Source organism: Chenopodium album, chromosome 14 (assembly GCF_948465745.1).
Source record: "Chenopodium album chromosome 14, dcCheAlbu1.1, whole genome shotgun sequence".
In the NCBI taxonomy this organism is placed as follows: Eukaryota; Viridiplantae; Streptophyta; class Magnoliopsida; order Caryophyllales; family Amaranthaceae; genus Chenopodium; species Chenopodium album.
This window is the reverse complement of record NC_137847.1, coordinates 51,740,097-51,862,252: the sequence shown is the minus strand read 5'-3', so window position 1 is coordinate 51,862,252 and position 122,156 is coordinate 51,740,097. Positions and strand designations below refer to the sequence as shown.

Here is a 122,156-nt window from a genome sequence, read left to right as displayed (position 1 = left end):
CTGCATTCCAATTAGGGTCAGAAAGAGCTTGTTTGTGATTTTTAGGTAAGGGAGATCGGGTTATGGTGGTAGTAGTGGAAATGGTTAAGCCATATTTTGGATTGGGTTTAAAAATTCCATGTTTGGATCTAGTTTGCATTTGAGGGGAATTAGGAGGTGGTCTAGTGGGTGTAATTGGCGTGAGGCCTCTAAGGGGAGGAGGAGTATAAGTAGTTGGGCTTGTAGTGGAAGGAGGAGAAGTTTGAATGGGTGTGTTGGGCTGAGAGTTCGGGTGGGCCGAGAGAGATCCAGCAGGCGCTGGTGTGGCGTGGGATTGGCGCTGCTGGGTTTCTGGCTGGGCCGAGGGTAATCCAGCGGGTGCTGGGCCTGCTGTGGCAAAGTGATTTGGGCCGCGGGTCTCTTGTGGAGTGGGCTGCCTAGTGGGTATTTTCAACACATGCTGAAGCTGAAATAAGGGGGATGGATCACAATCACCTAAAAAATTATAATCCGAATTTTGATAATGCATGATGTTCCGATATGGAAAAGTATGTTCATAGAAAGTGACATGGCGCGAGATTATAATTTTATTGGTTGAGATATCTAAACACTTGTAACCCCTATGTTCGGAAGGATACCCAAGAAAAACACAAGGTGTGGATCGAGGTGCTAACTTGTGTTTGGCTGTGGCGGAGAGGTTAGGAAAACAGAGACACCCGAAAACTCGAAGGTGAGTGTAGGATGGGACAATGCCAAATAAAGCTTGAGCAGGAGTAATTTTATTGAGAGTTTTGGTAGGCATGAGGTTCAACAAATAAGTGGCCGTTTCAAGGGCATGACTCCAAAGGGGAGGTGGGAGAGAGGCATGAAAAAGAAGTGTACGTTTAATATTATTAATCGTACGAATCATGCGTTCAGCTTTGCCATTTTGTGATGATGTATGTGGACAAGAGAAGCGAAAAACCAATCCATTTTTGACACAGAAAAATTTGAACGGATCATTATCAAATTCGCGACCATGATCGCTTTGGAATGACTTAATGGGACGCTCAAATTGAGTAAGCACATATTGTCGAAAATTAAGGAAGGTTTGAAAGGCTTGAGATTTATAAACAAGAGGAATAGTCCACACATAATGAGTGAAGTCATCTAATAGAACTAAATAATATTTATGTCCTTTTTCACTACGAATAGGAGAAGTCCATAAATCAGCATGAATAATCTCAAAAGCAGAATAAGTAGTACTATTAGAATCATAAAAAGGCAAGCGAGTATGTTTTCCCAACTGACAACCTACACAAGTAGTTGAGTCTTGCTCCTTATTACAATCAATAAAATTTTTATTCCTAAGAAAGCTTAAAGTTGGTGCTCCAGGATGTCCTAAGCGGTTGTGCCATGTGGAAGGGGATAAAGCAGTGAGTGATGTAGCTAAACAAGTAGATGGTGTTTTTGTGACTGGATAAAGGTCCCCCGCACTATTGCATCTGGTTATTAGTCTCCCCGTTCGTAGATCCTTCACAGAAAAACCACTAGGGTCAAATTCTATAGACACAAAATTATCAGAAGTAAATTTACGAACAGAAATTAAGTTTTTAATAATTTGGAGGGCTAAATAAACATCACGAAGGGATAGGGATTTATTTGCAATGCTAGAGTGACCATAACCCGTAATTGGAATGCGTTGACCGTTTCCCACTTGAATAAAATTATTAGTGCTTAAATTAAAAAGGGGTAAGAGATTACCGGCATTATTAGTCATGTGGGAAGTGGCCCCGCAGTCCATGTACCAAGACGGATCATAGTTTTGAAGGCCCATTGTTGCAAAGGAATTTCCGAGCTCGGTGGGAGTCATTGCGGACCCGTACTCCGACCCTTGTGACTGAAATTGTTGCTGCTGTTGCTGATATGGCCCAGAGAAATAGGCTTGTGGAGGTCGGCTTTGCTGCTGGGCCGTGAACCCAGGCCTTGGAGGAGCCTACTACTGTGGGTAAGGACATGGAGCAAAGCCCCATTGTGGAGCTTGTGGCTGGGCCTGGTTATTACCAGCCCACGATGGTTGACCCCAAGACGGAGCCTGTTGCTGCTGCTGTGGTTGGGGTTGCTGCTACTGTTGTGCCGTTCCCCGGCCACGGCCGCGGCCCTTGCTCCGACCATCGGCGCCGCCACCCCTACCGGCTGTTGAGTTTTGTTGCTGGGCCGGGGGTGCGTTGGTTGTTCCAGAAGAAGCCGAATTGGTGGTTTGAGCCACAAAAGAAGAGGCTTGAGCAGTGGTGTCATTAGCACGCCTTGATTCTTCAAGTAACAAACGAGATCGTGCAATTTCGAATGAGGGAAGAGGGTCCGTTTGTTGTATCATTGCAGCAACCGTATCAAAATCAGTGTTAACGAGCCCCGAAACCAATCGAATAACCATCTTTTGCTCCGACACCGGTTGATTAACATTGGCTAATTGATCTTTGATGTTCTTCAATTCACGGCAATATGAAGAAATATCTGAAAAATTTGAGAGATGTAAGGCATTGAACTGATTTTCAAGATAGACGGCTCTAGTGGTTTTATTGTCTTGAAAAATTGCCTTGAGCTTGTCCCAAATTTGTTGAGCCGTAGCTCCTTTCTCTATAACTGTTTCAAGCAAATCCTTGGAGATTGTGCTATAAATCCAGTTCTTGACAATGGAGTCAAGTCGTTTCCACATCTCATCCGATATATCCGTCGGTTTAGTTGTTTTAGGGTCAATATGATCAAGAACATTGTACGCGTGTGTATGACACTCAAATAATTCAACCCAATTGGAATATTGAACTTTTTCTCGATCAAGAATAAGAGGAAATACATTCTTGATGTTATTAACACCTAAAGCAGGGTGATAATCAGAAGAAGAAGATGAAGAGGGTGTTTCGTCGTCTTTGGTCATGGTATTAGTGGCAGTGAGAGTTAGGCGCACCAAAACTTAAAAGAAAGGAAAGAAATTAATTGATTAAGTGAACAATTAATGATGGTGGGAAAAGGCCTGCAAAAGCACTAACTGAGGAAAAATCCGTGGAAAGATGACAAAGAAGGCGACGAAAATAAAATAAAATTTGCGGAAGCTAGATCGTAACCTAAAGCTGTGATACCATGTTAGATATTGTAAACTCCTTGGATTGGAGTGTATTCCATTAATCAATATATATAGGGTTACAATCGTGAGTCCTAATCACATTAGGAATCTCAAAAGATATTTACAAATATTCACAAAATATATCTCCTACTATAACAGAATAACTAGAATATCTATCGTATATTCTATCAAATAATATTATAAGTAGTCAGAAATTCGTACTGTGATGCATTTGGTCAAAGCCGCCACTCCATTAATAAAAGAATGCACAACACCACAAGTGGAGCATGGTATGGAACTATGGGCTTGGTCGCCTTGGTGAGTTGGTTTTGCTGGTGGTGGAGCTAGCTAGGTGGGATACTATGGATTAATTAGATTCGTCTTATAAGGAAATTTTTACTTTTTTAAGTTTTGATTGGGTGTGATGCAGTAATTTATGAATTCAATCTTAATTTATACATCTTTTATCCAAGTGTATATGTAAATAGGGATTAACTATTCCACGTTAAAGGAAGAAGAAAACTAACACATTTGACTATTCAAAATAATTGTATGAAGTCATTGAATACATTTTCATTAGCACGCATGCTTCATTTCCACCATAAGATAATTAGATAAAAGATAAGCTATGTTTGATATTTTTTGGGTGCAAAATGTGGTAAACAGTCCTCCTAAAGTTTTATGGTTAGTTGAAACTTGAAAGCGGAACACTATACTCCAGGCCTCCAGGGCGGAGATAAGGGGGATCGCAAACATGGGACAGCTGTCCCCCCCCCCCCCCCAAAAAAAAAAAAAAAAAAAAAACTCATTAACAAGTAGTAGATATATGTATGCATAAGATGATAAGACAATTTGCCTTTTTTTATTTTTATTTTTTTTTGTTACCAATGAATTATGGTTGTAAATTTGTAATTAGGAATCATGCTAAGAATATTTAATTATTTATATTACCTTTGTTAGTGATTATCTCCAATTTTGGGTATTATTTGTAAGATATAAAAAAAATCCAAAGTTGCATATAACCATTAACGGATGTTGTAAAATTTTCTCAGAAAAAAAAAATATATCTTATGTTAAAATTTGTAAAAATGCAAACTTGGCCATAAGTATATTTTTGTACTAGCATTGTATCATCGGAGAAGGAAAAATTAGTATATGAAGTTGGATTTAGTAAGTGTTTGGATTATAAGTTGTAAACTTTAATTATTTAACAAACTACTTGTTGAGGTTTTTTTTTTTTTTTTTTTTTTTTTTGCCAAAAAATTTTGTCAAACTAAGATGTTCATTTGTCCCCCCGTTTCAAAATTTCTGACTCCGCCACTTCTATAATCGTAGAAATTTGGATAAAAATCCAACAATGAAAAAGTGGATTGGACACTTAGATTTCAAAGAAAATGTAAGAAACTTCAATATTTTAAGCTGAAATTTCTCAAAAACTACAAAAAAAAAAAAAAATGTAAATCACTTTCATAGTCAATTTGGTTTTATATTTGTTAATATTGTATTTATGTTAAGTCTATTTTGTTAGGAGTTTTAGGCTTGTTAGGTTTTTTTTTGTACTGTGTATATATCTTGTCTTATAATCAATGCAAGGCCTAAGCCATTTTCTCCACATCTTTCTCCACTTTAACATGGTATCAAAGCCTTTCTAATTTCTAAAGAATTTTTTTTCGATCTTGGTTTGTTCTTCAATTTTTTTTCCCCGCAAGTTAATTTCTTTGTGAGATTAGGGCTTCAATTTAAATTTTTTTTCACAAAATTCTGTTTGGTAGAATTTAAGGTTTACAATCCCTAATTTTTGGTCAGTTTGTGGTGCGCATATTGTGTATGTGTGTTGTGCAATTCCTTGTGGTGTGTGTGTGTTGAGGTTTTTTTGTTGCTCCGTAGGTGCGCTGTTGTTGTGATGTGCTGCTATTATGGTGCGATGTTGTTGTTTGTGTGGTGTTGTGGTGCTACGCTTTGGTGTGTTCTTGTTGTGTGGTGTGTGTGTGCGTGCTTGCTGTGCAGTTGATATTGCATATTTTGGCTCAATTTTTGAGTGATCCACAAGTTTCTTATTGGGACGTGGCTATTCATGTCTTGCGGTGCCTTAAGGGTAGTCCGGGACAAGGCATCTTATTGCGACCTATTAAGGATTTGATTGGGCGGCATGTACTTTAATTTGACTTGGCGTTCCTTGTCAGGTTATTTTTTGGTTTTAGGTCATTTGGCTATTTCTTGGAAGACTAAGAAACAACCTATCGTTTCCTGATCTTTGGCTGAAGTCGAATACAAATCTATGTCATTCACTACTTGTGAGTTGAAATGGTTGAAACAGTTGTTGTTTGCTCTTGGTGTTGATCATTCGAAATCGTTGCAGTTGTTTTGTGATGGTCAGTCGGCCTTGCATATAACTAAGAATCCAGTGTTTCATGATCGTACGAAAGAATAATGAGGTAGATTGTCATTTTGTTCGTGATGAGTTGTTGAAAGGTAATATTTCAAGTTAATATGTTTCGACCAATTATCAGTTGGCATATACTATTACGAAGGCTCTTGAACGACAATAGTTTAGGTTTTTGTTACGCAAGTTGAGCATTCGTGATCTACAACTCCAACTTGATGGGGAGTATGTATTAGAAGGTTTGGTTTAATATTTGTTAATATTGTATTTATGTTAAGTCTATCTTGTTAGGATTTTAGGCTTGTTAGGTTTCTTTTTGTATTATGTATATTTATTGTCGTATAATCAATGCAAGACCTAAGCCATTTTCTCCACTTTAACACTAATTATTTGAACGCATTATTTTAACATATTCTAGTTATAAATTAAACTCATGTAATGTGATTCATTATTATATAAACTTATTATTCCAAAATATAGAATGCGTCTATTCTTCTAAATTTCAGTAACTAAAGCCATAAACATGACAAAAAGGAAAGAGATATAGTAATAATAATTTTAAAAAATATAAAGATTTTATTTTTTCAAAAAGTTTTTTTTTTTTTTTTTAAAAAAAGCCAATTTTAAATAGTTTATTACATACAGATTATTAAACACTCAAAATAAACAGATTATTAAAACACTAAAACATACAATCCCTCCATATTTAATTACTTTCTCCACTTTTCTTTGCAGCCGTATTTATTAATTCTTTATCATAATTAAAGATTTTCATATTATATATTTCTCCTCCTAACTATCATACTTTATTATTTTTACCATCCACAATTCATTCATATTTTATTGTTTTCTACTAATTTTTTGTAAAACTTTGCGAATGAAAAAATGGAGCAAAGGAATAAAATACGGAGGGAGTATGCCCGAAGTAGATAAGAGAATAGGATTCATGTAATAAATAAGGATGTAACCATTGTAAGTATTTAAATCACTCCATATAAAAACTATAATTACTTTTAAAAATACACTGTACTATTTATAATTTTACAACTAGTTTTTAGGTCTCGGACGATGCTTCGAGTTACTACATTAATTTCATGATTTAAATTTTAAAATTTTTTAATAAAATATGGTATAGCTTAGTGGCTAGCAATATAGTTTAAAAACTTAAAATCTTGGGATCTAACCTTGTCCAATCCATATTTTTAAGCACATAAAATGAAATACGTGATTAATTGAGAAAGGTGCCACCTAGCGCCATCCAAAAAAGTCACATGTAGAGCAAGTGGATGAAAGTAAAATTACTTAAGTAGTGCGTGCCCCTCTTCGATGGGAATTGTTGAGTCCACAATCAACCGTTGACAGTATCGTTGACGTAAGAAGATGGCCACAAAATAAAAATTTAAGAGTAGGTTTACTTGTATTTATTTTTTTTTTATTATTTTTTATTTGAAAGGTACACGGTACTAGTAATTTCTCTATCGCAGAGAAAGTTTAATTGTATTTAATGGTGTCATCTTCTCATGCGAATTATTACAATAATACTAATTTATTATTAGTCAATATGGATGAGCTTCGTTTGATATTTTGGTCTTTAGGCTTAACTGAAATTCAACCCTTAGGTTGATTGAAATGATTAAACTGAAAATCAACGGAGTAATAAAGTATGATCCCAAAAGCATAAGAACGAAACCCGTAGTCTGTTCATCTTCTTTTCTTGGTTATTCATTGTAAAGCTGTCATGTTCTTGTCCTTCTTAACCAAATTAAAAGAAAAAAAAAAAATCTTCATGTCTAGCTGTAATACAAGGAACAATAGGTGGTTATTCATTGCCAAATTGTCATCTTTTGTCCTTCTTGACCAAATCAAAAGAAAAAAAAATCTTCATGTCATACAAGGACTAATAATGGAGGAGAGAGATGAGCAAGTGAGACCAGTTTTTAAATGTACCACTGAAAGCTTATATAATATCATTAACTATATGTAGTGATATTATTTCTATACGTAGTTAGTACCACTAAATGAATATACAGTACCATTAAATGAATATATAGTACCACTGAATGTTCAATGATACTATTTGATCATCTAGTGATACTATTAGTCACCCAGTGGTATACTTAATTCCAGCACGTGGGGGTGAGAGAAAGGAGGAGATATGATGGGTAAATTCCATGCGAAATGTCTCAAATGCCCTTTGATATGTATTATGTATATACAAGTACCTATCAACCCTCCCTTTGGAAGGCCTCCGAAATTACCATGATCAATTGATCAAGTAGTACCCTAAACTCTAGAACGTAGTAGTCTAGTAGACAATTACTAGTATTATTCCTACAATAATTTTTTGGAAAAAACAAATTGACTCAGGGTCTGTTCACATGAAATAAACTGGATCTGAACTGAGCAGAACTGAACTGAACTTGAATTAAATCGAGCTGAAATGAATATTTTATGAGAAAAGGAAATTAGAAGTTGAATTGAATTGAACTGAAATGATTGGAGTTGAACTGAACTGAAATTAAGATGAAGTGAACAGACCCTAAGTATAGTCTTTGTATAATTTATTAGTGATAACGTTGAGCTCAAATCAATGCTACTTCGCAAAGATAACAAAAAGTCACTATATATTTCTTAGGACATTTTGCCAGAAACTACCTTTTAAAAAAAATGTTGTTAAAAACTACCTTATAAAAGGTTTTTGTTGTAATACACTACCCTTGGTCGGAATTTGGGAGTTGACCATATTTTCCCGGCGTTGACCAAGTCACGTGCTAGTCACGTGACAATTAATCTTCCTTTTCCCCCCTTTTTTTCCCCTAACAAAAAACCTTTTATAAGGTACTTTTTAACAACATTTTTTTAAAAAGGTAGTTTCTCGCAAAAAAATTGCTTTAAAAGGTAGTTTCTGACAAAATGTCCTATTTCTTAACTATTAATACAAAAGAACCAAGAAAATGATATTCAAATCATTGTATTCTTAATTTAAACGTTAGGAAATCTATTTCAAATAAATAGCGTCGGGTTTTGTTGAAACCCATTGCAGCCCACTTATGAGTGTCCTACATTGAAGAAAGAGGAGAAATGGTTCCAATTTATAAGGTAAAGGGGTTACTCTTACTATTGCCAATTGGTTTTAGTATGGAAGCTTCAAAGCCTTGTTTGTGGACCAAACTCTCCTACTCCTTGTTCGGGTTGCCCAGACCCATTTCATATTGTTTCGAAATTTAACAAGGTATCAGAGCCCAGGTTTGGTGGGCCGTTCAAAAACTGGGTATTTGTTAAGCCACTAGTTAAGGAGCCTCTATTGGATGTTCATTCCCATTAAGGATTATATTGTACCTTCTGGTATGCTCTAAGTTCTAAGGACACTCACAAGTGAGGGAGAGTGTTGAAACCCATTGTAGCCCACTTGTGAGTGTCCTATATTGGAAAAAGAGGAGAGGTGGTTCCACTTTATAAGGTAGATGGGTTACTCTTACTATTTCCAATTGGTTTTAGTATGGAAGCTCCAAAGCCTTGTTTGTGGACCAAACACTCATCCTCCTTGTTTGGGTTGCCCAAGCCCATTTCATATTGTTTCAAAATTTAACAGGTTTTGTTACAAGGCTAAACTCACGATTATCAATCGATTTCACCTGTTTGTCTAAATAATTTAGTCGTCATAAGTAACATGGTTTAATATATACTATTGCTACTTTTTTTAAAATAGTTGCAATATTTCTCTTTTCACGTTTGTCGATACATGATTTCAATCGTTAATATCTTTAATTTCCAATATATAAAAATTATTACAGTAATACTTGATATAAAAATAGTATAAATCGAGACGAATCTAAAAGATCTCACATTACTATATATTTGCTTAAATATAAATCATCAAAACTAGTCAAAGTAAAACACATAAATAGTGTAAAAGTCAAATTGTTACAACTACAATAAAAAGATAAATTTGTTAGAAAGGTACTTATATGTTTACTTTTTTGTGAAAAAGAACTTTATATGTTCAAAGTCGTGAAAAAAGGCCTTATAAGTCACTTTTGTTGTGAGTAGGGACCTTGACATCGGAATATGACCATTGACTTTACTTTTCGGTGTTGACCATCACTTACGTGGCACGTGATGTTTTAAAAAGGCCCTTTCGTTAATTTTTTCCCACATTTTCACATTTTCTCTCTTACTATCCCCAAATTTTCTCTTGAAATCCCTTCTCTTTCCTTAAAATCAAGAGAAAAAAAAGAAGGAAGAGACATTTTTAAAACACCACGCGCATATTACATGATGGTCAATGCCGGAAAAGTAAAGTCAGCGGTCATATTCCGATGTCAAGGTCCCTCCTCACAAAAAAAGTAACTTATAAGGACCTTTTTTACCACTTTGAACATATAAGGCCCTTTTTCACAAAAAGGTAAACATATAAGTACCTTTTAGACAAATTTTCTTAATAAAAACAAAGAAAAAACTATTCACTTGACAAAAAATTCTGGGTATCCCTTCGATACCTTCTATGGTCATCTAAAGCTCCATTACCTAGGGTGCAACTCTGTTATCGAAACATTATTGATTGAACCTCCCTCTGATCTTACACTCCACTTAGTCGTAGTACTCCACTTCAAGAGCATATCGGGTAGATTTTGGCCCTCGGTATAAAATGCAGGATGCGCCGGTACTTGAAGTGTAACAAAATCACTACTCAACATAAGATCGACTGCAGACATCGTTGGCCTGTCTGCAGGGTCGTCTTGGACACACAACAAACCGATGTGGATGCATCTTAATATCTCGATACTAGAACCGGGTTGTATTACAGGATCTACCAGATTAGAAGCATTGCCTTCAGTCCAATTTCTCCAAGCCTATTATAAACCAATGTTTCAAATGCCATTTATGAATTTTTGTAACATTGTGAAAGAAAGTTATCAAAATATGTCAAATTTTTATAAGGTAACTTACAAAGCTCAAGAGGGTTTCTTGATTCTCCTCGTCATCGTATAAAAATGAAGTAATGCTTTGGCCGCTTACTATCTCTAGGACGAGTACACCAAAGCTGTAGACGTCTAACTTTACTGATACTTGATGTTGATGAGCATACTCAGGTGAAATGTAACCTCTGCAAAAACAATATATTTTATTTCTTGTACAAAGAAATCAAAAAAACATAAGCCAATAGAAGTGGAAGAATTTGGATGCTTACAAGGTACCGACAATTTTGCTAGCCTGTATGTGAGATTGATCAAAGTTAAATAGCCTTGCCAAACCAAAATCTGCGATCTTAGGATAGAACTCCTCGTCTAAGAGAATATTAGCTGCTTTGAGGTCGCGATGTATGATTTTTAGTCTAGAATTTTCATGGAGGTACAAGATCCCTCTAGCAACGCCTTTGATGATTTTGTAACGTGTTTCCCATTGCATAGATTGACGACTTAATGGATCTGCATTTGATTACGTGTAACAGAATTTTAGACAATCTTATTGATCAATAAAAATCAATTCCCTTAGAGCGAGGTATCAAATCTGATTGATTATAAATTATATATGTGAACCTCAACCATCAGCTTAAGCTTGTGGGTGAGTTGGTCCATTAACATGGTATCGGAGCCAACATGACACAAAGGTCTTACCATCATTTTGTCAAAAGTTTTTTCACTCACCAAATATAAACTTATCAAGGCTTCTATTAGCAACGAGCTCGTAGACGAGAATCATTTCTTTTCCATGTAAGCAAAATCCCAAAAGTCTCACCAAATTTCTATGGTGGAGCTTTGCTAATATCAGTACTTCATTTTTAAACTCTGCATCGCCCTGCCCCGAGTTCTTTACAAGTTTTTTCACTGCTATCTCTTGTCCATCAGGAAGTACACCCTGAAAAATGGATTAGGAAATTAAAAAAAAAAAGATGGCTTATTTGTACTCATACTATCTTCCTAGTTGTTTGATTGAATTAGTACCTTATAAACAGAGCCAAATCCGCCTTCTACGAGCTTATATTCCTCAGAAAACTTCTGTGTTGCCTGCTTCATAGCTCCAAGACTAAATTGTAACGACTTTAAGTCCTTAATTTCATCTTCTGCACTTACACATTAACAAAATTAGCAACATTATTATATACAAGAAGCAAATTACATAAAAGAATGCTGTAAATTAGACTAAAAATCTTACTGCTGAATTTCACCATCCAAGATTTCCTCAATTTTCTTTTCTTTAATAAGATGCTGAAGATGATACTTGTAGCAAGTAACATTGTTGACACACCAAGTGCAATGGAAACAATACCGACTATACGAGTCTTATTACTTTTTCGACCTACCATAAATCATATAATCCATAATTGTTAATTAGTCCAAATATTAATCCATAATCATATAATCCATAATCACAAAGTATTTCAAGCAAGAATTGAGGTATGAATTATTATGTGTTCGATATTACCTGAAGTAGTAGCATTATTTGATGGACTGATGTCGAGTGACGACGTAGGCAGAGAATCATCAGACACATCCCCATAGAAGGAATTGATATCATACAACACGAAGCAATTTGGTAAAACAAGCATAACTCCAGAAGCCGTATAATTCGACTGAACACAATACGAAGGGAAATAATCAATTAACTTTTGACTACACTGCATACAACTTCGCTTTGACAAGTCTGGTGTACACTGCACAAGACCATACAAACTCTGACCACCTGATGTATTAGCCTTGTCTGCAGCATACTTCATCTCTGAATTACCGGAACCAGCTCGATTCTTCAACGATTGCATCAGCAAAGACAGTGCATCACTGAAACCACGAGTATTCGTAACAGGTGGTTTGTCTGCAAGTAACCATGGGTCTACCACATTTTGTACTTTCCCATAAATCGAACGGTTTGAGAAAAATACTGAGCAATATTCACTATACCCAAATCCTTCCATTTTGTATGGACAAACGGTATCAAAGAGAAAATCAACCGAGTTCGTAATACAATCCCAGCATTTATTAACAGGGACATCACCCCTGCATAGGGCTAATAAACTCACTTTGTCCGGTTCGTGTCCTGCTGTCATATTGTAAAACCCGTGGCTGATTTGATAGTTTGAATATCTGATTGCTTGAAGGTTGGATTGGTAAGTGCTATTTGGTGCGTAAGTCGTGTCGCTGCACCACTGCCTGCGGAACGGGCTCTGAGCTGAGACAAACTTGGGCATGGTAGAAGAAATTATGAGACTGAGTACTAACAAGTAAACATTTGAAGACTCCATATTACCATTAATTTTGTTTGTTAATTTGGAGTTGCACAAAGGTTGAAGAAAGGGAGATAATACAAAGTAAGAGAAGGAAAAAGAGAAAAGTGATAACAATTTTGGTTAACAAACTAGTCAATGACATAGAAAAGTTGGTTACAAATATTTTTCTTCAAGACTATACTAAATTACTAATTAGTTACGTATTACACATTTACACAATATGTTGACCAGAAATTATTGTTAGTCTATTCTCATATGACTTGTATCCAAGTCTATTATAAGTGCTCTTATGTCATTCTACTTGCCACCATTCATTGCTTTAGTAATTATCAAAATTTGTAAAACAAGGATTAAAGAATTATCCCAACTTTCAGGATTAAAACAACTATAACTGACTAACTGAGCACAACTCTTTACTCCATCCATTGCTTCAAATTAGATTATGTGACCCTTTTTTTTTTTTTTAGGAAAAGTGGCCCGAGGCCTTTACTGTTACATTTCATGTTATAATTGTTTGATCTAATAATTAATTTAAAACCTTAAACCCCCAATAAATAACAACCTAAAGTACATAGCATATATCCTAGAAAAATAATATCTTTCGATAGGAAATATCCTCATAAAAGGAGGCGGCCGCCTAGTTTAAACTTATTAACAAATTAAAGGATAGTTAGAGAAATATACCACAAGAATAATAATGGTTGATCAGAGGCTTAGCTTTACACCAGTAAAATCGATGAAAGTTCGTCTAAAGTTCTCCTAGTGATATGGTTTAGGAAATTGGGTGGGAAGCAAGAAAAGAGAGGGCGCGGCTGAGAAGAACCTCAACAATTGAATGAGTCTTATATACGTCCATCCAAGTCTATTAAATAGATTGTACAGAATTAGAGATCAAGAATTACTGTTACTAAATAAATGTTGCAAGTACTCAAGTAGATAATTGCACGGAAATGTGTGCCCATAAAAAGAGTGGTCGATTTTTTGGCTGAATTTTAAAGAGTGAAACATAATATTATGCATGTTTTAATGATACAAGTGACGAAAGATATTGTGCATGTTTTAATGATTTTTTGTAATAATTTGCTTAATTTTCTTACTTATAATTTGCAAGTTGAGAGTGAGGGGTAGCTCAAGTGGTTAGAGATTCCCTCCCGATTCCAAGAGATCTTGGGATTGATTCTCACCCCCGCCCTTGTGGCTCTCTAAACACCAAAAAACTTATAATTTGCAAGTTAAGAATACATAAAGATTTTAACATTAAATAATTTGTTATTTAAACTTTTACATTAAAAGGGTATAGAGAGGAGTACAATTTTTTTTTCTTTTTTTATAGTGAAAATGGAACACTCTATTTTCTTACTCAAATTTGCAAGTTAGGAATGTATAAAGACTTTAGCATTCAATAACATTTTATTTTATCTTTTAATTTAAAAGGGAGTATAAAGAGGAAATATTATTAATGGATGTGCTATGTGACATATGAGTGAATTATGATAACATGTGTCATATAGGTGATTGTAGTTTGTCTTTTTAAATATTAATAAATACAGATATAGATATAGATAATATATAGGCTATCTTATATAAGTATATAACTAAATATGATATTATAAACAATAATACTATTTTATATCGTCATAAAATATGATATCATATAGTTTAGCTAACAAAATAAGGCATTTGAACAATACATAAATTATACAGATTCCTAATAGTGATCTTATTAAATTAATAGTAAATAATATATATGCTAAATGTAAACAAGTATCATTATGTGTATATAATCTGCCTACTTTGATTTTAGTAAAATTTTACAGAGTAGTCATTATTTGATTCGTCTAATATTTTATTTTGCCAATTTTAGATTTTAAATTTAATAGGAATAATATTCATTAAAATAATACATATGTTAATGTAAAAAATTTCATCTAAACGAGATAGATTATATGAGTCTTAATATATACGAAGTAGTAGATAAATAAGTCCTACGAAATAATAAACAAAAGATCCACTAACTTTAAGATTAAAATTTTTTTAATTTAAAAAAAACAATAAATAGAAGCATTATAATCGCTCATATTATACGTACTGTAGCCTCTAACTCTACAAATTTATCCTCTAATTCTACTCTCCAATCTTAAGTACCTGATTTAAAATTTTGTAACCACATTATGGGACGAAAAGAGAGTTTTATTATGTTGATTAAACCAAAAGTATACATAAGGGTCGGATAATATTAGAAATTGTTGGAGAATTTAGAGTATTTAGTTGATTATTATTCATGTTATGTTAAGTTTAAGTCATTTGGTTAAGGTGCCATGACTTAGACAACATTTGATTAAGGTAGTAGTATACAACTAATCAAGAGAAAGTATTTCAGTTTCGGTTTCTCTTGCATTAGTATGGCAGTTTCTTGATTCATTTCAACTTATGTATCAATTGATAACTAATGCATTGTTTAATGCATGTCTTAATACATTGTTTAAGACATGTCTTAATGCATTGCTTCAGTTTTATATCTCTTGATAACATTTGGTTGTTAACACATTGTTACTTAATGCATCTCTTAACATTTGATGTTTGATGCATTGTTTTTTTGTATGTCTAAATACATTATTTAATGCATAACTTTATGTATTGCTGCGTTTGGAAAATGTAGTGACATACTACTATCTTATATATATGAGATTATGAGAAGCTTCTCATATGATGAATGGAGGTTAAGAGATGAAATATAATTTCTATCTTATCAATTTGGCATAGCGAGTTATTATCCGTTGTTCATTTTTCACAAAATCACAAACACTTATACATTGACTTGCAATAATCCTACAAGCTATTGTAATTGTTCTTCGTTGTATCTCCTGAGTAATTTCCGTAATACTCAGTTGTAGTATATAGGGTCGGAATTACACTTTGGGAAAGTGATTCCGTTCACGCATCGAAAATTTTTCCAATTGTTTCATTTCCATTTCTTTGTGACCCCTGTTTACTAGAAAATCCCCAACAGAAATGAATAATGTGTCAAATCTAGGCCGGCTCTGACAAGACCCAGACCCATATTTTTGGAGGTTCTTCCAAATGCGACTTGGATCCACCGAGTCTACATAAAATTAGTCCCAAACAAAGATATACCGGGTTTAGCAAATCTCAAGCCTAAAACAGATTTTAAAAGGGTCTATTATTGATTTTTTTTTAATCACTTATATATTTTTTTTTATATATTATAACTATCATATTACTTGTGTGACTATAAATACAAATAAACTTCATATTAATAAAAAAATTATATCAAAAAAATACTACTAAACATACGACAATCGACTTGATGAGAGTAGGAGCTAGGAGTTGTTTGACTTGGAGCCCTTGGAGAAGTGGTGGCTATAGTTTGGAGTTAGGTTCTTTAGGTTTTTCTTTCATCTGATTCTTAGATTAGATAACTTATGATTTTTTTTTTATATTTTTTAAAATCTACAAATCTATAGGTCTAATTTGAGTCGGATTTTGGGTCTAAACTTTCAGACTCGGACCCATTGCACTTAGATGCAAATTTTACCCATATCCAATTAAGACCCATACCCTAAAATATGGATAGGGTCTAACCGGGTCTAGGTCGGGTCCTAAACCCATTGCCATCCTTAGGTAATACATGATGAGATATATGAATGGGCAGGACTTGCATGACTCATTCTTATATAAAAGGTAAAATATATGTTAAGACCATAAACCCTTTAATATCCTAAATTTAAATTTCAACATTAAATTAGAAATATGATATGCAATATCATGATACACATTATTGTAAATGAATAATTAAATAAAGTAGAAAAATATCACTATTATGCATTAAGCTACCTTTGATTTCGATCTTGTGAGATTTAATATTTGAATTATCAAAACCGTGCAATAGCACGGATACTATACTAGTTAAGTTACATACAAGTATGTACACATATGCATGGTGTTCATTATGTACTTAAAAGGAGTACAAATATATCGTCTAAAGAACAAAATATTAGGTTAAAACACATAAGATATGGTTTTTCTGCATCAAAATTTTTGAAGAAATGAGAGAAAATCAAACTAAAAACATATGAGAACTAAATGAGCTTATGTTGAAAAAATAGTAAGAAATAATGGGGTTAAAGTAGAATGATTTTAAAAACCTAAAGGAAAGGTGAAACAAAGGAAAACAATTAAAATACAAATGTTGAGGTTTAGTCGTTTAGATTAATTTGAGCTTGTAATGATTTGCAATATTTATACTTAACATATAATAAATAAAAAAAAAAAATTAATTTTGAGGTCCCTAGTCTGATTAGGCCCAGGGCGGTCGCCTCTCAAAACAATCCTTAGGGTATGTCCTTATCTCCACTAGAAATACATAGGGGTGGGGATCCCTTATTCTCCCTCCTCCCACTTTTAAAGTGTCTAACCGCAATAATGGATTAAAAATCATGAACATTGTGGTTTGGTCGATGTCTTTTTTACTTTAATTTAAAAAAGAAGGGAAATTTCCATTGGCACACTCGTGGTTTTGACTTTTTCCATTGATGTACTCCTAATTTTTTGCCTTCTCTTCGGTACACCCATAGTTTGGTCTTTTTCCCAACCGTGACAAAAACCGTTAAAAAGTATTTCACTAAGTTAAAATAATTCAAAAAAAAACTATAATACCCCTTTTAAACATTTAATGTCTCGATTTGCATGTCGAAAATTATTCGGTTAAAGTTTTGGGAGTCATGGTAGTGCATAATGATCCAAATTAACCTCAAATTAGCAACAAAAAAAAATAACGCAAATGTCTCATATGCGTATAAAAAAATATCTCAATTTGCGTGTCGTTACTTTTTTGTGATAGTAATTGTTCGGTTAAGGGTTTAGGGGTCATTTTGATTCTTTATGGGACTAAATCAAACTCGAAATTGTCAAAAAATTTACGAACTTGAATCGTTAATTTTTTGTTGGTAGTGGAACTTGTGACCTCAAAGTCACATGGTGAATCTCTTACTAACTATACAAAGTACTTTATGTTTACTTCTATGCATATAATTTATGATAAGTGAACGAAATATTAGAGATGAAATTGAAAATTTTGTCTCTAAATTAGGGACAAAATTAAAAAATCCGTCTCTAAATTAGAAACAAAATTGAAATTCGTCTCTATTTGATGTCATTATAACAACAAATAATAATAAGAGTGTCTTCAAATAATTTTATACATGATAGCAAAAACTAATTTACATATAAATTAACAACAAAATGTAGCACAACTTGTTTCCAATGGCAACAAATAATTAAAAAAAAAAAAAAAAGTTATCATCTAGCAACAATAGTTTAGATGACTTGTTCCTAATTGCAACAATTCAAAAATTCATTGCCTTTGTTTGTTTCTAAATCAATACAAATAAAATATTTGTTGTCATAGTTTGTTATTATATGGCAACAAGAGAAATATATGATGCCATCTAGTAACAACTAGTAAGACAATTTGTTTTAATTAAATAACAACAAATCAAAAACATGTAGCCATTTATTATTAAAAAGCTAAAGCATAACATGTCACTTTTAATTAGGCAATGAAATAAATTATATTCGTTGCTATTTAGCAATATTTTATAAATCTGTTGCCAAACTTAGATGCTAAAAAGCTTTTATTTTTGTAGTGACCATGGGTGTACCGATGGGAAGACAAAAATTAAGGAGTGTATCAATGGAAAAAGTCAGAACCACAGGTGTACCAATGAGAATTTCTCAAAAAAAATTAATTAAATATACTTTTATCTTTTATTATTCCCCTTTCCAGGTTCAACACATGGTATTTCACCCATTTTTGTTGTAGGTTCTTCCTCCGTTAAATATTAATTGCAATAAAGGAATTTTTTACATGTCACAAATAATACCCCTTTATTGCAATTATTATTTAACGGAGAAAGTATTAAAAATCTTGCAAATACCTCTTTGAGATAATTTTGAATGTATTTAGATACGCATATGCTCTTCATTCTTCCCTAGAAACTCCAGCTATCAGTCTTAACTATCACTGTCAAAACGGTTGGACGGTTCGGGTTTGATTCGGTTTGAAATCGGTTCGGTATTAAATCGGGTCGGTTTGGAATCGGTTTAAGTGTCTTGGGGGTCGGTTCCAGTTCGGTTTAAATAGTTATCGATTTTGTTTCGGTTTATTCTTGAGCGTTTTAATTCGGTTCGGGTTGTAAACAATCTGGGTAGTAAACGGTTCGGTGTAGACAGGTTGCAGTTTGTTAACGGTTCGGTGTAAACGGTTTTATCCTGATTTAAATAGTTTCGGGTTGGAAACGGTTTCGGGTTAGAAATAGTTAGTTCGGTTCTTTTTTGGTTCAGTTTATAATTGGTTCGGTTCTTTTTCGGTTCAGTTTATAATTGGTTCGGTTCTTTTTCGGTTCAGTTTATAACTGGTTTGGTTCTTTTTCGGTTCAGTTTTATAACTGGTTCGGTTCTTTTTCAGTTCAGTTTATGGCAAGAGGATTTTTAGGGGCAAGAAGATATTTTATACTATGATAATGATTTGGCAGGAAGATATTTTATACTATGATAATAAATTTTCAATAAATATTAATTTGGCAGGAAGAATTTTTGTACTATGATAATTAAATTTCATAAAACACCTTTTAACTTGATTTTAATATTCTCTTTATAGTTAGCAGTTTGTAGCCGATTCGTTTATAAGCGGTCCGGTTCAAAAACGATTCGGTTTGCAAGCGATTCGGTTTATAAACTGTTCGATTTATATACTGTTCGGTGCAAACGGGTCGTCGCGGGTTGTTATCGGTTTAGTGTAAACGGTTTTTATCTCGGTTCAAACGGTTTCGGATTAGAAACAATTCGGTTCTGTTTCGGTTCAGTTTGATTTCAGTTTTGTTTAGAACTGGTTCAGTTCAACGGGTTCGGTTCTTATTATGGTGAAATGTTATTCGGAACGGTTCGGTTTTGGATTCATTCACATACGGTTCGAGTCGGTTTGTTTCGGATAGTTAAACGGTTTCGGTTTAAAATTTGACAGCACTAGTAATTACAATTATGCTTTTGGTAGTTGTAGCATTTATTAACCGTTTAAGTACCTTTAATATAACATCTTGAAATTCTTAAATTTAAAAAATACACATTAATAAGAATCTTTAAATCATCTTATTTGCAATTTTATTTTTTTTGGTCAAATTGAAATTAAATTAGATTTGATGAATGGGATGGATTAGCCAAAATTTTTTTTAAAGATAATGGGGTTGACCATAATTTTGGCCCTTGGCGTTTTGGATTTTTCAAGCCAAATTCGGGTCAGGCCTCAAAATATATCGGGTATTATGGGTATTACGGGCCACTTAGTCCGATCGGAGTATTTATTTATTTATTTATTTATTTTCTGTGTTCTTGCCTTCAATCAACATCAAACAACTGAAACAACTGTGCAACAGTGAAAATATCGTTGACTTTTTTTGGCCGGGTTTCAGAAGATCATTTTCAGCAGTAATATTTCATCTCAACCCCGATTACTCAGGTATTAAATTCCCATATTTCTCCTAATTTTTTGTATTTTAATCTGAATTATCAGTGGAATTTCGCAGTTATTATTGTTTATTATTGAACTTGGATGATTTTAATTATTTTTGTAGAAACTCCTAATAAGTTCATTATCAATTGAATTATACAATTCATAGCACTTTGTAATCTTCTAATCAAGTACGGAGTACTATAGAATTGTCAAGTATTAGCTTTTGTTACTTTATAAGAATACTACAAGAGGGGGGGTTGAATTGTAATTTAGGAGAATTGGGTCAAATATTCGCGGAATTGATAAAACAAAGCTAAAGGAACTTAAAGATAACTCAGAGAGATTTTACGTGGAAAACCTCTTGGCCCTAACAAGAGGAAAAACCACGACCACTTGCGATTTTACGAATGATTCTTCACTATAACAGGGCAAATAACCTATTACAAACTAAGAATCAATCTTCAAGTTCCTCTATGAACTTGAAGTTCCCAGCAGCAAGTCCCACTACTTGCCACTCTTCTCTTCTCTATTCTCTTCTCTCTTTCTCTATTGAATCCTCTTAGAGTTCACTCAAACTCCCAATTCCCAAATTACAACTCAAGTAAATAAAACTCTAGTGAAAGTAATTAAGAAAAACACCTAAGTGGAATGCGACTCTTATCTCGTGTTTTAAAGCAAGAAAGATAGAAAAATATATTTGAGCAAGGGTGAAATTATTCCAAGAATAATCCTGCTTTTTATAGGAAAACTTTGCTTGGTAAAAACGCCACACTTCCCACCACTTTCGCCACCACTGCTTCATATCAACGCCATTACCATTTACCACTTCCAATTTGTTCAATCATGTCCTAGAAACCAGGACACGTTTTAAACCTTAAGGAAGCAACTTATGCGTAAGTGGTGAAGACTAAGTCAGTAAGTAGTTGCATAAGTTTAGGAAAGTAGTTTTCAAAAGATATTTTTCTGGAAACATTAATATTAACTCAAAGGATAAATTTCGAAAAGATATTAACTTATAAAATCAGAAAAGATATTATCCAAAACCGATTTTCCTATTTTCTAGCAAACTACCAAATTCTATCTTTTTGACAAAATCAAATCGCATTCCACTAAGTATTAATTCCCAATTAGACTCACTTACATAAAACCTAAAATATAAAATATTTCAGACTTTATATTTTGCTTAGAAGTCTCTTCTCCGAGTCTTCTTTCCTTAGCCTCTGCTCTGAAGCTTCAGTTCCTTTACAGGAACACTGCAACTAATCTCTTTATTCTTTTAGCTCTACTTTCCTTGCTTTACCTTGTTCCTGCAACTTGTAATGAATAAGACTACAAAAACTCAGCAAGACATTAGTCCATTTATTTGACTTGTGTTATCATCAAAACATCAAGGGCAACATTTATCATTATGGTACACAAGATATTGTATATGTAAAGAATTTGCAGCCTATAGGCTATAGGGGGGATAAACAAAATTTACAGTCTGATAAAAATTTAAGGATGAGACTCTGTGCTGTGTTCATCGTAGAAAATCTGCACTTACAATTCGATGTTATCAAAGCTGCCACTGATAACTTCTTGTTGGGAGTAATGCAAGTCGAAAGATTCGATTGTATTAAGCTATGTTTGATGATAAGTTTCTTTTCGTGCTTGCCCTGGCAAGGCGGAATTGCCCTGGGGGGTGGGGCGAAGAGAAGTAGGCTATTCATCAAACTAGTTAACTTCGTACTTTCGTAGTATCCCACTTGCCTGGTCATGGCAAACAGACCAGGCAAAGCTTCAAACAACTCCGTAGCTTTCTACCTCTCGCGCCCGGTAGGGCTGATTTGCCCGGTCAGACCGGGCGGAGCCAAAAACTGGGATTTTGACCTGTGTTCTTCGCGCCCGACCAGGCAAGGGCTCGAGAACGTGTTTTTGTTCGGGATTTGATTTCCTTATTTTGATTTCTTCACATAACCTATATATATATATATCAAACCTTTGAAGCTTTGATACACACAAAATAATAAACCTACAAACAAAAGGCCAAAAACCCTAAACCTCCAAAAGAGATCTGAGCAGTTCTTGGTATAATTCCAATCCTTCATTCGGGGTACAGATTTGAAGGATCGTTGTGTTACCTTTGGGGAGAATTCGTCATTGAGAACCTCGCACCGGTGGTGGCGAAATACGCTTCTAGGGCAGCCGTAAAACGCGTCACAACGTATTGAGATCTATATTCAAAGTAACATCTTTACTTGCTCTTGTTATTATTTATTTTGATTGCAATAGTTTATTTCCAACACCTCTCTCCTGAAAATAAAATTGGCCGAGGTGGATTTGGAGTTGTTTACAAGGTATGTTTGTGTAATTGATGGATAACACACTAGGTGAAAAAAGGAAATTGGCACCAGTTCAAAACCCCTCAATGCCACCGGTTTGAACCGGTGCCAATGTGGGGGGGGGGGTGTGCCATTTAGTGGATGAAAAAGCCACTGGTTTGAACTGGTGGCAAAAATCGAAATTGGCACCGGTTAGCTGGAGCCATAAAAGACCACAAAAAATTAGTTCAAAGTTTTCCAAAAAATCCCAAAAAATCATTTTTTTTGTCTTTTTCACTTAAAATTTATATTGACTACAGTAAAGAAGAACAACAAAATATAAATCAACTATCATTCAATATAATCGAAACAGTATATAATAGAAAAAAAAATTACAATATAGATCTATAAAATTGATCAATTACAACATATAAATAAAATAAAATAAATACAAAAAAAATCAAAAAAAAAAAAAAAATTTACAACATCACAATAAAAAAAACCCATTCAACATCTAAATCAATATTCTTGATTCTTCGATTATGTGCACTATTTTGGGCTTACAAAGCAATACTCCCTCCGTCCCCAATTGTTTGCCCCAAACCATAAATCCACTTTATTAAGGCTTTGGGCAAAAAATGGTGCACATGGGTTGGCGCAAATATCAATGAGGAGAGAGATAGAGAGAGTGCAAGTGGGAAAACATGCCAAAAGTAGTATGGGACAATCTTTTGGGGACACCCTAATATAAAAAGGAAAGTGGAGCAAACAATTAGGGACAGAGGGAGTAGTATACCTACGCCAATTAAAATTAAACATCCAACATAAATCGATTAAACTGAATTAGCTGCGAAAAAAATAATTAAAAAACCCAGAAAATAAAAAATCAAATCAAATTAAAATCGATTAAAAGAAAAAAAATAAAATAAAAAAAAATCGAAAATCAGTTAAAAACCCAGAAAAAAAAATCAAATTTAAATCGATTATAATAACAAAAAAATCGATTAAAATAAAAAAAATGATTAAAATAAGTTTAAAATCCCAGGAAAAAAAATATATAGAATTAAAATAAGTTAAAACATCGATTAAAACAAACCAGAAAATCGAAAATCAGTTAAAAACCCATAAAATAAAAAAAATTAAAATCGATTAAAATAAAAAAAAAAATCGCTCAAGACATCGATTAAAATAAAAAAAATCGAATTAAAATCGATTAAAATAAAAAAAAATCGATTAAAATAAAAACAAAAATTGATTAAACCCTATCTTGCTCATGCATGAGTTCTTGGTGGATTAAACCAAAAAAATTTCGAAGAATCCCAGAAAAATCAATTAACATAAAGCCTAGAAAATCAATTAATCATAAAAAATTTCGAAAAAACCCAGATTAATCAATTAAACCCAAAAATTTCGAAAATCAATTAAACGCAAAACATTTCAAAAATCAATTATCCCCAGAAAAAACCAATAAAAATCAATAAAACCCAAATTTCGAACAATATTACAATAATAAAACCCCAAAAAACAAGGCATTTAACACTAACCTCAAATAATCAAACCCAAAAATCAGAGAAAAGGATAACGAGAGAAAGAGGAGATAAAAGAACGAAAGAGAAAGAGAAAGGGATTGATAGATTAGAGAAATAGAACGAGAGAAAAAGGAGATGAGAATGAAAAATCAGAGAAACAGGGATGAAAGAGGAAGGGATGCGAGAGAGAATGAGAAGCGACGATTTGAGTGGAGAATGAAAAAGCGTTTTTTTTTTAATAAAAGGCTCGACACCGGTTCAAACCGGCGGGCTTTATTTTTTGCCACCGGTTTGAATTGAACCGGTGCCTTTTTTCCTGGTTCATAAACCTGCCAATTTTTTAGCCCATTTTTGCCACCGGTTTGGACTAACCGGTGGCAATTAAGGGGTGCCTTCTTCATTTTTTCTACCAGTGACATATAAAAACTGTTATTTTTTCTTCTTTTTTTTTTATGTTGAACTTCATACCAGTAATTTCTTCTTGTCAAACAAACAACTTATAGGGTTCACTTTCAAATTTAGGGAACACTTGCAGATGGACAAGCTATAGCTGTTAAGAGGCTTGCAAGTCCCTCAGAGCAAGGAATTAGGGAATTCAAGAGTGAGGCATGCTTAGCAGCAAAGCTGCAACATAAGAATCTTGTCAAACTTCATGGATTTTGCTTAGACGGAGAAGTAAAATTACTTGTATATGAGTTTGTGCCAAATAAAAGCTTTGACCGATTTCTATATTGTATGATTTCAATTACAACCTGAACTTTGTTATAAAAGGCCATGTTGGAAAATGCATATTATATACAACTATTTGTGAAAAGTTCTGATTTCTTGATGACTTACTTCTTGTCCTGGCTGATATTGTAGGTACAAACAGGGGAGTCCATTTGAAGTGGGAAACTCGACAAAGGATTGTAATGGGAATTGCAAGAGGACTTCAGTATCTTCATGAAGATTCCAGATTCAGGATTATCCATCGCGATCTCAAGCTTAGCAACATATTATTGGATGGAGAAATGAACCCCAAAATTGCAGATTTTGGAATGGCAAAACTTTTCGAGGCAGACCAAACTCAAGGAAATACTAGTAGAGTTACTGGAACATTGCAAGTTTGATCCCTTCCTATCTCCCCCTCCTCCGGATAAAATTCATAGCCCCCCGACCCTTAATCATGAAATCTCATGATTTTTTTATAAAAATTGCGGATGCATAATACTGATAGAGTTATGGGAAAGAGAATGTTGGAAAGCTTAATTATATTGATGTGATTCCATGAGTATATATAGTACATGAGTAAGCAATATAATACGACTAGATACATTGGAGTACTTGTCTAGGAACATTAGCTAAGAATAAGGGATATCTTTGACTATCAATCTAAAGAGTAAATCAAGGGATTGCTAACTATAAACAATATCAATAAATATGATTTGATCAAATCCTTTACAAATACTGCAGTGGTTACATGGCTCCTGAGTATGCTTCAACTGGATTTTTCAGTCAAGTCTAATGTTTTTAGTTTTGGAGTCTTACTTCTAGAGATTGTGAGTGGACGCAGGAATAGTGTAACTGATCTAAACATAGAAGATGAGAACTTACTAGATCATGTAAGCTTTAATCATAAAATATTATCCGCCTGAAAAATAAAAATAAAAGGAAAATCACTGCCTCTGCAAGAAAAATTTAACAGATAAAGCTCTTTAACTGTTGTTATGTTTTCATAAGGCATGGAAGTGCTGGAATGATGGGACCGGTTTAGAGTTGGTGGATCCAAATCTTGGAGGAAATTTCTCAATCCCTGAAATTGAAAGATACATCCATATTGGATTATTGTGTGTTCAGGAAGATGCAGCTAGACGACCAGCAATTGCATCAATCTTGTCTATGCTCAGTAGCCAGTCAGCTGTTCTGCCATCTCTGACAGCGCCTCCAGCTTTTCCGTATAAGAGAAACCTTCCTCAAGCCTTGAGTGCAAGTAATGCTCATTTTACAGAGGTGTTCACTAATGTGAATGGCAGGTAATTCTATTACATGGAAGCTCTGTTACTTAGAAGGCTGATTGATTACAATGCTTGAAAACTCTATGTAGGGATTCTTTTACACAATTTATTTCCTTCATGTCAATGAATGATAATTATACTCAATATTTTGCTTGTTAACACAGCATGATTCTAATAATGATTTTCTGATTTTGCTAGACATTATTATTTGTTAACACAACAATTGATTCTACTTTGATGTGGATCCAAAAGTATCTCTGTGTGTGTGTGTGTGTTTTTTTTCCCCTGAACATAATAGTTTAATTTGCTAAAGCTGAACTGAGCTGAACTGAATTGTTTATGAGAAAAGGAAATTAGGAACTAAACTAAACTGAACTGATTGGAGCTAAACTGAAATGAATTGAACTAAACTGAAATTAAGCTGAAGAGAACAAGCCCTATGATTGCATGATTGTAGGTCTGTAGCATATAAATGTTTATACATGATGATGCAATATTTCAGTTTCCTTTTTTACTTCCCATATTTAGCATCACTTTGGGAGGGTCTCTACAAATCATCATATGGTGTAACAACAGTTGGCTACTATTATATTGCAATAAATAATACTGTAATTATAAAGCTGCAGACACAGTTGTAACATTAGCAGCATCTCTATTATCGAGGGTAGAGCTCTGTCACAGAAGCTTCATTAACTGATAATGATCTGCTATTTGATTGATCTGAGGAATTGTCTTGTGAAGGTTCACTTAGTAGCATGGGACGGTTTTGTTTGAAAAATGCTGGTTGCAAAGGCGCTTCCAGGGTCATAGTGTTGCTACTTAGCATAAGAGATACTGAAGACATAGTTGGTCTATCGGCCATGTTATTCTGAACACACAGCAAACCGATGTGTATGCATCTCAGTATCTCAGCACTAAAAGCAGGGGATAGTGCAGGGTCTACAAGATTCCACGCTTTGCCTTCTTGCCAGTTTTTCCATGCCTAAGACATCATAATTTAATGTTAAGAAACTAGTTTGATATGTGTTAATCAAGTTTTACATAAGCTGAGTGTAAGAATAAATGATAACACTTACATAAGCAAGCAGACTTTCCTGTTTTTCTCCAATTTGGAAAGAGCTAATCTTTTGGCCGCTTACTATCTCCAAAACAAGTACACCAAAGCTAAACACATCCGACTTCAATGACACCTGACCTTGGATCAAATACTCCGGTGGCATGTATCCACTGTAACAAACCAATGTCATCTTTCAAAGTTAAAGTTTCAAACAATTAATAGTAATCCCAACATGAAAAAAGCTGCTAATGTTATGATACTTACTGAGTACCAACTACTTTGCTTGCTACTGCTTGAGATTGGTCAGCCTTGAACAACTTTGCTAGGCCAAAATCTGCAATCTTAGGGATGAATTCAGCGTCTAGCAGAACATTAGCAGCTTTCAAGTCACGGTGTATAATCCGCTGTTGTGAATCTTCATGCAGGTATAGGAGTCCTCTAGCAACGCCATTGATAATTTTAAGCCGCGTATCCCAGTGCATAGATGCACGGTGCTCTGGGTCTGTAATTATGTACAAGCCTTAGATGATTTGCCAAACTACTAATGAAAAGAAAAGGATAGAACAACTTTAAGCAGTAAATACTAACCAAAAAGAAAGGCGTCAAGGCTTTTATTGACGACAAACTCATAAATGAGAAGCATTTCATCTTCTTCCAAGCAGAATCCGAGAAGTCTCACTAGATTCCCGTGATGCAGCTTTGCTAGGGTCAGAATTTCATTTTTGAACTGCTCTTCCCCTAGAACTGCATGTCGTTCGATCCTCTTCACCGCTATTTCTTGCCCATCAGTCAGCTTCCCCTGATAATAGATGTTACAAAGATTTATTCTTATTAGCTCTTGCATTTGATATTATATATCCTAAACAATTACCTTGTAAACAGTGGCGGATCCACCTTTTCCGAGCATATTTTCAACAGCAAAGTTCTCTGTTGCAACCTTAATTGCCCCTGTACTGAATTGTAAGGATTGAAGAGTGTCCATTTCTTCCTCTATACAAATCATATAAATAATATTACAAGATTAGATTTGTAGTTTACTAATAATATTGGACTGCTACAAAGAATTCTTGCTTACTGTCAAAATTTCCTGAAAACTTTATCTGCTTCTTCCTTCGTCCAAAGATACAGAAGGAAGCTATGATAAGGATGAGTACTAATGATCCAACAATCGGAACAACGGTAGCAATGATTTTATGTGACTTGCTACTACTTGCACCTAAAAAAACATAACACAAATCCATGATACAAGTTAGGACTAATTATAATACTGAAAGAGAGCTAAATTTACCAGAGAAAAAAAAAAAAAAAATCTACATATTTTCTTACCTTGAATAGAAGTAGTGGCATTTCTGCTGGAGGCAGGTGGAGTAGCTATGTAAGTTACATTCTTATAGAAAGGATAGAGCTCATACCGAAGATTGCAACTAGCCGAAACCACTCTTCCTCCTTTAGCCATAAAGAAAGGACTAGTGGTGATAAAATACTGTGTGAAGACACTCAAAGTGAGATTTTGCACACACTTAACACAATCGAGCCTAGTCAAGTCAGGACTACACTGAACTAGACCATACAAGGATTGATTTGCAGTGACTTTCGTGTTTCCGGTAGCAAATTTAAGAACAGAATTACCTAAGGAAGCCTTGTTTTGCAAAGAGGTCATTAACGTAGTAAGAGAACTATTGAACTTGGGGATATTATCAGTAATATTGCCATTAAACCCAAGAGCCCAATATGGCCTATCTGTTAAAACATGAAACAGACTGATGTTTGTGTAATATATTACACAGTTGTCAGAATACCCGATCGCCTTCATACTGTTGGGACAGACTGAAAGCAGACTAGAAGCAGAAGAACTGACACAATCACGACAATCATCGACTGAGATATCGGCCCTGCAGAGAGCCATGGCTTCGACTTTGTTGGGTTGTTGACCGGCGGTGAAGTTATAGTAACCATAGGTGATTTGGGTGTCTGAAGACATAGACTTGAGGGTTGTTTTAAGGTTTGTTAGATAAGCATTGGGAGTGGAGTGATTGTCTCCACACAAATTATAGAGAAACTCAAATAATTGAGCAGAAGTTTTGGGAATGACATAAAATAGTTGAACCAAAAATACTAAGAAGAATAATTTGGTTAATTTCATATTTGCTGTGAATGTGATTCAGATGGTAGCTAACAGAGGTCTATAAATAATTTTTAAAAGACGAAAAGGGTAAATTCGGGTCATAAATAAATATTATATGATGAAAAGGGTAAATCGGGCCACGGGTTGTTATCATACGAGTCATAGCGAAGTTGCCTTATATTCTGTTGCTATCTATAAAAAACTTGGAGTGTTACAACTTGCAAGAAATTATTACTAGTAGTTAAATAATGGTTTTATTTTATGGTACATATGGTAATAACATATTTTTTTTTATTATTATTATTTTTTTTTTGATGAGATAACATAATATTAATAATGCATTGCTATTTGGTCAAAGCCGCCACTCCGTTAATAAAAGAATGCAGAACACCACTAGTGGAGCATTGTATGGAACTATGGGTTTGGTGAGTTGTGGTTTTGCTATTTGGAACAATCAGGGTGTTTGCTGGTGGTGGAGCTAGCTAGGTGCGATACGATGGATTAGTATGCCGTCTGTTACATTAGATTCGTCTTATAAGAGAATTTTTACTTTTTTAAGTTTTGATTGGGTGTGATGCAGTAATTTATGAATTCAATCTTAATCCATACATCTTTTATCCACATGTATATGTGAATAGGGATTGACTATTTCACGTTAAAGGAAGAAGAAAACTAACATATTTGACTATTCAAAATAATTGTATAAAGTCATTGAATAATTACATTTCCATTAGCACGCATGCTTCATTTCCACCATAAGATAAAAGATAAGCTCTATTTGATATTTTTTGGGTGCAAAATGTGGTAAACGGTCCTCTCCTAAAGTACTAGGATTAGTTAAAACTTGAAAGTGGAACACTATACTTGTAGCAATTTGGATAAAACTCCAATAATGAAAAAGTGGATTAGACACTTAGATTTCAAAGAAAATGTAAGAAACTTCAATATTTTAAGCTGAAATTTCTCAAAAAAAAAAAAAAAAAAAAAATGTAAATCACTCTCATGGTTGGTTTGGTTTTATATATGTTAATATTGTATTCATATTAAATCTATTTTGTATTGTGTATATATATTGTCTTATAATCAATGCAAGGTCTAAGTCGTTTTCTCCACATCTTTTTCCACTTTAACATGATATCTAAGCCTCTCTAATTTCTAGAGAATTTTTTTTTCGATCTTGGTTTGTTCTTCAATTTTTTTTTTTTATTTTTTTTTTTCCCGCAAGCTAATTTCTTAGTGAGATTAGGGCTTCAATTTTTTTTTTCATAAATTCTTTTTGGTTGAATTTAAGGTTTACAATCTCTAATTTTTGGTCAGTTTGTGCCTTTGTGGTGCGCATATTATGTATGTGTGTTGTGTTGTACGCTGCCTTGTGGTGTGCGTATGTTGAGATTTTTTGGTGCTCCGTAGGTGCGCTGATGTTGTGATGTGCTGCTATTGTGGTACGCTGTTGTTGTTTGCGTGGTGTTGTGGTGCTACGCTTTGGTGTGTCGTGTACGTTGTTCTGTGGTGCGTGTGTGCAGTTGATATTGCATGTTTTGGCTCAGTTTTTGAGTGATACGCAAGTTTCTCATTGGGATGCGGTTATTCATGTCTTACGGTACCTTAAGGGTGGTCCGGGACAAGGCATCTTATTGTGACCTATGAAGGATTTACACCCGACGGAGTTTTGTGACAGTGATTGGGCGACGTGTCTTTTTTGGCGTTCCTTTGGTCAGGTTATTTTTTGTTTTTAGGTCATTTGTCTGTTTCTTGGAAGACTAAGAAACAACCTACAGTTTCCCGATCTTCGGCTTCATGCGAATACAGATCTATGTCAGTCACTACTTGTGAGGTTAAATGGTTGAAACAGTTGTTGTTTGCTCTTGGTGTTGATCATTCGAAATCTATGCAGTTGTTTTGTGATAGTCAGTCGGCCTTGCATATAGCTAAGAATCCGGTGTTTCATGATCGTACGAAGAATAATGAGGTAAATTGTCATTTTGTACGTGATGAGTTGTTGAAAGGTAATATTCTACTTAATATGTTTCGACGAATCATCAGTTGGCAGATATTATTACGAAGGCTTTTGAATGACAACGGTTTAGATTTTTGTTACACAAGTTGGGCATTCGTGATCTACATGCTCCAACTTGATGGGGAGTATTATTAGAAGTCAGTTTGGTTTTATAATTGTTAATATTGTATTTATGTTAAGTCTATCTTGCTAGGATTTTAGGCTTGTTAGGTTTCCTTTTGTATTATTATGTATATATATATTGTCGTATAATCAATGCAAGGCCTAAGCCGTTTTCTCCACTTTAACACTAATTATTTGAACCCAGTATTTTAACATATTCTAGTTGTAAATTAAACTCATGTAATGTGATTCACTATTATATTATTCCAAAATATAGGATGCGTCTATTCTCCTAAATTTTAGTAAATAAAGCCATAAACATGACTAAAAGGAAAGAGATATAATAATAATAATAATAATAATAATAATAATAATAATAATAATAATAATAATAATAATAATAATAATAATAGTAATAATAATAATAACGGACTTTTCACCACATACCACTGAGTTTTAACTTAATTCACCATATACCACCAAAAACTTTCTAATTCACCATGTACCACTCAATTTCTTTACATTACCATAAAATACCTTTTTTGGCAACTGCCGTTAGTTTGCCGTTAATCTGTCGTTTGGGATAATTTACTAATTCACCATATACCATTAAGTAAAAATTTATTTCACCATATACCATGAAGTTAAAAGTAATTTCACCATATACCCAAAATTTCCGTCGGCTACTTTTTTCATATATAAAAAAAAGTATATAAACGTAGTACTTGAGGGATTAAAGTAGCAATTCACACTTCTAAAAGCATTTGCAAAGATGTCCACACACTTAAAATAATCATCATCATCTTACAATTCTCCGTATGTAAGAGTGTCAAACAAAGCTTGCTGTTGTGGTACGAATTTTGCAATAAGGAGCTTTGATTTGGCAAAAAATTCACAAAGGTTGTACTATGAGTTTGATGTATGAGAGACATTCAAATAGTGCAAGGGTAATGCCGAGAAATATGTCCTTTCGGATTATCCACAAAGGTTGTACTATGAGAAGTATGCTGACACAAAATCCATAGGTTCAAGTCTTTGAGTGTAAATGACTTTTAGACCATGCTTGCAAGGTATCCCTGATCCTTGCCATTTCCTACACCAACAACTCATATTCAATTCCCTAGTGTGATAAGGAACTTGACATGACCACCCCTGACTTCAAACTCTCAACTTCCACCTGACAGAACTTAGACTCATCACTTCTTGTCTCCAAAACTCCTTTAACAAACTCTGTCAGTTCAGTAGGTTCCTTGTCAATTGCTTTATCAAACCTAGCACCTACCTATACTTTTCATGCACTAATTTCTTACATTTGATTAATTCCAAAAAAAATAAAAAAATAAACACACACACACACACATACACACACACAACAAACATGGTCTTAGGGTATATGGTGAAATAACTTTCAAATTAATAGTATATGGTGAAATAACTTTTAACTTAATAGTATATGATGAATTAGTAAATTACCCCAAACGGCAGACTAACGACAAACTAACAGCAGTTACCAAAAAAGGCATTTTGTGATAATGTATAGGAATTGAGTGGTACATGGTGAATTAGAAAGTTTTTTGTGGTATGTGGTGAATTAAGCTAAAACTCGGTGGTATATGGTGAAAAATCCGTAATAATAATAATAATAATAATAATAATAATAATAATAATAATAATAATAATAATAATAATAATAATAATAATAATAATAATAATAATAATAATAATAATAATAATAATAATAATAATAATAATAATAATAATAATTATTATTATTATTATTATTATTATTATTTTAAAAAAATTTTAAAAATAATTTAAAAAATAATTTTTTTTAAAAAGCCAATTTAAAATAGTTTTATACGTGCAAACTAAAAGAGTACTTGTCAAAAAAAAAAAAATAAATAAACAGATTAGTAAAATACTAAAACATACCATCCCTCCATATTTAATTACTTCCTTCACTTTTCTTTTGCAGCCTTATTTATTACTTCCTTATCATAGTTAAAGCTTTTCATATTATATATTTCTCCTCCTAACTTTCATACTTTATTTTTTTAAACCATTAGCACTTCATTCATATTTTATTGTTTTCTACTAATTTTTGTAAGAACTCCGTTAATGAAAAAATGGAGCAACGAAAAAATACGGAGGGAGTATGCTCCAAGTAGATAAGATAATTAGATTCATGTAATAAATAAGGATGTAACCATTGTAAGTATTTAAATCACTCCATATAAAGACTATAATTACTTTTAAAAATACACTGTACTATTTATAATTTTACAACTAGTTTTTAGGCCTCGGGCGATGCTTCGAGTTACTTAATTATATTTAAATTTAATAAAATATGGTATAGCTGAGTGGCTACCAATATAGTTTTAAAACTTGAAATCTTGAGATCAAACCTTGTCCAATCCATATTTTGGAAAATTTGCAAATTGCAGCCATTTAAAGTTCGTATTTTGTAAATTGCAGCCATTTAAATTTTTTTTTGCAAATTGCAGCCCAAAAGTTCGTATAAATTGTAAATTGCAGCCCGATTCAATTTTTTCATCGGTTTACATGTTGAAAAATCTTCGGTTAAGGTTTTATGGGTCATTTTAGTCCCTAAGGACCCGAATTGAGCTCGGAATTAGCAAAAAAATAACGTAAGTGTCTCATATTTACAGTTTCCCACAAATCGATACACTTTTGTTACGCAAAACGAGATACTTGCGTTATTTTTTTGCTAATTCCGAGCTCAATTTGGACTCATAAGAACTAAAATGGCCCCTAAAACCTTAATCGAAGATTTTTCAACTTGTAAACCGATGAAAAATTTGAATCGGGCTGCAATTTACAATTTATATGAACTTTGGGCTGCAATTTGCAAAAAAAATTTTAAATGGCTGCAATTTGCAAAATACAAACTTTAAAGGGTTGTAATTTGTAAATTTTCCCCATATTTTTAAGCACATAAAATAAAATAATTGAGGAAGGTGCCACGTATCACCATCCAAAAAAGTCACATTGTAGAGCAAGTGCGTGCCCCTCTTCAATGGGAATTGTCGAGTCCACAATCAACCATTGACAGTATCGTTGACGTAAGAAGATGACCACAAAATAAAAATTTAAGAGTAGGTTTAATAGTATTTATTTTTTTTTTATTTTTTTTTATTTGAAAGGTATACGGTACTAGTAATTTCTCTATCTCAGAGAAAGTTTAATTTTATTTAATGGTGTCATTTTCTCATGCGAATTATTACAATAATATTAATTTATTATTAGTCAATATGGATGAGCTTCGTTTGATATTTTGGTCTTTAGGCTTAACTGAAATTCAACCCTTAGGTTGATTGAAATGACTAAACTGAAAATCAACGGAGTAATAAAGTAAGATCCCAAAAGCATAAGAACGAAAGCCTCCTTTTTTTTTTTTTTTTTTAATTGATGTGGTTTAGAATATAATAATTATAAATTCGTAATATATTTTATGTTTGTAAGTTTGTTCACATCTTAATCTCAAAAAACTTATAGAGTACGTATATGTGCAAATCAATGTTATGATAATTGTGAAACAGAGGGAATATAGTTTATTACTCCCTCCGTTTATTTTTTATGCATCACTTGGTGATGCGCGGAGTTTTAGAAGGGTAATATAATATTGTGAGTGGATGAATAATTTATTATACTATAAGTAAGATGGGGACCATGAAAGAGAAAGAATGTGAGGGAGAGTAGATATTTTTATTATATAAGTGGGGACCATAGAGGAGAGAGAAATGATAAAATAATTTAAGTGGAGTTTAAAGTAAGAGAGAGAAATGATAAAATATAGTATAAAGTTTCCAAATAAGGAAGTGATGCATTTAAAAAAAAACACCAATAAAAGGGAAGTGATGCATATAAAAAAAAACAGAGGGAGTAATAACTAACCCGGCCCATAAATAGGGTAACAACTTGTGCCTATAAGCCAAATTGATTGATTACTTGTAGTCTGTTCATCTTCTTTTCTTGGTCATTCATTTGTCAAGCTGTCATGTTCTTGTCCTTCTTGACCAAATGAAAAGGAAAAAAAAAAAAAAAAAAAAAAAAAAAAAACTTCATGTCTAACTGTAATACAAGGAAGTGAGGAACAATGGGTGGTTATTCATTGTCAAATTGTCATGTTTTGTCCTTCTTGACCAAATGAAAAAAAAAAAAAAAAAATCTTGAATAATGGATCAATAATGGATCACGAGTCAAGCTAAGGTAACGAAATTACATACCTTGAATAATTGATCAAGTAGTACCCTAAAGTCTAAGCTAGGACGTAGTAGTCTAGTAGACAATTACCAGTATTATTCCTACAATAATCTTTTAATTTGAAAAAGACAAATTGAGGTCTATTAACATTTAGTGAACTGAAATGAAATGAATTGAATCTAATTAAATTGAACTGAACTAAATAGAGCTGAAATGAATATTTATGAGAAAGAAAATTAGGAGCTGAACTGAAATGATTAGAGCTGAACTGAACTGAAATTAAGTTGAAGTGAACATACCCTAAGTATAATCTTTGTATAATTTATTAGTGATAACTTTGAGCTCAAATCAAAACTACTTCGCAAAGATAACAAAAAGTCACTCCATATTTTTTAACTATTTATACAAAAGAACCAAGAAAATGATATTCAAATCACCGTATTCTTAATTTAAACGTCAGGAAATCTATTTCAAATAAATAGCGTCGTGTTTTGTTACATGGCTAAACTCACGATAAGTCGATAATACATCAATCGATTCACCTGTTTGTGTAAATAATTTAGTAGTCATAAGTAACATGGTTTAATATATACTTCCGCTATATTTTTTTTTATATAGCAACATTTCTCTTTTCACGTATACCGATATATGATTTCAATCGCTAATATCTTTAATTACCAATATGTAAAAATTATAAATATTTGATATTAAAATAGTATAAATCAAGACGAATATAAAAGATCTCAAATTACTATGTATTTGCTTGAGTATAAATCATAAAAAATAGTCAAAGTAAAACACATAAATAATGTAAAAGTCAAACTACTATTACAACTATAATAAAAACGAAGAAAAAACTATTCACTTGACAATTAATTCCGGGTATCCCTTCGACACCTTCTAGGGTCATCTTAAGCTCCATTACCTAGGGTGCAACTCTGTTATCGAAACATTATTGATTGAACCTCCCTCTGATCTTACACTTGACTTAGTCGTTGTACTCCACTCCAAGAGCATATCAGGTAGATTTTGGTCCTCGGTACAAAATGCAGGCTGCGCCGGTACTTGAAGTGTAACAGAATCACTACTCAACATAAGATCGACTGCAGACATCGTTGGCCTGTCTGTAGGGTCGTCTTGGACACACAACAAACCGATGTGGATGCATTTTAATATCTCGGTACTAGAACCGGGTTTTATTACAGGATCTACCAGATAAGAAGCATTGCCTTCAGTCCAATTTCTCCAAGCCTATTATAAACCAATGTTTCAAATGCCATTTATAAATTTTTGTAACATTGTGAAAGAAAGTTATCAAAATATGTCAAATTTTTATTAGGTAACTTACAAAGCTTAAGAGGTTTTCTTGATTGTCCTCATCGTAAAAAAATGAAGTAATCCTTTGCCCGCTTACTATCTCTAGGACGAGTACACCAAAGCTGTAGACGTCTGACTTTACTGATACTTGACGTTCAAGAGCATACTCAGGTGAAATGTAACCTCTGCAAAAACAAGATATTTTATTTCTTGTACAAAGAAATCATAAAAACATAAGCCAATAATAATAATATGGTAGGTAGAGTTTGAAGATTTTGGATGCTTACAAGGTACCGACAATTTTGCTAGCTTGTGTTTGAGTTTGATCAAAGTTAAATAGCCTTGCCATACCAAAATCTGCGATCTTAGGATAGAAATCCTCGTCTAAGAGAATATTAGCTGCTTTGAGGTCGCGATGTATGATTTTTAGTCTAGAATTTTCATGGAGATACAAGATCCCTCTAGCAATGCCATTGATGATTTTGTAACGTGTTTCCCATTGCATAGATTGGCGACTTAATGGATCTGCATTTGATTACGTGTAACAGAATTTTAGACAATCTTATTGATCAATAAAAATCAATTCCCTTAGGGCCTTAGAGGTATCAAATCTAATAGAGTATAAATTATATTCGTGGAGTTCAACCATCAGCTTAAGCTTAAGCTTTTGGTTGAGTTGTCCATTAACATAGTATCGGAGTCAGCATGACACAAAGGTCACGAATGGCCTGTGCTGCATCTCATTCACCCCTCTTCGGGTATGCAAGGGCCTGTGCTGCATCCACATTTCAAGCCTAAATGGCTTTTCATGTGAGGGGGAGTGATAGAGTATAAAACATATTCTTGGCCTCAACTATCGGCTTAAGCTTACCATCATTCTATCAGAAGTTTTTTCACTCACCAAATATAAACTTATCAAGGCTTCTATTAGCAACGAGCTCGTAGACGAGAATCATTTATTTTCTATGTAAGCAAAATCCCAAAAGTCTCACCAAATTTCTATGGTGGAGCTTTGCTAATATCAGTACTTCATTTTTAAACTCTGCATCGCCCTGCCCCGAGTTCGTTACAAGTTTTTTCACTGCTATCTCTTGTCCATCAGGAAGTACACCCTGAAAAATGGATTAGGAAATTAAAAAAATGATGGCTTATTTGTACTCATCCTATCTATCGAGTTGTTTGATTGAATTAGTACCTTATAAACAGAGCCAAATCCGCCTTCTCCGAGCTTATATTCCTCAGAAAAGTTCTGTGTTGCCTGCTTCATAGCTCCAAGACTAAATTGTAACGATTTTATGTCCTCAATTTCATCTTCTGCACTTACCCATTAACAAAATTAGCAACATTATTATATACAAGAAGCAAATTACATAAAAGAATGCTGTAAATTAGACCAAAAATCTTACTGCTGAATTTCACCATCCAAGATTTCCTCAATTTTCTTTTCTTTAATAAGATGCTGAAGATGATACTTGTAGCAAGTAACATAGTTGACACACCAAGTGCGATTGAAACAATACCGACTATACGAGTCTTGTTACTTTTTCGACCTACCATAAGTCATATAATCCATAATTGTTAATTAGTCCAAAATACTTAACAAAGTATTTCAAGCAACAATTGAGATATGAATTATTATGAGTTCGATATTACCTGAAGTAGTAGCAGTATTTGATGGACTGATGTTGAGTGACGACGTAGGCAGAGGATCATCAGGCACATCCCCATAGAAGGAATTGATATCATACCGAACAAAGCAATTTGGTAAAACAAGCATAACTCCAGAAGCCGTGTAATTCGATTGAATACAACACGAAGGGAAATAATCAATTAACTCTTGACTACACTGCATACAACTTCTCTTTGACAAATCTGGTGTGCACTGCACAAGACCGTACAAACTCTGACCACCTGATGTATTAGCCTTGTCTGCAGCATACTTCATCTCTGAATTACCGGAACCAGCTCGATTCTTCAACGATTGCATCAGCAAAGACAGTGCATCACTGAAACCACGAGTATTCGTAACAGGTGGTTTGTCTGCAAGTAACCATGGGTCTACCACATTTTGTACTTTCCCATAAATCGAACGGTTTGAGAAAAATACTGAGCAATATCCACTATACCCAAATCCTTCCATTTGATTAGGACAAACGGTATTAATGAGCAAAATAGCCGAGTTTTTAATACAATTCCGGCATGTATTAACAGGGACATCACCCCTGCATAGGGCTAATGAACTCACTTTGTCCGGTTCGTGTCCTGCTGTTATATTGTAAAACCCGTAGGTGATTCGAGTGTCTGTCGATAGAGAGTTTAGGACTGCTTGAAGGTTGGATTGGTAAGTGCTGTTTGGTGCGTAAGTCGTGTCGCTGCACCACTGCCTGCGGAATGAGCTCTGAGCTGAGACAAACTTGGGCATGGTAGAAGAAATTATGAGACTGAGTACTAAGAAGTGAACATTTGAAGACTCCATATTAGCATTAATTTTGTTTGTCAAGCGATGCAAAAATATTGAAGAAGGAAAAATATATAGTACAAACTAAAGTAAGAAATGGAAGAAAGAATGGTGAATATTTTTCTTGAGGATCAAATTTGGTTAACGAACTAACTAGTCAATGAGATAGAAAAGTTGGTTTCAACTTAATGTTTTCAATTCATGTTGTTTCTTCAAAACTAATGATGCGTAATTAATTATTCCACCCTTTCTTCAATTTCCTTTGTAGCTCGTCTCTTTAATTTTGCCTCATTTTATCTTTAGGGTCAGTTCACATTTACTAAACTGAGTTGAATTGAATTGATTGGAGCTGAACTGAACTTATTGGAGCTGAACTGAACTGAAATTAAGTAAATATGAACAAGCCCTTAAAGCTAAGGATATACGCCTTTATTCTTAAAACCACCCTTTAAATTCCACCACTCTTCTCTATATTACTTTATTTCAACGAAAAAATTACTTAGTAATAAAGTAACATTATTACAGCATGAAGCAAAAAACAAAAGACAGAAGGAGTATATAATTGCAGAAAGAATATGTTGACCAAAAAATATTATTGGTCTATCACTTATCCTCATATAAACATCTATCATCCCATCCATTTCTATTGTTATCATTCTTATGTCACTCTACTTGCTACGCCCTTTATAAATCATTCAAAGAATCTCTTTTTAAATTACTACTTCCCCCGTTTTATTTTAGATGCAATACACACTTTTTCACGGTATTTAAGAAATGTGGGGTTCACATAATATAATACAATTTAAAATGAGATGAGTGGTTGTTAGGAGTGTAATTTAGTAGGCCATATGCTTTAAATAAGGGAAATAATATAGTTTTTCCATAAAGCAATTTTTCTTTTGTAGTGTGTTGCAAATATTGTGACATTTCCTTTTTAGGGAAGTGTTGCAAGTAAAAGAAAATGGAGGAAATATAAGCTTTGATCACGAGATTACAAATTAGGATTATTTTATTTTATTATACAGTATTATAAATTAGGATCTCATTCAATACACTTAAAGTATTCTTCTCTCACAAAAATATTCCAAACGTAACAAAAAAATAAGAAACGGAAGTTTGTTCTCAACTAATGAGCTGAGGTTACTATTTAAAGGTTAGTGGATAGAACTTTCCGAAGGCAGCTTACTTGCTAGTCAACAAGAAGTGGCCATCAATTATTTCGAATTAAGTGACTTAATAAAAAGTTAAGATTGGGTTTGGAATGGAGTGAATTTGATTAAACAATGATTTAATTTACTTCGTTTTATAATGGGTGGCTATGAATTATATACTATTAAATTGGTGACAAAAATGTACTATATTTTTATGGGGTCAAAGGTCAATTATGATGACAAATGTTTTATGAGATTTTTTTTTTATTCAATTGAAGATTATAGTCTAAAGATATTTGAAGTTTTAATAATACAAAGAGAAGAAGTTGTTTAACTATTACGGAGTATTATAATCAAGTTACATGCACATTATGGACACATGTGCATGATCTTCAACATACACTGATACACTCGTTTATTTTAAGAACAAAATAGTAGGATAAATAAACAGAATCTTTTACCAAAATGGCTAGTTTGATAAAAGTATTTACCAAAACGGTTAATTATAAAATTTAATTCTCAAACTAGCTAAATTTATTGATTTGAAAGGATAATCTTTAGGTATTATTTCCATTGAACCGGTTTGGTTCACTTTCTTTATTATTTTTTTTTTAATTTTGTTTTTCTGGTTTTATTTTTATTTCCTTAAAGATTTTTTAAGTTGGAAAATTTAAGCACAAAGCTACTAAGAATGTAAACAATTACAGACTCGCAGAACCCTAATTTCGATAAAAATAAATTAAAATTAAAAGCTCTAATTTTTCATCTTGATCATATCAATCACAAAAATTAGAAATTTCAAGTAGTATTGTTCTATCAATACTACCGCAAATTTATACGACAATAAGGGACTTTAAGGTATTGTTTATCTCAAGTAAAAAAAAAAAAAAAAAAGTATTGCTCATCTTTTTCATGTCTATTAATTCTATACTTTTTTTTATTAATGTTTGTTAATATAAATATATATTTTTTAATTTAGGCTCCAACTTTGTGGACAGCAAGATTGAACAATTTGTGAATGCTCAATTTTCTCTAACTGTGGCAGCAATAGTAACACATATCAACTTGAGGTTTAACTTTCAGATAAGTTACAAGAAAGCTAGGTTAGCAAAACAAAAGGCTATAAGGAACTTATTTGGTGATTGGGATGAATCAAACAAGCAAAAAGACTTGCGTGGACCTGGTCCACAATAATATTATTGTGGACCCGAGGTCTATACACACGCAAGACGCAACTGACATTATATTGAACATAGTGACCATTATTTTTAACATAGTAACCTTAAACTTGAAATACGACGCTATTATCCTAATTTTAACATAGTGTCCTTTATTATTCATATTGATCTGTATATAAAATATTTCATTACAAAATAACCACTTAGGCCTATATATTACCAAAATGATTTTTATTTCAAAATAGTGAACTTTTTTTTAAAATTATGGTGACCCTTTTTTTATTAATAAAACAACCATACTTTCTCTAATGTTAGTGGTCCACAATAAATTAGTGTGAACTAGGTCCATTTAAGAATTTGTATCAAACAAGATTCTCCCTCAATGGATGAATGAGGTTGTAAGAGCAAATCCTGGAACAGTAGTACTTTGGAGATAAGAGGCTAAAAGGAACAACTACGAAGTAATTCTTTTTAAATAATACCTAAAAAAAACCATAAAGTGAACCGAATCAGAGTGAAGTCAGTGAACCGAATCGGTTTAAAGGAATAAAAAAATAAATAATATCCTTTCAAATCAATGAATTTAGCTAGTTTGGGAATTAGATTTTATAATTAACCGTTTTGGTAAATACTTTTGTCAAATTAGCTATTTTGGTATATATTATTGTTTTGTTTTTAGTTACGAATTTATTATTATTTATTAAAAATAAATAACAATATCATACGGAGTAGTATGCTATTGCATGCTTTTGAATTTTGAAGCACAATTAGACCACTCTCACTCATGGTCAAAAAAAAAAAAAAATGTCATTCTCTCTCTACCTACTTTCTCACTCCTCTTTTCCACTTTTTTCCATGGGCGTTTTTTTATACAAGTCCTCACACACTCATGGGCTAAAATAAACCCACAACAAAAGTAAATTTTTTAATAATAACGAATTAAGTAGAAAAATGTGATTTTTCGAAGTGCACAAAAATATAACAAAATGGGTGTTTACTTATAGATAAAAATAAATTATGAACATTGATAATTTTATTTTTGTTTTTAAATACGTTAAATTAGTCAAAATATCTATTTTTAGATTTAATTAGTGGGCTACACAAGTTACTGTAGCATTACAAAAATTCCATCACCTTGGGCATTTCTGATTTTCCTCACGGGCATTTATTTTTTTGCCCATGAGTGGGATACATATTTTTGGTTTTTTACCTTGAATTTCTCCTGATGGGCATATTTTTGACCATGAGTGAGAGTGCTCTTAGCATATGTGTCCAGTACACTGACACACTCTTTGACAAAGAAAACTACAGAAAATGGGTGTTGCCTAAATTCCTATAGAGAATTGAAAATGAGTGGACTGTCCAACATCACACACATTAGGCCCAAAATTCAGGCCCATTAGGCCCAAAATTCAGGCCCACTGGGCCATTGGCTGCAATGCTTAAATGGTAGCTTTTTTTATTACCAGTTTTTTTCCTTTGGAATGAAAATTGTAATGGTCAAGAGTCAAGACATACACTAGAGCTTCATCTCTATTGATCTGTGTATATTATGACCAAACGTCCAAACAGTGCAAAATTCGGCGGCTTTAAGTTTGGATATAAGCAGCCTCAATCAGGCAGTACTATCGAGGGTAGACCTGTGTGATGGAACCCTCATTAATTGAACAAGCAGGCAATTGACTACTCGATTGGTTTGAACTATGTTCCGGTGAAGGACTGAAGGGATACTTGATGGTGTGTGGCTTCGTGAGAAAAACGCAGGTTGTGAAGGTACGTTGAGAGTCATGGTGCTGCTACTTAGCATAAGACCTATTGAAGACGTCGTAGGTCTATTGGCCATGTTATGTTGCACACACAACAAACCAATGTGTATGCATCTCAATATTTCTGTACTAAATGCAGGGGATAATGTAGGATCAACAACATTCCATGCATTTCCTTCTAGCCAATTTTTCCATGCCTGTGACATCGAAATAATATTGTTAGGCTATTTAATTTATTTTGTTAATTATCGATGTTTACAATTTAGTAATCATACTTACAAAGGTAAGCATATTTTCAGGATTGTCTCTAGATTGGAATGAGCTAATCCTTTGACCGCTTACCATCTCTAGGACAAGTACTCCAAAGCTGAAGACATCGGACTTCATGGAAATGTGACCATGAGGCATGAAGGACGTACTTTGGTGCCATATATCCACCGGCAAAATCAAATTATATACTCCCTCCGTTTTTAAATACTGCTCCACTTTCCTTTCTCGATTATTTTTAAACACTTGCTTTATTTTCTTATTTGTAAAACTTTTACAATATTGAATTCATTTTTCTAAACTAGTAGACCTAACATAAATCATATTTTTATTCATTTTATATTATCTCTCCTCCAATTCTCTCAACTACTGGTAGTCTGGTACTGTATAAATTTTTTTATTCTTTTACTTACCCCACTACCTTCATATTTTATTACTTTCTTCAAATGCTCCTAAAATTCTGCACATGACAAAACGGAATAAGTATTTAAAAACGGAGGGAGTAATTTTCTGTCCAAGTTACTGGGCTGGACCGTATTTTTGGGCCGTAGAGTTTTGGATTTTCAAGCCAAATTCGGGTCCGGACTCAAAATATATCGGGTATTATTGGCATTACGGGCCACTTAATCGGGTCGGAGTATTTTTTTTTTTGTTCTTCCCGTAAAAAAAAAACATCAAACAACTGAAATTGTGCAAAAGAGTAACCATCGTTGACTTTTTTTTGCCGGGTTCCTGAAGATCATTTCAGCACTAATATTTCATCTCAACCCCAAATTTCAATTTTCAGGTATCAAATCCGCAAATTTGTACTAACTTTTTGTGTTTTAATCTGATTTATCAGTGGAATTCCGCAATTATTATTGTTTATTATTGAACTTGGATGATTTTAATTATTTCTGTAGATACACCTATTTAGTTCAATATTAATCGAATTATTAGCGATTTAATGAATTGCGATCATTGATTCAGTCCAATAAGAAGAATTGGGTTTTATTTTGGATTTGTTGATTTCTTTGTGTTAGTGAATTATGCTGAGATTCAATTGATTAATTTCTACTTTCTTGAAAATTTGCTTTTTTTTTTTTTTGAGGGAAACACGAAGCTTAATTAATAGTTAAGGAGTTAATAGAGTTTACAAAAGATGGCACGTCAGTGCCCAAAAGTACATCCTGGGAGAGCTGATAGTTTGTCACATTTGCACAATCAGAATCTAAGTTTTTCATACAAACAATAGGAGGCGTAAGTACAACAAAAGGCTGATTCAGCACAGTAAGTCTTCTCCTTGCTTCTCTGGCCAAGATGTCTGCAATCGTGTTCTTCCCTCTTTCTCCATAGAACAGCTTGATGTCAGTTTGTTGTTGGAGTTGTGCCCTGCATTCATTCATTTTAGGGGTTAGAATAGGGTAGTTGCTATCAGTCAGCTCATCCACAATTTGCTTGCAGTCTGTTTCCACATGACAGTTATGCCATCTCTTCTCTCTGATCCATGACAAGGCAATAGATATTGCCTGCAGCTCAGCATCTTTAGGGGAGTTGCAATAACCTTTCCATTGGATACCTTGTATCCAATTCCCTTTATGATCTCTGCAAACACCTACACAACCAGCTGATTTGGAGTTTGGGATGAAGGAGGCATCTACATTTATTTTAAAGAAGTTTGGAGGAGGGGGTTCCCAAGCATGTACTTTGGGCTCTGGTCTTGCTGAGTGTACTGATGAGTAAAACCACTCAGTAGCAGCCCAAATGCAATGAGATAAGGAAGTTTGAATAGGAGAGTTGGCTTGAGAGAAGATCCAAGAGTTCCTTCTCTTCCAAATTTGCCAGATAGCAAAGGAAAAAAGGATGTTCCAAGGGATGTTGTTGTGGCTAGGTTGTTTGTGTTTGAGGTTTCTGATGACCCATTCATTAAATGGTTCTGGCTGGTTCTTGACACAGATTCAGGGAGGTTTATGGCATTCCATAATTCAGAAGCTCTAGGGCAAAGCAGAAATATATGAACTGAGGTTTCATCTAGAGAAGGGCAGAAAGGGCAGTGTTTTGATTGACTGCAGTTTCTTATGTATAGATTACCTAGAGTTGGTAGCCTATCCCAAAGCAGCTGCCAGATAAATATTTTTATTTTTGGAAGAGTGTGGATTTCCCAAGCACTCATCCAATCCAGCTCAGCAGAGGTGCCATGATGTGCAGGATGGTTGGTCAGCCAGTTTTTTGCATTGGCACTATCAAACCTACCCTTCTTAGTCCAACTAGTGAAGTTGTGATCCTCAGAATTTGAAAGTTGTATACTGCAAATTCGTGAGTAAATATCCTCAGGCAACTGAACACCAATTTCAGACTCCAAGTCCTCCTTTGAGAGGTTATAAAGGGAGCTGAGAAGCTTTGCTCCAGATGGAAGACTGAGTGGTCCAGCAATGAGCTCTCTAGGAGCTTCATATTGAAGCCACCTATTAGTCCAGAAATTAATATTGTTTCCATCCCCAGTTTCCCACTTGAGACTATGTTGGAACAACTCCCAGCCCTTTCCCACAGCAGCCCATATGTGAGAGCCTTTGTTAAAAGGGGTTGGGTAGTTCTTGTTCCTCACATATTTCTCAAATAGAATCTTCCCAGCCCAGTTTGATCTGGTATCCACCATCCAACATAACCTTGCCAAACTGATGAGGTTATTTTCAGAGTGGTTGGTGATGCCAAGCCCCCCCTTGTTTTTTGGTTTGCATACAGCACTCCATGCCACCCAGTTGATTTTTCTCTTAGAGGTGGTACCTCCCCAAAAAAAATTTGAACTCATTGAGTCCAATTTGTTAAGAATGAATTTTGGAAGTTTTATGCAATTCATGTAGTATCTGGGAATGGATAGCATGGTTGATTGGAGCAGGGTAAGTTTTCCCCCCTAGACAGAGTGTTTGCTTTCCAAGAAGCAAGCTTTTTATCAATTTTTTCAAGGATGACAGAGAGCTGCCTTCTAGTGGGTCTTTTCTCAGTTAAGGGGAAGCCTAAATAGGTGCCAAGGTCCCTAGATCCGGAAACACTAAGGGTTTGTTCAAAATCATCAATGATACTGATAGGAGTGTTATTTGAGAAAATTAGGTGGCTCTAATCCTCATTGATTTTTTGGCCAGACACAGAGCAAAATTGGCTACGGGTGGCAGAAACTGATGCAAGGGTTTTCTTGTCTGCAATTCCAAACAAGAGAACATCATCTGCAAAAAGCAGATGGGAAATGGCTGTGCTTCCCCCTCTGAACCTAAAAGGTTTCCATTTATTAAGATTACATTCTTCATGGATTTTTCTAGATAAGAATTCTAGACAAATAATGAAGATGTAAGGGGATAGGGGGTCACCCTGTCTGATCCCTCTTGAAGGAGAGAAATGATCAGACAGTTTCCCATTTATCAGGATTTGAGAAGACACAGAGGATATACAGGCCATAATCAGCTGAATAGACTCCTTAGAGAAATTGAAAAATGGAGACAATGTTGTATGAAGGACCATTCAAGTTTGTCATAAGCTTTCTCCAGGTCAATCTTTAAAGCAAAGAGACCTCTTGTGCCTCTTTTCTTCCTCATAGAGTGAAGGATTTCTGAAGCAATTATGTAATTAACTTCAGTTCCTCTCCCTTTAAGGAAGCTGTTTTGATTTGGGGAGATAATTGAGTAAAGGTGAGGTCTTATCCTATTTACTAGGATTTTTGAAAGCAGCTTATATGAAGTGTTTACCAAGCTAATTGGTCTGAAGCTGGTGATTTTGCAGGGAGAAAGAACTTTCGGAATGAGGCAAATCACAGTTTTATTAATATCTGGAGGGATGGTTTTGGAAGCAAGGATGGAATTTATGAAGGAAAGGCAGTCATGCTGGATGAAAGGCCAAGAAGAATGATAGAAAGATGCATGGAATCCATCTATTCCTGGGGCTTTTAGAGCTCCTATGGAGAAAAGGGCATCCTGCAACTCAAGTAAAGTAGCAGGTTGAGAACAATGAATATTCTCAGCAGTCTCAGGTAGGTCAGGCACAACACAGGTTTCAGAAGTGAATAGGTGTTTATAGTGAGACAGGATATGAAAATGAATCTGACCCGGTTCCTCAATCTAGTCTCCCACATTATTTTTTAGGGCTAGAATCCTATTCCTATTCCCTCTTATTGTAGCAGAGCAATGGAAAAAGGTAGTGTTCCTATCCCCTTGAGTTAACCAATCAGTTCTGGCTCTAGTAGCCCAATAGAGTTGTTCCTGGTCTAGTATCTGGTGGAGCATGTGTTGCAGGTTCTTTTCCAGGTCGAAAAGAAAGGTGTTTGAGGGGTTATCTTGAAAGGCCAGTTGCACTCCATTCAATCTAGCATAAATTCTCTTTTTTTGGTTTATGAAATTTGTGGGGTGGCTGTCACTCCAAGTCTTAAGATCTCTGGCTAGAAGGGAAAGCTTGTGATCAAGAGAGGAGTTATAGGTGACCCACTTGGATTGTACAAAGGGTATGAATTCTAAGTCCGTTAGCCACAGGGGCTCAAATCTAAAAGGTTTTTGGCCAGGAAATTTTTCTGAGCTTTTCAGGCTAAGCAATAAAGGGTTATGATCAGATGATAGTCTAGGCAGGTTCCTAACCACATACTTGGGAAAATTTTGGATCCAGTCACTAGTAGCTAGAAATCTGTCTAACCTTTCAAGAATAGGGTTCCCTCTTTGTTTATTAAACCAAGTAAACTTATGCCCAACATACCCCAGGTCAACTAGATTACAGTGTGTTATGGTGTCATTGAAAGCTCTCATTTGGTGAATTGGGTGAGGATTACCCCCCCACTTCTCATGTTGGAAGCACAATTCATTAAAGTCTCCACACACAAGCCAAGGTAAGTCAATATCACTACTCATATCCTTTAAAGCATCCCACATTTCAAGCCTAGCATTATAAGTAGTTGAAGCATAAATTGCCGAAAGTAAGAATTTGTGGTTTGAATTTACCTGCACCACGGCGTGCAAGGCACGTGGTTCTTTGTTCACTATGTGGATGGTGTTGAAACCCGAATTCCACATTAAGAGGATCCCCCCTGAGTAGCCAATTGGATCCACCACCTCGAATGAGTTGTAAGGGAGAATGGAGAGCAATTCCTCACACCCACTTTTTGGAACTTTTGTTTCTGTTAAGATGAGCAAATCAGGATTGTGGTCCCTGATCAGACAGCGAATGTTCAGCTTGAACCCGTCACGTGCGATTCCCCTAGCATTCCATAAGAGCACCGACATTCCCGGATTCATTGTTGGAAGTTTTGACAATTCTTTCCTTGTCACATAGGCAGCCTGATTGTCGAGATTGACATGCTTGTTCTGGTAAGGGCTGAACATGGAGGTTGTGTTCTTCTTTATCCTGATTCCGGACATCTCTGTTTCTCCCCCTTTGATCTTCCCCCATCCCACAGATAGGTGGAGTTGCTGAGCTTCTTGCACCAGATGCATGACTTTGACGTTGTTTGTTCCTGATATTGACTGGAGCACCAGCCAATCGTCTGTAATTGACAGTGCTCTTCTTGCGCTCGGAAGCACGGGTACTGGGTCTAGCAGAAATTGGAGTTCCCACGGGATGGTCATCAGTAAGTATTCCACATTCATTCTTTCTATCCACCAGCGGAGGAGTACTCCCAGTGGTTTGCTGATGAGGTCGACATCCGTCAGAGAGGGGACATGTGCTGGGGTTAGTGTATATGAAATTATAGGGCTAATTGAACTTGGGATTATTGCAAGTTTCCATTTTTGGATAGATTCTTTCTTAGAAACCAGAAATTCCATTGTTGAGGACATCATAGTGTGATTGATTTCAGAATTGAGAGTAGTTTGTGTAAGTTGGTTAGAGGCAATGAAACTCTTTGATGCACATTGTCACCTTCAAGACCCGAGGATTTTAAGCCTCACCCCACGATTAATCAATACGTCTCTTGAATCCGGAATTGATTATTTTGTTGTTAATGGGGTTTCGGAGAAGGACTGGGATTCAGTCAAGCAGATGAGTGAGTCATATCCATCGGTTGTTCCTTCTTTTGGTGTTCATCCGTGGTTTGTTCCTGAGAGGACGGCAGACTGGTTTACCGTTTTGAGACAGTATTTTGAGTCAACACCCTGTGCAGCTGTTGGGGAGATTGGTCTTGATAAGGGGTTCAGAGGGAAAGAGACTGATTTTGATGTTCAGGTTGAGGTGTTCAAGAAACAGCTAGAATTAGTGAAATAGCTGAAAAGGCCGGCTTCTGTTCATTGTGTTCGTGCCTTTGGTGAGATTCTTGATGTGATGAAGGAAGTTGGGCCGTTTCCTGATGGAGTAATTCTTCACTCTTATTTAGGGTCTGCTGAGATGGTTCCTGAATTAGCAAGGCTTGGTGCTTATTTTTCGTTGTCTGGACATCTTATGCCAATGGAATCACAAAAGGCAAGGAAAATGCTGAAAGCAGTGCCTTCTGATAGAATACTGCTCGAGACTGATGCCCCTGATGCCTTGCCTAAGTTCAATTTGGGTGATTTGTATGTGGTGGAAGGTGATCCTTCCCTTCCTCCTGAACTTCAGACACTAGAAGAGAATCCACATTTAAGGGATAACTGTGACATATCAGAAGCTGAAAACGAAGCACAAGAATTGCCAAAAGGAATGTTGAATCATCAAGCTAATATTCATAATGTTCTGACCTATGTGGCTTCTCTGCTTGAGATAAGTACAGAAGAACTTGCAGAAACAAGCTACTCAAATGCAGTTCGCCTGTTCTCTTATGAAGGATCTAAAGTACTGTAAGAAGGTAAGTTTGTTTTAATCTGTGTTCTTACAAGACTTTCTGCATTATTTTCTTAAATAATGTTCATTCTGTGAACAAGTGATGCATGATCTTGGAAAACAAAACATAAAACAGGGTACTCATGTTTCCGTAGTTTTCTCTGTTATAAAACAAATGCTTTGAATCGAAGGCCTTTTTAATATCAATGATTCTTGATCTCGTAAAACAAAACATATGTAGAACCTTTCTAAACCATGAAAGGTTCATGTTGTTTTGCAGTTTTGCTCAAAGTGTACTCGTCTTTCTTAGTTTGTTTGAAATTTAGAATGCTTGAATATTTTACTACACTGTGCTCCAGTAAGATTACATAGGTAGTAGAAGTTTTAGTGTAAATGAAGCATCAAGTCTCTATGAATTCATATATTCTGGTATGTTATGGACTTTGTCCACTTTTTTATGCCATATCTTTCTCCACTTCTTTGTATTGGTGCACAAATATAGATTATGTAGTGTAAAATGTAACTGACGTAGTAGCAGATTGAGAGATGTAGTCATGTAGCCTTAAGCTAATCATGTGCTTTGTGTCTTGTGTTATTTCTCAAAAATGGAAGCTTACATCTCTTGTAGCATCAACATATACTTGTGATTTATTTTAGTCTAGCATAACTATAAGACTTTAATTACTCTGTTGATTGAAATCTCTGACAAAACTTCTGCATTTCCTTCAAACAATGCTTCTCATTTATCCCAGATGATTGAAATTATGCCAGCCATATTCTTACATTTTAGGTTAAGGATTCAATTAACTGAATGGGTCTTTCAATCTTCACAATACATAAATAATGATCAAATGAACCAATGCATTTGTACACACCTCTTAATCTTCCTAAAATGCCTTAAAATGAAGAAGGTTGTTTAAATAATACACCTCTACAGCTAAATTATAAAGCTGAATGGAACCTGTTCCCTGTTGGCTGCTGTACTTCTTTCCTCTGCATCACTTCTATGTACAGCCATAACTGTTCATAGCAACTCTATTGCAAGCCCCTGCTTTCTTGCTCTCATAGATTATTTCAGAGTCGTATGGACTAAAAAAAACTGAAACTTTAATCATGTAAATAGTTTATAAGGATGTTCATCTATCAGAAGCTTCAAGTAGTAGGGTTGTACTATCGAGGGTAGATTTCTGTCATAGAAACCTCATTTATTGAACACTCAAACATTCTACTAGTAGATTGACCTGAGGCATTCCCTTGAGAGGTTGCATTAGCTGGTGTATGGCTTCGAGTGAAAAAAGCTGGTTGTGAAGGCACCTGGAGAGAAAGAGAAGAGCTACTTAGCATAAGCTCAACCAAAGACATAGAAGGTCTGTCTGCCATATTATGCTGGACACACTGCAAACCAATGTGTATGCATCTCAATATCTCTGTACTAAATGCAGGAGATAATATAGGATCAACAAGATTCCAAGCTTTCCCTTCTAGCCAATTTTTCCATGCCTGTGACACCGAAAATATATTGTTAGCTTACTTATCTTGTGTGATTAATCAATGCCTGTATCACCTGAATGCAAATAAGATGATCATGTCCACTTACAAAAGTAAGCAGATTTTCGGGATTTTCTCCAATTTGGAAAGAGCTAATCCTTTGACCGCTTACAATCTCTAGGATAAGTTCACCAAAACTGAAGACATCGGACTTCATTGAGACGTGACCATGGAGCACATACTCGGGTGCCATGTATCCACTGCCAAAAAACAAAGTGTCGTGTCTCAAAGTTAAAAAATTGATAACAAAATCGATCATATTTGCATATAGGTATTATTTTAGTGATACTCACTAGGTTCCAACAATCCTGCTTGCTACTGCCTGAGTCTGGTCAACGTTAAACAACCTTGCCATGCCAAAATCTGCAATCTTTGGGTTAAATTCTGCATCTAGTAGAACATTACCAGCTTTAAGGTCCCGATGAATAATGCGCAGTCTGGAGTCTTCATGAAGGTAAAGAAGCCCTCTTGCAATGCCGTTAATGATTTTGTAACGTGTTTCCCATGGCATAGATTTACCTTGCATAGTATCTGTATTTTTGAAATGTCAGACAATCAGAGCATAACATGCAGGAATGATCGGTACAAATTTTTTCCTACTAACCAAATAGGAAGTTGTCAAGGCTTTTGTTGGCCACAAACTCGTAAATTAGAAGCATTTCATCTTCTTCCAAGCAGAATCCTAGAAGCCTCACTAGATTCCTATGCTGAAGCTTAGCTAATATCAGAATTTCATCTTGAACTGTAAATCTCCTTGAACTGAATTCCTTGCTAGCCTCTTTACTGCTATTTCTTGGTGATCAGGTAGCTTCCCCTTAAACAGCGAAGATGATTCATTAACTTTAGTTCAGAATTGATTATTTGATAGATTTAGGAACTGATTTTACCTTATAAACAGTACCAAAGCCACCTTCTCCAAGATAATTATTATCTGAAAAATCATCTGTTGCAACCTTGATGGTTCCAATACTGTATTGTAAGGACTGGAGAGTTTCAATTTCTTCTTCTATTAACAGACACATATAAAAGGTTAAAGTTAAACTACCTAATTAAAAACAATTAAGTCAACAAAACCAAAATATATACTCTATAAAAAAGTAGTGTTCTGGCTTACTGTTAATTTTTGTGGTCGACTTTTTTAGCTTCTTCTTCCTTAGTATGAAACCGATTGAGGCTATGATTATGATGAGTACTAGTGACCCAAGGATTGGGAGAACGATGAAAATGGTGGTATGAGACTTTTTGCTCTGTTCAACTATCAGGAGAAATATAGTAAACCTATGTTATTTGTTCAATATCATATAAGTCCCAGAAATCTGAAGACATTCAGAAACTATAATGAAAATAATTGGTAATAAAATACGTAGTAACAGTTGATCTAAAACTTTTGTGTATCCTGTACCTTTTGCAGTAGTACTTCTGTTTGATACAGATGATGGTGGTGGTAGCAGTGGGGGTGGTGATGACGGAAGACCTACATTAGTTACATTACCATAAAAACTGTAGATTTCATACCGAAGATTGCAGCTGGGCGTTATCACTCTTGCTCCTGCAGCTGTAAATGTAGGCGTGACAAAGTTTGGAAAGAAACTGAATAGATCCTGTACACACACGACACAATCATGCCTAGACAAATCAGGAGAACACTGCACAAGCCCATACATTGTTTTATTTGTACCAGTAAGATTAGTCTGTCCAGAAGCAGATTTCAGTTCAGAATTTCCTGAAGAAGCCTGATTCTGCAAGTTCTTCATTAAGGCAGTAAGTGTATTGTTGAACCCTATGATATCAGAAACATTATTACCATTCCATAGACCCCACCTTGGCCTATCTCTTACAACGTGAAAAGTAGCGTTGTTTGAGTAAAAGATTATGCAGTGATCGGAGTACCCAAATGCCTGTGCTTGATTCGGACAGAGCAATGGGAGATTGGCAGCCGAGTCACGCATACAAAGGCGACAAGTATTCACCGGGACATCTCCCCTACAGAGGACCATAGCTTCGACTTTGTCGGGCTTTTGCCCCACGGTGAGGTTGTAGTAGCCATTTGTCACTTGAGTGGTTGAAAGAGAGTTGAGGACTGTTTTGAGATTGGATTGGTAAGTGCTGTTCGGGGTGTAGAAACCGGTGTTTCCACATTTGCTGTAGAGGAATTGGAACTGGGCAGATGTTTTGGGAATCAATGAAATGAAGATGAATTGAAGGACTAATAAGAAGAGTGGTGTTAGAAAATCCATAGTGTAAATTTGGTTTAAGCTAGAGAATAGAGATTATATATCAAAGTGACCAACAATATGAAGACTAATGGATTGACTGAATTATCTAAGGCACCTTAATCAAATTGTATTATATATTTGTTTTCATACTTTAATTATTCGATCTATTTGTGCTAATTTGCTCATACTTCCTGTTTATATATGTGATGCAAAGTGCAAAGTCAGTAGGGCCATGCATTCTCATTCATTGTACGTGATTTGTGTTAATACTCGGCATTTTCCGTTTTGAGTAACATATACTCCGTAATATGCACATGGTAGAATTTTAAACATCAGATCTTATTTTTCTAATTTTAATTTATTCCATTGACTTTTGACTAAAATAGACTAAGGTTGTGTTCTCCAATTACTCCCTCCGTCCCCGAAAGAACAACCCATTTGACCTAATTTTAGTATCAAAAAGAATGACACATTTACATTAAAACACCCACCAATTTGCAATAATATTTGTGCAAAATTAGCTTCCCCATATTAAAATTTGATTTTCCATGTAATTTTAATACTTTCTTTCTCTATTTTTTTATAAACCCCATGTAAATTTATAATTTCAATATACTTTGATTTCTTTTTATTTAACTTTCTTAATACCCGCGTAATCAACCTAAATGGATCGTTCTTTCAGGGGGACAGAGGGAGTATTTAAAGTAGTGGTAGGAATAAAATAATATTCAGCAACAAGTTGATGTTAGTAATTACTTGGTATTTATTAAAGACATATAGACAAAGATTGAAAACAGCCAAGTGTAAGAAAACCACAGGATTGCAAATGCAAGTTGAGTAAGAGACGGTCTATTTTGAATAGTTTTATCCACTCAAGACGGCATTGAATCTAGAAAATATTCTTAGGAAAAATAAATTGGAAAACAATTCTATGCTTTGAGGCCCAATTGGAACCGGGCTACGAATATTTTGTAGCCCAGATAGGTCCAATTCAAATAATTTGACCGTTTACTCCCTTCGGTTTTTTTTACGTGCTATCTGGGGTATGGTTCTGTTATGGTGACCTCATTAACGGAGTTTCTTCTTGTTCTGCTGCTTGATTCAGTTGTAGTGTTCTCTTGGGGACGGCCATTTGTTTTAGAGATGCTCTCTATGAAGAATGCAGGTTGTAATGGCCTTTGAAGGGAGAGAGACTGTCTACTTAGCATAAGATCAATCGACGACATTGTTGGCCTGTCTACAGGGTTCTCTTGAACACACAATAATCCAATGTGGATGCATCTCAGTATGTCTGTGCTGAAACCAGCTGATAAAGTAGTATCAACGACATTCCAAGGTGTGCCATCTACCCAATTCTTCCAAGCCTATAAAAAAAAACATTATGTAAATTTACATAGCTATAAACAAACACTAGTCACTTGTACTATAAACAAACTTACATAGCTAAGAAGATTTTCGGGATTCTCTCCATTTAAGAATGAACTAATCATTTGTCCGCTTACAATCTCTAGGATGAGTACACCAAAGCTAAAGACATCACTCTTCATTGATACTTGTCCATGGAGCACATACTCAGGCGACATATATCCACTGAACAAAAGTATTGTATCTCAAAAATCAACTGTGATAAGAACAGAATGAACTGCAACCTGAATTTTGCTATTTAGGTAGAAGTTTAGGACACTTACTAGGTACCAACAATTCTGCTAGCCAATGTCTGACTTTGATCAATGTTAAACAACCTAGCCATACCAAAATCTGCAATCTTAGGATTAAATTCCTCATCTAGAAGTACATTCCCTGCTTTAAGGTCACGATGGATGATTCGTGTTCTTGACTCTTCATGAAGGTAGAGGAGCCCTCTAGCAATGCCATAGATAATTTTATAGCGTGTTTCCCACCTCATAGTCTCACGCTGCACAGGATCTACCAAAAAAAGAACAAATTCTAAAACTTTTGATGTACTTTTTTAATAAGGTAAAGATCATACAAATGTTAAATTGAGTTTTTATTGCTTACCAAATATAAAGTAATCTAAGCTTCTATTAGCAACAAACTCATAGATGAGAAGCATTTCTTCTTCTTGCAGGCAAAATCCTAGTAGCCTGACCAAATTCTTATGTTGGAGTTTGGCCAATATCAAAATTTCGTTTTTGAACTGTAAATCTCCATGTGCTGAATTCTTTGTTAGCCTTTTCACTGCTAGCTCTTGTCCATTAGAAAGCACACCCTGATATTGTAAATAAGAAAACACAATTAAATCACAATTTTATTATTTTTTCTCTTAGCAATCTTAAGCTCTTAACCAAGATATATCTGACAAATTTATCAGTATGTCGGATGAACAATTACCTTATAAACAACGCCAAATCCACCTTCTCCAAGCTTATTTACCTCTGAAAAATCCCCTGTCGCATGTTTGATAGTCCCCAAACTGAATTGCAAAGACTGAAGGGTCTCAATTTCATCTTCTGCACTTAACATAAATGGATATAATTAGGTACCTTATCTTGAAACTGTACTTGTAAGTACATTGCTAATAATGAGGAGCTTCTTATTAGATTTCAGAGCTTACTGTTGAATTTCAGCATCCAGGCCTTTCTCAACTTCTTCTTCCTTAATGTGATGCAGAGGACAACAGCAATAATCATTGTTGTTGCGACAACGATTGGGACAGCAATAACACTAGGATTAAGAGATTTCTTTCTTCTCTTTACTACAAAAAACAGAATTTAATTCTATAGAACATCAGAGATAATATCCCATGTCAGAAGAACAACATAGGTAACTACACAATTTACCCAGTCTAGCAGAGTAGATGATCTAAATTGTCTAATTAGACCTGCCCCATATTCAGTTTTCCACAAATGACTCAAATCAAACTAACCAAAATCAAAGGACTTGTTTGTTACCTCAACTCAGTACCCACCAACAGTTCAACAAACACTTTCAGAATGTAAAAGACGACAATTTTTTATAAATACCTGCAGTAGATGTTGAATTATTATTGCTTGGTGGCGAGGGAGGTCCTGGTGATGGTGGTAGTGGTGGCGGAGTTAGATTAAGCACATTCCCAGTAAAATTGAAGAGCTCATACTGAACAAAGCAGCTCGGTATGACAATTGTTACCCCTGAAGCTGTATAAGAAGGTTGAATACAACATGTTGGGAGAATTGAAAGAGATCCTTGAATACATTGTATGCAGGCCAGCCTTGACAAATCCGGAGTACACTGTACAAGCCCGTATAACTTCTGACCTCCACCTCCAGTAAGACTAACTCCTCCAGTAGCATATTTCAGCTCAGAATTACCTGAAGCAGCTCGATTCTGCAACGAGCTCATTAGAGAATAGAGTGTTTGGTTAAACCCAATAACACCAGTCACATTTTCACTAGTTGTCAGATACCATTGTCGCTCATTCTGCACAATACCATATATAGCGCGATTTGATATAAATATTTTGCAGTATTGACTGTAACCAAATACCTCTTTCTGGTTAGGACAAGTCTGAGGGATTAAACTAGCAGAGTCTCTTACACAAACCCGGCATGTTCCTAGAGGAACATCGCCTCTGCATACGACTAAAGAGTTTACTCTGTCTGGACCTTGTCCTGCAGTGAAGTTATAGAAACCATAGGTGATTCGAGTGTCCGTAGCAAGGGAGTTTAGGACTGCTATAAGGTTAGATTGGTAAGTGCTGTTGGGTGCATAAGTGGCGTCGCCACACCAACCGTGGCGGAATGTAAATTGAGCTGAAGTTAATTCCGGAATCCTTAGAGCGAGAACGAAACAAAGTAGCAAGTAAAATATGTTTGATGACTCCATTTCTTTGAGTTCGTTGTAAGGTAAGAATAGAAAATATGAACAAAAGAAAGGTGGAGTTTGGTACAATATAGTTTTTAATTAAAAAGAAGTTAATTTTGCATAATTTGACTATTAGTACAGTTGTTTAAAGCTTACTTTTAGATCAATATGCCAAAATTTTATGTGCCATTCAATATTATATGATGTATCTTCTATCAGTAGCCAGTAGGGTAGGGGTTGCTTTGTCAAGTGGGAAATTAAATTGGATTTTTCCTGTTGTATTTATAATGTCGATGATTATTGTAATTTTATTTTTACGTTTTAGATTTCGTATCTTGATTCTTGAATATAGAAAAAGAACGATGATGCCCCAGTTTCTCATGGTGTCAAACATGGCATTTTCGTAAATAAACCAACAACTTTATTCAACTTTATTCAGCTGTGGAGCCCATAATAATGAAAAAGTTGTTGATTTATTCACGAAAATGCTGAGAAACAAATTCTTACCATGAGAAACAGGGAATTTCCCAAAAAGAACAGGGTGTAAAAGTAGAGTAATAACGAACTCTATAATTGACTTTCCCCTGTTTTTTTTTCTCTATTTTTTTTTGTTACACTATTTTTGGAATGATTTAGAGTTAGTTACTTACTTTCGAATTAATCTTTGATAATATCACGGAGGATCAGATGTTGATAGAGATGCAAAGTGTATTGACATATCATTTAGTGCCATTGTTTAGCATGAGAACAACATCAGTCATGACTCATGAGGCATCTCATCAAATTTGTATTATTGCAAATCTTCAAAACATTAATATTATTGAATTTTAAATTAAAGATTAAAGACATTAAAGGTTGAATTTTATGTTGACGAGAAATTTCATGGATGGTTGATCTCATATTATTAAACAGTTGGCGGCGAGATGAGTTTGTTGCTTGTATAGGGTGTTTGTATGGACTCTTTTCCTCGATCAAATTCTTAAAGTTGCAGATCATGCTTTAACTCGATAAATTTCCGCATGATCTTTGTCTCTTGAAAAACACCAGTAAGGTTCCTCATTCGTTTTAGGAAGGTCGATTTAATCAATTAATCATAATTTCTAAACATAAAGGCTGTTCGATCTCAAAAGACAATTATTGACAAATTAAATAATGTTTGTTCTAACAAGGCGTGTTATCTTCTGACCTCCACCTCCGGTAAGACTAACTTCTCCAGTAGTATATATCAGCTCAGAATTACCTGAAGCAGCTCGATTCTGCAACGAGCTCATTAGAGAATTGAGTGTTTGGTTAAACCCAATAACACCAGTCACATTTTCACTACATACCATTGTGGGTCATTCTGCACAATACCATATATAGCGCGATTTGATATAAATATTTTGCAGTATTGACTGTAACCAAATGCCTCTTTTTGGTTAGGACAAGTCTGAGGGATTGAACTAGCAGAGTCTCTTACACAAACCCGGCATGTTCCTAGAGGAACATCGCCTCTGCATATGACTAAAGAATTTACTCTATCTGGACCTTGTCCTGCAGTGAAGTTGTAGAAACCATAGGTGATTCGAGAGTCCGTAGCAAGGGAGTTTAGGACTGCTCTATGTTGGATTGGTAAGTGCTGTCGGGTGCGTAAGTAGCATCGCCACACCAACTGTGGCGGAAAGAAAATTGTGCAGAAGTCAATTCCGGAAACCATACAGTGAGAATGAAACAAACTAACAAGTAAAATAATATGTTTGATGACTTCATTTCTTTGAGCTGAAAGAGAAAAATAGAAAATATGAACAAAAGAAAGGTGGAGTTTAGTACTACTACCTCCGTTAACTTTTATTTGCAACTTTGGGTATTATTTGTGAGACATAAAATATTTCAAGTTGCAAATAAAAGTTAACGGAGGTAGTATAATTCTATTGTTTAGTAGGGCAGGGGTTGCTTTCATGCTTTGTCAAGTGGGAAATTAAATAGGACTTTTCCTTCTTCTTTTTCTTTTTTTAATCGAGTTGGTTATATTTTATCATGTTGATGATTGTTGTATTTTATTTATGTTTGATCCATAATTTCACAACAGGCTAGCTCTCTGATAACAAATGACAATTATTAACAAATAAAGTTTTTCTAACCAGGTGTGCTAGCTTCAACCTTGTGACCAATGCCTAGATGGACAGGGGCTGCTGCTTTATCAATTTGGCTTAATATATTAATTTTCTGATTACAATTTTGGCATCTTGGTTATATTATAATTCGATTATTTTGAGTGTATGAGTTTAAAAATGAAAACAATGGGCAATTACTAACCATACCAAATGACTATATTTCACAGTCTTCTTTACTTTCTTCTCTTGACTTGCAAAGTTTTCTTTAAAAAATTAGGTATGAACTCTAATTAAACACGCGGTTTTAGATTCATATTATACACATTTTGCTTAATTTTGCCATTTTAGCTAGTATTTATGATCCACCTAACGTCGAATGACAAAACAAGGAGCTGAGACACGCGAATGGGAATGTCTAGAGTTGTTCATATTAGCATTGTCATTCATTTTTACTTAATCTCCATCGCGATTTGCCAACCAAATTTCATAACTCATTTGTGTATAGACACTTATGGTAACTATACAAATTCCAGCACATACAATGCCAATCTCAATACCTTCTTCAATTCAATATCATCTAATTCTCAAATCAACTCGCGTTACTATAATATCTCAGTTGGCAAGGAACCTGACCGAGTTTATGGGGAAGCACTATGTGGAAGTGATATGACTTTCCAAGATTGTCATAGATGTCTCAATAACTCAATAAGATTGCTTCCACGGCTCTGTCAGCCACAGAAGGAAGCTTATGGATGGTACGACGACTGTATGCTAATTTATGCTAATCGAACAGATGCATTATGGACTCTCAGTACAAGACAACCTTCCTACTATCTAAGCAATGGAAATTCTGTGAGTGATAATAATGTTGAAGAGTTTAATCGAGTGCTAGGATTGTTATTGAACAGGATTCAAAATGAAGCTGCATCGGGTGGTTCTCAGCTTAAGTATGCAACCGGAAATGCTACTTATGGAAGCTTAAAGAATGTTTATGCACTTGCTCAATGTGATCCGGATTTATCATATCAAACTTGCTTTAATTGTCTTGGAGATTGTATTAATAATGTGTTTCCTAGTTGTTGCAATAACAGCATAGGAGCACGGGTTATTGGACCTAAGTGCAAGATAAGATACGAGCAGGATCTGTTTTACAACATCACTAGTTCACCACCTACCCCACCGTTGACAGCACCATCTCCTCCTCCTCCATCAGGTAACCGCGAAATTATTCAAGTTTTTACTTTATTTTGAACATCAAAATTCTCAATTACAAGTTGGAATGCTAAACTCTGAACTGTTAATGGGTTTTGAATTCAATTCTTGCTATTTATTCTATAATTTGAACATCATTAACTTGTACTTAAGCTACTTTCTTAACTTCATCATCTGCAGGAAATGGGAGCAATAAGGGAACAATTGCCGTACTTATCATAGTTCCAATAGTCGTATTAATTGCTCTTGCATTAGGCTTCACTTACTTGTGTCAAAGAAGAAAGAGAAGGAAAAATATTGAAAGTTTAAGTAAGTAAAAATTGTCTTCAATGTTTATATATATTGCTATTATGATGCTAGTCCTCTGATGATATTCTTAACCTATGATTTAGATGGTGAAAATTATGAAGAAAGCAGAGGTTACATGTCTCTACAATATGGTTTTGACGCTATTAAGGTGGCAACAGACAACTTCTCTGATGCCAATAAACTTGGCCGAGGTGGATTTGGTATCGTTTACAAGGTACTTATAGCATAATAAGCTAAAGAGATAAAAAAAAACTAAGCATTTAGTACTAATCCACATCTTAAGTTTATGGCGCATTAAGTTATATGTATATGTTCTAAAACCAGGGAAAATTACCAAATGGACAAGAAATTGCAGTTAAGAGACTGTCAAGGGATTCTGGACAAGGGGACGGCGAGTTTAAAACTGAAGTTTCGTTAGTGGCTAAGCTACAACACAGGAATCTTGTTAGGCTCCTTGGCTTCTGCTTAGAAAAAGATGAAAAAATACTCATCTATGAGTTTGTTCCCAACATTAGCCTCGATCACTTCTTGTTTGGTATGCTTTGATTTCTTTTTAAAGCATCAAATAAATTTATGAAACATGAATTGAATTTTATGCTAACTCATGAGTATGGTATCATTTGTGTGGTGCAGATATAAGCATGCGATCTGTTTTAGATTGGCAAACCCGCTACAAGATTATAATTGGCATTGCTCGAGGAATCCTTTATCTTCATGAAGATTCTCGACTACGTATTATCCATCGTGAACTTAAAGGCAGCAACATTCTTTTAGATGCATATATGACTCCCAAGATTGCAGATTTTGGGATGGCAAGGTTATTTGGTGCTGACCAAACACGGGGGGATACCAACAGAATTGTCGGTACCTAGTAAGTCTACCAAAGTAATTAGGACAACTTCTTAGACTGATGTGATCATTTTAATGGAAATCTAAAAAGGACATGTAACTATTAATTTTGGCCAGAGTAGTTCGTAATTAATGAAAGCCTAATGTATGTAATTACTCTCCTTTATGCAGTGGATATATGGCACCAGAATACGTATTCCATGGATTCTTCTCTGTAAAATCAGATGTCTACAGCTTTGGCATACTAGCCTTAGAAGTAATCACAGGGCGAAAGAATTCTGGTTTTCAAATGAGGAATACACAGAGGACCTAGTAAGCTTTGTAAGTGGTCAAGCAGAAATACATCATCTTTGATTATGTCTTTAATATTACTCGCTTTCAAGGCAAATTTCTATGTTGCATACTCCTGTAAAATTGTGTTGCAACTAATCTATGCCGCGTTCATAATTTAATGTCTTTGCACAGGTATGGAGAAATTGGAGAGAAGGTACAGCAATATCTGTCATTGATCCAATATTATCAACGGCGTCTAGAACTGATATAATAAGATGCATACACATGGGCTTGTTATGCGTTCAAGAGAGTGTGAATGACCGTCCAACTATGTCATCTGTTGTGTTGATGCTCAGTAGCCAATCTCACTCGTTGCCGGTGCCTTCCCATCCTTCATTCATCAATGTTAATGCCACTAGGGATACTAACTCTGAGAGTTTGTCAATAAATGAGGTTTCGATTACTGATCTCCATCCACGTTAAACAGATTGTTCGTGAAGATCAAAGGTGTTTGATACCTCTTGTTGGATAAAAGTTCAGATTGGGATGATAAAGCAATAATTGGTTCAGTCTAGTATTTTGTAAACACTATTACAATCAGTGAGGTGGTAGTGGAAAAATAATCGGTCGTTGGACGATCACCCTAAAACCAAACAATATTTCTACCTAAACCAACCTAAGACAAGTCTAGGGTAAGTAGAGGATCGTATCCACAGGGAATGGGTAAGTACACCGAGAGTATGAAACGGTTGCAATCTAGTTCGGTCACAAATTGGGGGTTTTGATTAGATAACTACTATGGAGACAAACACTAGGGGGGAATAGGGATCGACTCCAACCAAACCAACGGATCAAATCAATAGGCAAGCACGAACACAAATTGGGTGATAGAGGGGGCACTCAATGTTACCTTCTTTCGAAGCCACAACACTAAGCATTCCTAAGCCAAACTCAACTAACAAGATAGGCCAACCAAGTCTTAACAATGAGAAGTAGACTACTAACTCGGGTTTGTCTTTCGATCGGTCCAAGAAAGCATTAAAGCACAAGCAATTGAGATTTCTCACCTAATTGTTGCAACTAAGACTACTACATCATTCAAACAAGGAACCATAATCAAGAGGAGATTAGCATAACCATATAAGAAAAGGCTCACAACTAGACTTCATCTCTCAATGCAAGCATAGAAGTGAATACATGAGCAATAAGTGGCCATCCAATTACACATGCAATTAACCATCTCTTTAACAATCAATTATCAATCCAAAATGAACATGCAAGCACAAACATCAATCAACCCATGGCTTGGTTGGGTCTTCACCCAACCCCTAGCTAATTAACTACTCACTAAACATGGTGAGGGACATCAAAACAACAAGTTCTAATCCAAACATTAAGTTAACAAGTTAAGAGGAGTAGTAGGAAATAAGTAGATTGGACATGCAACAACAATTAAGCAAGATCAAGAGAGAAATTAACAATTCAAAGTAAATAAAAACTGAAATTAAAGAGTAAGAGATAGAGGAAAGAGATTACTTAAAATGCTTCAAAGTTGAGAAATTGTTGAATTCAAGAGAACAATCTTCAATTAATCTACTACAATGATTGAGTTGAGAAATTCTAAGCTAATCAATGAGGGTTGAGAGAACTAAGGGCCTAAGAAAACCTAAAGGAAAGGAGGATCCCCAAAAAACTGAAGCCAAGGGTCGTATTTATATGCCCAAAAGTTACATCGTAAAATCCGTCAAAATCGAGCTTCAGAACAGAAGGAGCGCCCGCTTCTGGGTGTGGAGCGCCCGCTCCTGGGCTCTCTGCACGCCCTCTCCTCTTGCACCAGTTTGAGGCAGTTTGTAGGAAAATAGGGAGGAGCGCCCGCTCCTAAATAGGTGCACGCCCGCTCCTAAAAGTGCAGGGGAGGCAGAATGTGGCAGTTCATGCAGGAGCGCCCGCTCCTAAAAGGCTGCACGCCCGCTCCTGCTTTCCTTTGCTTCCAAAGAGTATTTCTTCATGCTTATGCTATTAGCCCATTTTTCATCGTACCTACAAGCACGAGCACACACATAAAAAGAAACGGGGAAGCCAAAAGATGCAAATTAGCACAAGAGGAGTTAGAAAAAGGGATTAAAGTAGGGGAAAGAGTACAAAATTGTGTTTTAAAAAGCCATGATAAGTGGACAAATAAAACACTTATCAAATTCCCCCAAGCTAGCCAATTGCTTGTCCCTAAGCAATTCACTTGGCGCAAAAGAAACCAATAGATTAGTCCGCTCAAAGAAAAGCACATGTAAAGATAAAAGAATCCTTAAGCAATAAAAACTCGAGTATGAGGTATATGCCTAAGATCAACCACGGTCATGACTAGCCAAGGCCTAGCTAACCTTCCCGAATGTACTCAACTTTGGTCCATTCAACCAATCTTACCGCGTCCCCAACACAAAGTTCAAATTCCCCCTAATGGTAGTGTCTCATGACTCCTCGAAGGAGCCGGAAGAAAAATAAACAAAAGAAGGCTTAGAACACTCGACATCTCAATGATAAGTACCCTCTCCATATGCTTGTGAACCAACTCCCTCCACCGACTATGGCTTCAACTACTCTACTAACATTACAAGACTCAAGGATTACGGCACAAAGTTAAGGCATAGAGAAAACTAGAAGTGATTTGCAATTAAAGTCAAGCTAAGATATATAACACTAAGAGCAAACCTAAAGAGGTTTCTGACTTTGACCCGTTACAAACTATGAATAAACTTGAAACAAAAATGCACTCCCAAGCTTGTTTAATTGCTAGGGTGGTAGCTATTCATCACTTCTTTTTCTTTCTTTCTTTCTCTATTTTTTTTTCTTTTTTTTTTTTTTTTTTTTTTTTCAAACTTGGCATTTACATCACAAACTATTATTTATAACAATTTAAAGATTGAACAAATGAAACAAGAATGACATGCCTTAACTTTGTGCGAATGAACAATACATAACAACCTTCATAATCACTAAGAGTAGTTTAGGCCGCGATCTTGGGAGTTAAGACTCAAGTTCTCGATCTAGGTACTAAATCAAAGAGGATCCTTGCCACTCATTCAAAATGTAGTAGGCTTGAAAAGTATTACAACCTCACTTTTGGGAACAATGTAGGATCAAATACTACCTTTCGGGGTTCAAATTCCTTCGATATGGGCGACACCTTCTTACCACAATCCTAGACTTTTGGTTTCGTACATTCGGTAAGGTTATTCTCACACTAGCCTAAACTGGCCAATTCTATGTTCAACCAAGGGCATCTAAACCATACTCTAAATTTTATTACCAAAAGAAAGCAAATATCCATCACATGAAATCCAATATCATCATTGAGGACTATTCTAAAAGCAAAAAAAAATGTTTTTTTTTTTTTTTTTTTTTTTTTAGAGGAGGGGAAAGAGGTACTAGCTAAAGAATTTGGATTAAGGGAGGAGGAACTAGCTAAAGAAGATTAGGAGAGGGAAGGAGAAAAGGAAGGAAGGAGAAACTAACTAAAGAATTTGGATTAAGGGCTTTGGATTTTTGGGTTTTGGATTTTTGGGAAGGAGAGGAGGCTCATCAACAAATATCATCATCAAAAATGAAGCACATAAACCAAACCAAGCTCATCAAAATGCAAACATTCAACCATTAACTAACCAATCAAGACAAACGGAGCATAATCAAATTAAGCACGAAACTAGCAACATCAAATCCCAACTCCTATGCAAGGCCTAAATACTCCCCCAAGCTAGACATGTAGTCACCGTTTCAATGAAACAAAATAGGCAATGAAGTAACCTCCCCCAAGCTTGGGATTGGCACCGTCCTCGGTGTCCCAAGAAGTGAAAAGGGGCAGTGAAACGGTGACTAAAATGCCTAGATCATCTAATTATGTCGGCGTCCCGGCGAATAGTGATAATTGTAGTTAATATCTACATCACTAGAAGTGGCCGGGGCGTCTACATAAGGAGGTAGATCGTAGTTGGGGCAAGTGCGGTAATGGCCAAAGTCCGGCACACCTTGCTCACCCCAACCACCATCATAGCCGGGTGGGAACCCGTAATGCCCCCTTAGGGGGGGATCGAGCACCTCCGAAGATGAACTATCTCCACTAACCTCGGGGACAAAGTAATAGCTAGGGTCACCCCTATAATCACTTCCCCCTGGTTGTGTGTAGTCATAAGGGGGAAAGGAGCGAAGCTCCTCAATTGAACTACGCGGGCCTTGCCAAAAGGGGTAGGTGGGTTGGCCATTGTTCCAACCCGCTACCGGCCCTTCTTGAACGGGACGGTTGGGATAGTTGAGGTAAGGGAGAAAGTCTCCCCTCTCAACTTGATGTTGGTAGCTTCTCTCCGCTACAAAACTTTGGTACTCATTTTGTTCAAGAAGTCTTTGATTGGTTAGATTTAATTGGTTGAAAGCAATTTCCACATCAAAGAGAGAAGAGGAGGAAGAGGAACCATCTACCCTAGATTGGGGAATGGAGGATGTACTCATACGACGGGGTATGGGTACATTCTCGCCACCACCGGCCATACCTCGTGGGAGTTGATCTCTTGGCACTTGCCATGTGTCCCCCACCGAGTTATTAACCGCCGGATTTGGGAGAGTGCAATAATGCGCCCCATTAACCTTCCAACTATAGCGAAGATTTTGGTCCGGAATTTCACTAAGGAACTTCATATCACTAAGTGCCTTAAGATCAAGCATGTTAGAACTTTGGACCGGGGTCATTTGGTCTAGAAAAGACCCAAACCCTAACTTCCTCGCAATAATTGAAATCATTCCCCCGCATCTAATCTCTCCGCTCATCTCTCCACTTTCTCTTGTTTCAATACATCTCTTGATGAACAAGTATCCCATGTTCACATTCCCTTCCACATTTCCTTCGAATCTTGAAGCTAGAAAGAGGCATTTGATCTCCTCTTTAGTTAGCTTCCCTAAGTCTTGTTTAGAAAAACAAGCATAGCTCATGATTCGCATGAAGATTCGAAGGACGGGGTGGATAATGTGGCTAGCATGGCTAGACCGGGTTGTGAAATTGGGATACCCCGCAATGGTATTCCACCACACTTGCTCCTCATAACTTGAGAAGTAAGTACCATTGGGGTCATAGACTTGGTTGAGGGTGGGCCATTCAAAAATTTCGTTCAATCTCGTCAAAGTTAAGGTTTTCTCGACATTGAACATTCTAAATTTTATTTCGCATTCCAATGGCTCGTCCTCAAGGTTTATGCGTTTCATAGAAACCGATGAAAGGAATTCAAGAGTTAAGGAAGAAAAGGTTTCTTCCGCAAGGTCCAAGAAGTCTAGCCAACCGAAGTTTTCGGCTACTCTTCTAATTCCCTCATCGACCCCTAGAAGTCGCATTGAATGTTGATGATAGAATCGGGCTGGAATAATTTTTCGTTTGGAAAGGTCATCGAAAGGCTTTTTAAATCGTTTATCGATTTTTAAAGTTGGTGGTGGGTTAGGGTTTTCTTGTTGTGAAGGGGATGAGGATGTTTGAGGCTCACTTGTTTTTCTTTTCTTAATCCCTCCAATGAATTTCTTCATTTTTTTTTTTTTTTTTTTTAGTTTGGAAAAGGGTAATTAGGAAAAACACTCAACAACAAACAACTCCACACACACCCTTAACTTCAAACCCCCTTTAAAAATCCAAATGTACCTGTTCCACAACACAACCAACAATATATTTCAACACACAAATTCCCAACAACAATGCACTTCACTAATTTCACACAAACCACATTCACAAAATCACAATGTTTATGCAATTTTCAATCACAATTTCAACTATTCTAAAAATCATTCACAATTTTCTCTAACAATTCTCCATAAACAACAATAATTGTTCAATTCCAACCAATCATGCAATCAACTACACAATTTGTATGAAATAAACAATAATTATGAAAATTTGAAAAAGAAAGTTGAGTAGAGAAGTGGATTATACCAAATAGAGTATGAAAATACTCTAAAATCCTCCAAGATTACCCAAATTTGCTCCTCCTTCTTCAAGCTTTCACCTTTTTGCTCTTGTTCTTCAATGGAGATTTTGTGGGTTTTCGAATTTTTGACCAAATTTGTGAATTTTTGTGATTTTTAGAAAGAGAATTGGAAGGAGAGTAAGAATTTGTAAATTTTGAATGAAAAAAATGAAGGATTGATGATGATTTTGATGAGAGAAGGTAGAGAGGATGGGGTTTTTAGAGTGAGAAAGAGGTGGGTAAAGAGGAGAGAGAATATGAATGTGGTGAATGAGAGGTGGGAGATGAAAGTGGGTAAAAAGGGATAAGAGGGAAATCCCCTTTTTTTTTTTTTACACGGCAGGGGTGGAGCGCCCGCTCCTGCCTTTGGAGGATCCTACTGCCTCCTTTTCGTCAGTAGGAGTGGGCGTGCAGGTTGTTAGGAGCGCCCGCTCCTACAATTTCTGAAGTTCCTGCCAGTTTTTCCAAAACTCATTTTTTTTATTTTTTTTTTTTATTTTTTTTTTTCCGAGAGCTGAATATAGGAGCGGGCGTGCAGGGTCTTAGGAGCGCCCGCTCCTACATTTTCTGTAGTTCCTGCCCAATCCTTGATATAGAGGAGCGGGCGTGCACTCCTTCAGGAGCGCCCGCTCCTAAACTTGCTGGAGTTCCTGCCTTAATTGCTGCTAGTAGGAGCGGGCGTGCACTCGGGTAGGAGCGCCCGCTCCTAACTGGAGTCTCAAATCTGCCTCTTTTTCTTTTCTCCAAGCAAATTACCTATATCAAAACAAAACACTAAACAAAGCATTCAAAATGTTAAGTGTTAGTTTAAGCTCTTTCATCTCTCTCTCTCGTTTTTTTTTTTTTTTTTTTTTTTTTTTTTTTTTTTTTTTTTTTTTAAAAAAAAAGCAAAAATACTCGGGTTGCCTCCCGGGAGCGCTTCTTTAACGTCACTAGCTTGACGCAAATTCGAAAAGTATCCTCAAGGTGGGATAAAGTTCGAAACCAAATTGTCACCATTGTTTTCATTGTTACAACTTGCCATCTTGGGCAAAACCAAATTGTTTTCTTGACTAATACCTACAACAAATTCATTTTCGTCATTTTTCTTTGAATCCTTCTTCTTCCTTTTTCTCTTTGACTTTCCCTTCCTCTTCTTCTTGGAAGCCTTGATGTCACCTCCTTCATCCTTATGACGGACTCACCATCTTCAAGCATAGTCTTGAGGCAAGCAAGCATGGCAATCACCTCATCAAACCTATCCAAACCTTGCTTTGACTCATGAACATTGAAAAGTGGATTAGTAGCACAAAGCATTCTCAACATAAGCAAATCATTATCACTAATAGCCTCTAAGGTCATGCAATTTTTCATGGGGGAAGGACATCCTCTCTTAGGGTCAATGGTAAGACAAAATTCATCATCACCCACATTTAATGTGAGTTTTCCTTCCCTAACATCAATGATTGCACCACCCGTTGCCAAGAAAGGCCGACCTAGGATAATAGGGGTGAGGGGATCTTCCGTCATTCCTAGCACAATAAAATCAACCGGAATGGTGAAATTACCTACCTTGAGAGGGACATCCTCAACCTTACCCTTAGGGAATTTGGTGGATCCATCGGCAAGTTGAAGAGTGACATTAGTGGGTACCAAACCACCTATACCAAGCTTCTCATAAACCGAAAAAGGCATCAAACTCACACTAGCTCCTAGATCACATAGGGCATTTTCAAAGGAAACGTTCTTGATAGAGCAAGGAATAGAGAAACTTCCGGGATCTTTTAGTTTAGTGGGAGAGTGGTTTTTGATAATTGCACTACAATTTTCGGTTAAGCTTACCATGGTGGACTCACTCATGACAACCATCTCATTCTCACTTGACTTAGACTCCTCACATTGTTTTTCTTCTCTAACCTCCTCATTTTCACTCTTTTTTTGCAGGCTCATGGGTGGAGTTTCATCTATGCTAGTCCCAAATCTAGTCATGATTGCCTTACAATGTTCTTCTTGACTAGGTGAAGAGATGCTAGAATTGTTGCTTTTAAGTGCATTAACTAGTTGAGTTAATTGAGTTTCTAGCATCTTATTGTGAACTTGCACTTGCTTGATAGTCTCTTCTAAGTCATTGGTTTTCTTGGTTTGAGCATTAACAAATTTTTCCATTGTTGTTTCTAGACTTGACTTAGGAGGGGGAGCTTGAAGTTGGAGAGGAGGTTGAGGGATAGGAGCAAGGGTAGGTCTATTTCCTCCATTAAAACCGGGTGGGTTATGATTAGACGAATATTGACCTCTTTGGTGATACCTATTGTCATTTTGTTGATTTACTTGGTTGTTTGACACATAGTTACCATTACCTTGGTTCCTATAGTTTCCTTGATTATTTTGAACATTCCTTTGGCCACTATATTGACCTTGACCATTTCCTTGGGTTTGGCCCCCTTTCCAACCAAAGTTTGGGTGATGTTTCCATCCCTCATTGTAGGTGTTGGAATAAGGGTCATACCTAGGATTGGTTTGACCATTGTTAATTGCATTTACTTGTTCCATGGAAGGGGAGGGGGAACATGCATCATTTAGCAAATAGCATTCCGAAGTCACATGATCATCACTTCCACAAGCATCACAAGACATCATTTGTATTGACATGTTTTCATTCAATGAACTAGACGCATGCGAATTTTGACGTGGGGAAGGGGATAGAGAAGAGGATTGCAATTGATCAAACTTAGAAGATAAAGCATCTAATTTTGAATTAATCATGTTTATAGCATTTACCTCATACTTTCCTCCTTTCTTGGAAGTGCTTCTCTCATCAGGGCTCCAATCGGTGTAGTTTTGAACTACATCCTCAATGATCTTTAGTGCCTCCGTGGGTGGCTTGTTCATGATAGGTCCTCCCGATGCTCCATCCAAGAGTATGCGGTCCGATCTCAAGAGTCCTCTATAAAACCCATGGAGCAAGAGCCAATCTTCCATGCCATGGTGGGGGCATTGTTGTTGGTAGCTCTTGAATCTCTCCCAAGCATCATAGAGGGATTCGTCGGGCTCTTGTTGGAAGTTAGAAATCTTGGACCTCAACTCCGCCGTTTTCCCAAGAGGAATGAACCTCCCAAGGAATGCCGAAGTCACCTCATTCCAAGTATTCAATGAGTTTGGAGGCAATCTATCAAGCCAATCACTTGCCTTGCCCGTTAAAGAGAATTTGAACATGCTTAAGAGAATGTACTCCGGAGTAACCCCATTTGCCTTCACGGTGCTACAATACCGTGTGAATTGATTGAGATGTGCAATGGGATCTTCATGCTTTGCTCCGGAGAATTGGTGACCCTCTATCAAGGTGATAAGGGCGGGCCTTATCTCAAAGTTGTTTGCTTCAATAGCGGGAGTAGCAATCCCACTTGCTTCTTGATATGGAGGAGGAACACCAAATTCTCTTAAAGTCTTGTTCGGAGCGGCCATTTCAAATTGGTGAAGAGGTGGAGAAGTTGGAGAATTTGTCCTTGGTGACTCTAATGGAATGGTGTCTCCACTAGAATCACTAGAGCTAGAGTGATCGGACTCAACTACCACTTGTGGCTCACTTGATGTAGCACCACTAGCTATCGCCCTCTTTTCTCTTCGATTTGCCCTTACTACTTTTTCAAGCTCAAGATTCAACGGCACAAGACGAAGTGTCCTATTGCTGCGTTTGGGCATAAACAAAGAAGACTAGAAGGGAGATTAGTAGGTTAGTCAAAGAAAACAGAGAAAAATAAAACTATAGAAATGAACTAGTCTCACATATCTCATAAGTAACTCAATGCTTAACGCCTTTCCCCGGCAACGGCGCCATTTTGGTAATGGAAAAATAATCGGTCGTTGGACGATCACCCTAAAACCAAACAATATTTCTACCTAAACCAACCTAAGACAAGTCTAGGGTAAGTAGAGGATCGTATCCACAGGGAATGGGTAAGTACACCGAGAGTATGAAACGGTTGCAATCTAGTTCGGTCACAAATTGGGGGTTTTGATTAGATAACTACTATGGAGACAAACACTAGGGGGGAATAGGGATCGACTCCAACCAAACCAACGGATCAAATCAATAGGCAAGCACGAACACAAATTGGGTGATAGAGGGGGCACTCAATGTTACCTTCTTTCGAAGCCACAACACTAAGCATTCCTAAGCCAAACTCAACTAACAAGATAGGCCAACCAAGTCTTAACAATGAGAAGTAGACTACTAACTCGGGTTTGTCTTTCGATCGGTCCAAGAAAGCATTAAAGCACAAGCAATTGAGATTTCTCACCTAATTGTTGCAACTAAGACTACTACATCATTCAAACAAGGAACCATAATCAAGAGGAGATTAGCATAACCATATAAGAAAAGGCTCACAACTAGACTTCATCTCTCAATGCAAGCATAGAAGTGAATACATGAGCAATAAGTGGCCATCCAATTACACATGCAATTAACCATCTCTTTAACAATCAATTATCAATCCAAAATGAACATGCAAGCACAAACATCAATCAACCCATGGCTTGGTTGGGTCTTCACCCAACCCCTAGCTAATTAACTACTCACTAAACATGGTGAGGGACATCAAAACAACAAGTTCTAATCCAAACATTAAGTTAACAAGTTAAGAGGAGTAGTAGGAAATAAGTAGATTGGACATGCAACAACAATTAAGCAAGATCAAGAGAGAAATTAACAATTCAAAGTAAATAAAAACTGAAATTAAAGAGTAAGAGATAGAGGAAAGAGATTACTTAAAATGCTTCAAAGTTGAGAAATTGTTGAATTCAAGAGAACAATCTTCAATTAATCTACTACAATGATTGAGTTGAGAAGTTCTAAGCTAATAAATGAGGGTTGAGAGAACTCAGGGCCTAAGAAAACCTAAAGGAAAGGAGGATCCCCAAAAAATGAAGCCAAGGGTCGTATTTATATGCCCAAAAGTTACATCCAAACATACACAGATTAATGCAATTGTAACATTCAAACATCATAGTATATGAATCAAATACAGTATATAAAGCAAGAGAGGGTAGCAAAAACATACAGCTAATGCGATGAAATTTCAAAAACAAATCTTGATGACAAGCGAGAATTGAAACAAAAAAACTTTTGATTTAACAAGGCAATTTAACCAATTTCATAAGGCGATACAACAATTTATAGGTCGATTATGCACTACTAATAATCAAATAATCAACAATTTTTAGTTCTGGATTTCAGTTCTGAAATTGTTAAGAATATATAGTAAACAGCAAGTTACAATACACAATACAACAACTTACTACACAATATAGCAAGTAGCAGGGGAGCAGGGCAGACAAGCAGTAGCAGGGGAGCAAGGCAAACTCACACACACACACACACACACACACATCACAAGCAAGCATTCACACAAGCTCTGACTTTCACACACACACACAAGCTTTGAATTTCACACACACACAAGCATTTTTGGATTGAAGTTCTGATTTCCATTTCTGAACTTCAGATCAGTTTGTTACCTGATGTTTTGCCTTTCCTAAGAATTCAGATGCTTTGTCTAGAAGACCCGGAGATGCATTCCCTTGACGAACTGCACCTACAATCTGAGAAAATTGTCCAACAAGCGCTTTAAGATTTGAATTTCAGTTCTGATTTCAGTTCTGTAATTCAGTTCTGATGTTCAGAGCTGAATTCAAAACTGAATTCCAAAACTGAATTCAGATTTGAATTTCAGTTCTGATTTCAGTTCTGTAATTCAGTTCTGATGTTCAGAGCTGAATTCAAAACTGAATTCCAAAACTGAATTCAGATTTGAATTTCAGTTCTGATATCAGTTCTAGAATTCATTTCTGATGATCAGAGCTGAAATCAAAACTGAAATCCAGAACTGAATTCAGATTTGAATTTCAGTTCTGATTTCAGTTCTAGAATTCATTTCTGATGATCAGAGCTGAAATCAAAACTGATATCCAGAACTGAAATCAGATTTGATTCAGTTCTGATTTCAGTTATAGAATTCATTTCTGATGTTCAGAGCTGAAATCAAAACTGAAATCCAGAACTGAAATCAGATGTACTGAATCACGTACAACACAATTAGCATGTACTGAATCAAAAAAGAAAGCATGCTACACATATCATATGCGTGTCTCAAAATCTGATCTCATGATGAAGTAAGGAAAAAAAATATAAAAATAAAAATAAAAACCAAACAAACATGACATTAGCACATAACACGTATAACACAATTAATTATGCAGCTCAATACAAGTTTCAAGATATAAACAATTCCATATATCCAAATTTAGAACAAGTTTGACAATGATATTTAAAATACATATGCATGTATAACACGTATAACACAAGCTAGCCCCCCTCCCCCTCCCCCCACAATAACAAGCAGCAGCAATAGGGCAGGATCACACCACAACAACATCAAGCATCAACAGACAACTTTGAATACAAAACATTTACCTATGGTTAGAACCTCCTCCTTGTCGTCAAAATCAATGTCATCTCGCCAATCCGGAGTGAACAAAAAAAGGCACCAAGGCACCAATACAATAGTGAACAAAAAAAGGAAAGTTGAGGCACGAAGCTATTCAAATCCAACTAACTCACACACATCCATTTTGGTAATCAATCTTTGCTAGACAACAGTAGGAGTCTACTAGGACTCCATATTTAGACTAAATATAAAATGTATAAAATTGAGACTTTACTCAACCATAACAAAATCAGACAAGATTATGAATATATCGATGTTTGATGCAATGAAAATCGTACCTTAATAAACTTTGGCTTGTCTAAAACCACAAGCGAAATGTAACTCTCAACCAGAAATCTACAGCTGTAGCAACATCAAAGGAAAAATCTGTTTATAAAGAAAAATTTTAGCCTCATGCTTCCCTCCAAACATCATAGAGTTGTTTAAATATTATGCAAATCATTTATGACAAGTTATTTAACAGTGTTCCACCTTAGAAGTAAGCTTTCTGCACATAAAATTCTGTCAATCATGTAAATTCATACATTGCTTACTTTTACCACTAAGAGGCAATTGTCATCACCGAGCAATTGTCAATATTTCAGATTCTTGATCCAAAATAAGAGCTAAAAAAATATAGGCAATGAAAGAGAACTAGGCTAGGGGAGGCAGTAGTGATCAGATTGTAGCCAACATTAGTGTTTCAGATTGGTATCCTTATCAACGTGTCTATTGGTTGGAATTATTTTTACCCTCCTAAAACAAAATGAAAGTGTATACCAAGACAAATCAACAACACCCCACATAACTACGTAGTATATATTTTCTTCTATATAACCGCGATATGAGGTTGAATAGAAATGTTTGATGTCAAAAGTGCAAAAGTTGCAATATCTATACATCAAGAGATCTTTCAAAAAGATAAATGAAAGCCTCACATTTAATGAAAAGCCACAAGTACCAAATAACAGTAAACTCAACTATACATTTAGTTCTATCATGATTAAAAAATTAGGCAGAACACACAGAAATTAGCTACTTTCATTCACTATCTAAATTATAAATCTATTCAGATACTTCATTTATTTTATACAGACAAATAAGTCATCCATAAAAAGAATCCTGAATATCAGAGAATTAAAGCAGTTTTGGATAATCTATGGGCATGTGCCCATTGCTGCCACATTGTTTTACTGATGGAGTGTCATGGATCCTATGTATAGATCTTTTATCAAATCTTAATTCTACTTCGTCACTCACAAAGAAAAAGGTGTATATCCTTTGAGCAAGATGTGATACCCGAGTGTAAATTGTCCAGCTAGACAAAATATGCACAATGCGGAGATTGGCACTGAAAGTAACAAAATTCATGGGGTAAGGAATTGAAGGGGTCCTTGTAAAGACTACAATGATTCCCAAACATTATGCAATATGCATGTGTAAGAAGGGAAAAGCAACGAGTCAAACTCTATTTTTCCTACAATACAATAATGAATAAACTGAGAATATCAAAATATGATAGAAGAAAAACAAAGTGATCAAATCTTAAATAACTGAGCACCCAGATGGGGAAGCTGAGAGGAAAAGGAAAAAAGAACGATAGGAACCACATTAGGTGGAAAAAATGGAATTGGGGAAACTAAAGACAAAGGATATTGCTAGATACAGTCCATGTAAAAACTACTGTGTTTCAACTTCCAATTAATATAGCATATTTAAGGGGAAAATCATAAAGTTTGATTTCATCTCTGAGATAAAGCCCAATATTAGACCAAATTCATTGTCCCAAAATCAATCTCACTGTCCTCCTCTTATATATAGAGTACATTATTTATATGAGATTACCTGCTATGGCTCCCACACCTCAAAAGAAAACAACAATACGTATATTCTTAACAACAAGACTTGATTCATCAACAGCTCCCAAACCTAGGATCATATCCAGTTCACACTGCTGCCTTGGCTCTATACGTACATATCATAATAACGAACAAACAAACTTATACTGATTCATCAGCAGCAGGCCGTGAGTATTGGGGGTGTTGTCTAATGATTTATAAGGGAATGAGTATTGCTTCTAAGAGTAGAGCATGTGAGGACAGAATGCAATCATCAGCCACAAAATCACCATAGAAAAACAAGAAAATTCATATCAAAAACCCATAAAATTCATATCAAAAACCCATAAAATTCAAAGCCTACAAATTTCATATCAAAAACCAGAAAATTCATATATATCAAAAACCCATAAAATTCAAAGCCTACAAAATTCATATCAAAAACCAGAAAATTCAAAGCCTATAATATTCATATAAAAAACCCATAACATTCCAAACTAAAACCCTAAAACGCCATAAAAATAAAAACAAAAACCAAAAAACAATATGAAAAAAAACATGAAAAATTGGATTTTAAAACAGAATTCACGAAAAAACAACATAAAAAGAAATTAATTTATCTAATTAAGGGCAAAAAATTACCTCGCAATAAGAGATTGATTCTTGTTCTTCACCAACGCAAAATCGAAGACATGCAAACAAATAATTCCCAATTTTAACGAAAATTTAGAGAATTGTGATATATTATATGCCAAAAACGATAGAGATATATACCTAGCAACAATATTGTTCAGCAAATTGTAAATTAATACCTCAAATTTATGAAAGTGACGAGCCACAAAACCCCAAATTCCTTGAAATTTAGCAAGCAAAACCCAGAAATTAACCTAAAATGTGAGATTTTTTTTGTCGCTGATGAAAGTGATGATGGAGTCCAAATTTGGAGGAGAGCAGAACAGAATATGGGCAGTTTAATTGGGAACCTTTTTCTTTTTTTTTTTTTCTTTTTTGAAGACGTTTAATTGGGAACTAATTCGACTGAGCTGAGGGTGAAAAAAGACGAACCCGCTAATTATTTCATTAAAAAAATTCAAAATTGCGGGCAACCTTACTCATATGCACGTGAGTTTCTCGACGCTTTTAAGTGTCGAGAAAATTTTCGACTACAAAAAGCGTCGCAAAAAGACGGAACCAAAAACTATAGACTGACGCCCCTTCAACAGCGTCGAACCAATTGCGTCCAAAAATCACTCTTTTTGTAGTAGTGTACAATAGCAAGTTTTTTTAATTTTATTTTATTTTTTATACGAGAAAATGAATAAAGCTTATTAAGCCATCCATTTATTACAAATAAACGAGCTGTGAGTTTTGTGAATTACACAAATGAACTTATTTTGGTAAAATTTATTCCCTAAGAGGAGAATTAGTCAAGTTAAAGAGGTCATAATATAGTCATATGAGATTTAACTCATTCAAGGTGCTAGGAAAAACCTCTCACGTCAATGCAGTATATATGTGGAGTACCAAAAAGTAAGAAGAACACTTAAAATTAATCCTAGAATTGGTAAATTAAAGGATCCCAAAGACCACTTTAATAAAGTAAGCTAAGGAAACCACCAAACGAACTTATATACGTAGTTTGTTTTTTTTTTTTTTTTTTTTTTTTTCATTTGTAACTATTACACTGTAAGAATCATACTTGTGCATCCAATTAGAGCTTGACATGTTATAATTGATTATGAACAGTTAATTAATTTGGAATTGATGTTAATAGCTTGACTAAACACTTGCAAAGACACCGCCTGAAAAAAAAGTGATACTCCGTAATTACAATCAACGCGTTTCTAGTGCGGCTGGCCGCACGGTAACCCCTGACTGACGTGGTAACCCCTAGTAACCCCTGACTGACCTAGTAACCCCTGACTGACCTACACTATTAGAAAACTGCTGAATACCGACGGAAAAATTCCGTCGGAAACACCTCAAAATCCGTCGAAAAACACCTTTCCGACGGAATTCCGTCAGAAAAGGTTGTCGGAAAAGGCTTCGTAGTAAATAGGGTCTTTTCCGACGAAAATTCCGTTGGAAACACTGTTCCGACGGAATCTCTAACGGAATTCTTTCGTCGGAAGGGATTTTCCAGCACCAGCAAATCCGTCGGAAATCTTCGACGGACGCAATTCCGTCGAAGATTTTCGAGGGAAATTCCGTCGGAAAATTCATTTATGAAATAAAAAAAAAATACGCCACGCCACCACCGGCACGGCATATCACCACCTCCAATCACGTTTCACCACCCTCTCCAACCCTAAACCCACCTAAGCCTAGATCTTAACTGTCCTTACATGGCCTAACCCTAAACGGCTAAACCCACCTAAGCCCAAACCACCCCCCCACAAACACAGACCTAACCCAGCGGCCAGCGCCACCCACCACACACCACCAATCCACCAAACCCAGATCTAAACCCGAACTACGCCCCACCTAAACCTAGATCTAAACCCACCAACCATGGTCTACCTAAACCCGACCCACCCACCACAGTCCACCTAAACCACCCACCACCCACCTAAACCACCCACCGTGGTCATCGAAAACCACCGTCACCACCAAAAATTAACAAAAAAACAATTAAAATCCTTAAGCATTACAACCAAAACTTTTTCTCTCTTTAATTTTTTTTTTTTGAAAAAATTATCACAAAAACACGAACATAGGATAGTACACCAAGGTGCACCATGTGCATGGTGCATTCGATAAATAAAATAAAGGCGGAAATAACATACTTTGGTTTAACAAAGAACATACTCATGTTTGACAAAGAACATACCTACATATGTTTGATAATATGTTCTTTTATACTTATATTCTTTAACATATACAGTATTGATTAAACATGTTTTTTTTTAGTATGTTCTTTGAATTTGGCTCGTATTGAGGTAATGAGTGATGCACACATTCTTTTAATTTATTTTTTTATTATCATATATCTAAATTATTTCTATTATCATATGTTCATTGAGTTTGATTAGTGTGTTCTTTAGGTATGGACTATATGTTCTTTACATTATACTTATGTTCTTTTAACTTATGTGATTTTGAATATTAAAATTTGAAATTTAATTTGAAAATGAAATTTTGAAATATTTTTAGTTGAAAATAATTTTTGAGAGTGAAAACTAAAATTGCTATGGAAAGTTGAATTTTTAGAGAGAAAAAAAAAAACTAAATTTGGGGCAATGATATCTTTGGTAAAAAAAAAATTTGTTAATGTGCAATTTTTCATCAAATTTTAATAAATTTTTTTATCGCGTTCTATTTGTAATGTCTTTATGTTCTTTGGTAATGCACGTGATTCGTCAAACACAAACATGTTCTTTGTCAAACACTTGTATGTTCTTTTTCAAATACATGTATGTTCTTTCCGCCTTTTTTTTATAACTAGGTGCACCTTGGTGCACACATCAGGCATTAACATAAACACAAAAACTTTGTGTAAGCACTACCACATTTAAGTTTTTAGGAATTGAAGAATCTCCGGTTGAGGGAGCTTAATTTAATTTGTAAGATTTCAATTAATTGCGGTAGAAAAAACAAGGGAATTCTGTAGCTGAACACAATTACATATAAATTGTCTTTAATTTCGCATTGTAATTGTTTTAATTTCTCAATTGAAAATTAGAATTAGGGTTCATATGCAAAATTTGAATTTAAGATTTTGCAAATTACGGGAATTTGGGGCAATTAATGTATAATACCTGATTTAGGATTATGTAGACCAATATTGTCACTTAATTTGGGTTTTTTGGAGGAAAAACGGAAATTCTTGCCGGAAAAACAAAACGTGGTAGTGCTACTCAAAGTTTTGTGTTTTTGTGGTAGGTTTTTTTTCTTTTTTTTTTTCATTTAAAAAAAAAAAAAATCTTAGTTATTTTTAAAAGTGGTCATTTAAATGGTGATTATTAACAAAATTACTTTATAGTGACTTATAATTTTCATGTAGGTATAGTCTTCCTGCAATGAAGAACTTACATTTCCATGAATCTGGCAATTGTAAGTTCATTTGTTAGTCTTTTACTGTAGACAATCTTAAGTAGCATCTTAGTTGAATAAGGGTGTGTAATTAGGTGTGTTATATTAAAATGAATTTTACTTAACAAAACTTATCAACTCTATTAAAAGTTAGTGGAAAAATGCAACTTGTCAAACCTGTCATACTTAGTGATTGAGAGAGTCAAGAAATGCAATGACCATAATGAAAAGTCTAAAATTTAAATGACACGCAAACACCATTTTAGTTTGCAAAAATCGTAAAATTATTATGAAAAGTGTGAAATCTTATCACGGGAATTTGAAGTCAAATCAAATGCTAGAGAAATTGAATGCAAAATCCCACTCGACGACCACTCAATATTTTGTACGTATTCTTCCGAAAATACGTAGTATATGCAATACAACTATACAAGTGTTACACTGCTATTATTTTCAGGTTCATCATATTTCATAATTTCATTAATTTATATCATTAGTGAGGGTGAGGGATAGCTCAAGTGGTTAGAGCTTCCCTCCCGATTCTAGGAGGTCATCGATTCTCACCCCCGCCCTTGTGACTCTCTAAACACCAAAAAAAAAAAAAAAAAAAAAAATTAATTTATATCATTAGTGTTAAACCAAGAACCAAAATGAAGGCATCCTTGTTTCTCTGTTTAGTTTTCTTTACACAAGTTACTTTTATCGCAGCTCTGGATGTATTAGCCTGTTTTAATTGTATAGATTCCGCAGGCAATTATACAAACACAAGTGCCTACCGTAATAACCTTAACACACTTCTGTCCACCATATCTACCACCACCCAAATAGAAAACGGATTCTACAATATTTCTGTGGGTGATTACCCGAACCAAGTTAATGGAATCGCGGTATGCAGGGGAGATCTTTCAGTTTCTGACTGCCAAGACTGCCTGTCTGACACCACCAAGAGGCTCGCAGAGGATTGTCTCACACAAAAGGAAGCCATTGGGTATTATTTTAGTACGTGTATGGTACGGTATGCAAATCGGCCTATATTTGGAATCAAAGAACTTAGCCCGAATTGTGTACAAAGAAATTCATACAAGATACCTTCATCTGATGCAGAAAAGATCAGGTATAAGCTTTCAATCTTGTTCGATGGACTAAGAAACAACGTGTCTGCAGGGGATTCCCGTAATAAATTTGCAATTGGATATGAAAATGTTACTGCTTCTCTCCAAGTGTATGGATTAATGCAGTGCAATCCTGATTTATCCCAGTCCGATTGTTCTGATTGCCTTCAAGTAGGGATTAGACAATTAGAGTCATGCTGTATTACTGTAAGTTCTGTAACTGGAGCTGGAATATATGGACCGTCCTGCAGTGTTGAGTTTGAGAACTATCGATTTGTCAACATGACTAGTAATTCACAACTGCCAATTCCATTTCCATCTGCTTCACCTTCAATTCATACCCAAAGTAAGCCAGGTGTTTTTTTTTTTTTTTTTCTTTTTTCTTTTTATTGCTCATTGATTCTTGAATGATAACATATGCTCACATCACAAAAGCCACAGTTTTCATTGTTTCGTGTTTTCTAGATTTTTCTGACTAATTTGATAGGCTATAGTGATAGTAACGGTAAAATACTTAATTTCTAAAGATAGTTTATGCCATATTTTATTAATTAAGTACAATGATACTTCACCTCTAAACATCTCTTCATTTTATTTTATTTTTTTTTGCTAAATTTTCATCATCACATGTTGGGAAGACGTGGCATTACATTGACCATTAATTCTATATTATGATGTGCCATACTTAAATTTAAATATGTTGTTTGCTTGAATACTGTCATTCAGGAAAAGGATGGAACAGTCACAAAACATGGATGGTCATTGTTGTTGTCCTGGTTATTGTGCTTATTCTTTTAGCCGCACTTGGGTTGTGGCTCTCCGAAGAAGGAAAAAATCGATACATAAAGAAGTTAGGAGTAAGTACAACTACAATACTTGTCAAGAAAAATCAATGCTTCAAAAGTTGTTATACATTATTTGCTACTCCTCTGTTTAGTTACCTTACTTTAAAAAAAATTCTAAACTGTTCTATATTTTTCCCTTCAAGACAATGAGCAGATAACATGTGTTGACTCCTTGCAATTCGATTATATCACAATACAAGATGCAACAGATAGCTTCTCTGATGCTAAAAGGCTTGGGAAAGGCAGTCCTACGAAAGTATATAAGGTACATAGAATTGATTTTTTAGACAGTTCATCATGAACAAACTGATAAAATTGAAAATTCGAATAATTTTCTTACTCTAAATTGATTTCAACATCGTTCCTTGCATTCTATACAGGTGATAAGTGTTTTATTTGTCCACTTATCATGGCTTTTTAAAACACAATTTTGTACTCTTTCCCCTACTTTAATCCCTTTTTCTAACTCCTCTTGTGCTAATTTGCATCTTTTGGCTTCCCCGTTTCTTTTTATGTGTGTGCTCGTGCTTGTAGGTACGATGAAAAATGGGCTAATAGCATAAGCATGAAGAAATACTCTTTGGAAGCAAAGGAAAGCAGGAGCGGGCGTGCAGCCTTTTAGGAGCGGGCGCTCCTGCCTGAACTGCCACATTCTGCCTCCCCTGCACTTTTAGGAGCGGGCGTGCACCTATTTAGGAGCGGGCGCTCCTCCATGTTTTCCTACAAACTGCCTCAAACTGGTGCAAGAGGAGAGGGCGTGCAGAGAGCCCAGGAGCGGGCGCTCCACATCCAGGAGCGGGCGCTCCTCCTTATAGGAGCGGGCGCTCCTTCTGTTCTGAAGCTCGATTTTGACGGATTTTACGATGTAACTTTTGGGCATATAAATACGACCCTTGGCTTCAGTTTTCTGGATCTTCTTTTCCTTTTAGTTTTCTTAGGCCCTGAGTTCTCTCAACCCTCATTTATTAGCTTAGAACTTCTCAACTCAATCATTGTAGTAGATTAATTGAAGATTGTTCTCTTGAATTCAACAATTTCTCAACTTTGAAGCATTTTAAGTAATCTTTTTCCTCTATCTCTTACTCTTTAATTTCAGTTTTTATTTACTTTGAATTGTTAATTTCTCTCTTGATCTTGCTTAATTGTTGTTGCATGTCCAATCTACTTATTTCCTACTACTCCTCTTAACTTGTTAACTTAATGTTTGGATTAGAACTTGTTGTTTTGATGTCCCTCACCATGTTTAGTGAGTAGTTAATTAGCTAGGGGTTGGGTGAAGACCCAACCAAGCCATGGGTTGATTGATGTTTGTGCTTGCATGTTCATTTTGGATTGATAATTGATTGTTAAAGAGATGGTTAATTGCATGTGTAATTGGATGGCCACTTATTGCTCATGTATTCACTTCTATGCTTGCATTGAGAGATGAAGTCTAGTTGTGAGCCTTTTCTTATATGGTTATGCTAATCTCCTCTTGATTATGGTTCCTTGTTTGAATGATGTAGTAGTCTTAGTTGCAACAATTAGGTGAGAAATCTCAATTGCTTGTGCTTTAATGCTTTCTTGGACCGATCGAAAGACAAACCCGAGTTAGTAGTCTACTTCTCATTGTTAAGACTTGGTTGGCCTATCTTGTTAGTTGAGTTTGGCTTAGGAATGCTTAGTGTTGTGGCTTCGAAAGAAGGTAACATTGAGTGCCCTCTCTATCACCCTATTTGTGTTCGTGCTTGCCTATTGATTTGATCCGTTGGTTTGGTTGGAGTCGATCCCTATTCCCCCCTAGTGTTTGTCTCCATAGTAGTTATCTAATCAAAACCCCCAATTTGTGACCGAACTAGATTGCAACCATTTCATACTCTCGGTGTACTTACCCATTCCCTGTGGATACGATCCTCTACTTACCCTAGACTTGTCTTAGGTTGGTTTAGGTAGAAATATTGTTTGGTTTTAGGGTGATCGTCCAACGACCGATTATTCCATTACCAAAATGGCGCCGTTGCCGGGGACTGGCGTTAAGCATTGAGTTACTTATGTGATATGTGAGACTAGTTCATTTGTATAGTTTTATTTTTCTCTGTTTTCTTTGACTAACCTACTAATCTCCCTTCTAGTCTTCTTTGTTTATGCCCAAACGCAGCAATAGGACACTTCCTCTTGTGCCGTTGAATCTCGAGCTTGAAAGGGTAGTAAGGGCAAATCGAAGAGAAAAGAGGGCGAAAGCTAGTGGTGCCACATCAAGTGAGCCACAAGTGGTAGTTGAGTCCGATCAATCTAGTTCTAGTGAGACTAGTGGAGAAACCATTCCACTAGAGTCACCAAGGACAAATTCTCCAACTTCTCCACCTCTTCACCAATTTGAGATGGCTCTTCCAAATAAGACTTTGAGAGAATTTGGTGTTCCTCCTCCGTATCAAGAAGCAAGTGGGATTGTTACTCCCACTACCGAAGCAAATAATTTCGAGATAAGGCCCGCCCTTATCACCTTGATTGAGGGTCATCAATTCTCCGGGGCAAAGCATGAGGACCCCATTGCGCATCTAAAGCAATTCACACGGTATTGTAGCACCGTGAAGGCAAATGGGGTGACTCCGGAGTACATTCTTCTAAGCATGTTCAAATTTTCTCTTTCGGGGAGTGCAAGTGATTGGCTCGATAGGCTGACTCCGAATTCATTGACAACTTGGAATGAGGTAACTTCAGCATTCCTTGGGAGGTTCATTCCTCTTGGGAAAACGGCGGAGTTGAGGTCCAAGATTTCAAACTTCCAACAAGAGCCCGATGAGTCTCTCTACGATGCTTGGGAGAGATTCAAAAGCTATCAACAACAATGCCCCCACCATGGGATGGAAGATTGGCTCTTGCTTCATGGATTCTATAGGGGTCTCTTAAGATCGGACCGCATACTCTTAGATGGAGCTTCGGGTGGGCCACTCATGAACAAACCACCCGCGGAGGCATTAAAGATCATAGAAGATGTAGTCCAAAACTACACCGATTGGAGCCCCGATGAGAGAAGCACCTCTAAGAGAGGAGGAAAGTATGAGGTAAATGCTATTAACATGCTTAGTTCAAAATTGGATGCCTTGTCTTCTAAATTTGACCAAATGCAATCTTCTCCCCCTCCTATCTCCCCCCTCCCTAATTCACGTGCATCTAATTCTTCGAATGATAATGTGTCTATGCAATTGATGTCTTGTGATGTATGTGGTGGTGAAGACCATACGTCTTCTGATTGTTATTTGTTGAATGAGCAATGTTCCCCTTCCCCTTCCATGGAACAAGTCAATAACGTGAATGCTAATCCTAGGTTTGACCCCTATTCCAACACCTACAACGAGGGATGGAAACATCACCCTAATTTTGGTTGGAGAAGTGGCCAAAACCAAGGGCAAGGTAGTGGTCAAGGTCAAGCTAGTGGTAGTGGTAATTATGTGTCTAATAATCAACGGAATTATAGAAATGACAATAGATACCAACAAAAAGGCCAATACTCTTCCACTCACAACCCACCCGGTTTTAATGGAGGAGTAAGACCAACCATAGCTCCTATCCCTCGACCACCACTTCAAATTCAAGCTCCTCCTCCTCCTAAGTCTAATCTAGAAAGCATGTTGGAACAATTCATGAACTCCCAAAGTAAAAAGACAAATGACTTAGAGGAAAGCTTAAAGCAAATGCAAACCCACAATAAAATGTTGGAAAATCAAATGGCCCAAATAGCTAGTGCCCTTAAAGGCAAGTCTAGTACCTCATTGCCTAGCCAAGGTCTAGACCCTAAAGAGCAAGCCAATGCCATTGTAACTAGAAGTGGAAAAAGCTTGGGGGAAGTTCAAGGGAAGGGAATGCAACATGACTTAGAAGGTGAGAAGTCAAAAGAAAGAGTGATTGAAATGAGTGATTCCCACGGAGAGTTGAGAGTAGAAGAAGAAGAAGAGAAAACTAAAAAGAAAGAAGTTGAAGAAAAAAAAAAAGAGAGTGAAATCCCGCTACATGTGGCAAAGCTTCCTTTTCCGGGAAGGTTTGTCGGGTCTAGACTTGATGAACAATTTGCTAAGTTTTTGGAAGTCTTGAGGAAGCTTTATGTTAACATTCCATTCACCGATGCTATTAAACAAATGCCAACTTATGCTAAATTTCTTAAAGACATTTTGAGTAATAAAAGAGAAGTTGACTTTGTGGAAACAATTAATATGCCGGAAAATTGTAGTGCAATTATTCAAAATAAGTTGCCCACTAAGCTTAAAGATCCCGGTAGTTTTTCTATTCCATGTGCTATTGGTGAAATGGTAATTGATCGTGCTTTATGTGATCTTGGTGCTAGCATAAGCTTGATGCCCCTTTCTATGTGCAAAAGACTTGTCCTAGGAGAGTTAAATCCCACCAACATTTCCCTTCAATTAGCCGATCGTTCGGTTAAGATGCCTTTGGGAAAATTAGAGGATGTCCCCCTTAGGGTGGGCAAACTTTACATTCCGGTGGATTTTATTGTGCTTGATATGGATGAGGACTTGAATGTCCCCATAATTCTAGGTAGGCCTTTCTTAGCCACGGCGTGGGCCATTATTGATGTGAAACATGGTAAATTGTCTTTGCTTGTGGGAAAAGAGAAAGTGGAATTCAAATTGAACCAAGTTATGAAATGTCCTTCCAACATGGATGATTGTATGAGTATTGATATTGTTGAGAATGTTATTAATGAATCCATACAATTGCATTTGCATAACACTAATGATTCTCTTGAGTATGAACTTGAAAGCAAAGATAAGTCTTGCAATGAAGACATGGAGATGGAGCCAATTGAGGAGATTCTTGACTCCACCCCCATGGACAAGGAAGAAGCAAACCTAGTAATTGGAAAAGAAGAAGTGAAGAAACAACTCATGAACGACAATGGTAAGGAATGCCCAAGTGTAGAGCTAAAACCTCTACCATCCAACTTGAGGTATGAGTTTCTTGGTCCATCTTCTACTTTTCCGGTTATTGTTAATGCTTCATTGGATGAGGTTCAAACCTCGAAATTATTGAATGTATTAAGGATGCATCGCAAAGCTTTGGGATATAAAATGGATGATTTGAAAGGTATAAGCCCAACGCTTTGTATGCATCGAATTTCATTGGAGGATGATGCTAAACCATCAATTGAAAGACAAAGAAAGCTTAATCCTCCAATGCTTGAAGTGGTCAAGAAGGAAGTTCTTAAACTACTTGCCGCCGGTATCATTTATCCTATTTCTAATAGTAGATGGGTGGCACCGGTGCAACTAGTCCCTAAAAAGGGGGGGATGACGGTTATTAAAAATGAAAAAAGTGAACTCATCCCTACTAGAACTATTACCGGTTGGAGGATGTGTATAGACTATCGTAGGCTAAACACATCCACCAAGAAAGACCACTTCCCATTGCCTTTTATTGATCAAATGTTGGAAAGGCTAGCATCTCACAAGTATTTTTGTTATCTTGATGGCTATTCCGGGTTCTTTCAAATCCCAATTCACCCGGATGACCAAGAGAAAACAACATTCACTTGTCCATATGGCACCTATGCTTACCGTAGGATGCCATTTGGCTTATGCAATGCCCCCGCTACCTTCCAAAGATGTATGATGGCAATTTTTGCGGATATGATTGAAAAGGAAATGGAAGTTTTTATGGATGACTTCTCGGTTGGGGGAAGTTCTTTTGATGATTGTTTAATTAATCTCACGCGATGTTTGAAAAAGTGTGAAGAGGTCAACCTTGTCCTTAATTGGGAAAAATGTCATTTTATGGTTCAAGAAGGCATTGTTCTTGGCCATAAGATCTCCCATGAGGGGATTGAGGTTGATAGGGCTAAGGTGGATGTAATAGAGAAGCTCCCACCCCCTACTAATGTGAAAGGGGTGAGATCTTTCTTGGGACATGCCGGTTTCTATCGGCGTTTCATCAAGGACTTCACTAAAATAGCCAAACCTCTTACTACACTTCTTCAAAAGGAGTGTGATTTTGTATTTGATGGTGCTTGTCTAGATGCGTTTTGCAGGTTGAAGAAAGCATTGATCTCGGCACCAATAGTGCAAGCTCCGGATTGGAGCCTCCCCTTTGAACTAATGTGTGATGCAAGTGACACGGCGGTTGGTGCCGTGTTGGGGCAAAAGAAAGAAAAGAGGGTGCACGTGATCCACTATGCAAGCAAAACATTGAATGATGCACAAAAGAACTACACCACGACCGAAAAGGAGCTTCTTGCGGTAATCTACGCCTTTGACAAGTTCCGTTCCTACCTTTTGGGTTCAAAAACCATTGTCTACACCGATCATTCGGCAATCAAATATCTCATGTCCAAGAAGCATTCAAAGCCTAGGTTGATGAGATGGGTGCTTGCTTTGCAAGATTTTGATATAGAGGTTAAAGACAAAAAGGGGACGGAAAATTCGGTAGCGGATCATTTGTCAAGGTTGGAAATCCGAGATGAAGATGTTGATCAACTTCCAATCAATGATGAGCTCAAAGATGATGTTTTGTATGCTATCCAAGCAAAGTCATTGCCTTGGTATGCCGATATAGTGAACTACTTGTCTTGTGAGGCAATTCCACCAGAGTTCACCCCTCAACAAAGAAGAAAATTGAAGCATGAGTCGAAAATGTACATATGGGATGATCCTATTTTGTACAAGATAGGGGTGGATGATCTTTTGAGAAGATGTGTTCCCGACGATGAAATTCAAAGTGTGCTTCATATGTGCCACTCATCACAATGTGGTGGTCATATGGGAGCAAACAAAACGGCGGAAAAAGTGTTGCAATGTTTGTTATTTTGGCCTACTCTCTTCAAGGATGCATGGGTCTTTGTGAAGACTTGTGACAAATGCCAAAGAACCGGGAACATATCAAAAAGAAATGAGATGCCTCAAAATCCGATCTTGGAATTGGAGGTATTTGATGTTTGGGGGATTGACTTCATGGGTCCCTTTCCTTCATCTTACGGTAATCTCTACATTCTAGTAGCGGTGGACTATGTGTCCAAATGGGTGGAAGCTCTTGCATCACCAAAGAATGACTCCAAGGTGGTGATGAAGATGTTTAGAAAGATCATATTCCCAAGATTTGGCGTTCCACGGGCTGTGATAAGTGATGGAGGGTCTCATTTTTCTCATCAAACATTCAAAGCTTTATTGGCTAAGTACGGAGTACACCATAAGGTGGGTTTGTCCTATCATCCTCAGACAAGCGGCCAAACGGAGGTTTCAAATAGAGAAATCAAGCTCATTTTGGAGAAGACCGTGGCTAGAAGTAAGAAGGATTGGGCGGCAAAACTTGATGATGCCTTATGGGCATACCGTACAGCTTTTAAGACACCCATAGGGACCACTCCTTACAAGTTAGTCTATGGGAAGTCTTGCCATTTGCCCGTGGAATTGGAGCACAAGGCTCAATGGGAAATTAAAGCCTTGAATTTTGACCTCAAAAGTGCCGGAGAGAAAAGAATGCTAGACTTGCATGAGCTAGAGGAATTGAGAATGAATGCATACGATAATGCAAGCTCTTACAAGGCAAAGTCTAAGGAGTTTCATGACAAGTACATTATCAAGAGGGACTTCAAGGAAGGTGATAAGGTTCTTCTCTACAACTCAAGGTTAAAGCTTTTTCCCGGAAAGCTTAAATCAAGGTGGAGTGGTCCTTTTCAAGTTGTAAAGGTATTTCCCTATGGCTCAATTGAAGTTTGGAGTGAGAGCACCGGAGCATTCAAAGTGAATGGTCAACGCATCAAGATTTATTATGAGGGTGACAAGAAAGGTGTGGTTCACTCCATCAAGGTCAAAGAATTCAATGTCTCCGGTTAATGTGATCGGAAGGGCGTCAAGCTAGTGACGTTAAAGAAGCGCTCCCGGGAGGCAACCCGAGTATTTTTTGCTTTTACTAAAAAAAAAAAAAAAAAAAAAAAAAAAAAAAAAAAGACGAGAGAGAGAGATGAAAGAGCTTAAACTAACACTTAACATTTTGAATGCTTTGTTTAGTGTTTTGTTTTGATATAGGTAATTTGCTTGGAGAAAAGAAAAAGAGGAAGATTTGAGGCTCCAGTTAGGAGCGGGCGCTCCTCAATCCCAGCATGCCCGCTCCTACTAGCAGCAATTAAGGCAGGAACTCCAGCAAGTTTAGGAGCGGGCGCTCCTGAAGGAGTGCACGCCCGCTCCTCTATATCAAGAATTGGGCAGGAACTACAGAAAATGTAGGAGCGGGCGCTCCTTACCACCTGCACGCCCGCTCCTATATTCAGCTCTCGAAAAAAAAAAGAAAAAAAAAAAAAAGAAAAAAAAAAATATTTGAAAGTTTTGAAAAAAACTGGCAGAATCGATACCAAGAAGTAGGAGCGGGCGCTCCTAAGACCCTGCACGCCCGCTCCAACTATCAAAAAAGAGGCAGTAAGTACCTCTAACAGAAGGAGCGGGCGCTCCTCAATCCCAGCACGCCCGCTCCTAACCTGCCGTGTAAAAAAAAAAGGGGATTTCCCCTTATCTCTTTTTACCTTCTTTCATCTCCCACCTCTCATTTTTCCCACATTCATCTTCTCTCTCCTCTTTGCCCACCTCTTTCTCACTCTAAAAACCCCATCTTCTCTACCTTCTCCCATCAAAATCATCATCAATCCTTCATTTTTTTCACTCAAAATTCACAAATTCTTATTCTCCTTCCAATTCTCTTTCTAAAATCACAAAAATTCACAAATTTGGTCAAAAATTCGAAAACCCACAAAATCTCCATTGAAGAACAAGAGCAAGAAGGTGAAAGCTTGAAGAAGGAGGAGCAAATTTGGGTAGTCTTGGAGGATTTTAGAGTATTTTCATACTCTATTTGGTATAAGCCACTTCTCTACTCAACTTTCTTTTTCAAATTTTCATAACTATTGTTTATTTCATACAAATTGTGTAGTTAATTGCATGATTGGTTAGAATTGAACAATTATTGTTGTTTATGGAGAATTGTTAGAAAAAAAATTGTGAATGATTTTTAGAATAGTTGAAATTGTGATTGAAAATTACATAAACATTGTGATTTTGTGAATGTGGTTTGTGTGAAATTAGTGAAGTGCATTGTTGTTGGAATTTTTGTGTTGGAATATATTGTTGGTTGTGTTGTGGAACAGGTACTTTTGGATTTTTAAAGGGGGTTTGAAGTTAAGGGTGTGTGTGGAGTTGTTTGTTGTTGAGTGTTTTTCCTAATTACCCCTTTTCCAAACTAAAAGAAAAAGAAAAAAAAAATGAAGAAATTCATTGGAGGGATTAAGAAAAGAAAAACAAGTGAGCCTCAAGCATCCTCACCCCCTTCACAACGAGAAAACCCTAACCCACCACCAACTTTAAAAATCGATAAACGATTTAAAAAGCCTTTCGATGACCTTTCCAAACGAAAAATTATTCCAACCCGATTCTATCATCAACATTCAATGAGACTTCTAGGGGTCGATGAGGGAATTAGAAGAGTAGCCGAAAACTTCGGTTGGCTAGACTTCTTGGACCTTGCGGAAGAAACCTTTTCTTCCCTAACTCTTGAATTCCTTTCATCGGTTTCTATGAAACGCATAAACCTTGAGGATGAGCCATTGGAATGCGAAATAAAATTTAGAATGTTCAATGTCGAAAAAACCTTAACTTTGACGAGATTGAACGAAATTTTTGAATGGCCCACCCTCAACCAAGTCTATGACCCCAATGGTACTTACTTCTCAAGTTATGAGGAGCAAGTGTGGTGGAATACCATTGCGGGGTATCCCAATTTCACAACCCGGTCTAGCCATGCTAGCCACATTATCCACCCCGTCCTTCGAATCTTCATGCGAATCATGAGCTATGCTTGTTTTTCTAAACAAGACCTAGGGAAGCTAACTAAAGAGGATATCAAATGCCTCTTTCTAGCTTCAAGATTCGAAGGAAATGTGGAAGGGAATGTGAACATGGGATACTTGTTCATCAAGAGATGTATTGAAATAAGAGAAAGTGGAGAGATGAGCGGAGAGATTAGATGCGGGGGAATGATTTCAATTATTGCGAGGAAGTTAGGGTTTGGGTCTTTTCTAGACCAAATGACCCCGGTCCAAAGTTCTAACATGCTTGATCTTAAGGCACTTAGTGATATGAAGTTCCTTAGTGAAATTCCGGGCCGAAATCTTCGCTATAGTTGGAAGGTCAATGGGGTGCGTTATTGCACTCTCCCAAATCCGGCGGTTAATAACTCGGTGGGGGACACATGGCAAGTGCCAAGAGATCAACTCCCACGAGGTATGGCCGGTGGTGGCGAGAATGTACCCGTACCCCGTCGTATGAGTACATCCTCCATTCCCCAATCTAGGGTAGATGGTTCCTCTTCCTCCTCTTCTCTCTTTGATGTGGAAATTGCTTTCAACCAATTAAATCTAACTAATCAAAGACTCCTTGAACAAAATGAGTACCAAAGTTTTGTAGCGGAGAGAAGCTACTAACATCAAGTTGAGAGGGGAGACTTTCTCCCTTACCTCAACTATCCCAACCGTCCCGTTCAAGAAGGGCCGGTAGCGGGTTGGAATAATGGCCAACCCACCTACCCTTTTTGGCAAGGCCCGCGTAGTTCAATTGGGGAGCTTCGCTCCTATCCCCCTGATAACTTGTATTTTGGTTTGATTTTAGGGTGTCTTTGAACCTTGTTTACTTGATAAAATCAGTGTTTTGGTTCACTTTTGCTCTATTACTATGCAATTTTTGTGTACCCTATGCTTCACGGGTTGTTGGTGTTTTTGTTGAGTTGCTAGGCCTAAAGACGACCAAGTGAAGCCTATGGATGATGAATCAAGTTGGAAAGCAGGAAGATGATGAAAAGAAGCCAAAGCATAGTAGCCAAGTGAAGAAGAAGAAGAAACTGCAGTGGAGCGGCCTCTCCAAATAGATGGCGCGGCCTCTCCTTAGGCGCGGCCTCTCCAGGTCAGTGGAGAGGCCTCTCCACCCTTTTGCTGTAGCTACTGCCAAAGTTGGCAGTTTCAAGGATTTTGAGAGGAGAGGCCTCTCCAACTTTGTGTCGCGGCCTCTCCATCTGGAGCGGCCTCTCCACCTATTTAGAGAGGCCTCTCCACCTCGTTGCCAAACTTCCTGCCTCACTTGGCAGTTTTGGAACAAAGAGTTAGGAGAGGCCTCTCCAACATTATGCCGCGGCCTCTCCATCCGAGGAGCGGCCTCTCCACCTTTTTGGAGAGGCCTCTCCACCCTGCTACGGAGCATTCTGCCCCAATTTTCCTCAGTTTGGAGCGGCCTCTCCAAGACATGGAGCGGCCTCTCCAGACTTTGGAGCGGCCTCTCCAGACCTTGGAGAGGCCTCTCCCGACGGGTTCCGCGAACTTTCTATTGCGGAGTTTACTATGAAATTGGGGATTATAAATAGCTTTAAGGGGCTCATTTGTAGGACTCTCTTCTCTCTTAACTCCCTTTAGACTTCTTAGGCCCTTAGTTTCTCTAAACCCTCTTTAATTAGATTAGTTTTCCTCAAAACTCAATCTTTGTAAGAATTATTTGAAGTTTGTTCTATCAATTTCAACAACAATTATTCTCAACTTTGGAGCATCAATTAGTAACCTCTTTCTCTCTCCTTTGCTATTTATTTTTCTGATTTTATCTTTTATTAATCTTAGTTCTTGCTTAATCTTTGTTAATTGTTCTTGCATGTCCAACCATCCTTGTTTAATCTCTCTCCTAGTTTAATTGAATTCATGTTAACCCTAGATTTAATTGTTAGATTGTTTTCCACCATGATTAGTGAGTAGTTAATTAGCTAGGGGTTGGGTGAAGACCCAACCAAGCCATGGGTTGATTGTTAATTGTGCTTGCATGTTCATTTTGGGTTGATGATTGATTGTTAAAGAATTGGTTAATTGCATGTGTAATTGGATGGCCACTTATTGCTCATGTATTCACTTCTATGCTTGCATTGAGAGATAGAGTCTAGTTGTGAGCCTATTCTTATATGATTATGCTAAATTCCTCTTGATTATGGTTCCTTGTTTGAATGATGTAGTAGTCTTAGTTGCAACAATTAGGTGAGAAATCCCAATTGTTTGTGCCTTAATTCTTTCTTGGACCGATTGAAAGACAAACCCGAGTTAGTAGTCTACTTCCCATTGTTAAGACTTGGTTGGCCTATCTTGTTAGTTGAGTTTGGTTTAGGATTGCTTAGTGTTATGGCTTCGAAAGAAGGCAATGTTGAGTGCCCTCTCTATCACCCAATTTGTGTTCATGCTTGCCTATTGATTTGATCCGTTGGTTTGTTTGGAGTCGATCCCTATTTCCCCCTAGTGTTTGTCTCCATAGTAGTTATCTAATCAAAACCCCCAATTTGTGACCGAACTAGATTGCAACCATTTCATACTCTCGGTGTACTTACCCATTCCCTGTGGATACGATCCTCTACTTACCCTAGACTTGTCTTAGGTTGGTTTAGGTAGAAATATTGTTTGGTTTTAGGGTGATCGTCCAACGACCGATTATTCCCCCTACCAAAATGGCGCCGTTGCCGGGGAAAGGCGTTAAGCATTGAGTTACTTATGAGATATGTGAGACTAGTTCATTTGTATAGTTTTATTTTTCTCTGTTTTCTTTGACTAACCTACTAATCTCCCTTCTAGTCTTCTTTGTTTATGCCCAAACGCAGCAATAGGACACTTCCTCTTGTGCCGTTGAATCTCGAGCTTGAAAAGGTAGTAAGGGCAAATCGAAGAGAAAAGAGGGCGAAGGCTAGTGGTGCCACATCAAGTGAGCCACAAGTGGTAGTTGAGTCCGATCAATCTAGTTCTAGTGAGACTAGTGGAGAAACCATTCCACTAGAGTCACCAAGGACAAATTCTCCAACTTCTCCACCTCTTCACCAATTTGAGATGGCTCTTCCAAATAAGACTTTGAGAGAATTTGGTGTTCCTCCTCCGTATCAAGAAGCAAGTGGGATTGTTACTCCCACTACCGAAGCAAATAATTTCGAGATAAGGCCTGCCCTTATCACCTTGATTGAGGGTCATCAATTCTCCGGGGCAAAGCATGAGGACCCCATTGCGCATTTAAAGCAATTCACACGGTATTGTAGCACCGTGAAGGCAAATGGGGTGACTCCGGAGTACATTCTTCTAAGCATGTTCAAATTTTCTCTTTCGGGGAGTGCAAGTGATTGGCTTGATAGGTTGACTCCGAATTCATTGACAACTTGGAATGAGGTAACTTCTGCATTCCTTGGGAGGTTCATTCCTCTTGGGAAAACGGCGGAATTGAGGTCCAAGATTTCAAACTTCCAACAAGAGTCCGATGAGTCTCTCTACGATGCTTGGGAGAGATTCAAAAGCTATCAACAACAATGCCCCCACCATGGGATGGAAGATTGGCTCTTGCTTCATGGATTCTATAGGGGTCTCTTGAGATCGGACCGCATACTCTTAGATGGAGCTTCGGGTGGGCCACTCATGAACAAACCACCCGCGGAGGCATTAAAGATCATAGAGGATGTAGTCCAAAACTACACCGATTGGAGCCCCGATGAGAGAAGCACCTCTAGGAGAGGGGGAAAGTATGAGGTAAATGCTATTAACATGCTTAGTTCAAAATTGGATGCCTTGTCTTCTAAATTTGACCAAATGCAATCTTCTCCCCCTCCTATCTCCCCCCTCCCAAATTCACGTGCATCTAATTCCTCGAATGATAATGTGTCTATGCAATTGATGTCTTGTGATGTATGTGGTGGTGAAGACCATGCGTCTTCCGATTGTTATTTGTTGAATGAGCAATGTTCCCCTTCCCCTTCCATGGAACAAGTCAATAACGTGAATGCTAATCCTAGGTTTGACCCCTATTCCAACACCTACAACGAGGGATGGAAACATCACCCTAATTTTGGTTGGAGAAGTGGCCAGAACCAAGGGCAAGGTAGTGGTCAAGGTCAAGCTAGTGGTAGTGGTAATTATGTGTCTAATAATCAACGGAATTATAGATTTGACAATAGATACCAACAAAAAGGCCAATATTCTTCCACTCACAACCCACCCGGTTTTAATGGAGGAGTAAGACCAACCATAGCTCCTATCCCTCGACCACCACTTCAAATTCAAGCTCCCCCTCCTCCTAAGTCTAATCTAGAAAGCATGTTGGAGCAATTCATGAACTCCCAAACTAAAAAGACAAATGACTTAGAGGAAAGCTTAAAGCAAATGCAAACCCACAATAAAATGTTGGAAAATCAAATGGCCCAAATAGCTAGTGCCCTTAAAGGCAAGTCTAGTACCTCATTGCCTAGCCAAGGTCTAGATCCTAGAGAGCAAGCCAATGCCATTGTAACTAGAAGTGGAAAAAGCTTGGGGGAAGTTCAAGGAAAGGGAATGCAACATGACTTAGAAGGTGAGAAGTCAAAGGAAAGAGTGATTGAAATGAGTGATTCCCATGGAGAGTTGAGAGTAGAAGAAGAAGAAGAGAAAAACAAAAAGAAAGAAGTTGAAAAAGAAAAAAAAGAGAGTGAAATCCCGCTACATGTGGCAAAGCTTCCTTTTCCGGGAAGGTTTGCCGGGTCTAGACTTGATGAACAATTTGCTAAGTTTTTGGAAGTCTTGAGGAAGCTTTATGTTAACATTCCATTCACCGATGCTATTAAACAAATTCCAACTTATGCTAAATTTCTTAAAGACATTTTGAGTAATAAAAGAGAAGTTGACTTTGTGGAAACAATCAATATGCCGGAAAATTGTAGTGCAATTATTCAAAATAAGTTGCCCACTAAGCTTAAAGATCCCGGTAGTTTTTCTATTCCATGTGCTATTGGTGAAATGGTAATTGATCGTGCTTTATGTGATCTTGGTGCTAGCATAAGCTTGATGCCCCTTTCTATGTGCAAAAGACTTGGCCTAGGAGAGTTAAAGCCCACCAACATTTCCCTTCAATTAGCCGATCGCTCGGTTAAGATGCCTTTGGGAAAATTAGAGGATGTCCCCCTTAGGGTGGGCAAACTTTACATTCCGGTGGATTTTATTGTGCTTGATATGGATGAGGACTTGAATGTCCCCATAATTCTAGGTAGGCCTTTCTTAGCCACGACGGGGGCTATTATTGATGTGAAACATGGTAAATTGTCTTTGCTTGTTGGAAAAGAGAAAGTGGAATTCAAATTGAACCAAGTTATGAAATGTCCTTCCAACATGGATGATTGTATGAGTATTGATATTGTTGAGAATGTTATTAATGAATCCATACAATTGCATTTGCATAACACTAATGATTCTCTTGAGTATGAACTTGAAAGCAAAGATAGGTTTTGCAATGAAAACATGGAGATGGAGCCAATTGAGGAGATTCTTGACTCCACCCCCATGGACAAGGAAGAAGCAAACCTAGTAATTGGAAAAGAAGAAGTGAAGAAGCAACTCATGAACGACAATGGTAAGGAATGCCCAAGTGTAGAGCTAAAACCTCTACCATCCAACTTGAGGTATGAGTTTCTTGGTCCATCTTCTACTTTTCCGGTTATTGTTAATGCTTCATTGGATGAGGTTCAAACCTCGAAATTATTGAATGTATTGAGGATGCATCGCAAAGCTTTGGGATATAAAATGGATGATTTGAAAGGTATAAGCCCAACGCTTTGTATGCATCGAATTTCATTGGAGGATGATGCTAAACCATCAATTGAAAGACAAAGAAAGCTTAATCCTCCAATGCTGAAGTGGTCAAGAAGGAAGTTCTTAAACTACTTGCCGCCGGTATCATTTATCCTATTTCTAATAGTAGATGGGTGGCACCGGTGCAAGTAGTCCCTAAAAAGGGGGGGATGACGGTTATTAAAAATGAAAAAAGTGAACTCATCCCTACTAGAACTATTACCGGTTGGAGGATGTGTATAGACTATCGTAGGCTAAACACATCCACCAAGAAAGACCACTTCCCATTGCCTTTTATTGATCAAATGTTGGAAAGGCTAGCATCTCACAAGTATTTTTGTTATCTTGATGGCTATTCCGGGTTCTTTCAAATCCCAATTCACCCGGATGACCAAGAGAAAACAACATTCACTTGTCCATATGGCACCTATGCTTACCGTAGGATGCCATTTGGCTTATGCAATGCCCCCGCTACCTTCCAAAGATGTATGATGGCAATTTTTGCGGATATGATTGAAAAGGAAATGGAAGTTTTTATGGATGACTTCTCGGTTGGGGGAAGTTCTTTTGATGATTGTTTAATTAATCTCACGCGATGTTTGAAAAAGTGTGAAGAGGTCAACCTTGTCCTTAATTGGGAGAAATGTCATTTTATGGTTCAAGAAGGCATTGTTCTTGGCCATAAGATCTCCCATGAGGGGATTGAGGTTGATAGGGCTAAGGTGGATGTAATAGAGAAGCTCCCACCCCCTACTAATGTGAAAGGGGTGAGATCTTTCTTGGGACATGCCGGTTTCTATCGGCGTTTCATCAAGGACTTCTCTAAAATAGCCAAACCTCTTACTACACTTCTTCAAAAGGAGTGTGATTTTGTATTTGATGGTGCTTGTCTAGATGCGTTTTGTAGGTTGAAGAAAGCATTGATCTCGGCACCAATAGTGCAAGCTCCGGATTGGAGCCTCCCCTTTGAACTAATGTGTGATGCAAGTGACACGGCGGTTGGTGCCGTGTTGGGGCAAAAGAAAGAAAAGAGGGTGCACGTGATCCACTATGCAAGCATGACATTGAATGATGCACAAAAGAACTACACCACGACCGAAAAGGAGCTTCTTGCGGTAATCTACGCCTTTGACAATTTCCGTTCCTACCTTTTGGGTTCAAAAACCATTGTCTACACCGACCATTCGGCAATCAAATATCTCATGTCCAAGAAGCATTCAAAGCCTAGGTTGATGAGATGGGTGCTTGCTTTGCAAGATTTTGATATAGAGGTTAAAGACAAAAAGGGGACGGAAAATTCGGTAGCGGATCATTTGTCAAGGTTGGAAATCCGAGATGAAGATGTTGATCAACTTCCAATCAATGATGAGCTCAAAGATGATGTTTTGTATGCTATCCAAGCAAAGTCATTGCCTTGGTATGCCGATATAGTGAACTACTTGTCTTGTGAGGCAATTCCACCGGAGTTCAACCCACAACAAAGAAGAAAATTGAAGCATGAGTCGAAAAGGTACATATGGGACGATCCTATTTTGTACAAGATAGGGGTGGATGATCTTTTGAGAAGATGTGTTCCCGACGATGAAATTCAAAGTGTGCTTCATATGTGCCACTCATCACAATGTGGTGGTCATATGGGAGCAAACAAAACGGCGGCAAAAGTGTTGCAATGTTTGTTATTTTGGCCTACTCTCTTCAAGGATGCATGGGTCTTTGTGAAGACTTGTGACAAATGCCAAAGAACCGGGAACATATCAAAAAGAAATGAGATGCCTCAAAATCCGATCTTGGAATTGGAGGTATTTGATGTTTGGGGGATCGACTTCATGGGTCCCTTTCCTTCATCTTACGGTAATATCTACATTCTAGTAGCGGTGGACTATGTGTCCAAATGGGTGGAAGCTCTTGCATCACCAAAGAATGACTCCAAGGTGGTGATGAAGATGTTTAGAAAGATCATATTCCCAAGATTTGGCGTTCCACGGGTTGTGATAAGTGATGGAGGGTCTCATTTTGCTCATCGAACATTCAAAGCTTTAATGGCTAAGTACGGAGTACACCATAAGGTGGGTTTGTCCTATCATCCTCAGACAAGCGGCCAAACGGAGGTTTCAAATAGAGAAATCAAGCTCATTTTGGAGAAGACCGTGGCTAGAAGTAAGAAGGATTGGGCGGCAAAACTTGATGATGCCTTATGGGCATACCGTACGGCTTTTAAGACACCCATAGGGACCACTCCTTACAAGTTGGTCTATGGGAAGTCTTGCCATTTGCCCGTGGAATTGGAGCATAAGGCTCAATGGGCAATTAAAGCCTTGAATTTTGACCTCAAAAGTGCCGGAGAGAAAAGAATGCTAGACTTGCATGAACTAGAGGAATTGAGAATGAATGCATACGATAATGCAAGCTCTTACAAGGCAAAGTCTAAGGAGTTTCATGACAAGTACATTATCAAGAGGGACTTCAAGGAAGGTGATAAGGTTCTTCTCTACAACTCAAGGTTAAGGCTTTTTCCCAGAAAGCTTAAATCAAGGTGGAGTGGTCCTTTTCAAGTTGTAAAGGTATTTCCCTATGGCTCAGTTGAAGTTTGGAGTGAGAGCACCGGAGCATTCAAAGTGAATGGTCAACGCCTCAAGATCTATTATGAGGGTGACAAGAAAGGTGTGGTTCACTCCATCAAGGTCAAAGGATTCAATTTCTCCGGTTAATGTGATCGGAAGGTCGTCAAGCTAGTGACGTTAAAGAAGCGCTTCCGGGAGGCAACCCGAGTTCCTCAAATCTCCCTTTAAACTATTACTTTATTCCTACTATTTTTATTTTTACTAACTTTTCTATCCTAATATCTTATTTAGGTATTTGATGAAAGGAGAAGTAAGAAAAGAAATTTTGGTTGAAGTTTATATATAAAAAAAAAAAAAAAAAAAAAAAAAAGGAAGAGAGAAGAAGATAGCAGCAGCAGCAAGGGAGCGGCCTCTCCACTGATGAGGAGAGGCCTCTCCAGAGTTTTCACCAACATGCTGCTAAGGAGGCAGAATTGAAAATTTTGGAGAGGAGCGGCCTCTCCAAAACCGAGCCGCGGCCGCGCCTTAGGAGCGGCCTCTCCAGTCAAGAGGAGAGGCCTCTCCAGCACTTCCTCGACCAATCTGCCATTTTGGCAGTTTCAAAGAAAACAAGCAGGCGCGGCCTCTCCACTTCCATGCCGCGGCCGCGCCTGATTGTCGCGGGCTCTCCAGGTTTTGCCGCGGCCGCGCCCAAAGCAGTCAGACCCTTCTGACTTCGGTGGCCGCGGCCGCTCCTCTCGTATGCCGCGGCCGCGCCTCGCTGGCTGGGCGATTCCAACCACTTTCTCTTGAGTTAAAAAAAAAAAAAAAAAAAAAAAAAATCGAACTAGTTAACCGAAACCCCCCCCACCCTTCTTCTTCACCTTTTCACTCCACCACTCATACTCACTCAAACTCTCCTTTCTCTCTCTAAAAACACCTCAAACACTCTCCATCTCTCATCAAATCCTCACCTTTCTACTCAAATTTTCTCACAAAAATTCACAAATCCTCAATGCTCACCACATGTGCAACACATAGAACCCAAATTTACACATTTTCAAGCAAGAACAAGGAAACCCCCAAATTCACCATTCATTTGAAGAACAAGAAGTGGGTCAAAGAATTTGAAGCAAGGAGGTACAAAATTGAGCAAGGATAAGCAAATTTAGAGTATTTCCATACTCTAAGGGGTATAATTTCTTTCCTTCCTTCACTTTCCCTCTTGAACCCAAGAGTTCTTCTTGTTTATTTCTTAAATTTGATAAATTTGAGTGAATTTTTGTCATCCTTGTGTGTGAAATTGTGTAGTACATTGTTGATATTGTGAGAAAAATTGATATAATGGTGCTATATTGTGAAATTTGTGATTTGTGAATTTGACATATTGTGGAGTCATTTGTTAATATCATTGTTCATGTTGGTTGATTGAATTTTGTTGATTGTTGGTAATTGTTGTTGTGAGTGACTTGTTGGTATTGGGTTGAAATTATTGTTGGTAAATTTGGTTGTTTTTGAAAAGAGAAGCCATGGTATTTGGGAAGAGAAAGTCTAAATCCGCTACTCCATCTTCCTCTACCACAATTGCACCCGAAGAAAACCAACCTCCAATAATTAAGATCCTACCCGCCTACAAATCCGCTTACAACGATCTCAAAAAAAGAAAAATACTGCCAACAAAATTTTATGACCAAGAAGCTTGTCGAACCCTTGGGATAGATGTGGGAGTAAGAAGGGTGGCCGAAAATTTTGGGTGGCTAGATTTTCTAAGCAAAAGAGAGCAAACTTATGCCGACCTCACCCTTGAATTCCTTTCCTCCGTCAAAGCCACAAAAATCTCCCAAGAAGGGGAATTTCCCAAGTTCAAAATCACATTTAGGATGTTTAATGCCGAAAGGACTTTAACCCTCACGAGATTAAATGAGATTTTTGGATGGAATCCCTTGAACCATGTCTTGGATCCTTTGAATGAAAATGTAAGAGGCTATGATGAGCCGAATTGGTGGAATGATGTAGCAAATACTCCTTCTTTCAAAACAAAGTCAAGCCTAGCTAGCCATATGTATAGCCCGGTTCTTCGCACCTTCCATAGATTAATGGGATATGCTTGCTACTCAAAAAAGGACCTAGGCAAGCTCACAAGAGAGGAAATCAAAGTCCTTTACATGGCTTCTAGGTTAGAGAGAGATTTTGATGGACAAGTCAACATGGGGTTTAGATTCATCACTAGATGCATTGATTTGAGAGAAAAAGAAGAGATGAATGGAGATATACAATGTGGGGGTATGATAACTATCATAGCTAAAACCCTTAAGTTTGAACACCATCTTAGCTTGATGACCCCGGTGGGTGGCTCTAATGCTTTAGATATAGAAGCAATGATTAACCGTTCCTTCATTAAGGCTTCTAACCGTCCCGACATCTATAGTTGGAGAGTGAAGGGTAGGCACCATTGCTACCTTCCCTCTCTTCACTTAACCCAAACTGTGGGTGCGGCTACCACTTGGGCAGTTCCCTTTCAACCCTTGCTTCCGGGAGATAACATTCCCGAAGTAGAGCCACCACCACCCCAACCTAGGGAAGAGCCTAGGAGAGAGCCTAGGAGAGAGCCTAGGAGAGAGCCTAGGAGGGCTAGCACTTCCACCGTACCCGACTACTTAGTAGGTTCCTCTTCCTCCTCCTCTTTTGATCTTGAGTCCGCATTTAGGAACATGAACCTCATGCATTCACAACATTTAGAATATCAAAGCTATGTTGCACAACAATCATATCAACACCAAGTTGAGAGGGGTGACTTTCTCCCCTACCTCAACTACCCTAACCGACCTATTCAAGAGGGTCCCGTGGCGGGTTGGAACAACAACCAACCCACATACCCATTTTGGCAAGGACCACGTAGCTCCTTGACCGAGACTCGCACCTACCCACCCTATGACTACACCCAACCCAGGGGTAGTGACTATAGAGGCGACCCTAGCTACTACCACGTCCCCGACCCTCCCATTGAGTCTAGTTCCTCTTCCCCCGCTCCCCTTTACCCGGAGACCCATGATCATTTGTATAGGGGGCATTATGGTTTTCCACCCGGCTATGAAGGTGGATGGGGGACTAGTGGAGTGCCGGATTACGGTCATTATCGTAGTCAGCCGAACTACGATTTACCCCCCTATACCGATGCCCCTTCTCCGAGTTCCCTAGGCGGCATTGACCCTAACTATAACTTTGTTTACTCGCCCGGGAGACCCCATCTTAGAGAGGATGACGACTTAGGAGACGATATGCACGAAGAGTAGGCACCTCTTTTACCATCCCCTACCCCTCTTTTCTTGTATAGCAACACCGAGGACGGTGTCAACAAACTAGCTTGGGGGGGTGCTTTACAATGTTTTTACTTAGTTGGGGATGGTAAACGCCTAGCTTGGGGGTGTGGTTTGTGTGTGAGCTTTTAAGGTTGGTTGTCGATGTTGATTTTGTTATGCTTCTTGATTGTGCTTGCTTGGTTACTCTTTTAGACATATTTGCATGTTGTATGAGTTTTGAGAGGTTGAAGGTGGTATGTGAGATGTTTTGGTCTTGATTTAGAATACTTGCATTTTGATGTGGTTTCCCTCTTTGTTCTCATATGCATGTGTCTTTAGAGTACTTATCCTAGCCATAACTTTGATTTTTTTCGCTCTCTCTTGGCATGTCTTGTTTGATGGTGATGATGATGATTCCATGATATTGTGTTGGTAGATTGATTTGATGAGATTTTTGGTGATTCTTGCTCCCTTTTTAATCCAAAGCCCTAAGATCCAAACTTGCTTCCTTAAAATCCAAATTTCTTGTCATGTAGATTTTAGTTTCCACTTATCTAGTTAATATTGTTTTTTTTTCCAAAAAAAAAAAAAAAAAAAAAAAAAAAAAAAAAAAAAAAAAAAAAAATTGATGCCCAAGGATGAGACTCAAATGACGATTCTTATGTGATTCCTTTGTTTGACTCTAGAGTGATAAGTAGTTGTAAAAAAAAAAAAAATAAAAAAAAATAAAAAAAATAAAAAAAAAAGAAAGATTTGTGTATATTAGAGTTGGGGTCATTTAGAAATTTATTAACCTTGATTGCACAAGTGTATATGAAATAAAAGCCGATGAATGCTCAATTGCACGACTAGTCTAGGACATTGCTTAATTTGCTCAAAGTAGGATATGTTTGAGTTAATTTGCGGTCCCGTGTGCCCTTGATGCGTTTCCCACTCTCCCCGAAGCAAAGCTTTATTAGAGACTCGGTTATTTGTGTAATGTATGAAATAAGTGGCATAATAAGCCACAAGTTATCAATAAAAGAAAAAGCCGCTCACAGTTAAAAGAGGCGAGGGCATTGAATGAAATGAAAAAAAAAAAGAGTAGAAAAATGAAATGAAAAAGGAAAAAAAAAATGGGACTCCAAAAAAATTCCCGATAATTTCTTTCTTTAGAGGTCAGTTTGTGGTTGCCTCCCACACCTTTTTTTTATGAAATGTAAAAGTCTCAAAATAGAGTGTAGTTAGGGGGTGTCTACGCGCATCTTGGGAGGTGGACTAGTATTTTGCAATTTTATAACCGAAAGAGAGCTTGTTAAAACCTTGAAATAGCTAGATGTGCTCTAATGAACTAGTAAGAAGCTTAAATAAGTGTCCTAGTGCAATCTTGTTTAATTTCTTACTCTACCCCTAACTCTTGTGTACATTGGTTAGTTTTCGTGAATGAAAGTTGCTCTTTATCTTTACTTGTGTTTCACATCACGATGAGTTGACTTGGGCAAATGAAAAAAAAAAAAAAAAAAAAAAAAAAAAAAGAGAGATACTTATAGTTTGATGGTTTTGTTGTGGTTTGTGTGAGTTGTGGGTTAAGCTCAAGGGAAACCCTCACGAGATAAAAACTCGTCCTCCATGGCGACTTAGGGGTTTAAATCGCTTTTCACTTGTGCTAAAAGTGATTATGGTTGTTACCATGCGGTTTTGTATTTATGTGCTTCCTCCTTGTTGCTTTCCCCTCGATATGTTGTAGCAAGTTGCTGTCCTTCTTTGGTTTGACATGTTTGTTTTGCTCGAGGACGAGCAAAGGCTTAGCTTGGGGGGATTTGATAACTTGTATTTTGGTTTGATTTTAGGGTGTCTTTGAACCTTGTTTACTTGATAAAATCAGTGTTTTGGTTCACTTTTGCTCTATTACTATGCAATTTTTGTGTACCCTATGCTTCACGGGTTGTTGGTGTTTTTGTTGAGTTGCTAGGCCTAAAGACGACCAAGTGAAGCCTATGGATGATGAATCAAGTTGGAAAGCAGGAAGATGATGAAAAGAAGACAAAGCATAGTAGCCAAGTGAAGAAGAAGAAGAAACTGCAGTGGAGCGGCCTCTCCAAATAGATGGCGCGGCCTCTCCTTAGGCGCGGCCTCTCCAGGTCAGTGGAGAGGCCTCTCCACCCTTTTGCTGTAGCTACTGCCAAAGTTGGCAGTTTCAAGGATTTTGAGAGGAGAGGCCTCTCCAACTTTGTGTCGCGGCCTCTCCATCTGGAGCGGCCTCTCCACCTATTTAGAGAGGCCTCTCCACCTCGTTGCCAAACTTCCTGCCTCACTTGGCAGTTTTGGAACAAAGAGTTAGGAGAGGCCTCTCCAACATTATGCCGCGGCCTCTCCATCCGAGGAGCGGCCTCTCCACCTTTTTGGAGAGGCCTCTCCACCCTGCTACGGAGCATTCTGCCCCAATTTTCCTCAGTTTGGAGCGGCCTCTCCAAGACATGGAGCGGCCTCTCCAGACTTTGGAGCGGCCTCTCCAGACCTTGGAGAGGCCTCTCTCGACGGGTTCCGCGAACTTTCTATTGCGGAGTTTACTATGAAATTGGGGATTATAAATAGCTTTAAGGGGCTCATTTGTAGGACTCTCTTCTCTCTTAACTCCCTTTAGACTTCTTAGGCCCTTAGTTTCTCTAAACCCTCTTTAATTAGATTAGTTTTCCTCAAAACTCAATCTTTGTAAGAATTATTTGAAGTTTGTTCTATCAATTTCAACAACAATTATTCTCAACTTTGGAGCATCAATTAGTAACCTCTTTCTCTCTCCTTTGCTATTTATTTTTCTGATTTTATCTTTTATTAATCTTAGTTCTTGCTTAATCTTTGTTAATTGTTCTTGCATGTCCAACCATCCTTGTTTAATCTCTCTCCTAGTTTAATTGAATTCATGTTAACCCTAGATTTAATTGTTAGATTGTTTTCCACCATGATTAGTGAGTAGTTAATTAGCTAGGGGTTGGGTGAAGACCCAACCAAGCCATGGGTTGATTGTTAATTGTGCTTGCATGTTCATTTTGGGTTGATGATTGATTGTTAAAGAATTGGTTAATTGCATGTGTAATTGGATGGCCACTTATTGCTCATGTATTCACTTCTATGCTTGCATTGAGAGATGGAGTCTAGTTGTGAGCCTATTCTTATATGATTATGCTAAATTCCTCTTGATTATGGTTCCTTGTTTGAATGATGTAGTAGTCTTAGTTGCAACAATTAGGTGAGAAATCCCAATTGTTTGTGCCTTAAATCTTTCTTGGACCGATTGAAAGACAAACCCGAGTTAGTAGTCTACTTCCCATTGTTAAGACTTGGTTGGCCTATCTTGTTAGTTGAGTTTGGTTTAGGATTGCTTAGTGTTATGGCTTCGAAAGAAGGCAATGTTGAGTGCCCTCTCTATCACCCAATTTGTGTTCATGCTTGCCTATTGATTTGATCCGTTGGTTTGTTTGGAGTCGATCCCTATTTCCCCCTAGTGTTTGTCTCCATAGTAGTTATCTAATCAAAACCCCCAATTTGTGACCGAACTAGATTGCAACCGTTTCATACTCTCGGTGTACTTACCCATTCCCTGTGGATACGATCCTCTACTTACCCTAGACTTGTCTTAGGTTGGTTTAGGTAGAAATATTGTTTGGTTTTAGGGTGATCGTCCAACGACCGATTATTCCCCCTACCACCCCCTTATGACTACACACAACCCGGGGGAAGTGATTATAGGGGCGACCCTAGCTATTACTATGTCCCCGAGGTTTGTGGAGATAGTTCATCTTCGGAGGTGCTCGATCCCCCCCTAAGGGGGCATTACGGGTTTCCACCCGGCTATGATGGTGGTTGGGGTGAGCAAGGTGTGCCGGACTTTGGCCATTACCGCACTTGCCCCAACTATGATCTACCTCCTTATGTAGACGCCCCGGCCACTTCTAGTGATGTAGATATTAACTACAATTATCACTATTCGCCGGGACGCCGACATAATTAGATGGTCTAGGCATTCTAGTCACCGTTTCATTGCCCCTTTTCACTTCTTGGGACACCGAGGACGGTGCCAATCCCAAGCTTGGGGGAGGTTACTTCATTGCCTATTTTGTTTCATTGAAACGGTGACTAAATGTCTAGCTTGGGGGAGTATTTAGGCCTTGCATAGAGTTGGGATTTGATGTTGCTAGTTTTGTGCTTAATTTGATTATGCTCCGTTTGTCTTGATTGGTTAGTTAATGGTTGAATGTTTGCATTTTGATGAGCTTGGTTTGGTTTATGTGCTTCATTTTTGATGATGATATTTGTTGATGAGCCTCCTCTCCTTCCCAAAAATCCAAAACCCAAAAATCCAAAGCCCTTAATCCAAATTCTTTAGTTAGTTTCTCCTTCCTTCCTTTTCTCCTTCCCTCTCCTAATCTTCTTTAGCTAGTTCCTCCTCCCTTAATCCAAATTCTTTAGCTAGTACCTCTTTCCCCTCCTCTAAAAAAAAAAAAAAAAAAAAAAAAAAAAAAAAAAAAAAAACATTTTTTTTTGCTTTTAGAATAGTCCTCAATGATGATATTGGATTGCATGTGATGGATATTTGCTTTCTTTTGGTAATAAAATTTCGAGTATGGTTTAGATGCCCTTGGTTGAACATAGAATTGGCTAGTTTAGGCTAGTGTGAGAATAACCTTACCGAATGTACGAAACCAAAAGTCTAGGATTGTGGTAAGAAGGTGTCGCCCATATCGAAGGAATTTGAACCCCGAAAGGTAGTATTTGATCCTACATTGTTCCCAAAAGTGAGGTTGTAATATTTTTCAAGCCTACTACATTTTGAATGAGTGGCAAGGATCCTCTTTGATTTAGTACCTAGATCGAGAACTTGAGTCTTAACTCCCAAGATCGCGGCCTAAACTACTCTTAGTGATTATGAAGGTTGTTATGTATTGTTCATTCGCACAAAGTTAAGGCATGTCATTCTTGTTTCATTAGTTCAATCTTTAAGTTGTTATAAATAATAGTTTGTGATGTAAATGCCAAGTTTGAAAAAAAAAAAAAAATAAAATAAAAAAAAAAAAGAAAAAAAATAGAGAAAGAAAGAAAGAAAAAGAAGTGATGAATAGCTACCACCCTAGCAATTAAACAAGCTTGGGGGTGCATTTTTGTTTCAAGTTTATTCATAGTTTGTAACGGGTCAAAGTCAGAAACCTCTTTAGGTTTGCTCTTAGTGTTATATATCTTAGCTTGACTTTAATTGCAAAGCACTTCTAGTTTTCTCTATGCCTTAACTTTGTGCCGTAATCCTTGAGTCTTGTAATGTTAGTAGAGTAGTTGAAGCCATAGTCGGTGGAGGGAGTTGGTTCACAAGCATATGGAGAGGGTACTTATCATTGAGATGTCGAGTGTTCTAAGCCTTCTTTTGTTTATTTTTCTTCCGGCTCCTTCGAGGAGTCATGAGACACTACCATTAGGGGGAATTTGAACTTTGTGTTGGGGACGCGGTAATATTGGTTGAATGGACCAAAGTTGAGTACATTCGGGAAGGTTAGCTAGGCCTTGGCTAGTCATGACCGTGGTTGATCTTAGGCATATACCTCATACTCGAGTTTTTATTGCTTAAGGATTCTTTTATCTTTACATGTGCTTTTCTTTGAGCGGACTAATCTATTGGTTTCTTTTGCGCCAAGTGAATTGCTTAGGGACAAGCAATTGGCTAGCTTGGGGGAATTTGATAAGTGTTTTATTTGTCCACTTATCATGGCTTTTTAAAACACAATTTTGTACTCTTTCCCCTACTTTAATCCCTTTTTCTAACTCCTCTTGTGCTAATTTGCATCTTTTGGCTTCCCCGTTTCTTTTTATGTGTGTGCTCGTGCTTGTAGGTACGATGAAAAATGGGCTAATAGCATAAGCATGAAGAAATACTCTTTGGAAGCAAAGGAAAGCAGGAGCGGGCGTGCAGCCTTTTAGGAGCGGGCGCTCCTGCCTGAACTGCCACATTCTGCCTCCCCTGCACTTTTAGGAGCGGGCGCTCCTCCCTGTTTTCCTACAAACTGCCTCAAACTGGTGCAAGAGGAGAGGGCGTGCAGAGAGCCCAGGAGCGGGCGCTCCACACCCAGGAGCGGGCGCTCCTTCTGTTCTGAAGCTCGATTTTGACGGATTTTACGATGTAACTTTTGGGCATATAAATACGACCCTTGGCTTCAGTTTTCTGGATCTTCTTTTCCTTTTAGTTTTCTTAGGCCCTGAGTTCTCTCAACCCTCATTTATTAGCTTAGAACTTCTCAACTCAATCATTGTAGTAGATTAATTGAAGATTGTTCTCTTGAATTCAACAATTTCTCAACTTTGAAGCATTTTAAGTAATCTCTTTCCTCTATCTCTTACTCTTTAATTTCAGTTTTTATTTACTTTGAATTGTTAATTTCTCTCTTGATCTTGCTTAATTGTTGTTGCATGTCCAATCTACTTATTTCCTACTACTCCTCTTAACTTGTTAACTTAATGTTTGGATTAGAACTTGTTGTTTTGATGTCCCTCACCATGTTTAGTGAGTAGTTAATTAGCTAGGGGTTGGGTGAAGACCCAACCAAGCCATGGGTTGATTGATGTTTGTGCTTGCATGTTCATTTTGGATTGATAATTGATTGTTAAAGAGATGGTTAATTGCATGTGTAATTGGATGGCCACTTATTGCTCATGTATTCACTTCTATGCTTGCATTGAGAGATGAAGTCTAGTTGTGAGCCTTTTCTTATATGGTTATGCTAATCTCCTCTTGATTATGGTTCCTTGTTTGAATGATGTAGTAGTCTTAGTTGCAACAATTAGGTGAGAAATCTCAATTGCTTGTGCTTTAATGCTTTCTTGGACCGATCGAAAGACAAACCCGAGTTAGTAGTCTACTTCTCATTGTTAAGACTTGGTTGGCCTATCTTGTTAGTTGAGTTTGGCTTAGGAATGCTTAGTGTTGTGGCTTCGAAAGAAGGTAACATTGAGTGCCCTCTCTATCACCCAACTTGTGTTCGTGCTTGCCTATTGATTTGATCCGTTGGTTTGGTTGGAGTCGATCCCTATTCCCCCCTAGTGTTTGTCTCCATAGTAGTTATCTAATCAAAACCCCCAATTTGTGACCGAACTAGATTGCAACCGTTTCATACTCTCGGTGTACTTACCCATTCCCTGTGGATACGATCCTCTACTTACCCTAGACTTGTCTTAGGTTGGTTTAGGTAGAAATATTGTTTGGTTTTAGGGTGATCGTCCAACGACCGATTATTCCATTACCAATAGGGCAAGCTTCCCAATAATGAGCAAGAAATAGCAGTCAAGCGGCTCAGAATAAATGGCAGGCATGGTGAACTTGAATTTAACAATGAGGTTTGGTTGTTGGCTGATCTTCAGCCCAGAAATCTAGTAAAACTCTTAGGTTTCTGCATAGAAATGGATTCAAGACTCTTAATTTACGAGTATCTGCCTAATGAGAGTCTCGATTGGTTCTTATATGGTAAGGCCTTATGTTTATGTTTAAACATCAGCAGCTTGAAATGTACTTGAATCTTAAAGTATATTGAATGCAGATTCTGTCAAGCGTGCAAACTTAAATTGGGAAATACGTTACCAAATAATTCTAGGAATTGCTCGAGGTTTGCTTTACTTACATGAAGATTCTCAAGTAACAGTGATCCATCGAGACTTGAAACCCAGCAATATACTATTAGATTTAGCAATGAACCCCAAGATTTCAAATTTCAGCAAGGCTAGCGTTGTTCATGCAGACCAAAGTAGGGGAGATAGTACCACAGTTCTAGGTACCTAGTAAGTGTCCTGTTCTAATAATAGCTGTTATTATTGTACCATTATCGGAACCACATTATATATGCTAATCATCATACGCGCTGCAATATGCAGTGGATATATGCCTCCGGAATATGTGGAACTGGGACATTTTTCTGTCAAGTCTGATGTGTTCAGCTTTGGTGTTTTAGTCCTGGAAATCATAAGTGGCAAACTGATCTCTAAGTTTTCGGACGAAGGAAGAGGAGAAAGCCTGCCGAGCTATGTAAGTAATAACATCAATGTTGCCAGATTTTTTCTTTCATTCTACAAGTTGACATGGGAATTAGAGATACTCCCTCCGTTTTTAAATACTTGCTTCACATTCCTTTTCCGGCCGTTTTTAAATACTTGCTCCCTTTCCTTTTTTTGGAAAGCTTTTATAATGTTTAATTCATTTGTCATACTTGGCGGACCCAACATAATACTCTCTCTCCTCCTATTCTTCCACTACTTTTGCTTTTTACAATTTTTTATTTTCTAACTACCCCACTACCCCCATATTTTATTACTTTCTCCAATTTATCCTAAAACTCCGCGCATAAAAAAATGGAGCAAGTATTTAAAAATGAAGGGAGTAGTAATTAAAGAGGCCGGGGAATTGAATATGGAATTAATTAGTTTGCTTTCGGGTTTCAGGCATGGAGGAAATGGGTTGAAGGTAAGGCCGTAGAAGCGGTGAATCAATCACTTCCGCAACTACAGAGGGAAATGACTCAAATCTTAAAATGCATCAAAATCGCGTTGTTATGCGTTCAAGAAAATCCAACGAGCAGACCTAATATGTCTACTGTTGTATTCATGCTAAATAGCAACATAGTGTCGTCTATTGCTGAGCCTTCGAGACCTGCATTCATTATCTTTAGTGACATGTATCAACCCTCAAGTAGTTCTAGTAGTCAAAAAGACAAATCAAATGAAGCATCTGTAAACGAGGCTTCCATCTCTTATCTTGATCCTCGTTAAGTTAAAGCTAGTTGAATCAAATTAAAGCGCTTGTTTAGACATTAATCAAAAGAGGTTTTATTCTGTTGAATTGCTTATTTGGCAGCAAAATCCATTTTATGTTCTTATAAGGGAAAAGTTCTTTCTAACACAAAAAAAAAAATAAAAAAATAAAATAAAATAAAATAAAATAAAATAAAACAAAAAAAATTAAAAAATCAAAGTAGCTCAAGTCAATCTGTTTTAAATATATAATTACATATGCACAAATAGCTTAAAAGTTCCGAAATAAAAGATGTCAAGAATTAAACGACCGGAAAGGTTTCAAAAAAATTAGGCATTGCATACGTCGTACAAAGAGTTTGCATCCGTATTTATCTAGAAAAAAAGGTGTCCTAACCATCATCCAATCGCCGTAATATCATTATTGAGCATGTAAGTCTTGTGTGTAGCTTTTTTTTTTTTCTTTTTTGGACAGCTGAGAAAAAGGGATCAATCCCCTACAAACATTCAGTTGCTAATACTCAAACAATGAAAGTTTTGTAAAAGATTTCTAAGTCTATCAATTTTGTCACTGACATGGTAGTCTCCTGCCAGATCTCCCTGCAGCCATTTGCTCAGTCTTGAATCAGGAATGTGAACCTGTACATGCCACAGTCTTTGTCTCATCAGAGTTGTTGTTGCTCCTTGCAGCACAGCTTCCACCATATAACTGCTCTTGTCTCTCTGCACGAGCCCTTCACCAAAATGTGATCTGCCATCAGGATCAATTAACTTCCAGTTCCAAAGTGTCTTGTTCCTGCATTTAGACTTCTGAACTTCTAGGATAGAAAAAACGCACTCACTTCTTCCTACTATTAGATTAACTCTTTCTATGTGATGCTGTGCCTTTCTGTTAGCAATTTTATCTGCAAAACCTGGTGGCCTGTCATCATCTGACTCTGCATCATCGCCATTCCCCTTATTGATACTATTTCCTTTATAAGTCATGGCTCTGTGTTCCATTTATTAAATTGTAGCCCAAGCATTTTGCTTATTACCTCTGAAAACAAAGCTATTACACACCTCCCAAATGCTCTCCAAACCACTGAGGAATAAAGTATAACTCCCATCCAGGTCCCGTGCCTTGTCACACAATACACCTTGCCAGTTATGAATCCAACTTGCAATTGGAATATTTGATTGGTGTTCAGTATTTATGCCTAAGTTGCAGCCCCTCCAAACGTGGCTAGCAAAAGAGCAATCCCGAAATAGATGTTTCAAAGCAGGCAGTGATGAATCGTACCCAAACCCCTTCTTTTCCTCTCACTCCCAACAGGTAGAGCAACCTTGAAGATCTTTCAAAGCAGTACTTTCTGCTTTGGACTTCCTGATAGCTTCCAAAACTTTTTCCTATTGATGTTAGTGGTTGCGCCTTGCCTGTTGTGGGATTCACTAAGCCTATGAGAATTACAGAAAATGAATTTATATCCACTCTTTACGAAGTAGATACCGTAACTATCCCCTTCCCAAATTATTTAATCATCAAAGCCAGGTTCCATGAGAGTGATGTTTGCGATTTTGGCAACAGTATCATCATCAAAAATCATGTTACAGGCTTCCATATCCTACTCACTATTGTTTTTAATCAGATAAACCACATTATCATTGTTGGGAACTAGATTACCATTACATCCAGGCACCTTCCCATGAATTCAGGGGTGGTGAATTTTTGCCGAGCACCCATCCCCAATAGACCACGAGCAGCCCTTATTAAGCACTTGGAATCCCCATTCAATCCTTTTCCAACCCCAAGAGCTCATCTTTCTACCAATCCAATTCTATTTGTTCATTTGAATAATCTTCATTACATTATTTCGGCTATTATAACAATAGTTTCAGTTGTTTATAAGAGTAATTTAATTCCTTTATTTCCGTTGAATTTACCCTTATCTATTAGGGTTATAACCCCAATTGATAATTGCTATAACCCTTGGCCTAGTACTCAATTAATGTCATACCATCAACTAATAGAGTAACATATTAAATATAAGAGGAGGAAGCCCCAATTTAACTTCTAGATGAGCACAATATGTTTATGTAAAATTGTAAACATATTAACAATTTTGTCTAGTAAGCAGGACATATTTGTAAATAAATCAACAGTTGTGGCCTATTTTTTATTAAATATAAAAAAGAAAATTGGTTGATTTATTTACAATTTTTGCATTTGATAATGATGAAGACGAATTTGATTCCAATATTCCAAATATACAATTTTCCATTAACACGTTAATTTTATTGAAGACTTATTCAACCTAAGTTTTTGTCGTCAAAAAAACAAAATTTCTATCAAAATAATGACCCGCATACAGTGACCAAGTCCACAAAAATTGTATGGCTTATATCTCAACACAGCGGCAGAATGCAAGATTCCAAATTGACTTGCAGTCAACACAGTTTGTCAAATAAGCTAATCTTGTTAACAAGTGCAGTTAAGTAAAATTACTGTATCTGTAACGCAAGATATATACAGTTCAATTTTTGGAGAACCAACACTCTTAAAACTCATCGATCAAAATGTTATTTCTTATAATTTGGCAAGTTTTTGTTTACTCAATAATGTCTCATACCACTGCCCAACCAGACTTGATAGGGTATGTATGTCAAGACACATTTGGAAACTACACTGTCAATAGTGCATTCAAAAAAAACCTAGACACCTTCTTTTCCACCATATCATCCGACACACGTATTGATTACGGGTTTTATAATTTCTCGGTTGGCCAAAACTTGGACAGAGTTAACGGAATTGGCTTATGCATGCCTGATGTCATTAATGCTGCTTGTCGTAGCTGCCTCTATGTAGCAGCACTTGCAATTGTCATAGACTGTCCTACCCAGAAGGACGCCATTGGATGGTATGATGAGTGTATGATTAGATACTCGAATCGTTACATTTTTAGGAAGAAGGAATTTGGCCCTTGGTATCCCTTGAGTAGTTCAATATTAATTCCCGTCGATAAGGTGAAATATAACCAAACTGTATCAACCTTGCTAGCCATGTTGCAAGCAAAGGCTTCCTCTGGAGACTCTCGTCGAAAGTTTGGAGCTGGGGAAGTTAATCTCACCGGTTCCATAACCATATATGCACTAGTTCAATGCACTCCGGATCTCGAAAGTTTTGACTGTTACGATTGCCTAGACAATGCAATATATACTGCCCTCACTGATTACTCTGGGAAAAATGCCCGCGTAGTTTATACCAGCTGTAGCATTCGATATGAGAATTATCCATTTTACAATTCAAAGAGTTTAATGTCACTGGATCAACCACCGCCAAATCCAGCCTTTCCTCCACCCTCAAACACTATAACTAAAAAAGGTATGTATGTACAGAGTAGCACAAAATAACTACTTTTTACTTCAATTCATATATATGTAACACAACTTTAATTTACGTTACTCTTTATATATTTATCTGATACCAAATAGTCATGCATACATCGCCTTTTGGTAGTAAAATTACTTAGCACTAGCTTTTTATCCTTGAATTTTGTAGGTAAAAGAAGCAGCAAGAAGGTAAGAGTTCTAATCGAAATCCTTCTTCCTACTACCACGTCCTTGCTACTAGTATCCGCTCTCATTGGATGCTACTGCTTAAAGAGGAAGCCAAACTCACAGAAGAACGTTAAATGTAAGTTTGCAACTAGACCCCTAGACACGCACCATCTTTTCTACTATATCTTTCCCTATATAAATAAAGAGTTGGCTAATACGACGACAAAGATATATGCTACACGGATGCCTTACAATCCAAATATTAATAGAGAGAAAGGTCTTCATCCTGGCTATTTGATATAAGGACTGACTTTTTTCTTAATTTCTTGAAGATGGTAATAAAGTTGTAAGAAATCCTGAATCTTTGCAAATGAATTTCGAAACAATTAGAGCTGCCACTGGAAATTTTTCCAATGTTAACAAGCTTGGTCAAGGTGGATTCGGCGCAGTGTATAAGGTAGCATAATCGATGAGCACACTTAAATTAATACTTGTACTACCTCTGTTACAAGTTATGTGCAACGATTTGACATTTTCCCTCTCTACTTTATGTCAAATTGTTGCACATAACCTGTAACGGAAGTAGTATTATTTTTAGAGTACTTGTAGATTATCTTTAATAGAAATGGGCTGGGTGTTACGTTACATGTTGATTGGTGATTTAATTAAACACATTATTTATATGTGATGATACAGGGGAGACTTCCCAATGGGCAAGCAATAGCAGTTAAGAGATTGTCGAAATTTTCTGGACAAGGTGAAGAAGAATTTAAAAACGAAGCTGTCTTAGTGGCAAGGCTTCAACACAGGAATTTAGTGCGATTCCTTGGCTTCTGCTTGGAAGGAGAAGAACGACTTTTGATTTATGAATTTTTATCTAACAAAAGCTTGGATTGCTTTCTATTCGGTACATGATTCTAATTTGGTGTTACTTACATGCACACTATTAGCTGCAATTGTCAAATAATTAAACACTACCTTAATTAATCAACTTTTGTGTGCCTCTTTTAGATCCTATCAAGCGTGTCCAACTAGACTGGCAAACCCGCTTCAAAATCATAAGAGGCGTTGCTCGAGGATTGCTCTATCTTCATGAAGATTCACGCCTTTTGGTTGTCCACCGCGACCTAAAATCTGGGAACATCCTCTTAGATGCAGAAATGAATCCAAAGATTGCAGATTTTGGTATGGCGAGGCTGTTTGGTGTAGATCAAACTCGAGGAGATACCAGCAAAATATGTGGCACCTAGTAATGTTATTTACCTTCATGCATAATTATTATACATTCAGATTATGATATAAAATATATTACAAGAAATTAACATTGCATTCTAATGTGTTGATGTATAATACTACCTACATGCATGCAGTGGATACATGCCGCCAGAGTATGTGCAACAAGGGCACTTCTCCTTCAAGTCAGATGTTTTTAGTTTTGGAGTGTTACTTTTAGAAATTATAATTGGCCTAAGAATTGGCAGCTATTACAATTCAGAGACCGGAGAAACTCTCCTTAATTTTGTAAGTATTGTATGAATAATTTAATTATGTACGTACCAATGTTTTTGAACGTTGTATTATAATTACAGCTAGATTATTTATCTATTTGTTGCATTTTACTTGGATATAACTTTATTTTGGTACACAGAGACTGGAGTTGTATGTATCACTACAAAATGTCAAGATTCGTACTATTATAGATGTAGGTCTTGATCAAATTTATGTTTTCACAACTTTAAAATGGTAAAGAAATTTATTTTCAATTATATGTTTTGTAATGAATACTTCTTGTACACTTTTTCAGGCATGGAGAAATTGGCTAGAAGGTACCCCGTTAAACATAGCAGATTCATCAATGACAACTGTTAATACTGCTGAAGTATTGAGATGCATCAACATTGGGTTGCTATGTGTTCAAGAGAATATAGCTCATAGACCAATCATGTCGTCAGTTGTCCTTATGCTGAATAGCAACACCATTGCTCCACCCGTGCCTTCACATCCCGCTTTTCTCTTGGACAAGGATGAGAAATTTGATTACTCTGCGAATGAGGTCTCCATATCCGAGCTTGATCCTCGATAATGTTTGTTAATGTGAAAGGTTTTTGTTTAAGTTTTCAACTTTTCAAGTTTGGGAATACATATGCAAGTTATTTAGGATGGTTAGAGAAGGGCATCTCTAAAGTTTGTATCTAGGTCAATGTCTTTTGGAAAGCCACATCTTAAGCATGGACAAGTGGTCATTTGTTACAATCTTCATTTTAAGAGCTATAATACTTTTTCCGTTTTTTATTAATTAGTTGGATTACTTTAAGAATTGTGTTAATTGAGACTAACACTACAAGAGGGGGGATAATTGTATGTGAGTTCCTAGTGGCTACTTTTGCGGAATATAAAACAGAATGTAAAGAAGCTTGCAATGCACACAGAATTTTACCAGAAAACCTTTCAGGGCCCAACTGAAAGTAAAACCTCGACCCTTCTAAGGGATTTCCAAAACCAAACCACTTCACTATAATAGGGAAAACACACGAATTACAACCTATTATAAACAGACTTTTATTTACAAGTTCCAGACTGAACTTGCTACACGGTAGAACTCTATCCTACCCAATCTAAGTCCTACACTTAGATCCACTCGTAGTCTCTCAGTACTACCTCTCAGCCTCACACTTGAAGCCTACACACTATGTGCAAATTGTATTTCACACACTCACCCAAGAATCCAACCAATACAAATTTTTGACTCCTAGTATATGAAAGGTAAGCTACGCATGAAACCCGAAACTAATATGACAAAGTTATAAGCTTGACAAACTTACACAATTAAGCACAATTCGATCTCTTCACGCAAAAACTCACAGAAAACTATGAAATGAGATCTCTACTATTTATACAAGGCTAGCTCGTATAGCAAGTAGATAGTGTTTTCAAAAGATAAATATGTAAAATTAACAAAATCTCAAAACACAGTTTTAAGTAAATCTAGTTTAAAGAAAATCTTTTGGAAAACTTAATAAAGATAGATTATCAAATAGAATAATAACTTTTGATAATCAGTTTTTAAGTTATAAATCTTTTTAGAAAATCTTTTCTTAAAAACTTATCTTTTTAACTTTCCGATTTTAATTATATTTGCCAAGCACTTTGTCACGCTTCTAATAGGATTCACGCGTAAACCTACTTAACATATTTACAGCAAATCTAGAAGATAGAATCTTAACTAAATTAAGTTGTAGCGCCATCATTCTATAATTATAGGATACTTGGGCTTTACGCAGCAGACCAGGACTAAGTTCCTGTTGTCACTTGTACTCCAATTCTGAACTGGAACTTCGCAGGCCAAGTTCTTCCAGCAATTGTTGTCTTCAACGCAGACCAAGTCAACTCTTCAACTTGATGTCTTCAAGTTCCTGTTAGGGAACTTAAATCTAGTTAGAGAACTCTTCTTCTATCTTGATTACCCTTTCTTAGGAGCCTCTTCATGTCTTCTTAGCTTAGGCTACTCTTCCACCTCCAAAGTCCACTTCATTTGTTCTAATCACACACTTAAAAAAAACCTTTAGTAGAAGTTTGTTTGAGTTTAAGTTCATCATCATCAAAACCTTTAAGCTTCAACAAACTGCGAATTCAGCCCTAGACAATAGTAGTTTGACAAAGGAATACTGTTATTTTCTTTAATTTGTTATATATTTACTTGTATTTGTTCAATTTGTAGACACAATAATAAAAATTTTATATATTTATTATATATAAATCTATATTACTACTCGTGTGATAAATTTATAAATCTATTTTACTACCTCCTCTTCCAAACAATATACCCATTCATTATTGTAGGCCGGTTAATTAAGTCAAAGTTTGACAGTGCATTCTCACCAACACATGTAAAAAAACAAATTATGTGTGATTTGTTTCCAAAATTTTTTTTTATATGATTTTTGTTAATATCAAATTGGAGATATCGTCGATTAAAGAAGTACATTAAAAAAGTGTAAATAAAGAGATTATTACATCATAAAATTAAATGATGTAATTAAGTTTAAACTTCACTACTAGAAAAGGCCCATTTTTGAGGGAAAAATTCCGTCGAAAACACCCTGAAATCCGTTGGAAATAGGGTTTCCACGGAATTCCGTCGGAAAAGGTTGTCGGAAAAGTGGTTATAGGAAAAATGAACTTTTCCGACGAAATTTCCGTCGGAAACACTATTTCGACGAAATTTTCCGTCGAAAAAATATTTTCAGGCACTGCAATAATCCGTCGGAAAATTCCTACGGATTCAATTCGATCGGAATTTTCCGACAGAAATTCCGTCGAAAAATGCTTTTCTGAATTTTTTTAAAAAAAATACGCCGCGCCACCACCGGCACGGCATATCACCACCTCCAACCACCAAAAAACCCAACATCAGACACCGCCACTGCCACTAGCCCCCTAACTCGTATCAACAGTCCCGAACCACCCCACCACCCACAACCACCAGATCTACCACCCCACCTAGGCAAACCACCCCACCACCCAGGCCACCTAAAACCACCATTGCCGAAACTCGAAAAAATTAACAAAAAACAAAGAAAAAATTAAAATGAAAACTTGAAACCCGAAAAAAAAATGAAAATACAACAAAAAAATGAAAACACAACGAAATAAAAAATTAACAAAAAAAAGAATAAAAAATTAACAAAAAATGAAAACAGACCACCGCCACCACCCACCTAAAACCAGCGCTGAAACCCTGTTGTAAAGTTTTGATGATTGTGAACAAATGATGATTATTTAACTAACATGTGTATTAAGATGTGCATGAACAAGTCATGAAGCAAGAAAATGATAGAGTACATGTTAGATCATTATTGAAGATGGTCCAAACATACAATGTATGGATCGTGCTTAAGTTCCTCAGGGGGAACACAAAGAGAAGAAGAGTTTCCAAGGGGGAACACAAAGAGAAAAAGTCTAAACGTACAAACGTATTATTAGACTTTGTATGCAGTTCCTAAGAAGAATGAGAAGTAGTTCTTTGCAAGGAATAAGCAGCAATTCGTATGTGAGAACAAGAGAAGAGAAGTTCCTTTAAAGGAACATAAGCTTTGGAGTAGAAGCTTCAAGCTAAGGCAGAAAAATAGGAGTATATTTTTCTAGGAATCATGTAAGTATGTTGGACACGAGAAATTGTTTGGAACATGCCTATGGAACTAAATTGGAACTGACAGTCTGGAAGGAACTGGGTGTTGCTGACCAGCCAGTTCCTTACGGGTGAGTCTAAAATTCGTGTATAAGAGAAACACACGTTTACACAGCACTAGAAGTCAGTTTTCCATGTTAGTAGTCATTGCATTATCTTTGCCTACTTTCTAGGTAATTAGTTTTGACTT

The 122,156-nt window shown here is 36.7% G+C and overlaps 11 protein-coding genes, 2 long non-coding RNA genes, 3 other non-coding genes and 2 pseudogenes across 18 annotated transcripts; 7 read left to right on the top strand and 11 right to left on the bottom strand.

Moving 5' to 3' along the window:
• Positions 1-9,285: 9,285 nt before the first annotated feature.
• Positions 9,286-13,623, bottom strand: LOC145579529 (cysteine-rich receptor-like protein kinase 10). Of its 2 annotated transcripts, XM_081636770.1 has the most exons (8): positions 13,372-13,623; positions 11,889-12,629; positions 11,619-11,762; positions 11,408-11,526; positions 11,111-11,321; positions 10,654-10,891; positions 10,413-10,569; positions 9,286-10,315 (listed from the first exon to the last, which is right to left on the bottom strand). In XM_081636770.1, the coding sequence occupies exons 2-8, from the start codon at positions 12,505-12,507 to the stop codon at positions 9,986-9,988; spliced, it is 1,818 nt and encodes a 605-aa protein (XP_081492896.1). In that variant the 5' UTR covers positions 12,508-12,629; positions 13,372-13,623; the 3' UTR covers positions 9,286-9,985. The 2 variants fall into 2 exon arrangements, with proteins under 2 accessions (XP_081492896.1, XP_081492895.1); XM_081636769.1 differs by lacking the exon at positions 13,372-13,623 and having other exon boundaries at positions 11,889-13,020.
• Positions 13,624-26,454: 12,831 nt separating this feature from the next.
• Positions 26,455-29,282, bottom strand: LOC145577499 (cysteine-rich receptor-like protein kinase 10). Its single transcript, XM_081634978.1, has 7 exons — positions 28,422-29,282; positions 28,171-28,311; positions 27,967-28,085; positions 27,684-27,894; positions 27,360-27,597; positions 27,115-27,265; positions 26,455-27,020 (listed from the first exon to the last, which is right to left on the bottom strand). The coding sequence occupies exons 1-7, from the start codon at positions 29,236-29,238 to the stop codon at positions 26,694-26,696; spliced, it is 2,004 nt and encodes a 667-aa protein (XP_081491104.1). The 5' UTR covers positions 29,239-29,282; the 3' UTR covers positions 26,455-26,693.
• A 7,015-nt stretch (positions 29,283-36,297) lies between these two features.
• On the bottom strand, positions 36,298-39,558 carry LOC145577496 (cysteine-rich receptor-like protein kinase 26). Its single transcript, XM_081634976.1, has 7 exons — positions 38,534-39,558; positions 38,287-38,430; positions 38,076-38,194; positions 37,782-37,992; positions 37,168-37,405; positions 36,912-37,065; positions 36,298-36,814 (listed from the first exon to the last, which is right to left on the bottom strand). The coding sequence occupies exons 1-4, from the start codon at positions 39,354-39,356 to the stop codon at positions 37,837-37,839; spliced, it is 1,242 nt and encodes a 413-aa protein (XP_081491102.1). The 5' UTR covers positions 39,357-39,558; the 3' UTR covers positions 36,298-36,814; positions 36,912-37,065; positions 37,168-37,405; positions 37,782-37,836.
• LOC145578319 (cysteine-rich receptor-like protein kinase 10) lies at positions 36,485-37,836 on the bottom strand. The gene is made up of 4 exons (XM_081635660.1): positions 37,782-37,836; positions 37,168-37,405; positions 36,912-37,065; positions 36,485-36,814 (listed from the first exon to the last, which is right to left on the bottom strand). Exons 1-4 carry the CDS (start codon positions 37,834-37,836, stop codon positions 36,485-36,487), a joined length of 777 nt encoding a protein of 258 aa, XP_081491786.1.
• Positions 39,559-44,803: 5,245 nt separating the features above from the next.
• Positions 44,804-46,335, bottom strand: LOC145578318 (uncharacterized). The gene is made up of 2 exons (XM_081635659.1): positions 45,386-46,335; positions 44,804-45,284 (listed from the first exon to the last, which is right to left on the bottom strand). Exons 1-2 carry the CDS (start codon positions 46,333-46,335, stop codon positions 44,804-44,806), a joined length of 1,431 nt encoding a protein of 476 aa, XP_081491785.1.
• A 3,077-nt stretch (positions 46,336-49,412) lies between these two features.
• On the top strand, positions 49,413-55,445 carry LOC145577497 (uncharacterized). The gene is made up of 2 exons (XM_081634977.1): positions 49,413-50,466; positions 55,311-55,445. The coding sequence occupies exon 1, from the start codon at positions 49,968-49,970 to the stop codon at positions 50,460-50,462; it is 495 nt and encodes a 164-aa protein (XP_081491103.1). The 5' UTR covers positions 49,413-49,967; the 3' UTR covers positions 50,463-50,466; positions 55,311-55,445.
• LOC145578317 (cut9-interacting protein scn1-like) lies at positions 49,542-49,910 on the top strand. The gene has a single exon (XM_081635658.1). It carries the CDS (start codon positions 49,542-49,544, stop codon positions 49,908-49,910), a length of 369 nt encoding a protein of 122 aa, XP_081491784.1.
• On the bottom strand, positions 50,999-54,270 carry LOC145577495 (cysteine-rich receptor-like protein kinase 6; annotated as a pseudogene). The gene is made up of 7 exons (XR_014098814.1): positions 53,375-54,270; positions 53,104-53,236; positions 52,877-52,995; positions 52,594-52,803; positions 52,283-52,520; positions 52,039-52,189; positions 50,999-51,941 (listed from the first exon to the last, which is right to left on the bottom strand). The product of XR_014098814.1 is annotated as a cysteine-rich receptor-like protein kinase 6 (transcript).
• Positions 54,945-58,085, bottom strand: LOC145577494 (cysteine-rich receptor-like protein kinase 6). Its single transcript, XM_081634975.1, has 7 exons — positions 57,190-58,085; positions 56,781-56,921; positions 56,558-56,676; positions 56,225-56,435; positions 55,894-56,131; positions 55,645-55,795; positions 54,945-55,569 (listed from the first exon to the last, which is right to left on the bottom strand). The coding sequence occupies exons 1-7, from the start codon at positions 58,028-58,030 to the stop codon at positions 55,240-55,242; spliced, it is 2,031 nt and encodes a 676-aa protein (XP_081491101.1). The 5' UTR covers positions 58,031-58,085; the 3' UTR covers positions 54,945-55,239.
• Positions 58,086-60,507: 2,422 nt separating this feature from the next.
• LOC145578315 (cysteine-rich receptor-like protein kinase 29) lies at positions 60,508-63,228 on the top strand (annotated as a pseudogene).
• A 6,225-nt stretch (positions 63,229-69,453) lies between these two features.
• Positions 69,454-72,413, bottom strand: LOC145578314 (uncharacterized). Its single transcript, XM_081635657.1, has 3 exons — positions 70,571-72,413; positions 69,920-70,426; positions 69,454-69,491 (listed from the first exon to the last, which is right to left on the bottom strand). The coding sequence occupies exons 1-3, from the start codon at positions 72,411-72,413 to the stop codon at positions 69,454-69,456; spliced, it is 2,388 nt and encodes a 795-aa protein (XP_081491783.1).
• On the top strand, positions 71,692-71,798 carry LOC145580549 (small nucleolar RNA R71). The gene has a single exon (XR_014099567.1). It is a non-coding gene; the product is annotated as a small nucleolar RNA R71 (small nucleolar RNA).
• Positions 72,414-74,231: 1,818 nt separating the features above from the next.
• LOC145579528 (uncharacterized) lies at positions 74,232-78,024 on the bottom strand. The gene is made up of 4 exons (XR_014099161.1): positions 77,850-78,024; positions 77,680-77,705; positions 75,499-75,562; positions 74,232-74,315 (listed from the first exon to the last, which is right to left on the bottom strand). It is a non-coding gene; the product is annotated as an uncharacterized LOC145579528 (long non-coding RNA).
• A 3,431-nt stretch (positions 78,025-81,455) lies between these two features.
• On the top strand, positions 81,456-84,101 carry LOC145579527 (uncharacterized). The gene is made up of 2 exons (XR_014099160.1): positions 81,456-83,038; positions 83,170-84,101. It is a non-coding gene; the product is annotated as an uncharacterized LOC145579527 (long non-coding RNA).
• Positions 84,102-85,764: 1,663 nt separating this feature from the next.
• On the bottom strand, positions 85,765-85,871 carry LOC145580397 (small nucleolar RNA R71). The gene has a single exon (XR_014099452.1). It is a non-coding gene; the product is annotated as a small nucleolar RNA R71 (small nucleolar RNA).
• A 10,401-nt stretch (positions 85,872-96,272) lies between these two features.
• Positions 96,273-96,379, bottom strand: LOC145580394 (small nucleolar RNA R71). Its single transcript, XR_014099449.1, has one exon. It is a non-coding gene; the product is annotated as a small nucleolar RNA R71 (small nucleolar RNA).
• A 15,521-nt stretch (positions 96,380-111,900) lies between these two features.
• LOC145578313 (cysteine-rich receptor-like protein kinase 44) lies at positions 111,901-113,259 on the top strand. Its single transcript, XM_081635656.1, has 4 exons — positions 111,901-111,964; positions 112,038-112,275; positions 112,369-112,519; positions 112,933-113,259. The coding sequence occupies exons 1-4, from the start codon at positions 111,901-111,903 to the stop codon at positions 113,257-113,259; spliced, it is 780 nt and encodes a 259-aa protein (XP_081491782.1).
• Positions 113,260-115,964: 2,705 nt separating this feature from the next.
• LOC145579526 (cysteine-rich receptor-like protein kinase 15) lies at positions 115,965-119,111 on the top strand. The gene is made up of 8 exons (XM_081636767.1): positions 115,965-116,602; positions 116,780-116,914; positions 117,111-117,235; positions 117,475-117,685; positions 117,790-118,027; positions 118,149-118,299; positions 118,427-118,480; positions 118,583-119,111. Exons 1-8 carry the CDS (start codon positions 116,041-116,043, stop codon positions 118,859-118,861), a joined length of 1,755 nt encoding a protein of 584 aa, XP_081492893.1. The 5' UTR covers positions 115,965-116,040; the 3' UTR covers positions 118,862-119,111.
• Positions 119,112-122,156: the final 3,045 nt, after the last annotated feature.

What these genes read in the sequence shown, in the direction of transcription:
- LOC145579526 (XM_081636767.1), top strand. Translation starts at nt 116,041, where the DNA reads ATGCCTGATGTCATTAATGCTGCTTGTCGTAGCTGCCTCTATGTAGCA. An exon ending in CTCACAGAAGAACGTTAAAT is followed by an intron (nt 116,915 to 117,110) that starts GTAAGTTTGCAA and finishes AATTTCTTGAAG; the next exon opens with ATGGTAATAAAGTTGTAAGA. An exon ending in AGATTCGTACTATTATAGAT is followed by an intron (nt 118,481 to 118,582) that starts GTAGGTCTTGAT and finishes ACACTTTTTCAG; the next exon opens with GCATGGAGAAATTGGCTAGA.
- LOC145578313 (XM_081635656.1), top strand. Translation starts at nt 111,901, where the DNA reads ATGGATTCAAGACTCTTAATTTACGAGTATCTGCCTAATGAGAGTCTC. An exon ending in ACCACAGTTCTAGGTACCTA is followed by an intron (nt 112,276 to 112,368) that starts GTAAGTGTCCTG and finishes TGCAATATGCAG; the next exon opens with TGGATATATGCCTCCGGAAT. An exon ending in GAGAAAGCCTGCCGAGCTAT is followed by an intron (nt 112,520 to 112,932) that starts GTAAGTAATAAC and finishes TTCGGGTTTCAG; the next exon opens with GCATGGAGGAAATGGGTTGA.
- LOC145577494 (XM_081634975.1), bottom strand. Translation starts at nt 58,030, where the DNA reads ATGGAGTCATCAAACATATTTTACTTGCTACTTTGTTTCGTTCTCGCT. An exon ending in TAATTCAACATCTACTGCAG is followed by an intron (nt 56,922 to 57,189) that starts GTATTTATAAAA and finishes TGTTTTTTGTAG; the next exon opens with TAAAGAGAAGAAAGAAATCT. An exon ending in GATTTGGCGTTGTTTATAAG is followed by an intron (nt 56,436 to 56,557) that starts GTAATTGTTCAT and finishes TTACAATATCAG; the next exon opens with GGTGTGCTTTCTAATGGACA.
- LOC145578318 (XM_081635659.1), bottom strand. Translation starts at nt 46,335, where the DNA reads ATGGTGGATACCAGATCAAACTGGGCTGGGAAGATTCTATTTGAGAAA. An exon ending in CAGCAAGACCAGAGCCCAAA is followed by an intron (nt 45,285 to 45,385) that starts GTACATGCTTGG and finishes AGGTGTTTGCAG; the next exon opens with AGATCATAAAGGGAATTGGA.
- LOC145577499 (XM_081634978.1), bottom strand. Translation starts at nt 29,238, where the DNA reads ATGAAATTAACCAAATTATTCTTCTTAGTATTTTTGGTTCAACTATTT. An exon ending in TGCCACTACTTCTATTCAAG is followed by an intron (nt 28,312 to 28,421) that starts GTAAGAAAATAT and finishes ATGTTTTTTTAG; the next exon opens with GTGCAAGTAGTAGCAAGTCA. An exon ending in GATCCGCCACTGTTTACAAG is followed by an intron (nt 27,895 to 27,966) that starts GTAATTGTTTAG and finishes ATCTATTATCAG; the next exon opens with GGGAAGCTGACTGATGGGCA.
- LOC145577497 (XM_081634977.1), top strand. Translation starts at nt 49,968, where the DNA reads ATGAAGGAAGTTGGGCCGTTTCCTGATGGAGTAATTCTTCACTCTTAT.
- LOC145578314 (XM_081635657.1), bottom strand. Translation starts at nt 72,413, where the DNA reads ATGCCCAAACGCAGCAATAGGACACTTCGTCTTGTGCCGTTGAATCTT. An exon ending in GAATGAGATGGTTGTCATGA is followed by an intron (nt 70,427 to 70,570) that starts GTGAGTCCACCA and finishes TATGTGATCTAG; the next exon opens with GAGCTAGTGTGAGTTTGATG. An exon ending in CAAGACTATGCTTGAAGATG is followed by an intron (nt 69,492 to 69,919) that starts GTGAGTCCGTCA and finishes GTTTTGATATAG; the next exon opens with GTAATTTGCTTGGAGAAAAG.
- LOC145577496 (XM_081634976.1), bottom strand. Translation starts at nt 39,356, where the DNA reads ATGGAGTCTTCAAATGTTCACTTCTTAGTACTCAGTCTCATAATTTCT. An exon ending in AAATACTGCTACTACTTCAG is followed by an intron (nt 38,431 to 38,533) that starts GTAATATCGAAC and finishes GACTTATGGTAG; the next exon opens with GTCGAAAAAGTAACAAGACT. An exon ending in GATTTGGCTCTGTTTATAAG is followed by an intron (nt 37,993 to 38,075) that starts GTACTAATTCAA and finishes TCCATTTTTCAG; the next exon opens with GGTGTACTTCCTGATGGACA.
- LOC145578319 (XM_081635660.1), bottom strand. Translation starts at nt 37,836, where the DNA reads ATGATTCTCGTCTACGAGCTCGTTGCTAATAGAAGCCTTGATAAGTTT. An exon ending in CCTTGATAAGTTTATATTTG is followed by an intron (nt 37,406 to 37,781) that starts GTGAGTGAAAAA and finishes AATCAAATGCAG; the next exon opens with ATCCATTAAGTCGCCAATCT. An exon ending in AAGAAAACCTCTTAAGCTTT is followed by an intron (nt 36,815 to 36,911) that starts GTAAGTTACCTA and finishes GGTTTATAATAG; the next exon opens with GCTTGGAGAAATTGGACTGA.
- LOC145578317 (XM_081635658.1), top strand. Translation starts at nt 49,542, where the DNA reads ATGAAACTCTTTGATGCACATTGTCACCTTCAAGACCCGAGGATTTTA.
- LOC145579529 (XM_081636769.1), bottom strand. Translation starts at nt 12,702, where the DNA reads ATGGAGTCTTCAAATGTTTACTTGTTAGTACTCAGTCTCATAATTTCT. An exon ending in AAATAATGCTACTACTTCAG is followed by an intron (nt 11,763 to 11,888) that starts GTAATATCGAAC and finishes GATTTATGGTAG; the next exon opens with GTCGAAAAAGTAATAAGACT. An exon ending in TTGGATGGTGAAATTCAGCA is followed by an intron (nt 11,527 to 11,618) that starts GTAAGATTTTTA and finishes GTGTAAGTGCAG; the next exon opens with AAGATGAAATTAAGGACTTA.